Source organism: Perissodus microlepis, chromosome 3 (assembly GCF_051167445.1).
Source record: "Perissodus microlepis isolate ML-2025 ecotype Zambia chromosome 3, ASM5116744v1, whole genome shotgun sequence".
NCBI lineage: Eukaryota > Metazoa > Chordata > Actinopteri > Cichliformes > Cichlidae > Perissodus > Perissodus microlepis.
The window spans coordinates 10,027,121-10,161,726 of record NC_140463.1 but is presented as its reverse complement, the minus strand read 5'-3'; the positions used below and the strand labels follow the sequence as shown (position 1 = coordinate 10,161,726).

Below are 134,606 nucleotides of genomic sequence, written 5' to 3'. Positions count from 1 at the left end.
AACTACAACCATGTTCATTTAGTGGACGTCCCCCTGGGGCAGCATGGTGATGCTGTTGTCTGACTGGAAGAAGGTGCTGGGTTTGAATCCAGCCTCCATCTTTCTGTGTGAGCCAATCACATTCTCTCATAGTTTCTCCTCTCAGCACCTTTGCTGTGAGCCAATCAGTGAAAGGATAGAACTGTGACGCATTTGTGCTAAAAGCAAAGCCGCCATCTTCTTTCAGTGTAGACTGACACACTAACCACAAGCAAGAAAGGCGACATGTTCTCATCAGTGTTGTCAGGCTCATAGCATAACACCTTTACTGATAAAGCACATTAAAATAAACCAGGGTTCACACAGTGCTGTTCATATATAAAAAGCATGAACACAAAATGAAGTCAATCAGGTTCAAAATAGAGAATTAGAAAAAATTACAGTCAACCTCTTAAAAAAAGTGTGAACGTTTTAAACTCAGAAAGAGACGAGGCCTAACATGGAAGGGCAGATCAACACACACACACAAATTGTATCTTGGTAGATTTAAAAAAAAAATGTATTTAATGAGATTTTTCAATGCCTGACTAAAGCTGGCAAGGAAACAAAAAATTGTCTGCAGTTCGTGGACACACGGACACACGCACAGACGGTCTTCATCAGATGAGACCATGGAAAGGCTCATCTGTTACAATGATAATAACAGAAAGCCCACCCACTTCAGACCAACAGGCCTGAAGTGGGTGGGCTCCCTGGGGTGTGCAATTTTTGTCACCGGAACCACACAGGAAGTCTTCCACAGTTCAGGAACCCTCTCCAGGCTCTGGTTGAAGATCTACAGGGCCACCTGACAGAGCTGGTCTGCACAGTCCCTGAGCAGAATCCATCCGGACCCGGATAAATAACATAAACATAAACAGAAAATAAAATCATATAAAATAGGGTCACCCTCTTAAAAGAGTGCCAAGGGCATCAGCACATAAACGTGCTTTAAGAAGCGTTTTAAATTCAGAAAGCAATGAGGCCAACATGGCTAACATGGAAGGGCAGATCATTGCACAACTTTGGAGCAGCTACAGCAAAAACGTGGTCACCTCTAAATTTGTGCTTAGTTTTTGGCACCAGAGGCAGAGTTTCAGGCTGAGAGCAGCCAACAACAGGAAGTTTCTGCTGTGGTTTTACTGAATTCTGTTTGCAGAAATTAAAATAAAAGGTTTTAAAATTGTGTTAAAGAACAGTTTGAGAGGCTGAAAACACTGTTTGGTCTGTTCAGCCTTCCTTATACGACGCATTAACAACAAATTCATCCTTTTAGTTGTGCAACCTTTAAGGCACAAATAAAAGAAAGAGCTGCTCCAGTGTTACAGATCACATGACCATCCTCAGCATGCTTTAATCCAGAAGTGAAGAAGAGCAGCTTTACCTCTTATCTGTGATCGTTTGTTCTTGTCTTTGATGATTTTTCCATAAGTGACGTCTTCAGTTCTCACTGCTGAGTAAACTGCAGCTGGATCAGTGTCTGCACAGTAAAACACACACAGAGGACGTCACTGCAGACAGAACAGCTGATAACAGACATGAAACTGCTGCCACTCACAAATCTTTATATAAAACACTCAGAGTGTTTTCAGTTACTGTTCAGGTTATTTTAACTTCATGTTAAAATAGTTTAACATGAAGTCAAATGTGAGATAAACAGACCTGATAAAGGAGAAACTGAATGGTTAACATTCAGTTCCTCAGAGCAGCTGAATGAAGCTGTGAGGAACTGAATGTTAGTTAATTGCACAGAACATTAAAGAAGTGAGTTATTAAGTATATTTTCATATTTAGTAAATATGATAGCAGTCTTTGATCTGTCAGAGTTTAAAGAAATGCTCTTAATGATAATAACAGATTGCATGTATACAGCGCTTTCTAGGCACCCAAAGCGCTTTACAATTCGTTCACTCTAACATTCACACACTGGTGAAGGCAAGCTACAGTGGTAGTCACAGCTGGGGCAGACTGACAGAAGCGAGGCTGCCATATCGGGCCATCGGCCCCTCTGGCCAACACCAGTAGGGTGCTGCAGCCACTGAAGGAGCTGCTCAGGGATGACAGCTTAGCCACCATTCTCCCTCACTCACCACACTGGAAGTCTACCACCAGCTCCTTGGTTTTATTAGTGTTGATCTGGAGGTAGTTCCGCTGGCACCAGTCCACAAAGTCTCTGTACTCCTTGTCGTCCCCATCAGTGACGAGGCCGACTATTGCAGAGTCATCAGAGAACTTCTGCAGGAAGCACTGGGTGGAGTTGTAGGAGAAGTCTGCAGTGTAGATGGTGAAGAGGAACGGAGCCAGAACCATTCCTTGTGGGGCCCCCGTACTGCAGACAACCCTGTTTGCCATACATCCCTAAGTTCTCATATACTGTGGTCGGTCGGTGAGGTGGTCCAAAATCCATGTAGTGCGTTGATGGTCCACTCCTGCTTGTCCTTCAGGACTGTGGGAAGAATGGTGTTAAAGGCACTGGAGAAATCAAAGAACATGATTCTCACAGTGCTCCCAGCGGTCTCCAGGTGAGAGAGGGAACGATGTAGGAGGTGAATGACGGCATCATCCAGTCCAGTGCCAAGTAAAGCCCTCTTCCTCTGAGCACCAGCTTTTCTATTGGTTCAAACACAGAGGTGGAGGGCTACGTTTTTTCTTTGTGAAAAGACAACTTAAAAAAAAACATTCAAACATGAAGCTTTTATCTAGAAAAGCTAAAAAATGTATCATTGAGTAGTTTTTCAACATAATTTGAGTTTTTGTGGTAAATATTTATATGTACTTATATGCCACAATTTTACTCTCTTAAGTGCTTTCTGTCTAACATTCAAACTGATGGATGCATCAGACAAAAACTTTTGTATGTTGTCCAAGGATATTTGACATGCAGACTGGAGCATCAAGGGATCAGTTCACAAGCTTTATAATTAGTGGATGATCTGCTCTACCTCCTGAGACGAAGCCAATCCAGGAATGCCAACAATTATCCATCTGTTTAATGGAGACATCAATCGCCCCCTTGTGTCAACATCTTGTAGTTTGGTTAATGAATAAATGTATTTCCTCTCACATGGTTTATTTATGGCCACTAGAGGGAGATGTTGGACTTTAAAGACTAACATGGATATAAACAGATCATCAACATTTCTTTAATATTTTGTCAATAATAAAATGACAGTAATGTGATTACAGTAACAGTAATGTGATTACACTCACCAGTGTTAGTAATGAACAAAATCACATTAAAAAAAAAATCACCACCATCTGAACATTTATTTATTCAATGGACTTTATTGTTACCAAACAGAACTGTTCTGGACTCACATGTCCAAGTTAATAGCACCAAATCATAAGTTCATCTACTTCACTGATTCTTTTATGTGCAGCAGGTTTTAAGCATGACAGAGATTCTCTGCTACGAGCAAGTTGTTAAGTCGTACACTAGTCAACACTATATACCACTAAACAAAGCTCCGACTGTGGGTTTTAATGTTATGGACATGTGCATATGTTATTTGGAGAATGTATAAATATTGTTGTACTTGATTCTAATCTGCTGTCAAGTCTCATATACACAAAAATTGCAGTTACTAGAACACAGAACAAACACCAGGTAAAGCTGTTCAATCAATAAAACTAATTTCACCTGAGACAAACTGATGTGATTTACACATCTCTGTTATCAGGCTGTGGGACATAAAGTTTAATGTTTAAAGGGGTCCAGTGTAAAGATCCACAGCTCTAATGTGCAGCCGTCACCTTAGAAATAAACAGCAGCACCGAGAGTGTGCTAAGTGGTTAAAATATTTCTCATCACCATCTGATAACAACTGTTATTGTGTTATTATTCTTTTCCTACAAGTGAGAAACAGCTGTGAAATGCTTAGAAAAAATAAAACAGCAACCAAGAAGCAGCTTCACCTCTGATCACACACACACTCAACTCTACTCACTCACCTGGAGGATCAACAATCAGATAGATGCTGATGTGCTCCCATAAGCGTGTTTCATCCATGAGGACATGACACTCATACGTTCCAGCGTCATTAATCGTCACATCCTTCAGAATCAAAGACACGTCTCCATCCTTCATCTGTCTGTCCTGCAGATCCACCCGGTTCTTAAAAGATGGATGCTGGAGATTTGAGTGAAGGTGACCATCCCAGTACAAAAGCACATAATTTTTTCCCAGGTCAGCTCTGCTCCAACGTACAGTTGTGTTGTTGTTGTTTGGAGCTCGACATGGCAGAGTGACGTTCTGCCCAGACTCAGCTGTGATGTTTTTCTGGTCTGAAAGAAGAAACAACACAGAGCAGAGAGGTTAAAGGTCAAAGTGCAACGTTTCACTTCTACAGCAGCCAATCAGAAAGACACACACAATATTTACTATTAACATTTATAAATGTTAAATTACAAAACTTACTGGACAAAACTATATAAAAGTTTGGGTTTTTTTACTGCTGCTAAGCATCTATTGACCAAAACACTGTCTTTAGAAAACAGAAAACCTGAATCCAGAGAGAAAGATTATTCACAAGTGTGCAACACTCAAGGAAACTGCAAGAAAAGCAAGAGCTATGTCTCAAACACTGAGTCAAATGAACCTATTAAATTGTATAAATGTTTTTTATACAATTTAGATGTCGGACTCGGCTGAAGCCTGTGGCTGTTTTATGAAATGGACATATCCGTCAACAAATCCCATGAAAACTGTGAAGATGAACAAACACTGTAGTTCACAGAGTCTCTGACAGACAGCACAGAGACACACTGACACAGTCTGAACAGGTTTGATGATAATCAGAGAAATTTATCATCTGGATGATCAGATCATCTGTCTGTACCTGAATGTTCACTGACAACACTGAGAGTCTGAACAGCAGCAGGAGAAAAACTCTGAGACATTTCAAACAGCCTGCAATTCAACAGGAGGCTGGAATAAATCCTGATTCTGCTTCTTTTTATGTTTTCTGTAGATCAGAAAAACAACAAAATCAGTAACAAGAAGCACAGCAAAAATTGACAGACCAACAATTAGTACTAGAGATCCATTCTCTGTGTCCTCCGCGGTGAGCCGTGGTGTTTTTTTGATCTAAAAGACAAAACAACACAGAGCAGAGAGGTGTAAAGGTTGGAGACTATAGATGTTCATATGTCTATAGAAGATGGTGAACTACAGAGACCACAGAGCTTTATTTGTAAAACATACTTCCTGAAATTCTTAGGTTTTAATGTCAACATTTTTGACTACTGTAATTCATTATTATCAGGATGTCCTAAAAACCTGCTGAAAAGCCTTCAGTTAATCCAAAATGCTGCAGCAAGAGTCCTGACAGGGACTAGAAAGAGAGAGCATATTTCTCTTGTTTTGGCTTCCCTTCATTGGCTTCCTGTTAAATCCAGAATTGAATTCAAAATCCTGCTCCTCACACACAAGGTCTTAAATAATCAGGCCCCATCTTATCTTAATCAGTGTTGGGTGTAATGCGTTACTAAGTTAACTAAGTTACTGTAATTAAATTACTTTTCCACTGAAAAAGTAGAGTAACTGATTACTGTTCATTTTTAGGTATTTTAATTACAGTTACTTACAATGTACTTGCGTTACATTAATTACAAAATAATTAAACTCGCTGAATATCATTATTTAATTTCAATAATTTATCTTCTAAACGTAGAAGTAAACTCTGCCACTTTAACATCGTTGCAGTGCAGGTGCACGTCATTTCGCGCCAGTTTGCTGCGTAGTCGTATTCTAAAGCGGAAGATGTCGGACTCGGCTGAAGCCTGTGGCTGTTTTTTGAAATGGACATATTCCCGTCTTTTCACTTTTCTGAAACAAGCAGATAAGACTATTACAGTAATATGTAAAAACTATCGGCCGTTGTTAATAGCACGAGTAATCTACTGAAGCACCTGACACGAGAGCATAGACGAACACTTCTGAGTGATTCTTGTTCATCATCCATGGATAACACCGCGGCAACTCCTGCTAAGTAGGCAAAACTTGATTTTACTTCAGCAGCACAGAAAGCGTCTGAAGGTGAGCTTAAACAAATGATTGCAGGCTACATTGTGGAAGAGATGCTACTGCTACGTACTGTAGAGTCTCCGTCTTTTAAAAAAATGTATTTATTATTTAAAGAGTTTAATTTCTATTGTTTGCCCACTCAAGGTTTATAGGGATTTTAAGAAGTATTTAGTTAAACTACTTATTTAGTAATTAAGTTACTTTTCTGACACAGTAATTAGATAAGTATTTTAAATACAATATTGACTAAGTAATTAGTAATTAATTACTTTTTTAAAGTAACTTACCCAACACTGATCTTAATGACCTTGTAGTACCATATCACCCTATTAGAGCACTTCGCTCTCACACTGCAGGCTTACTTGTTGTTCCTAGAGTATTTAAAGTAGAATGGGAGGCAGAGCCTTCAGTTTTCAGGCCCCTCTTCTGTGGAACCAGCTTCCAGTTTGGATTCAGGAGACAGACACTATCTCTACTTTTAAGATTAGGCTTAAAACTTTCCTTTTTGCTAAAGCATATAGTTAGCGCTGGACCAGGTGACCCTGAATCCTCCCTTAGTTGGTGTAGACTGCCATAATGCAATGAGCATTTCTTCTTCAGTCACCTGTTTTCACTAACTATGAGTTTATACACCTCACCTAACAATTACTTATTATTAATCACCCTTCCTCGAGATTTTCCTTCCCACTGTTGCCAAAACGCATAGGGGGTCATATGATTGTTGGGATTTTTGCTGGTATCTTTATATAATTGTAGTCTTTACTCAACACAAAACCTTTTTTAAACGGGTCCTCTGACCCTTTTTCTTCCTTTGTTATGTTATGTTTTCCCGTCAACAACATAGCAAAAAGCATTCACTCATCTTCCATCACACATATTAACCTGAGTGACATACCATACCATTCTTAAATAATATTATTTAATATGATGCCAGCTCCTTAGCAGTAACAGCTTCAACTCATGTGGAATGGCTTTCTACAGATTTAAGAGTGTGTTTATGGGAATTTCTGACCATTCTTTCAAAAGCATTTTTGTGAGGTCAGACAATGATGAGAAGGTCTGGCTTACAAACTACACTTGGAACAATGCATCCATCAGTCATCGTGTGGACATTTTTCTGACACACTTTGAAGCTGATGGACGTTTTGTGTCTGCACTAAGTACGTTTTCACCAAGTATGGCACCGGCAGGATTCACTTTCACAGACTCACAACCAGTGTTGGTCAAGTTACTTGAAAAAAGTAATCGGTAACTAATTACTGATTACTTCCCCCAAAAAGTAATCCTGTTACTTTACTGATAGTTTTAATCTTTTAAAAAAAATTTCAATTATATATAGCATTCTCTGACTGGAAGAAATTTGTTTAACATTTAAACCTATTTTTTGCACATTCCAGCACATAAAATAAAAGAATTTTTTGTGTTTACACTCAGTCTTTCAAGTAGATGCAAGTAAAACACAGCAGAAAATAAATAAAATCAAAGACTAGCGGTCCTGTTGCTCTATTTTCACCTGTATAGCAGGAGTAGGGTAGGCGGAGGTTTGCCCTGGTGCAGGTGTGCCGCACCGGTCAGTTGAAGAATCCGCGAGTTTCTCTGTGAATTTCCCATTACGTGGTAGCACACTTGGTGCTTACTCGGAAGTTAAGGGGTTTTTTTTTTCGCTGTAAAAATACGTTTTCTTCCCACGCAGTGAACAGTGGACTCTAATATTTTTGTCACTTTTTATGGAATCAAACTCAAAATAAGGTCAGTACTTCCACGCTTTAAACGCTGCCCGGTCATACTCTCTCCTGCACTTGATATATTCTCACAAAAAAATCACGGTTTTAGTAACACAGTAAGTGAGTGACGGACAAGGTAAGTGACTCATGTTGTAACTGATGTCAGACGCCAGAGATTTGGGCGGAAAAATTAAAGCGAATGGTAGTTTAGAATTGAACAAATTCCTTTGAGCTTCAGTATTACCAAATACACTTATCAATTGTCTTGTAACTAACAACATTTGTCTAAATCATCTCCAACACCCTGGAGAACAACGGGGAGAGTTTAGAGGCTTTCCAAGACTACATCGATCAGTGCTTCCAGGATCTCGGAATGAAGAAAGCCCAGAGTGCAGCTTCTCCGGCCAAATCTGAGACGCCATCGTTGAAAAGATGTCCCCCGGCAGATTCCCCCGGCACAACATCGCCAGCCGGCAAAGATATTGCCAACATACTGGAGTCAATCGACAAACGATTGTCCAGTTTCGATGCAAGGCTGTCCTTGGTGGAGATTCTTCACCGGGAATTTAAATCCTTGCGAGAATCCCTGGAGTTCAGCCAGCAGCAGGTGGAAACGCTCGCTGCTGAAAATGCCACGCTAAGGGAGTTGGTGAAATGTCTCACAGAAAATGTTACCCAGCAATATAGAGAAAATAAAAAAAATAAAAGAAACAGTTATTGATCTACAAGCTCGTGGCATGCGTGATAATCTTGTATTTTCTGGTATTCCAGAAGACGCTGGAGAAGACACAGAGACCACGTTAAAAAGCTTCATCAAAACCCACCTGAAGCTGCCGGAGGACACGGTGAAGAACATCGCCTTCGATAGGGTACATCGCCTCGGCCCCATGCGGGCTGCGACCGGGAGACCACGTCCTATTGTGGCTAAATTCAGCCACTTCAAACAAAAGGAACAGGTGAAAAGTCGCGGCAGGGAATGAAAAGGAACGGACCTCAGCGTAAACGACCAGTTCCCCAAAGAGATCCTGGAACGATGCAGGGTCCTCTTCCCAATCCGACGCGGTTTCATCCAGAAGGGCTCCCGCGCTGTCATCGCTGTGGACCGGCTGTACGTGGATGGACAGCTTTACCGCGACCCCAACATCACTCCGTGGCTGTATTAACTTCACACCAGATAAGAATCCGCTACACTCTTTCCCCATCCACTCACACTAACTTGTGTTAACATCTGTTTAACTTACCAGTATCAAATTGTAACTTAAGTGTGATATCATGGCAGAATTAACACCGTCACTCTCCGTCAGTGATTTAATTGGAATGTTTCCGGGGGGGTTTTTCTTCTCCAAAAAAAAACTTACGTGGAAAACTTACGTTTGTTCGTACAATGGTCTTTCGTTCTACACGGTGCATTTCAAGGTCCTGTACCCATCCGTCGGTAAACTGTACCTGGGCTTGTTCCAGTGACCTGAAGTTACTAAACTTCATGAGTGTATGCACTCACTCCAAGAACCGTATAATTATAAATATGAGCGTGGTGAAAGTTGGGCAGCACGCTAACGTATTTTGTCCACTCTGTGTGCTCGTAAGGGTCTGACCCTTTCACTCGTTTGATTTTTTCCTGTATCTTTTCTTTGACTTTTCATCAAGTCTGTCTTTGTACGGACCGGCATTGTTCTCCTTCGTTTTGTACATAACTTTTTTGGGGGACAAAGAAAATGCAAGAAGGTATTGGAACCGGAGAATAAACGTTTTGCAGTGCTGCAAATGCAAGCATTTGATGCGGTACTTGGATTGTTTTGCCACAAGTTCCCGGCATGCAATGCGCGAAAGTCACGTGGTCTGTCAATCTCTATTGCCCCTCCCTTCTTTCCCTCCCCGTCTCCAGCTGCCTCCCTCTTCCCGCTCCACCACAATCACCCACACATGCAGGGCCTTGGGGTAAAAGTGTGTCACCAGGGTGTAGGGGAGGCACCCCCCCCCCCTCTGTCCCCTTCTGGCTGCCTGTGCCTCAATTTTATCCCACAACTTAGACATTCACATTACTCACACTCTCATAACAAATACATATAGGATCTTGGGGGTGGGCACGCTACACGGAATCCAAAAGACCATCAGGGTGTACAACCTCACCCCTGGCGTCGATGCCCACCTCTCAATTTTAAATACACGTAGACATTGAGGGCTATCAGGAGGGGCTATGCGCTTACCTGCTGCTCTCTGGCAGGTAGCTCCATGCCCTCCTGGGTTTTAAATGCACCTTAGAACACACATGCATCAACACTACATATGAGCGGGCGGAGGGAGGTTTGGAGTCTTCACACACCCCCGTTCTCTGCGGCCTGTTAGAGCAGGGGGGCCGGGAGGAGGAGTTGGCCGTCCAATTGGGGTCTGGAATGTGGGGCCTTCCTGCTGCTGCCGAGTCGGGGCGGTCTGCTTCTCCCCACCCCAGGGAAAAGGGTAACACTACCTGGGTCTCCAGGGGGAAGGGTACCTAGACCTAGGGCTTAGAGTACGCATGGGGAGTGTGATTGTGTGTACAGTGTCTATTTATGTCTGTCTCCACGTTGGGTGAGTGTTGAGTAATTGCATATGAGAGCATGAGGGTGGGAATGGATGTTTGTATCTGTGTGTGCCTGTTTGTCTGTGTCTATATGTCAGGTTGGGTATCAGACGCCACCTCTCTGGGGACATCTCAGGCCCTCTAAGGTATGGAGGCCTATCTCCCCCCACCACTTCCCCTGCCAGTGGCAGACGCCCTCAGACATCGGTGCGTTGGTGGTTCTTTGTGTCCGGGGATGGGCGCCCAGGTACACACCGGCTCACTCCTGGTGGCTGCTTGTCGAGACCTGGAGCCTGGGCCTCGCTCGGGCCACTTTTGGGGGTGGGGTGCCCTCGGCCTCTCGGCCTGGGACTCGGTCACTCTGGCGCAGCTGGCTGCCGGTGGAGCTCACAGCCACGTCACTGCAACCCCCCCCGGCCTCTGCTCCGCGGATACTGAGTGACCCCTCATCTGGGACTCTCCTCAGCTCTTTCTGGGATAGTGGCGCGGCTGCCCCTCTGTTGGTCTTCCTTGGTCTCTTGTGTTCTGGGGGCCTCTGGATGTCTGGAGTCTTGATCTCCTCCATACCTGCTTCATGCCCTGGAGGACGGGGCTGTGGCTCCCCACACCCTCTAGCAGATCATTACATGAAGGAACCTTTTAATACACTGAGCAGTGCTGATTTTCTAACACTGGAAAATAACTCAAAATGTTAGAAATATTCCAGTGTTAGAAAATCAGCACTGCTCAGTGTTAGCCATTGTTAATCTTCAAAACTGACTAGGTTACTTTTAAACATATAACACTGTCAGAAGTGTTAATTTAACACTCAACAGTGTTGTATTTAACACTCAGAGGAGTGGACCCATATAGACACTCTCTAGTGTTAATTTAACACTGGAGATTTTGCTGTGTAATCAACTGAAAGTCCGTGTTAGATTCTATTCAGTGGAAACATATTCAACTATATTTTATTTGATACAGATTTATTTCTAATGTCTATTTTACAGGAACAAAAAACAGGATAAAAGTTTTAACTTCTATGAGTCTAAGAGAAGAAGACATGTCCTCTGGTCTGAAGTGCTGGAGGGACCAGTTAGAGACCAGCAGCTGGACGTCAGTGGTTGGACTGGTGGACTCCTTCAGTGAAGAGTAGACGATGTCTGGCTCTGGTTTAAAGTCTGAAACAAACACACAGTTCAAACAACGTGTAAGGTTGATTACAAGCTTACACGTGATTGAAGACTTCAATGATCGTGGCGATCGTAGCTCAAGCGTTGGCAGGTCGTCTTGTTGCCAGTTCGAGCCCAACAGTCTCGGTTGTTGTGTCCTTGGGCAAGACACTTCTCTCGTTGCCTGCTGGTGGTGGTCAGAGGGCCCGGTGGCCCCAGTGTCCGGCAGCCTCGCCTCTGCCAGTGTGCCCAGGGCGGCTGTGGCTACAATGTAGCTTGCCATCACCTGTGTGTGAATGTGTGTGTGAATGGGTGGATGACTGAATGTGTAAAGCTCTTCGGGGTCCGTAGGGGCTAAGTAAAGCGCTATACAAATACAGGCCACAGAACTTTAGAGACCGAGTATGTGTGGGCCCACCATAGTGCTTAACTATCCTGTTTCCTTTAAACCTTAGTGAACAACCAGTACTGAACTTTTATCAGTGCTACATATTCATTTGTTACTAACCCAGGTGATTTTACTTATTTTGTTTGTGTTGTTTTTATTTTGTTTTTTTCTGAAAATCGTTAACAAATGTGAAACTGTTGCACTTTAAATCAGCGGTCCCCAAACTTTTTTGCGCCACGGACCGGTTTATGCCCGACAATATTTTCACAGACCGGCCTTTAAGGTGTCGCGGATAAATACAACAAAATAAAACTACTACCGGTACCGAAAAAAAGAAAATGTATTCATAACACACGTGAAAAGACCAAGGAAAACCGAGTAAACGATAAAAACGATAACAAAATGACGCTGAAAATCGATAAAAACTCTGAAAACTATACATTTCACACCTGAGCCTCAACTCTCGCGGACCGGTACCAAACGACTCACGGACCGGTACCGGTCCGAGGCCCGGGGGTTGGGGACCGCTGCTTTTAATGATACATTTGTCTTGTGGTTTATTTACATAACTCATATTTGGGTTACAAGCATCAACAAGGAGATATTGTAAATAAACTTCAATGTAGAGACCCAGGCCCTGCTGACAGGTACATGAGTCAGGTGTTACATGTTATTATTATTTGTAATGTTGTGTCTGTGAAGGTTCTCAGTCATCCAGGTCATCGTAGTCTAAGGAGCTTGGAAAGAAAAGCGTCTGGACTTCTTTAAGTTGCTTGAAGACGTTTCACCTCTCATTCGAGAAGCTTCTTCAGTTCTAAAGGGTCAAATGGTGAAGAGTCCCAGATTTAAACCCAATGGGAGTTACCCCCCAAAGAGGGACAAAGGACCCCCTGATGATCCTCTATCTAATCACATGAGCCGAGGTGTGAAAATGGGTGTGGGTCACAATCAGCCAGGGTTTCGGGTGAGCTCATTGTCGGTGGAGTTCTTGATGTGATGTGGGGTGTTCCCCACGAGAGGTGCTAGGATGGTAGCAAGGTGTTTCAAAATGTTGTAAGTAGCTGAGTTTATGCTACTGACAATGGGTCTGAGTGGGACACCTTCTTTGTGGATCATAGGAAGTTCGTAAATGCAGGGCATGGCATCCCCTGGGTAAAGCTGGTGATATGTGAGGTGATCAATGATTTTGACTAGAAAAGGCTAGAACTAAACTGAGGCTCCACCGCTCGGTTCAGTTTATAAAATCACCAAAATTTTATTTCAGCTTTTCACTCATAAATTCATCAGTAACTCTGTTAAACTTCAGACCTGCAATTGGTCCTCGTGGTGTTTTGAACTTGAATTGGGACTGACTTTTTTTAAAGGTCTAGATAAATTGCTTTTGTTATTTAAAAAACATAACTATGAACAAACTGTGATACCTTAATTTCATAAAACTAGTTGAGATTTCTACATTGTTTATAGTTTGATATTGAATCCTGTTGTACAAACGTGAAACCAGGAAAACATGAGCATACACAATAAGCCATAATCATTAAAAGTAACTGCTGTTTTCAAGTAATCTTATTACATCGTATGTCTATTGCAGGCCTCAGACATCATTAGTTCAAAAAGATGAGAGGAAAAGTCAGAATTAACATCATCATCACCATCCATGGCCACTAGAGGGAGATGTTGGACTTTAAATACTAACATGTATACTGTACAAGCAGATCATAACATACTAAGCACGTGCTGTTCCTAATAAAATGTCTCTTTTAATCTACTACTTTTATTTAAATATATTTTCGGAAGAATTGTGATACAGTCTGTGGAGTCTGTGACTGTGGGGTTCAGTGGACTTCCTGATCGGAATGTAATACTTCTAATATAAAGTGAAGCAGAGTACAGTGATGATATTTAACAATCACAGTCAAGAGTTAAAACTACTTTCTTCTTGCAGTCTGTGCTCTGCTGATTAACATGACACCAGCAAAGTTAATGTTAACTCAATATTCCACCTTAAAGGTTGCTCGTTTCAGTGTCACAGTTCAGTCATTTTGAATCTAAAGTTAACAAGTAAAGTTCAGAGGATGGGATGCTTGTCTTTAATTTTATTTCACTTTATTTTTATTTCCTTTTTTATGAAGCAGCTAAAAAGGTCCAAGGATATGTAAAGTAACACTGATGATGCAGATAAAGACACAGTTGTGTCATTACACAGTGAAGCATATAACTCAAAACTTCCTCTATGGATTTCAAATGAAAAGCTTTCCCATGACTAGATAGCCTTTGCTTCTTAACAGGGATTTTATTGTGAAATATTTTTAATATATGCATTTCATGAGGTCAGTCTCTAATAATGTGAGGTTGTGTCTCATCCTGAGGAGACTGTGAGCACTTTGCTGAATTTAACTGACTATTGTCTATAAACACAGACAGATGTTTATATCTATACAGAGTTTTCATTGGACCATCCCATCAACAGACCAAACCAATTAAACAGTTTTGCCCTTCTCTAAGCATTAATATTTAAATTAGTTTAATCTGAATCAGTTTAATTAATGGAGAACCAAATCACAACAACAGTCACCATGAGGCACTTTATAAGGTAAAGACTCTACAAAGAAAATACAAAGATGAAGAAATAATGAGGACACCTATTTGTACTCGTGCATTTTATATTAAATTTGCAGATAGACTAAGGCAATTTTTAAAATTAATTTAGGTAAACATTTAATTGAAAATGTAAACATTAATTTCATGAGTTACGCGATTATAATACATCAGATTTTACCGTGTTTTAATGCTGATGGACAATGCTGGGCATCCTCTGCACACGGTCGTAAACAATCAGAGGAGTCTATTCAGCGACAGGTTGCTTCTCCCAAAGTCAAGAACCAACAGACTTATAAACTCCTTTGTCCCACACGCCATCAAACTCTTTAACTCCTCACTAGAGGAGAGAGGGAGGGGAAACAGGGGGACAAAGGAGGTCAGGAACAACTGAGCCGTAGTGCTTTTTTCACTGTGCAATATTTGGCATATTTTTTCTTATATTCCACTGTGCAATAATCACAGTGCAATATACTGACTCAGATGTGCAATCCACTGGTATTCCTATTTATCCATATTATATATTCTGTATTTATATATGTGTATATGTGTATCTATGGTATATTTATGCTTATATCCTTACTCTCATTCCCCTTTATTGTATCTTTAACATGCAACTTCTGTTGGTGCTGTGCTACCGGAAACTGAATTTCCTGGAGGAACCCACCCAAGGGATTAATAAAGTTTCAACTAATCTAATCTAATCTAAGATGTGATATTGATGAGCCCGTTAACTTACACAGCTTTCATTCCAGGCTTCAAACAGGTTAAACTTTATTGATATAGCAGCTCTTCTTCTCCCATCTTACTGGCATAAACATTTAAAGCACTCGCAGCTGATCTGTCTACAGCAGGGGTTTTACTTTCAGTCTTCATTGCGTGTTTAACCTCTTCATATTTTTCTGACATTGTAATTTTATCTTCCTTTGTAACATATGTAACATATGCCGCTCTGCTGTCTGTACACTGATCCATGGCTGTGGTTGGTCAAATGTTGCCTTCACCAGGGAAAATCCAGGATTAATTTAGCTAATCAGGTTCGTGTGATTGTTTTTCTCCTGACTGATGATGTTAGTGTGAATCCAGATAACAGAAAGATCCTGTGGATATGCTGAACTCTCCTCACAGTTCAGAGCCCTACAGAGACAGAAAAACGCTACATTAAACCTCCCCATGTGGGTTTAGGACCAACAGTGAAACATGACAGACTGCTGTGGTTGACCTCTGACCTCTAACTGATCCTGTTTGATCTGTGAAAGGATGAGCTCAGATGAAATCAGGTGTGTGAGGCAGAGAAATAAGAACAAGGACTTAGGCTACGGCCACACTAATGCATTTTTGTTTGAAAACACACCGTTTTCTCTCTGTTTTGGCTCTCGAAAACGCATACATTTGAAAACAGTGCTTTCACATCGCAGTGTGCACAGCTAAAATGGAGAGTTTTTGAAAACAATGACACATTTTAGTCATGTGATGCAGTCAAGTGACCTATTAAACTTAGATAGCAGAGGGCATCATACAGCAGTTGTTTTGTTTGCTCTCAATTTTGACAGCCCTATCAGTTTGTGCATGCTTCAGATAGCTTTTCTTCAAATTCTCTAATTCTCACTCGCTTTTGCCACTTTGTACTTTTGTGTTACTCGCAGCAACAACTCCATCTCATTGTTAGTCCATTTAAAAAACTCGGTGCTTTTCCTCAACATTTTCCCGCAACGTTTCAAAGCCGAGGCAGCTGAGGCAGGCCTTGCATTTCACACTTGTGCTCAATGTGGATGCACAACTCTGTTAAAATGAATGAAAACAATGGTGGGGACGCCGAGCATTTTCAGACGAAAACGCTGTTTTCAGATCTCTCCGGGCTAGTGTGGACGTAGCCTTAGTTTAGGTGTGGTTTCTATTAAGGAAGGGTCTTAAGTAAGCATGTAAATTGTGACTATTTTTTAACATTTGACACATTTATAATTCTGTGTATTGCTTTTGTCCTTCAGCTCCGGAACTGTTCATTGTTTTGGGATGTTTATCTTCCTGACCGGGTTGGAAGGATGGACACATTTTATTGCTCTGAGTCATTTTGTAGGCCACACTTAAGTTATAGTATGTTAATTCCCAGATTGAATAGAATTCTTTATAATTTTGTCACAGATCGTAAAACAACCTGTAGCTGTGATCCATGCAGAGAAGGGGCGAGGACCATGGTTGGTTGGTTCAAGGATCTGCTTCCTTTGGTCGGCTGTCAGTCTGAGAACTGCCTTGTTTTAAACGTAGGTCAGGTTTTATAGAGGTCCGACTGTCTGACTTATCTGAACATGTAGAGAGCGTCGCTGCAGCTTCCTGTTTGGCCCCTGATGAAAACACCAGAACAAACATGCTTATCACAGGAAAAAAATTCTGTATGAGAGCTTTTCCTCTTTGATAACGTTTTTGTGAGAGCTGGACCGGAGGGGTTTGAGGTTTACAATCAAGAATCAAAAGTATGTTAATTGAAATAAAAGGAGAATAGTCTGTTAACTCCCAGTGCTCATCAATGGGACCAATGACAGGAAGGTAAAAAGATAAGATTACAGCCAAACAAGTGCTTGATGATAGTTTGGAAAACTTATGAATAATGTGAGTCCTGAGCCACTCCTCGTGTCTTTATATTTTGTGGAAAATGAGAAATAAAAGCAGTGACGGAAACGTGTCCAAACATTAATGAAAATACAGCATAAAAGGCAAAACCAGAGTCAGGTTAAGAGTCCATATTTGGTGTGCCCACCTTTGTTCTACAGCACAACCTGAACTCTCTTAATCAGATCTCTTGTAAAAAAGTCGTCTTTAGGAATAGTTCTCCAGGTGTTTTGAGTGCTTTTTGCTTTTTGTTCTGTTCTCTGTGAAGATGATCCCACACTGCTTCAATAAAGCTGAGGTCCGGGTTCCGGGGAGGCCAGTCCATGACCGATAGTGTCCAGGTATTTTATTGCATTGTTAGTGTGTTTAGGTTCATTGTCATGCTGAAAAATAAAGCTGTTTCTTTGCAGAAGGTATTACATGGTGGCTCAAACAACGACCGTATGTTTATTCATTTATAATTCTATCAATTTTAACACGACCTCCAACCCCTCTGGCTAAAATGCAACCATGCAAACCATGACGGAGCCTCTACCATGTTTTACTTGTGTAGTTTGGCATGCCTCAGCCTTTTCCTTGACAACTTCTTGGCAGACATTTTTCTACTGAGACCATTTCTGATGAGGCTTCAGTATACAGTCAGGTCCTGTGTCAGCTGTTTGCTGGATTTTTGCCTACTTCCTTATAACATGACTTTCAGACACTCCTCAGCACTGGTTCATTGCTTGTGTTCGGAGCTGTTTTTATGCTTTAATGATTCATGGGACTGGGTTCTAGGATTTAAGGACTGGACAGGAAATGAAACAGAAAGCAGCCAATGTAAAAACAAATAAATAAAACAAAACAAATAACACTATTGCTCAGAATAAAGGCAAGAAAGCTTTCAAAGAGATTTCAGGCTTTGCTGAAGAATAAAATACTGACATTGTAGCTAGTTATAACTGTACAAACTCTCATTTTGCCTTACAAGCTGTATTCCCATATGTTTCAATGAATCAATGCACCTTTTTTCCATTTTCCTAATGAAATATAAAAACATGAGGGGAGGTTTGAGACTTTGGGGCATCTCTGTAATTACACAGAATGTTCTCCGGTCCATTTTCTTTTTCTCACTTCCTTTTCCATTCTTTATTAAGCCCTCATCCCAACTTTTGTTTTAGATGTGTGGCTGCCATCAAACTTAAAATTAAGTAATACATTTCCTAAAATGATACCGTTTTCAGTTTGTACATTTGATATTGTCAAGTCCGGCTGTGTGGCAGGATCCAGTAGCAGGACAAAAAGCTAAACTAAGTGCGGCAGCAAGAAGTCAGGCAAGGGGGGAAAAGCCTGAGTGAACGACACAACAAGGAATTGAGGGAAACTGAGGACATAAATACACACAGGCTCTGGAGAGGATGGCCAACAAGTGGGACTCATTACAGAGTAAAGTGACACAGGAAGCAAAACTGAAGATGATGCTGGATGAGAGACTATCAAAATGAAACAGGAATTAACAAACACAGAGACCAGGACTAAGACATGTGAACTTGACCCTGGGGCTAAGGATAGACAGACAGAAGACAAGTGGGATGACATATGGGACAAGAAGGGAGAAAACACAGGGAATACAAACATAAACCTAAACTGAGACAGGACAGGAAATGCAGAAAGACACTAACATTATGAGGAACCAAAGGACTAGAGGCAAAGATAAACTCAGAAAAAAATATTATACTTTATACTAAATAATATAAACTGAACATAAATCATCACTTTAATCCAGAAAAAGTCAAAACAAAAATCTAATTACTGGGTCAGAGGACCATGACAACAATGTTTTTATATGTTTTTATTTATATGTTATTCAGCATGCCAACTAGTTATTCTTCATAACTACTTCCCTGAATCGGCAGTGGGTAATTTATGCACCTGCAGCTTTCCTCGCATGTGGTAGTCATTTCTCACGGTCAAGAAGAAGAGAGAGAGCCCACGGCCCTCATAGGAGTTGTCTTTGAAAAACATCACTACTGTTAGTCAAACACATTTATAATTTTGCTGCTTAGCAAATTAGTTGGACTCAAAATACAGAAGAAAGAGGAAGAGACATTATTACAATCAAAGGGATGTTTAATTTTGTAAAGTGTAACTCATGAAATACAGAAAATTCTGTATTTTTTTTAACCAAATGAGAAGAAATATTTTTTTCTACCAATTTAAATATATTTGGTATTCATTCAGGTGTTGGGGTTTTTTTTTCGGGAGAAATATCACACTGTGGATGTGGAGGTGAGGATGACTGAGTTGTGTGACGTTTTTCTCTAAGATGCCTTCAGTTACAGGTAATTTTCAGAGTGGATTTCTGGTTAATCCTTCACTCGGTCATGTAAACAGTTTGGTGCTTTCCCCTAACTAAAATGCATTTCCACTTTTAGAATTGGATTTCAGTTTAAAACTGGTATGCGGATCCACACAGGTGGGGAGCTGTAAAGAGGAAGCAGCTTTAAATGTAAGTGAGTCTATATTTGTCTGCAGATTCGTAAGAAGTCATAAAAATAAGAGGACCCATTGACTGTGTGTTGGCTCTCTGCCCAGACTGTAAATGCGTGTGTGTGTGTGTGTGTGTGTGTGTGTGTGTGTGTGTGTGTGTACACGCCTACTTCCAACTAAAACCGCACGACACACCCACAAACTCAGTGACTTGGAGAGCAGTACAGTGCAGCTGTGAACACACACTACAGGACAGACGGGTAAACGGATGAGCCTGTGACGAGATGAGCGGTGAGTGAAAATGTTCAGTTAATTAATGGAGAAAATAAAAAGCTGGAAGCAGCGAAGGGTTAAAAAAAGCTCTTTACCTAACAGGCTCAGATTGTGCTTTCCTTCACAGCCTTACATGGACTGCAGTAGCGTTAGAAACTGACAGCTCTGTGTTCTGTTTACTGACACATCAGCTGCTGTCTTTGAACTTCTGCCTTTAATTTTAACTGGATCAGGTGGAAACCTGTGTCATCTCTGTGTCTTAAGTTTGTACTTTATGTTTTTAAGACATTAAAGAAATGACAGAAAAATGTAAACTGGAGCTCAAAGATGTAAAAAAAATAAGAAGAAGAAGAAGAAGGAAAATAACTGTGAAAAAAGCTTTTCTATAAGAAGAAACCTTTGAAATGTAGTAAGTCTCTGTGATTTGAAAACCTCCTTTCTCCTTGTCATTACGGTTAAACAGAGCTTAAGCTTTTGAACAATGAGTGATGCTGAAGTTGGTGAACCTGATCTGAAATCCTCAGGTGCAGCTATGTGAAACTTGATGCGACAGAGAATAAACGGGAAATAAAGCAACATCAAACATAGAGTGTTTCCAGATGGGCTCTTTCATAACATTGAAAAAGTGGCATCCTGGATCCATTAGAGGGGCCGTAAAGGTGGGCAAGGTTTAAAAAAAACATTTTATAGTCTAAAAAAATAACTCAGCGCCTACAGACAGAATGATGTAAATGATAACAAAGCAAACAGAAGAGCCAAAGGACTTCAGGAAGATGCTAAATAACCTGAAGGAGACACAAAACGACCACATGAAATACTACAACGAGGTTTTATGTGACTGCAAACTCAAAGTGACGACAGTGAGAAAAACAACAGGTTGAAAGCAGCCAGGAGACAATAAAATCATAACATGGCGGGATCACAGAGCCCTGTTTTTAATCACAAATCACTGCTTTTTTACTATTAAATAAGGTTTGCTAAAAAGGGTAAAAAATACACTATAAAAATAAGACACAATAAAACATGTTTGCCTAAAAATGTCTTCATTATTAAACAGGTTGTAATGAAAATATTTACTCCACTGCTCTCCAACCTGGTTGTGAAAACAAGTCTGGGTGTATGGGAACCTGTGGGTGCGGTCGAATATTCAGTCTTGCTTGGGAAGTTTCCCAGCTAAGACAAGTGGCCTGTTATTAGTTGCGTGGCAGCCATAATGAGACCTGTTTGAATTGTCCCAATACCACAGAAAGGTGCTTCAGTGCTTATGTCGTCCTTCAGCAGAGGAAACACTGCTTCATACTTTTTGACGGAACAGGAGGCAACTGCATCCTATGATTCATAGCTGTGCACCATTTTTTAAATGATTGTGTGTATATTAATAATAAGTTTTGTGCTGTAACCTGTAGATCAGTTTAGAATTTTTGACGACACCTGAAAATCATACTGCATGAAGAAGATCTTATATAAGCTCACTAAATTATTACGACTTTAATAAAATGGGGGAAAAAAGAATTAAAATTGATTCATGTTTACTTCAGGTAAGCTGGCATAAGTGATGGATGGTGAGAATTTTTCATCAGCCATAAAAACCTCAAACAAAGAGCAACAAAAAATCAATTATTTAAAGGTTATTTGTTTCTTTGTTTCTAAAACTCCAGCCTTTATAATGAACTGATCTTTTTCACTGGTTTTACTCATTTATATAACCCAATTAAAACAGCTGGGGTGAAGTATGATGAACATTTTGTACTCCATGTGGAAGAGAGCTGGAGATTAATAATAAGTAATAATTAAATGTAGAGAGGTATGAATACACAGTGAGTGAAAAAGAAACACTGACTGTATCATACCAAGTCCCACAGTGTGAGAGCGAAGTGCTCTAATAGGGTGATATGGTACTACAAGGTCATTAAGAGAAGATGGGGCCTGATTATTATTTAAGACCTTGTATGTGAGGAGCAGGATTTTGAATTCAATTCTGGATTTAACAGGAAGCCAATGAAGGGAAGCCAAAACAGGAGAAATATGCTCTCTCTTTCTAGTCCCTATCAGTACTCTTACTGCAGCATTTTGGATTAACTGAAGGCTTTCAGGGAGTTTTTAGGACATCCTGATAATAATGAATTGCAAGTAATAAATGCATGAACTAGTTTTTAGCGTCAATCTGAGATATTCACAAAAAGTTGAGTCAGTGGTGCTAGTGTCATTATATATAAATTATATAAAAATATACTGTTCAGCTGAGACTGGAGAAATAACTTGGATGAGTGGCAAAGCATTTCTCCCACTGAAAAACCTACATCCAGATGAACAAAATCTCTTTACCTATATGATTGAGCATGCATCAAGGCATCTGAGACAGGATGTTTCTAATTTTAGAGACACAAGAAAGCAGTCATCCATATCTGTTTAAAACCAGTTAAGCCTCAAATGGCTTGCTGAGCTTCCTGCTTGAAAATGACATGCACAAAATGAATAGAGTATTTCTCTGCAATAACAAACTCTGTGTAAACAGTCTTGGCATAAAAATGAAGCTAACGCTTGTGAAATTTCATCAGAATTGTAAATATTAAGATGAGATGAAAGTTTACTTTGTTACTGAACACAAAAATAGTAAGTAGATTTTTTCTTCGGCTAAACTTTTTTTTTTTTTTTAGCATATAATATTACATTATTGGTACATGCTTTAGTTCACATTTTAATCCAAGAATTCAATAATCAACATAGGAACATAATCTGTGCAAAGATTTATGCTAGCAGAAAGTTAGCGGCCATCCAGGTCTTTATGTCTTTAAGACATTCCTGCAGTTTAACTAATTGGTGTGTGTTATCTGGTTTCATGGACAGATAGAGCTGAGTGTCATCTGCATAGCAGTGAAAATGTATGCTATGTCTTCTAATGATGCTGCCTAGGGGAAGCATGTATAGTGTAAACAGAATTGGTCCTAGCACTGAACCCTGTGGAACTCCATAATTAACCTCAGTGTGTGAAGAGGACTCTCCATTTACATGCACAAATTGGAGTCTATTAGATAGATATGATACAAACCACTGCAGCACAGTACCTGTAATACCTACAGCATGTTCTAATCGCTCTAATAGGATATTATGGTCAACAGTATCGAACGCTGCACTGAGGTCTAGCAGGACAAGCACAGAGATGAGTCCACTGTCAGAGGCCATAAGAAGATCATTTGTAACCTTCACTAAAGCTGTTTCTGTGCTGTGTTGAGCTCTGAAACCTGACTGAAACTCTTCAAATAAGCCGTTCCTCTGCAGATGATCAGTTAGCTGTTTGACAACTACTCTTATCTTTCTCGGATAGTTTGATCATAGTGTGGCTTATTGTGTATATTTGGTGCATGTGCTGCTATGTCATAATGACCAGAGAGATCTCTATCATACACAGAAGGAGCTACGCCTTTAGCCCTAGTGTTTCCTCAGTTGAGATTATTGTCAGATACAGAATGACCACACAACAAAATCATTTGAGGGAGCAACTGCAGAGCTTTACAAGTAACACAGATGATTTTACTGTTGTTGTTTTTTTGTTGTTGTTGTTGTTTTTTGTTTTTTAGCAAAGTGCAAATAAAAGCAACTGTGGGACCTTCTATCTGTAGCCAGTCACTGTGGGCCAAATGCAGTAAACTGTTTTCCAAAGAGTCAAAGTTCGCAGCAGCCAGGCCGAGCGGTGCTCCAGTATTTGTATTCAGTGGATTAAATATATATGGGGAGATCAAAAGTAAACAATGTTCAGAGTTGATGCTGAGAAGAGAAGAGTCAGAGGACAAACTGTTTCATTGTTTAGGTGCTAAATGATGCTGAAGTAATGAAAACTAAACTGTATGTAAATTATAGATATTTCACAGACACAGAGAACAGAGTGAGTGGGAAACACCAACGCTTACTTTAGTGGAGGGTTTTTTATTCAAACCAATGCTATGTGCATGCTTTGGAAAGGATTGCTGGCTTTTAACCTTTATTATAAATGTGTCAATTTATATTTAATGGTATTTTGCAAAGCTCATATAAAAGCTACGTACTTGTCTTTTGATGAAAGGTCATAAGTACGTTAGCTGCCAGCTCTGTTAGCATGTTCACTTAGAATGTTACACCCATAAGGTCTGCAGATAATATGGATGTGAGGTTGAAATTTTAATGATAAATTCCATCTAAATACAACAGGCGAGTGAATGCTTCTCTGTTGACTTTCATTGAAGTTATAAAATAAGATCAGAGCTTTTAAATCTACAACCTTTTTGCCTGAGGTCTCTACATTGGCCTTAATTTCTTCTCATTCATTCTCGCATTCAACATCAAAACACTTGATTGGAAATATTAATCTTTTTAAAGACTTTCTATTGACTCTCATCCATTTTCAGCCCCAAAACACAAAACCACTCATTTTTATTCAACATAACCTCTTAGCACCAAAATTATCAATGAAATCTCTATTTGTATGAGATCTCTGCATGAGTTTTAAGGTATAACATCTGAAGCTTTCTGAAACTATGTGTGTTTAGCATGTGGCTAAAGGGAAACTGTTGGGTTTCAGTTTTATTTGAGATGAATAAAATCTTTAGTTTTTTACTGATAGAATAATTACTTAGAAAGCTGTAGACATATCAGTATAAAAGAATTTGTGGGGGCAGCTGGAGACACGATAACTGGCGCCTGATAACAGTCATGGCCACCTCTTAGCTCAGTACCTGCAAAACAAGCAGCTTGTCCCCTCCAGTTTTAACTGATTAGATAGATGCACATTCTCTACCTGCTACTTTCATTTTTAAAAAGGCATAACTCAAACTGTTGTTGTTCATCTTTTTATATATATTGTCAAAGCTGCTGGCTTTTACTCTAAAAGCATACTAAAGTTCACCAAGACACAGGTCTGTCTTAGCCAAGTATGTTAGCCTGCAACATTCTTCTTTTCCATTGGTATTTTCTTGAATGTAGTCACTGATCGTTAAAGTGCTGCTTGTTTCTGTTTTTGTGGACACACCTTAAAAGGCTAGTGTAAATGCAGTGCAAAATGCAAAGGTTATATTGCAGTAGGGAAATGCTCTGGGAAACCTTCATCTTTTTTACTTTTCATGAGAGAGGTTTTATTATAAACTCCAGAACATGTTTCAGCTCTATAAGGCTACAAAGTCACACATTCACCCCATTATAAACAGATCTCTGCCAAACTTTGAGTTAAATTTAAAAGGATGAAATATAATCGTTTATGCCGCCTCCTCACAAACAGTGGATTTCATAAGCTATTTAAGTCCATCATTATCATTTTGCATTCAACAATTTACATTTCATGAGATAAGCATCCAGCTGGACAGCCTGAATTCAAATATAGAGTGCAGGAACAAACAGCGCTTTTCTCACCTGCTGGACCTATTAATAAAAGCAGCTTTATTTAAAACAGGCTGGCTGTTTTGGTTTTGTATACCTTATATAGATGCACAAGAGTGAACAGTTTCCTTTGCCTTTTTTGTTTAGGCTCATTCAGACATCTCAGCTCTTATCACAAAATTATCTTCAGTTGATTGGCATCAGCAGTCTGACCCAAACTTCATCCATGTGCTTTAGCCTTGAGATAACAGCTGCACGAGGAGGAAATAAAGCAGTATTTTCCTTTTAGCTGAATTTTAATAGAAGCAAACATTAGACTAAAAAGTCCCTCTTCTGTGACCTGAAACTTAAAGGTGAAAGAAATGCATAATGTCCCCATCACCAAAGTGTTCCTAACTCCAGCATGGACAGTATTTTACTAATTGTTTCTATTAACCAAAGCTTTTGCTCTGAGGGCTGCTGACTAAAAGCGAACCAAATATTGTTTTTGTTCATTTAGAGAGCCACTAAATATTTATCCTGCATAAAAGGAGACTGTACATAAGCCACCTGCTTCTGAATTTTTGGAGTCTCATTATTAGCATTTTGCGACAACAATATTAGTGTTGTGAAGCTGGATTTGAACCTATTTCGATAAGATATTACATACCAGCTAAAACAAACTAGCTTAGTTAGCTAAAAATGGGTATTCCAGTATTTAGCCACATCCTGTCCATTACCATCAAACTTGACAACAATACTAATTTAAATAGCGTTTCCAAAGAAAAAAGAACCACTTTATTCAGTTCTACAATCTTTTAAAGACACTTAACTGGGCCTCAGTCATGCTGAGCTTTGCCCTGTTATTTGAATACACTAATGGTATGTATAACACTTCTGATTCATTTTGTATTAAATGGTGCGTTAAAAATTTAATTCTATTGAGATTACAGATGATTGTAATCAAAAGTGTTCATAACATTCACATTTCTGACACAAAAAAATCATCTTCTACTAAAAATATTTGTGTTTCACCAGCACGACTGATGAGCATGACTGTTGCCACGAACAACAACACTACAAAGTCCCACTTGGAATGTTTCCACAAAGATGATGCCTTCAAGTACAGCGCGTACAGATACACGTATCTGCTCGTGTTCCCTGTGGCGTTTATCTGCAACATCGGGGCGCTGGCGGTGTTCTTCAGGCAGAGCAGCCGCAGGTCAGGACATGCAAACACAGAAACATGTACCTCTTTTTTCTTGGTTCTATGCATTGACTTATATTCAATTTACTTTATTCATATATGTTTTATTGTATTTCATATACACATATATATATATATATAACATAATTGTTACTATGCAAACCCACAAAGACACATCAAGTTTCTCCTGTTCTCATTGTTTACCATTACAATAAGCAATTAGCGAACAAAAAGCATGTCTCTATCTCCTGAGCCCTCTGAGATTACTGTAATTTGTTCTCATTATATAAAACTACTATGAACATCCCTGTGGTGAGGTGTGCGCACACCCAAATACAAATCCCAGAGGCCAACTTAAACATAAAAAAATCCATTTACTGAGGTGTTACAGGCCATCTGGAAGGCAGTAAATAATCATACATCTAGGGGGAGCTCATACTAGGGAGGGCAACAAGTATGCAAAAAAAATAGATGCAAATTGAGGCTCTAATAGACACACAAGTTAAACAGGGAAAGAACGGCTAGGTGGGGAGGTGGATAGGACCATCGTCTCACAGCAGAAGACCAGGATTTGAATCTAGTGTGGGGCCTTTCTGGCATGTTTTCTATCTGGTTATGTTCCCCAGTCCAATTGCATGCATGGGGTTAGTTTAACTGGTTATTGTAAACTGGCTATGGATGTGAATGGCTGTCTGTCTCGGTGTCTTAGCTCTGCAGTAGACTGACAACCAGTCCAGGCTTTAACAGGTCTGGTGCACTATGACAGCTGGGATAGGCTCCAGCCCAACCACAACCCTTAGTCTGACAAGTGGAAGAAAATGGATGAATGAGTAATCAGGAACAGTGAAAATACCAAGTTGACAGTTGAAACTAAGACATTAACAAAAGAAGTAAAAGTAATAAGCCCCAAAAGACAAATACCTCTAAGATAATAAACAAAAAAAATCAACATAAAGAGGATCATTACAAAGATGAAGACATCCAATGAGATCCAAGAAAACATTAAGGAGGTTAGACTAACTGGTAGTCTCAACACTAAAGAAAACCACACTGTTGCAGAACCAGTTCTTGCTAGAAAAGTAGCAATGACTAATAGTCTGGACCGTAAACAGAAAATGGAAATGATAAGTGCAACCATAATACGTTTACTATAATTACAGAATTCGAAGAAACGTTAAATATAAACTTAGAAGTTCCCACAGAAAACTCAAAATAGCCCCACAGATCCCCACAGGCTGCGACACTATGACTTACAGCCATCGTCAGAGCGTTGTGTCAAAGGGGGTAAACAAGAATCAAAGGGTCTTCTCCACTGACATCCATCCAACTCCAGTCTTCATATTCAAAACACACAAACATGTGTCTGTAACTGAGATCTAAGCATCAGCTGTAATCCGCTGTTTATCATTAAAAGAAGTAAATATTTCTGTTATCTGCACTTTTGCTCTGAGTTCAACTTTTTTTTCCACCCAGCAACAACAGAAAACTCAAGCATGTTTATATTTGAGGACTTCAGTGACTTTCATCAACTGCTAAAATGTTAAAACATGAGAATTTTACTGTTTAGTATTAAAATATTTTGTATTTATTCAGAGCAGAGTAGAGGTCTGATACTGGCATTGGGAGACGGTTGCAGTTCCAGCCAATCCCAGAGGAGCACGTTGGTGTCGTACAGTGAACCATTGTCTAAAAACCCCAAGAATGTGAACCAGAAAGACGTCTTTTTTTATCTAATGATTTATTTCAGGAGCATGAAGTTCTTTTTCCTCGATGTTGGCGGAGGACTTTCTGTTTACTCCTGCTGCTGTTTAACTGATGGGCTTTCATTTTTTTATGGATGTGGAAGAATGTCGTTGAACTTTCACGGCTTGATGGTATGCGGGTGGTTCTTTGTCTCGTACTGCTCAGCAGTGCGTTGAAGAAAAACACGTTTTTTGTCGACAGGTTTATTCCTTTTTCACAGTACTGAAATATTTCACACAGCAACTTTTGCTTTTAAAACAAAGATACACCAGTAATAAAGTAACCTTAAACCTGTAGTTCCTGTTTCATTACATCAGAATTCCAAGTGCAGAAAACAAACTGGTGGCTTTAATAACAACGTCATACTGGAACTGGCATTTTTCCATTATTTTATGGGCAAACGTGATGAGTTTGTTTTTCTAGGTCGCATCAGGTTTACTGTAAGGTAACCAACCTGCTGCTCTTCTTCTAACAACTCACTGCATGTGCTCCTTCTTGTTTTTCACATCCCTCAATTTCTCATGCAGATCCTCTCTCGACAAAGGGTCCAAGCAAGACAGATATTTACATATTGTCATATTATATTGTTACAGCCCTGCTCACAAGCTGCAGCAAGTAAAGAGACCTTCTTTATTTGAAAATAATTAAGCATTTAGATTTAAAACAAAAAAGCAGATGGCAGAGAGCAAGAACTGTTGCCTTCATCCACACTTGATATATTATGTAGACAGTTAACAATTAAACCCAGGCAACACCCGGAGAAACTTGCACTGCCACTGCATGACCAACTTCTAAAGCAGAGCTGTGCATGCTAGTGTAACAGAGAAACACCAATAAGTTCCTATAAATACTTCATCATAAAATAAAATAATGAATGAAATGAACAAACGAAGCCCATATGTTGCAACGCTGCAATACTTCATCGGTAACATCATGTTGGACCTTGATAGACTTTTATTGAATCCTTGTGTGGTGTTCAGGTCTGTTTGACCTGTTTTCATAGTTTATCAAAAGAAAAGTATCCAATTATTTATTATTTGAAACTCTGATTTCTTTCTTTTGAATTATTTCTTACATAAATAACACATTCATGTTATACATTAGGTGTTTGGGTCTTTGTGTATATGTGTGCTGTGTCTTTCTACTCCAGCCTTTCCTACACAAAGTTGCAGTACTGTAACATTTCCTTGCATTACATTTATTGCTCCTACATCCATACATATTTCTTCTGGTACACAACAGACAAGAATTCCCTGCGTGGTTGTGCAGGGGTGTAAATTACCAGCAAAATAGCATAGCATGTTTAACCATCTGGGAATTTACCCAGATGTATTTATTTATTTATTTATTTATACAGAGATCTTGACACACACACACACACACACACACACACCCGCCCAATTTTCAGCACAAAGTTACGCCGGTGTAGTTGTGTGTAGCTCAAGATGGTGTAAAGATTCCCCGCTCAGAGCACCTCTGTGCTTTGAGACAAGAGGGAAGATGATGAAGAGCTTCAGAGCATGAGACCTTCTGACTTCACCAGAAAAGATCTGTATCTCTAAAAAATTAAAGAGTTATTAATATCTAACAGTCTGTGATTGGGCTTCCCTGACACGTGTCAGCGTGCATGCTGTACTGAAGGCCGACCTCATACGACTGCGTGAAATGTCTGTTTACTTTTTGTTCATTTCGTGCTCGTGGGGTTAATTTGCTTATCAAATTGCATACAAATTAGGGGCAATATTATGGCTACCAGCTTGTTTATGCACCATGCAAACTTGATCTCATGATAAGATCCAAACTTGGGATAACCGTCACGCTCTGTAATTATGTGCAGGTGCGTTCACAATAAGAGTTTTATGTAGTTAACAGTGACCTCCATGCAGCCTTGCTGTGCCTGTAACTGACACCTGACATATGTGAGTGATGAAGCCTGCCCACATGAAGGCTCAGATCTCACTAACAAGGTCATTATGCAATGTGTGAAACTTGCAAAGTCACAATAAACACAAAGATATCAGTAAAATACATTGCTGTGTCTGCTGATCAGCCTGGAGTCTCAGTGGATTATGTTTGTGAGCAATGCTGTGATCTGTAATGAGTAGGGAACAGGTGGGGGAGAGCCTGGAGAGGTGGAGGCATGCTTCAGAGAGAAAATGACTGAAGGTCAGACAGAATACATGTGAGTGAATGAGACAGGTGGAAATGTGAAGATGCAAGGAGTATAGATACCAAATCAACCAAAGCAGCAGCAAGAGTTCGAGAAGAGAGTGCGGTCAGGGTGGAGGGGGTGGAGATGAGTGTCAGGGGTGACATGTGACAGAAGGACAGCAGCAAGAGTGAAAGGGAAGGTTTATGAGATGGTAATGACCTACTGTCAGGGTTGGTTTGGAGACAGTGGCACTGACAGAAAGAAAGGAGGTAGCAAAGCGGAAGATGTTCAGATCTTCATTGGAAGAGAGCAGGATGGACAAGTTAGAAATAATGCATCAGACGAACAGCTGATTTACTCATTTCCCCTTAGAGAGCCCCTCTCCTGTTCTCTGTTAATCTACTGGCCTATAAAGCTGTGAGGTAACACAAGCCTAGTTGCCTAAAACTGAACCTCTTATTAAAATCCACATTCGGTTGCTCTTCAGCTGTAAGTGCTTCAATAATTAAGTGAAAATGTCAAAAAACAAAACAAAAAATGACTTTTTTTTTGTCCCTTTAAGAAACTTTAAATCATCCATTTTTTTCCTTGTCCCCTCAGGAGGTCGGCCTCCTGTGTGATCATGATGAACCTCGCCATATCAGACGGCAGCTTCTCCCTGACCCTCCCGCTGCGATTGGCTTATTACTTTAATGAAGGGAAGTGGTTCTTCCCAGACTGGATGTGCCGACTGTGCGTCTTTGGCTTCTACGTCAACCTGTACACCAGGTAATTCACATTCACTGATCATCACATCCCTTTAGGGAGCATAATCAAAATATGCGTGAAATCATTATGTTCAGAATATGAGTATATATAAAAGTAATAAAGTATAATAAAAGTAAAAAACAATCATTTAGTGACGTCAAACAAACAAACAAAAGCAAGTATTGGAATTAAGCATTTGCATTATGGGGACGTTACGTCCTCAAACATAGGATGAGTCCATGCGTAAGACCTCACATCACCAGCTATACCAGTAGACAAACACACATACATTACACACACACATACAAACGACAGACATTTACTAAAATAACCCTCTTCCGTCCTTCAGCATCCTCTTCCTCACTCTGCTGAGCGTGCTGCGCTGGTTGGCTGTTGCTCAGCCGCTCCGTCACCGCTCTTTAGCTACGCCTGCTCGAACCTTATGGATCTGCCTGGGAGTCTGGGTGTTTGTGGGCGGATCCTCTGTGCCCTTCCTGTCCAATGGGGTTGTACATAGGTGAGACATCCTGCAACATGTTTTTGTTTTCTTCTTTGTTTGTTTTCTTTTTTACGAGACAGAATTTAATAGTTTAACAAATACTTTATTTCATGATAATATCTATTAATTGTTTTTTTCATTTTTTTTTTAATTGGATTTTTAAAAAAATGTTTAGTGAAGGTTCATTTCAAATGTTTGGATTTGATATTATGACTTTTTTTTTTTTAATTTTACATATGTAGATCCTTACAGCTGAAATGGTTTGATTTTCAGGTTTTAAATTAAGGGCTCAGGGCTGAAAAATGTTTATTGTGATAAAGCCAGTTGAAGGTGTTTTCCCTTTTTTGCATGCCGTTGTTCATTGGATTCACTGGACGTTTTAGAGAGATATAAAAAGTTGCGTCCATGTGGTTTTATCCTTGATTTGGCTTTAATGCTTTCGCACAAACTCAGGAGGAACCTTGTTGGAGTGTAATCAGATTAGCTGCTGACTGATCCCGTACTTCCTGCTTTGTCTCATTTTTTTCAATGACAAAATTAACTCACTCTTGAACAAGTTGTACAAGGTCTGAAAAACTTTCCCTGACAAATGACCCCCCCCCCCCCCCTCCCCCAGGTGTTTTCATTTGTTACAGTTCTCTCTCACATGTGAAATGAATAAGAGAGCAGATTTAAGCACATCCCAAGGCCTTAAAACCATTAAACTGGTTTCCGTGTGGTTTATTAGTAGGCATTGTGTCTTGTGTTTGGATTTCCAGTTAAATTAACAGTGATTTCACGCCTGTGATCAGTTTGTGTATACTTATCATGATAAATTTTGCTTGATATTGTCACGGTTACTGGAAGAACTTAAACAAACAAGGAGGCAATGTTTAGCATTAACAACAGTACAACAAACCTTCCTCACATATTTTCCAACTGAAAAAAACAACATTGTCATTAGTTACTATCTCTCCTCTGCACAGCCTTTTCATAGACTCTATGGAAAAGACAGACTAAGCTTTCCTATCTGACAAGGGCTGAAAATACAGAAGTGTCTTAAAATGCCTGCATTGTGCTGTCTGATAGCATCAGAGACTCAGAGCAAAAGAGCCTCACTCCATCTTCTTTTTATAATATGAATATAAATAAATACAGATTCTTTTTGGATCATTAATCACATAAAACTGCTTTAGTAGAGTCCTAAAATATAAGTCTATAACTGGAAATGAACTAATTCGGCCCACTTTCCCTGACAGTGGTCTTTGTAAAATTGGTCTGAGGAGCAGGAAATGTATGTCTTCCTGTCCTGATGTTGAGGGGAGATGATAAAAGCATCAGGGAAATGTCTCCTCTGGGAGGTGATGATAGAACCGAGTCTTGCATGTTTTGGCCTACTGAGCAGTATTAAAGTTGTTTTTTGGCTCCATTTGTTATGGAGTCTTGTCCACCTGAAGATGCAAGATTCCCAAATAAAACAATCGTCTCTTTAGACAAATGTCCCCCTGATCAAAAACTGACTGAAGATCTTTTTTATCTTTACAGTATTGTAGTATGTCATAAGTTTCTAATCTGTAAAGTAAATTTGCCTTTGAAAAATAACTGAAAAAAAGTATGAAGAAAAATTATTTAATTAGCATATTTACCAACTGTTGGTTCTCATCACTTGTCAGCCAGTCAGGCCATTTCCCCAATATTGGAAACCTTAAGTCTTAGCACTATTTAAACGAGTGAAAATGTAAAAAAAAAAAAAAACACTTTTTTTTTTACCATCAGTGACGGCTGATGGTAAAAATTCTTTCTGGGGTGGGGGCACCATTGGGTCTGTCAACTTTTCATTCTTTTCTTTGACTGAGTGCCTTAAAAATGTTGCAGTAAATAAACAATCAAATTTTACTTTACGTTTTAGCGCTTGAAGTTGCCATCCTCAGTCAAAAACTAGCTAATGAGTTAGTTCTTGTTCTTCTCCAGGACAAGAGTTCCTGTGCTGTGGCGATGTGTGAATGTGTGAATGATGCTAAATTGTCCAATCAAATTTTTAAACAAGGCAGATTTTTAAGGCAAGTGGTCAAGGACACATAAACCAACTCCAGACTTCCATTTTGCGGCTTCCATGGAAGGAAGTCGATATATATGAACTTAATGCATAATCTAATGAAGTTTGACCACTACACACACTACGCAACTACAGGTGTTATTTAAGCAAACTGTACTTATTTATAATGTCGTAAGTTTGGAATGAATAGATTGTGTGTGACGAATGTTACGCCCCCTAAATATTTTTATGGGTTAGTGCCCTAGCATATTCTATTGACAAGCTTCCTTTGCTCTACACATAGTTTCTACCACTGAGACCGAAACACTTTTTTAATATGAGACTGTAAACATGTTTATTTCTGCTGTAAAGTTGCCATTTTAACAGGTGAGTCTATGGAGCCCCCCTACTTTTAGAGTCAGCCTCAAATAGACACCTGAGCTATGGCTTTTTTTTTTTTCAGCCACTGCACACATGGTGTCACAGCTCTAAAAAGCTAGCTTAAGTGTCTAAGCAGTTTAACATTAAACAGCATCACAACACCAATATGCTTATTATTTTTAATGAGCAGAGTTGTAATACTTTATTTATTCAGTGTTAAGCTTCCCTGCAGGACTCTTAACTTTACAGTTGAATGTTTCTAGTTCAATGGATGGTGGCTTATGTTGGAAATATTTGTGCCAGTTTATAATTTTCTAACCATTTGTGAGGTGGTGCAGTTTGATTTCAACACATTAGCTTTATCTGGTAATTCTGAAATATATAAAAAATATTGATATGCACTAACGCCTATAACACTGCACTGCCGTAGAGTGATTGAATAAATAAAGTTCAAAAAGGTGGCGGCTGGGCTGTGGGGTTTTTATTCATGCCTTTCCTCCTGTCCCCTTGATTGTATTTGGAAGCAGTCTGACATGCTGCAACATGCTCAAAGAAAACATGTTCAATACTCATGCCAATGTTAAAACAACAAAAATAAGTATAGGTTATGGTGCTTCTAAAAGGTGCTTCCTTAAACCATAACATATGTCAAGTTAATCCAAATTTAATAATCTAAAAATTTAATAAAATGTCACAGAAACACAGCTGAATCTATTTAATTCATTTAATCAAACAGTTATGTAGGTATGATGGATAAAACGTCATTTCTTTGCTTGTCTCGCTCTCTCTCAGGAACAATGCAACTCGCTGCTTTGAGCCAGAAACCCCAAAGTCCTGGTCGATTATCCTGGTGTTAAACTACGTGGCGGTGACTTTTGGTTTCCTCATACCTTTCCTCACCATCATCATCTGCTACAGCAAAATCATTCGACAGCTAACGGCCGACTCGAGCCCCAGCGGCACCAACCTGGCCAGCAAGAATCGCACTCGCAACCGGAGGCGCTCGGTGCATTTGGTCAGCATGGTGACAGCGACCTTCCTGCTCTGCTTTCTGCCCTATCACCTGGTCCGCTCGCTGCACCTGCACGCTGTGTGCAACCGCTGGAACTGCAACATCTTGCTGGCCCTGCAGCGAGGGGTGGTGGTGACCCTGTGTCTGGCAGCGTCGAACAGCATGGTCAACCCGCTGTTGTATTACTACTCTACAAGGACGTTCAGGGAAAACTTGAGGGAAGCCCACTCCTCACTGCGGTCCAGCAGAGGAGGGTCCATCAAATCGGCGAGCATGAAACGGAGAAACACCAGCTGAGGAGGCTGTCAAAGTGAGGCTGCTAACAATGTTCCTCATAAAAGCTTTGAGTTAGACTTTGTTTTATCTACTCCAGTGGAAATATAGATGACATTCCACTAAAGCTCTGAATCTTCTTTCCTAATATGGAGAGAAAAGCGGGTGGAACTACATGACTGAACTTTTCACTAGGACTAAGAATCCCTAAACGGACAAACGGACCAAAAAGCTATCAGGAAGGACCTGAAGGACTGTGAGGAGTTGAGAATGGTTCATGAGTTTTAATGGACTCCCATACCCTTCTCAAAGGACTTTAATGGGTGTTTCTGAAGAGTTCTGGGGTCTTTGAGTTCAAGGGTTACCCAAGAGTCTGAGAGGTTGTGAAGTTTCAAGAGTTGTTGAGAAATTCATATCAGATTGATAAGAATAATTCTGTTCAAATGTTGCTTTTGCCAAACTGTAAAGTACTTCTAGAAGCAAATCTTGCCATTCTTCACATTCCTCTGAGCACTTATTTCACCAGTTATTTTGAAGCAAATTCCGTTTTAATTTTAGTAAACGTGGGTCCATAAAAACTGCATGTAAAAAATCACCTGTCAGATCAGGTAAAATTCAGCTTCTTTCTTTTGATTTTCCTGTCGTGTGTTTGGTATAAAAACCAGAACATGGAAAAGTTGCAGAGTAAAAGCAGCCCCATTTCTTGCAGAGTAACAGCGCCCTCTTCAGGCTTTAGTGAAGTGTTTGGAGAAGTTACTGAGTCCTTTTCTTAATTATATGCAGCAGGAGACTGCAGACCATAAGAAGCAACTCTGAGCAATTTTGACTTAGGGAGAGGCAATTAATTAGATTTTGATTTAAATTACGAGTTTGGGTTCATTGATCATTTTCATTGGAACATTATTAGAACAAGATAACTGGCATGAATGCATTTATTTTTTCTTTGCGATATAAATCAAGTGGACCATTTTGCTTTCCAGTGGTGTATTTTTGTTCCTTGCTAAGCTCAACCTCAGTCGCTTTTTAGTTCAGCTCTACAAATATCTCGTCTAGGGGTCTTGAACCCACAACTATTTTGGCAACGAGTAAACTCGATCAATTACAAAATTATCTTATACATTTTTCATGGAGAAAAATAGATACGTTTATGAAGTCCATCACAGGCAACCAAAAGTTTGAAAATCTTTTTAATTACAGCAGCAGGTGAAATATCAAGTTAAACACCACAAATGTAGCTTAACAACAGGATATTATCATAGCAAGACTTGTTTGTGGCTATTTCGTGGGATTCCTTGGGTCTAGAATTGCTTAAAATATATTTTTTTGATAATGAAGGTTGCTCAGGTGAACCAGTGGAAAGATATATATATAGAGAGAGGGTTAAAAATGCACTTTTTATAAGTTTAATGAAAATCTATGGAAGGTTTCAAACTGTGAAACAGCTTATACTGAAACACTGTTGTTGATTACTTCTTCCACCTCTGACTTCATCTTTTTGAGGACTTTGGATGACATGATATGTACTAACACTGCGCTTTGTTCCCGAGTGTGAGATATTTGTGTCCGTGTGTCATTATTGTTGAAACATATGATGCTGTTTCCAGTGAAGAGTTGTTGTTTACATGTTTATTTATTTGCAAATAAAAACTTCAGGGACATTTCACATGAAATGGAAACATCTCCGTTCCCTCCTTTCCCCCAAATTCATCTTCCTGTTTATTTTCCACAGAACAGAATTTTTTTTCTTTGGATTTACTACATTATATATTTATTTATTATTGAAGGTCAAATATGATTGTCTCATCCCTGTAAGGGTCGCAGTGGGACCCTGTGTGCACTGAGCAGCAGTGAATGATGATGTGTTTATTTGATGAAAATACACTGGCCCTGAAGTTAAACAATAACGATAACGCACAATAAAATGTGTGCTCGCTTTCAGTTTTAAGGTTTTAGATATCAGAACATAATGCAAAGTCTGTTCATCACCTCAGATTAACAAAAACATCCATATTCCCCCATGTCCTTGTTTATTTAACATGAATTAAGCCAAAGCAATGAAAACCTAAGCTTATATAGGAATTGAGAAAAAAAAGCTGCTAATGAAATGCAGTTGATTAACTGATGATCAGTAAGATGATGATCAGATAACCACTTGCATACAACCAGAGTCACAATATTTATTGTCATTGTACAAAAGCTAAAACCGAATTGTATCAAGTCCCACTGAGTGCAAAGAGAGCTGGGTGGGATGTGTCCTTTGGGAGACTGTGGGCTTTACTGTGGCAACTGTGATGATCCTCTGTGCATTCAAAAGAGCATTTGTAGAAGAACAAGCAGCTCCTCAGCTAGGGTGATGTTTTACCTTCTTGACTAGTGATGTGATTTTAGTTTTCCAGAATAGATCATCATCCAGGTGCAGGCCCAGAAATCTGAAGTCAGAGACCCGCTCCACAAAACTGCTATTCATGTATATAGGCTGAGGGTCACATCTGTTTCTCCTGAAGTATTTCCGTAGTTTTTTGTGGCATTGAGGACCAGCTTGGTATTACTAAAGAGTGTACAGTAAGGATTCAGGATCTGTGGGGAGCCAATGTGTAAGCTGAGTGTTGGGATGAAGTAGGGCCCTACTCTGACACTCTGGGTGGTCGCTGAGGACCTCATTAATTCAGAAGCAGATGTGTAGCCAAGGTTGATCATTTTTGTAGGCAGTTTGTTATGGCTGCGTTAAACATCTGGCTAGAGTCAGTGTAAAGAAACTGAATATAACTGTATTCCAGATGGGTAAAAGCAGTTTTGGGTTGATGAACCTTTCAGTGTGTTAACACAACGCCAAAAGGAAAGATATAATCTCAAGAGAAGCAGCTATTGTTGCCCGTCAGTCTCAGAATAGTTATAAGGCCATTTCTAAATAATCTACGGTCCATCATCTTGCAGTGAGATAGATTATTCTCAAGTGGAAAACATCCAGAAAAGTTATCAGTACTCCCAGGAGAGGACATTCCAGGATTTAATCCCATGGTCATAGCGTGCAATGCTCAGAGAACATGCAAAAGCCCAAGAGCTACAACTCAGACTCTGCAGACCTCGATTAGCATGATAGAGGTTAAAGTTCATGACAACACAATTAGAACAACGCTGAATACGTTTGGGTTGTTTGGAAGGGTTGTGTTACGGATTCAAATATCGGGGATGGATACAAGAGGAAAAACCACAATAACAACACTGGTCCGGCCGGGTTGAGTCAAACGATGATTTTTAATGATCACACGCGTGGGAGATGGACACCGTACGCAGACAGCATCAGATCTCAAAATGGTGGAGCATTGATCAAACTCTTATAGCCTCTAGTGGCCCCCACCTAATCATAAAAGCCTAAACATTCACATTCTTTCTCTCACACAGCGCCTAAGCTACGACCTTGGCTCCCTGTTTATCTGCTCCCGCTGAGATGGGGCAGAAAACTCCAGTATGTTCTGTTCTCGTCTAATCAGACAAATAAGGCGATGACTTTCTGCAAACAGTATTTCTCATAACTCAGCAGTATAATGCATCATAAAACAATATCATTCATTCACAATAAACCAGCAGTCTAATGTAATGCAACTCAGCTTAACAAATGCAATAGTTATCACCTTCTTCTAATTCAGGAGAATAATGCAAACTAAAACTACATAATAATTCACAATCTTTAATTAAGGGTCTAACATGGCATAAAATAATATTATAATCTGACAGTTGCTAGGAGATTGGCTCTCCAAAAATTGTTTCTGTTTATCTGGACATAGCGTTTCGTGGGAGAAACTTTTCGTCACTCATCCAAGTGACTTCTTCAGTCTCAGCTGACTGCAGGTTTCCCCAATCTTATAAACAGTAATGTACATGGCTGTGCCGTGGTGGCAGTTTGATGATTTATGTAGTGGAGATATCAAAGATAGGCACGGCTGTGGCACTGATTCAGTCTTTGAGCACTACAGTCACCCCGGTGTGTCGGCCAGAACACCACTTAAGGCCAAATTGTCCCAGAGTATGAAAGAAGGAGGGAGCTTGAGGTTCCGTTTGAGGCACTTTATTGTCACCACTCAATTTCTGGGGCTGTAAACACAGCGGATGTACATCGGTGTGTGTCTGTGTGTGTGTTTGGTTTCCTACAAAGGAAATAAACAAGGGAAATAACGATAAATAAAGAGAATAGACAAGTCAAATACTCAAATATAAACATAATACAACATAGTTAACATAATCACATATAAAGATCAGAAAAATATAATACTTTTCAAACTGCTCACACTATGCAACTAAATAGCATTAGTGCGAGGTTAAGCAACCGTCAGTACACAGGAACTACTTCCGGTAGTTGTACAAAATAAAAGCGTCCCCCATTATAATCCGCTATAATGCTCTTATTGTGAAGGGCAAGCGGGACGCCATACTTCCGGTCAAACTACGTTCGCTATTTTACTAATCCACGTACCTAATTGTTCGCTACAAACTCCGCTACTTCAAAGTAAACAATCACAAGCATCACATACAACATACAGAGAAGGTCTGATAACACAGGAATGACATTATGGACATATGAGCGACCGTACATGCGTCAACAAAGCTAAACCGGGGTAAGCTAACAACATAAATTAGCATATGAAATGAGAGTGAACTCACGCGTTGCATGCGTGGCCTACCGCTCCAACTACGGACTACATTAGCTCCTAAATTGTAACATACTACAGTACTGACACAAACAAAGGCAAAATACAACACAGGTCACTACTTACTTGTCATTTACGCACACCTAACATTCCCCAGGAATCAGTGCATCCCCTCCGGACCAACACTGCTCATCCGACATTAAACTGCCCACCTTACTAACCGGATGATGTCACTAGAAGGTGGGCTGGCCCAAACTGACAGAAGACTGAATATTACATGAACTTATATAAACTTATAAACACCAGTAAAACTATTCTATGAACTTTGGGGCCTTTTATACAATTTAGCTTGTTCAGCAGTCACAAGACCTGGACACCTTCAAGCCATTCAGTGGACCATGAACTCCTCTGTATACAAAGGTATTCTAGAGTCAAACATGAGGCCATTTGTACAACACCTATTGGCTCATGCTACGGGACAATGATCCCAAATGCAGCAGCAAATCTACAATTTGATGGCAGAAAAAGAAAAGGATCAAGGTGCTGCCACGAGCCAAATTCCAGACCTCAGTCTCATTGAAGTCCTGTGCCAGGACCTTCAGAGAGCTGTGCATAAACAGATGACTGCAAACTGCAATAAACTGAAGCAAAGTTGTAAAAGTGAGAGGGCAAAGATTCCTGCATCATGATGTAGTGACTGCTAAATTTATCCTGAACAAACTTTAAGTTGCTGCTGCTAAAGGTGGTTCTACAAGCTAATGAATCATGAGCTATTCTCAGATTTTCCACACACACTTCTTCATTTTGTCTTTGTTTATTTTTATTAATTTTTTAAATAATTTTAGAACCTTTTAAAGAGCAGAATGTTTTTCTAATATGTCCTAAAACACCGAAATCTTTTCCACTGCTGTATTGTTGACTGGATGATTGAAACAGCTCAGTTAGTTTGAAGCATTACTTCAATTAATATTACTTTCAGAGATCATAGGGAAATGAAAACTGTTTGTAAACAATCAGCTGTCAAGGCTGGTGAAGTTCAGTGCTTACTGCCGTGTGGCTACGACATGGAGCAGATGAGACGCTGCAGAGTGAAAGCTGCTCTTTTTCCTGCAGAGTAAGAGCGCCCTCTTCAGCCACTACACTAAAAAACAAACAGCCTGATTTCCTTTGCTGCCTGTTAATCTGGTTTTATTTGAGGCTTTTAGCTGTATGAAAAAATGTCAGCATCAAGAAAATATTAAAAACACCTCTGTCAGTACTTTGATATTATTATGAATATTATCATTGTTGTTGTTGCTTTTGAACTGTTTGATCCTATACTTGTATGGATATGTTGTGTCTTAAAAGCAGAACCAGGGGCAAGACCTACAAATTAGCTTTGGCTAGAAATCCTGTATGCACTGCATCAGCTGTATACGTGTTTAAATGCTGCAATGTTAATATGTGCCATCAAATAAACACAAATACAAAGCTATATGAGTCTCTGTGGTGGCTCTGAGGTTGGAAAACAGCAACAAAAATGAGGGGGAAAAAACAGTAAAACCTTTTAAAATATAGTTTAAAGTTCGTGTAATGATAATAATGATAATATTTCATTTTGTGAAAATGTTAGGGGCCAGGTTTTGTTTTTGTTTTGTTTTTTTCACATAAAGAATAGTTGAAGCAGGACTCTAAGGAGCAATTCTGAAATACCTGTACTGAGGAAGTGGCCATGAAATGGATTTTGATTTAAGCCATTTGAGTCTTCCTGTGATCATTAAAACAAGATAATTAGGATTTTTAATAAAAGTGTTTTTGCTGTGGTTCCTTTTGTCTTGTGTTAAATGAAGAGCACTTATTTACTTTCCAGAGATGCATTTTCGCGCCATTCTAAAAATTCACTCACTGTTTAGTTCAGCTGCAGCCACAAACATCTAGAACATCTCAAACCTCCAGGTCTATGTGCTTTTTTATATCAATAAGAACAAAATTTAATATGTCATATCTGAGGCCATTTTTAAATAATGTAATTATATAATGTAATTATATAATTTAACGAATAATTTAATTTAATTTAAATAATTTTAACCCCTCATTATAAAACATGAAATCCAGAGAGTAGGAGTTCTATAAAGTTTCATGTTTTGATTTTGACTGCCTATCAGTAGTGATGCAGACACTGTGCTGTAATGTTCAGTGGTGTCCAGCAGAGGGCGCAGCAGCTGTGGGGATTTTCCCTTTAACTCGGCAAAGTGTTGACCTTTGACCTCTGAGCTCCACCTCAAATTTATGACATCACAGGACAATCCCAGGCCTTCCTGAAGGAGGCAAAATGTGGACCAATCCACTTTCAACTATGCTATGAGTCACAAGGAGGTCAAAGGTCAGGCACAATCAGCAGCATGTTGACAGAAACTCTGTAATGTATGTGTGTGTGTGTGTGTGTGTGTGTGTGTGTGTGTGTGTGTGTGTGTGTGTGTGTCTGTTTCCTGACTTCCAGGTGTTTCCTGACTCCACCTTCTCTTGTTTTATAGACACACACACACACTCAAGCTCGAACTGCTATCTTTGTGAGGACCCTCCCTGAGATAATAGAGTCACATGTCCTTGAAAACCAGAACTGACCCCTCCAGCAGTCCTTTAAAGGTCCCAAAGGAGGACTGCCCACAGTCCTCACAAAGACAGAGAAACAATAGACACACAAAGTAGTTGTTTTGTTTTTTTTTCACTTCAGAGGACATCACACAACTTCCAACCTTTCCCGGGACTCCCACCCTAAAGTCCTCACCCAGAAACGGAATAACCTGTCTTATGGGGATGTGCTTTTTGTCCGTTAAAGGAAGTCAAGTCGCCACAGCATGACTGTGTAAACAGCATAAAACACACACAGGCACACTTGTGATGTTTTACCTTAAACACGCATACAGAAAGACACAAGATAAGAACGTGTTTACTCATCAAACAGAGAAGTTAATTTACTTTAATCACACTGTGGTGCTGTTCAGTTTTAAGCATTACACAGAGATGTATTTCTTATATTTTGCTCTGCCCATTAACACAAATACAGTCCTGTATTTTTCAGATTTTTCCAGTTGTTAAGGATAGCTAAATTAACTATCAGTAGCTCCTGTGTGCAGTAAACCCATGAATGTGCACACAGCTCCCACTACTATACTCTGAACCTGAAAACTGACAGATTCTTAATGAAGTTCTGCAACATCTGCTGAATCTAATGTAATTTATGAATTTTTATTCTAGTGGACATCAAAAGCGATGGTTTCTGTAAAAAATGAAGATCATATCGATCTTATCTTTGCTGGAAGCATGATGCTGCACGTTCCCCAAAATTTGACATGACTCTGTTCAAGTGTGGCTGGAATTTACTATCTTGATTAAAATGATAAGAGAGCAGTTTTCCTACAGTCTCTGAAGCGCTGCTCATAAGTCCCTCTTAGATTGAATCACTCAGTTTGGATTGCATCAGTTATAACAGCTGATCAACCCTCAGGGTGACTGTGGTCTGGGAAACAGACGGACTGCTCCTTTAACTCCTCCACCATCAGGGGACGACATGGCGCCAGAGATCGTCTCGAAGTAAGATGATTCACTCCACCAGTCCTTCAGTTAGCGACCCTGTAGACTCAGAGTTCATTACCGGCTCATGCCTTTACGTTCCCCACTGATCCCAGAGCAAGTCACCACTGTCACGGCAGCACTGGACGATTTTCAGCTTTTAATTAAATTATGTATGTATTCTGAATTATGTGCGTTATTTATTAAACATAAAGGTTTTTAGTTGAACACAAAGAGAAGCAGGTTTAAAATGTAATGCACTTATTTATAGAGACGCTCAGATCAGCTTCATTTCAACATGGAAACACTGGCATGACGTGTTCAACCATAATGTAGCTCCTTGTTCCGGTTGTCATGTTGCTTATGAGCATCTTTAATGATGAACGCTTTTACTAGTTTTTTCATCACTGGTGGTAAAAGTAACACTTTGTTACATTTTTGTTACAAAGTCCCGCGCGGTCAACTACAATGTACCTAAAAGTATCATAAGTCACGTGTGCGAGCAGAGTGAGACCTCTGTCCGTCTGTCTGTCTGTGAGCGTCCCAGCTCCGTCACGGGGACGCGCCCGCACACACACGCACTCACCCGCCGCGCGGCCAGGCCACCGGCCAGCCTCTCCGCCTCTCTCCCCTTCTCTTCTCTCTCCTTTTCCTCCATTTTTCCGTTCAAACTCTCCGCTCACTCCCGGCTCGCCGCTCGAGGCCCGCTCCACGCGGACAGGAGCGCGAGGAGGCGGACTGACCACCGGATTAGCAACTTTTTCCAGCGACGGGCTGTCCCGGAGCTGCCGTGATTCACCGCCCCAGCAGCCAGCGGTGGGCCTCAACTTTCCCCAGCCTGGGCTCACCGGACGGTGACGTCAGCCCGGAGAAAAGTTGAGCTCGAGGCGCCGGTGCTGCCGTTATTCCCGGGAGCAGCTCCGGTTAGTGTACGCTGGAACTTTTCTGTGAGGCAGCAGCGCCCCCACCCAAATCCCTCCACCCCCACCCTCTCTGCCCGGCTGTCCCGGTACCGACAGGCCCGCACCGGGACCGGAACCAAGAGAGGCTGCTGCCCCGCGTGCCTTTGTTTGTTTATTTGTTTGATTTTACTGAAGGTGGACATGGAGAGAGAGTGAGCGGGGCATCGTGTGGCTTCCACGAGACTCACGGTTTCCTCCGGTCCTGTACAGGTGAGTCATCTCCGGTAACGGGATCCAATCAGAGCGGAGCACGCGCACACATAGTTATTAATGCTGTTATTATGACTGAGGTACTTTTACTGCACTTTTCCACCTTTATGTGTTATTAATTCATTTAAGCGTTAATTCTTCTTTTCGTGTATTCATATTTTCATTCATTTGTCGTTTTTATTCATTTGGAAAACAGATTCGGTTAGTTTAGAAGTTCAACTTTACAGTAAATAAAAGTTTAGAAACTTAAGAACAGTAAATACAAATAAACAACCTGTGGATTTAGTTCATTTCAACTCATTTTTATTCATAATTTAAAGTGTGAGGGGTTTCTTGCCCCGCATGTTAAATATCTTAGTTGTTCTAAATGTATTTTTCATTATTTTGAGCACAAATGTCTCCATTTGTTTCAAGCACAATCCTGTAAAGAATGCAAATCTCTGCGGATTTATGCATCTGAAAAGGAAGACCTGCTGATTTATTTCCTCTTGTTTTATTATAAAGTGAATAATGGGGCTGGAGCTAAGACTAAATGAGATGCATCACCTTGAAAGCGGCACCATGTCTCAGAGTTAAAGCTGCCCGCTGATAATGAAAATGATAATAGTTTGCAGCAGTGCTCTGTGAAGGTCAGGCTTTGATAATCAGTGTCATGTTTTTTGGTATTCTTGGTATTCTCAGGTAATCTGCAGTTGTATTGCTAAATGTTAGTTGGAGCTCAATCTGTGCTAAAGAACATTTTCATTATTGATTAATCTGCAGATTATTTTCTCGGTTAGCCGTCTTGTCTGAATCAGATAAAGATTATCAGAAGACACAAAGTCTGTGATGTCAGCAGGGATTAATACAAAATATTAAACATTACATCATCAAATTATAACGAAAACTAAACTAAATCTACTTTAAACACATTTTCATTCATCAGAACCAAAGCCTGCATATAAAAGATGGACACAGCTACTGCGACATCGCCCACTGGTTTCTGGATCCAGAAGTGATGTCTGTCACTAGAACATATGCACCAACTTTTTCTAAACATTGGCAAAGCGGGTTTCTTCCTGTTCCTGCATTTCACAATAAAAGCTCAGATGCATTCCAGCACATTTACACTCACCTAATTGGTCGCTTTGTGCACAGTGATGTAACAACAGCTTTATACCAGTTACATAAGTGCTGAATAATCTGTGACTCTTGGGGTTTGTATTTGTGTTAGAACTAGGGCTGTGCGATATGACCAAAATCTCATATCCCGATATAAGAATTCTATCGTCCGATAACGATATAAAATCACAAAAATGTAACATTTTCTGTAAATTCTGTGAATCTCGGGCAGCTCGACTTGCGTGAAGTGTTTCCAGCTGGGCGTCGTGTACCTGGAGTCGAGTGTTTTAACAGATGCATGAAACTATACATTTTTAGACATAAGTTGTAACGGCCGCCGTTTTCTTTGTGAGTATTTATTACACGGCGTGCTGCGGGGAAAAGCCTGTTCTAACGTTTGAGTCTAAAGTTTATTTTTTAGCACCTGGCGGCTCTTTTTTGCTTCTCATCCGTAAACACTCTGCATCTTTCACGTGATTCAGTTTATTTTGAAAAGTCTCAACAGGATCTTGAGCTTTATTGTGAAAGGTTTATGTTGAAAATAAACAAGCGGACACGCGGTGGTTTTACCGTCGTTGTTGCTAACGTACAACGCATAAAAACAAGCGCTTGTCTGTCTGTAGTGTGGTTATATTAAATGTAAGAGAAAGAGAGAACTTTAAGAAATTAACCCTTTAAGACCTACCATAGAACCAAGTCCGCCAGAGCTTATATTATATTTTTACATGTTGTGGAGCCATTTTTGGGAGCATTTCAAGTTGATATACATCAATACAACCATTCTAGCCCAAATTTTAATAATATGTCTGCATTAAGTGCATAGTAATTACATAAATTGCAAAAAAGTGCAATAAACTACAAAAAAATGTAAAATCGTTTTTGCTTTTTTAACATATATTTCTATTTAGAGAAATTTAAGAGGCTTATCCCTCAAAACTGTAAATACAAAAAAGTTGCACAAAATAGTTTCCCACCACAGGAAATTTATTTTGAGTGTCTTCATAGTTTTATTTTTGAAATAAAATGCAGGAAAAACGAAAAAAAAATATTATAATGCAAATTTGCAAAAAAGCAGCATATGCATCAAAATAAACTATTTCCAGCAGTGCAATATGAGTCCTAAGCATCCCAGAAATGACAGAGAAAGTCATAAAGTCAAACAATACTTTTAAAAACACCAGTATAGGCTCATAAGGCCCTGATGGTAAAAAAAACTACATTTCTGCAAAATGACGTCACTTCTGGTTTCGGGCAGGTCATGGCGGACATGCGATAGTTTGCGCTGATGGACGTAGAAAGTGTTACAAACAGCTGATCGGATCGGCAAAGCGTGTTTCTGGAATATTATGTTTTTGTTGCTGCAAGTGCTTTTTATGCAGTTTTTGCAAAGCTATATGTGGAAGGAAACTGTGACCTAGGACAAGCTGATGGCATAAGATGTAAGTACAACTCCTCCGGTTTCATATGCAAAAAAAATTATTGCGCTAGCTTACGTGGTCGCAGTGCTACCGGGATTTAAAAATAGTTATGCAAAACGGAGCGTGCCCGCTCCGACCGGCTTTAAAGGGTTAATATAGCCACTACAGTGACCATCAAAATAATGAAAAAATATTGCCGTAAACAGTAGGGCTGCACGATTAATCGTTAGAAAATCGCGATCTCAATTCATGTGCGATCTTATTTCCAAATGACAACGATTTAAAAAAAAAAAAAAAAAGACGACGACGATTGTACCGCATTTTGATCCGGGACGTAATCTGCATGAAAACAAGCGCTCACTCTTCCTGCTCAACAAATGACAAGGGCGGAGCCTTATACCACGTGATACAGAAGCTGTGCTGTGTGATGCTAAAATTAGCAGGGAAAAAACAACGGAGAACACGTCAGGGATGACGAGAAAGTAACTGGAGAAAATCCGTCCCGGTCAACCACCCAAACATCAATAACGGGAACCTTATACAGCGCTTCCCTATACCCGTCGAACTCCCGCAGGCACAAAGAAATTACGGAGGCTATCACTTATCACCTGACCAAAGATATGGCTCCCATCAACACTGTGCAAAACGAGGGATTTAGGAAAATGATCAAAACCCTAGACAAACGCTACACAGTGCCGTCCCGCAACTATTTTTCTATTGTTGCACTACCTGCTCTATACACGCAGTGTCGAGCAACGGTGGAGACGGAATTTCAAGCAGTACAACAACAAAACGTGAGACATTTGTTGTTTTTATGTTTATTTATTGTTTTTATGTTCAGTCTCAACTGTTACGAAGTTGATGTGCAGTTAATAAGTGCAATAAATATTTATATTGGAAAAGAAAATCGTGAGAGAATCGTGATCTCAATTCTAAGCCAAAAAATCGTGATTCTCATTTTATGCAAAATCGTGCAGCCCTAGTAAACAGTTTATTTTGCGACACCACGAAACAAACGATAGCGTAAAATGAAACGATAGACGTTTTTATATCGTCATCCGATATATATCGTTATATCGAACAGCCCTAGTTAGAACATATTAAAATAATAATAATTTACACATTTAGACCAAGCTGAATAAAAAACAGATCTTTACACTGGTCATTGTGCATTATGTGAGTTTACATTAAGGTAATTTACATTAGCACAATGCTTCTGTGCATGCATGTGCATCGACACAAACATACAGATGATAGCTTATTTCATCCGTTCGCTTCTCAGAAACAACAGAAACAAGGAAAGCTTGATAATTCTGAACTGAGATCCTGAACTGGTCGTTTGCTACAAATCACTAAAGATACAGCTCATGTGACTCACTCTGTTCAGGTATTTACTTTGTATACACGGATTAAAATGGTCTAATGTTCATCATACAGTGTAAAGCAGTTTCTCTGGGAATACATCTTTGTTTTAACGTGTTTTATTAACACAAAATAACAATGTTAACATTCGTCAGGCCTTTGTTTACTGTATCTACATCAGCCTGAGGGAGAAAAACGTTGCCCTCATCTGCTTTTGTCAGTCCTTCATTTTCATTTGTGATTAGTCAGTTACTGAGTCAGTTTCCAAACAGCCGCTAATATTATGTTTCTGCATTGAGAAATCACAGCTGAGGCTCGTGTTTCCAGTTTCTCCGTGCCGCTCAGTCCTGCGCCGAGATGATCGAGGTGATCAGACGGGGCTGTCGGCGTGCTTTCAAGTGCATTTCTTAGCTTTTATTTTGAAACTTGTGTTTACTAAACTGCCAACAAATCGGCTCTTTCAAAGAACTGCCTTTTATCTCATCCTCAGGTTGTTTACTCACCGTTACATCAATGTCATAGCTGTTCATGTGACCATAAGTATGTGGACGAATGGACTTACTTCATCCCAGAAGCAGGAGCATTAATCTGCTCATTGTTTACAGATGTAGTCGGCTTAAATCCTGCTATTACCTGCTGAACTTTGCCCTCAGCATGAGCACAGGTGTGTCCACATACTTCTGGCCCCGCAGAGTTCAGCATATTGAGACTCTCCTCTGCCGCTGCTCATGTCGGCCTCGCTAAAGTTAGCCCAGGACGCTAAAGCATTTCTCAGCTGGCATCTGAGTTATCTGTGTGTGTGTGTGTGTGTGTGTGTGTGTGTGTGTGTGTGTGTGTGTATTTTTAGCTGCATGCTGTTTGAATTCTGCTCTGACGTTATTGGGTAACGCCACAAAACCTTAAACAAACCGTCTCCTCGTCATGTCAGAGTGTGGATATCTATCTTTGTTTGTGGTTTAGATGAGGGAAATAAGGACTATTTCGCTGGTCCTCACTGTCTGAGAGAGGAAGTATACACATGTCAGAGGCTGGGTGGTGCTTCTCAACCATAGACTGTAGATAAAAGATGGATGTAGTTGTATGTATTCAACCTAATAGGTCAAATGTCGTTTTTTGAGGACTTCATCTGAGCTTTTTATCCTTTGCTGTCTTGGTGTTTGATGACTGAGGGGAGGACCTGATGGAGAAACTGGTGACTTGTCAGATCCCCCACCCTAAATCTTCACTCCTTTCCTTCACACCTCTGTCATCCTGTTTGGCTCAAACCAACGACTAAGACCATAAACTCATCAGAAATGTTCATGGAGCTCAGAGTTCCCTCACTTTATATATTTAAAGGTAATTTAATTAAAAATAATCTGTCTTTCAAAAAAAAAAAAAGTTTTTCCAAAGTCTGTGGGTAGTTGTGTAAAATAATTGTGACCGAAGATGTTTATTATGATTTTGGCCTCCACGGACTGTATATAAAAGATGGATGCATTGTTTTGATCAGAAGACTATTTTCAAAATAAATAGGTTATTTTCAAACTAAAAGCTCCTACTACTGGGATGCTATAATGCTGTGAAATTTCAAAATAAAAGCCCTCTGGTAGTTTAACGAGTTAATGGGTATGTTTTAAGAGACAAATTTTAAAAACTCAAAAGCATGTTGTTTAGGTCTTTTCATCATTTCATGTTTTTTGATTAACTTCTCAACCACCGTCTCCATTCAGGTTTTGTAACCAAACTATTCACCTCCAGCTTTTCAGCTGAAAGCTGCAGACCGAGTCTGCCATAACAACAGTCTCACTGCAATTTCTCCACAAATTATAAAGTAAAGTTTGTTTTTTTTCCCCCAGACCAAGAACAGCACATTTCAGTGTTTCCTAACAAAGAAAGAAGAAAGCAAAATTAAACTAGCTTTTGAAAAAAGTTTTTGTGACCCCAAGCGTTCCCTCGCTGAGTTGTCTTACTGTTAACCGTTCCCTGAAAACAGCAGGACGCTTTCAGGGAACATTTGATAATTCTTCTTTGTGGGTTTGCGGTCAGAAAGTTGAAATGATTCCTGAAAGCTTCAGATCACAGTCAGAGTCAAGTTCATTAGTCACCACATATACGATACACATAGAAACTGGGAGGAGTGACTGGGAAACTGGAGACTGCAGGTGGATGCTGGGGCGGAGGAGGGGTTAAAAAAAGCAGTAGGATCTGCCTAACCTGCAGATCCTGCAGGTTACACCAACACTGGGAGGGTGTTTGGTGGAGAGGCAGGAGCTGTCTGTGCAAACAGCTGTTTGTAATGTGGATGGTGAAAGAAATGAGCTGCAGCACTGACGATGAGCAAATGCAGAGCTTATTTTCATAATGCAGTCTTCTAGGAAACGTGCTGGATTGCCAAATAGTCGTTCCATGCATGTATGAGTGTTGTGTTGCAAGAGTTGAAACATCACTGGTGTTTTCAGAACTCTGGTCCTCAATATGAGGCCTGCAGACCAGTGGTGGCCCCGCCAAACATCCACACTATGTAAAGCAGCACAACATGAGACTGAAGGAGAGTCTCTCTTCAGGTAAAATTCTTCTGTTTGAGCCGTCACCAGTCTAAACCTTCCTAACATAAACAAATTCATGTGGCGTTAAGAAATACCACCTCACTCATGGTGACACCATCAATCAGTACGAAGCTGACAGCCACCAGCCTGAGCCAGCATTATTGTCTGAGCAGACATTAATCATACGCACATGGCATCCTAAAACTGGCACTCATTCAACATTTTTGCAGCAGAGCATCACTGCTGCTGGTTTCTGATGGAAACAAATACGGCTGCAGCGGATTGTGGAGGTGATTGGAGATCAAGCATGAGCCTGACTGCAAAGTGGTAAAGTTCAGCCTCCTCCTGCCCACCTGTGTTTACAGGTTTCCTGCTTCTTCTCTTAAATCTCTAAACTTGTTAACCAGCAGCTGTTCCCAGGCAATCCGATTACTGATAAGGACCACATAGAAGAGAAAAGCTCTTTTATGAAGACTGAACACTGAAACATCATTTAGATGTTTCCTTATTCATATGGAGAAGAGAAAGTTTGAGGAAAAGAAAGAAAACTAATGATTGCCGAAGCTTAATTTGCGTTGATGACTTTTAGTCTGACCGGATAGAAAAAAATGATGCTTCAGTTATGATGTTTGGACTTGTTTTTCCTCTGAACAGACATCAAACTGCAACCTGACAAACAGGACAGGATGTTTGCTGCAATTAGTTAATGACTTTATTTGGTTTGTCCCATTTCCTGTTTTGTCTTCTTCTGTCTGAGGCTGTTGAAAGCTGGAGTCTTAAACTACAAATGTTGTTGTGTACATATCAGGCTGGGCTGCTCCGCTGCTCCATTTTAAACTTAAAGTGAAACTTATGTTGCTCTGTGGAAGAAACTTTGAAACCAAACTGTTCCCAGATGGCTGAACTGGTTTCAGCTTCATCTTTCTGTCAATCCGGCTCAAACTGACCTGCCACAACCTGTTGGGGAGTGAGTCTGGGGCTTTTAGAGAGAGGGCTGGTTTTATAACATCAGACCAAAGGAGAAAAGTTTGCAAAAAAGGAATGCAAGCATTAAAAGCTTTCTTTGGATTGTCTTGTTTTTATAGTCATTAGAAGCCAGTGGTTCTATATTTAGAGTTGTTGCACAGCTGTAATGTCAGAGTAAAAGGACCTGTTGTTTTGATTCAACTCCTCAAACATCAGGACTCAGTGCTGTTCTCTCTCATCTGCAGGATTTATGCCTATGTTGGACCAACAAATAAAGCCATGTAAATAGAAGCCCTTTAGCTTAGTGTAGCTTTTTGAAAGTGTTTGAGGCCTGATGGAAGAGGGAAGTCATTGACTAGTCCTGACTGTAAACTGATGTATTCATGACCAACTAAAATCATAGACAGTTATAAAAGATGCCAAAGCTACCATGTTGGTTTGTTGGAGTCGGAGCTGATCGTATTTGGTTGAGAAGGTGGTCATCAGCCATCTTTGTTATCAGTCAGGATCACAGCTGCTACTTAGTGTTAACTAGCATCCATCCATGCATCCATCCATCCATCCATCCATCCATCCATCCTACCAGTTCAGGGGTCAGGGGAGCACTGTAGCCTCTCCCAGCAGTCATAAGGGAGAGGCAGGCTGTGTTGAGGCAATTTCACCTAACAATACCGGAGCTCAGAGTCTTGGACAGCTTGTGCAAAGATCATTGTTTATTCTGTAAAGTTGGAAATCGCAACATGGAAGTCTATGGGGACTGAGTCACTTTTTGGAGACTGCCTCAAGTGGCCACTAAAGAAACTGCAACTTTGTTTTCCTGCTTTTGGGGGGTTTGATGAGTCTGACTGTGTGAAAGTGTGAGGCTTTCATTATCCACGCTGAGTCTGCACTGTTAATATCTCCCACTGCACTGAAAGCAGCACGGGGTTCCAGGTCATGTGACCAGGATGCAAAGCCAGCTCTGATCAAACAGTGTAAAAAATGTTGTGCAAACTGGGCGTCGAGTGCAGCCGATGGCTATCTTTAGCTTTCTGTGTGTATATGTTACCATAGGACGTGTGTGTGTGCGGTATGAAGACCATTCATTATCACATTCCTCCACAGAGGCCGGCACATGGGAGCGGAGCTGTGGGAGTTTGAACACATGACTGTCAGATGGTGATGATGTCTTTACAGCAGATCAATAATCAACCCGTGAGATGTTTTTCTCTGCGGGATGATCCCACAGAAAACTGAACAGTGTCCTTTAATCTGTGAAGTTTTTTATGGAAACAGTGTTTATGAATAAACTTCAGTAGAGTGAAGAAATCCACACGTTTCCAATTTACTCAGGGTTTAATGTCTGAAGTTAATCGAGCATATATGTGCTTTAAAGCCACAGAAAACAGCCACTCGTTGCATGTGCAGAAGTCACCTGAGAATCTGTCAGTTTTTAAGTTTTCTTCAGTATCACATTAATAAAGTGAACTGTGTCCTTACATTTATGACTTCACTGCATAGAGGTGCTGTTCAGGCCTCATTCGGCTTTGTTTAAAGTGGTTTTTTGGATCATTTCTGTAGTGCTTTACATGAACACGTGTTTAGTTACTGGCTAAAGTTTGCATTTGTCCTTCACTCAGTGATCTGAGGAGACTGCACGGTGGAAGGAGTTTGTTTCCTGTATGCTGAGCTGTCGTGTTGTTGTCTCAGGGTGTCACAGCGATATTGCAGCTGTGACAAACACAGAGATGCGTTTGTGCAGGTCCTCATTTAAAGGACTACAAAGTCTGAATCAGGATGTTGGAGGGGTCAAAGTGTATTGACAGCAAGGTTTACCTGTGATGTGACGTCGGGGGAGAGCTGGCCTCCTGCTGCTGTTACCACTGTGACTCCCAGCATCCATCACTCCTGGTTGGCCTGAGCTCCACTCCTGCGAGTCCATACCTATCAAGTTTTTGATAAATGTTTAAGAGAACACCTACTGTCATCCTTTAGATGTTTTTTGAGGGAACTGATGACAGCAGGGACCTGAAATTTTGTATGTTTCCCACTAAAAAGTGAATTTTTCTTCTGGAAGATTTTCTTGAACCCCTGTGAAGGTTATGTTGGAGGCTTCTGATCCAAATATTATTCTGGAGTTCTACTTGAGATCAGATTGGACTTTTTAAACTAAAAAGTTGTATGTCTTGAACTTGTTCACCAAAGGCTCACTTTTACTCACCTTTAAGTCCCACTCACACTGACCTCATAGTAACCACCTGTTGCTAGGGGAAAATGTGCATGCGCCAGCTGTGTGTGTGTTGCTGACGAGTCTCCAGGCTTGTGTGACTTTGGCCTTACTCGACCTACAGCACACAGCGAGTTTACTGACTGTGTTTACTGACTGTGTTTACAGACGACTGCTCCTTTTATTGATTTCTCTTGCTGACCGTCCTTTCCCTTACGTTCTTGCTGTTGTTCAGAAAGCCGAGTCTCTCTAAGGTTACCTGGGAGCGCGCAGGTAGCGTGAGCAGGTAAACACGAGCGAGCGCGGGACTTTTCCAGTTTCCCTTCAGTCGCTTGAACTCTTGTTATTGGTGAAGTTTCCCAGGTCGTGTTTATATCTGCAGATGCAGTTTCGTGTTTCAGGCTGAGATGGTTGTCGTCACATGACGCCATCAGAGAGGCATCTGATCGCCTCACGTGCGTCCTCCTTTCTTTACCACCTTTGTGTGAAAACTTGTCTTTGAGTCTGAGCTGCTGCTTCAGTGCAGAGAGAGACAGATGTTGAGCCTGAGACGGATTCTCTGCAAGACTGCGGCTGCCTCTGTTTCCAGACTCCTGCTCATGTGGTGTGACTCTGTGTGTGTGTGTTGTGTAATTTCTGTCTGAGTGCGCTCTGTCTCTGTCTGAGAGGTAGCTGATTGGCTGGCAGACGATCCAGCTGGCTTAGCTGTGAGATTAAAGGCGAGAGCCGCAACAACGAGCACGGCTGGATGTTTTTTCCCGTGAAGCTGGAAACCCCTTTGTTTCCCTGCATGTTTAAACAGCTGGTTAGTCTGTCCAACAGCAGCTCGACCAACCGGGCCTGTTCCACCGCAACACTCTGAATCACTCCCTCTGTGTGTGTGTGTGTGTGTGTGTGTGTGTGTGTGTGTGTGTGTGTGTGTGTGTGTGTGTGTGCTGGGATGCCTGTGGCGTGAAGTCAGCGTTTCTGCCGGGCTCTATGGTATGAAGGCTGCTTGCTCACCTAGACACACACACACACACACACACACACACACACACACACACACACAATCCAGTATCTGTGTCCACCATCTTGTCTGTTAGCAGAGTAAACACACACACACACTGCAGTTGCTGGTCTGTGTGCATGCTGCATTCACTGTCCCCTTACAGCAAAGGACATTAGAATCATTAGGAGTTCAGTTTGAGTCATTAAAGATTAAAATAACTCACATCTGTTCACATCTGTCTGTGATCAGCTGTTGGTAGAGGAGAAACCACGAGAGATCAACAATAATCTTTAAAATAATTAATTATTAATTGTGTTGATAGGCACGAAATATGTACATTAAAAATGTCAAACAAATATTATCGCTGGAAATTTTAAATAATGAAGAATGAAATAAAGTATTAGGAAAGTAATACCAGATATTACTGTTTAAAGATTGTAATTGAAACTGGAACTCGTTTATTTAAAAGGGCAAAAAAACGTATGGGAAAAACCAAAAATTATTACAAATATTGAAAAATATCTTGAAAATTAATAATTTAATGTCACAATGTCTATGAAATGTTAAGAAAATGTAAATAACCTGGATGTTTTAACAAGGTAATTATGGAAATTTCCTATAAATAAAAGATAATGTAAAAAATTTAGTTTGTTAAATTGTGAAAATTGGAAATCCCTTAGAATTTCTTATATTATTTTTTTAAATTAAAATGAAAATTTTTAGTGTAATATTGATTTACAATTTCAATACATTTAAAAATAGAAAATAAAAAAAAGCTTTATATAAAAGGTCATAAAACTTTAAAAATGTTTGCAAAAACAGAAAAATCGTAAAGTATAACATAAAATCATTTAAATGTAGGGTTGCATGTAGGGTGTAGGGTTAAAAAGCATTTAAAGGTTTAATACAAAGTCAGAAGCAGAGGTGCTGAGATGCTGCAGATGTTGATGTAGCTGTGTGGAAATGTGCAGCGAGACTGACGGTGCTGATCAGAGCGATGATGTCACAGTGTGTGTGAAGAGCTGTCACCACGATTTGAGGACCACTGCCTGCGTTTGTAAATGGCGTCTGGATTTGTGATGCTTGAGGAAACTCGTGATGTTTCATATTAATAATAATAATAATAATAATAATGATCACATTACTCAAACATAAAAACCTGTAAAATCTGATCACAGAGTTAAATAAAACTGGCTTCAGACTGAGCCTGAATAAAAACAGTCCAGCCTGAAAGGAGCTTGTTTGAGGTTTATTAGTCGTTTTCCTGCCGCGTGTGTTCAAATAAATGACACAACTGTAGCTTTCATAATGTTGAGCTGCTCTGTGTTTAGTGTTAAACACAAAACCTACGTGTTTGCAGGTTCCACCATTTGAAATAACAGTTTCATAAATATGTTTTTAGATATTTTTTTTTATCATTTTCATCGCTTCATATTTCCTCTCTTATTCAGGACTGATTACATCATTTCTGAGCATTTAACCAGTGCAGGCAGCAGATAAATATCAGCCACAGACGTCAGTGGATGTTATCGCTGGCATTTCTAATAACTGATGAGCATTAAAGTTTGTGAAATATGAAAGGGGGACAAATGTGTGGGGGTTTCCATGGTTTAAAATTCGTGACAGCAGAAAGAATAACACACGCGGTCGTAGTGACGACTGATTTGTTGTTTGCTATATTTCACACAAGGAGAGAGAAGAAAAAGTGAAACGATGTGCTGTTTTTGTTGCTCTTTAATGCCGTCCTGTTGTCCCTGTGAAGAACTTGCTGCCAGCTTTGCTTTCAGTATCTCCGGGTTTGATCTGAGAAGCGTCACCTCTGTGCTATGAGATTAAAGGCTGAGATGGAAATGAAATCAAAATCGCAGCAGATCAAATTTACAGCAGGAATGTCAAACAAACTTGAAGTAAAACCGTCCGTTGGTCCTCGGAGTCGTGCTCTGGTTTCATCAGTCTCACGTCACTGAGGCGACACACAAAGATGATTCGCTGCTGCTTTGGTTTAAACATGTGTGATGCTTCAGTGCAGTCAGCAAAGGCAAAAGTCATGTGACTTTGTTGGGCGCCGCTTCATTTGTTTCTCTTTGCATGAGCATCCCCATACTGACGTCTCACTCAACCACAGAGGAAACAAACCAACCTGATCTGAGACAGGACGTCACAAAGACCCAACAATCGATCCCCCGATTCCTGCGCTACACACTCACACTCCAACAAAGTCTTATCGTCATTAATGTCGCTCTTATAGTTTTTTATTTAATGTTGAGGAGTTTACGTGTAAGCAGGGGGAAAGGTGTGTATATCAGGGACTAGTTTTAGTGGCGGATTAATCCGTGTTTGTTTCTAAACCTGCAAACGAAGCTGTAGTGTTGTTTCACTATTTTCCTGAATCAAAAAGGGAACAAGATACAGACAGAGTTAGTTTTACTCATTAGTAAGGCCAGGATTGTACTCAGTTAAATGTACTTCTGAGGGTGGTTTAGTTTTTTTATTTGAATAAATTGTTCAGTAAAATCAGGAATTCGTTCACACACAAGAGTCTCCAAAGATGGAATAAATGCACTGATGTTTATATAGAGTGCGTTTCAACTTCATTTAAGCACTCGAGGCTCGTACTTACTACAAGAGTCATTCACTTATTCATACAGACATACAAACATTTTTCTGTTTTATTCTAACATTCACACACTCACACTCGGGTGGATGACTCTGAGACAGCTCTGGGTTCAGAAAATTGACCGTGGATGGTTTGACATGTAGGTTGGAGGAGCTGCTCCACCACCTGAGCCACACCTGTTTGGCTGATGTCCATTGATGTTCACTAGTTCAGTTATTTGCTATTGTGAACGGTGCTGTTGGAGCTACCACACAGTTAGCCCTTTTATATTTTGTAGGTGGGTGGTGATGGGGCCTAAAATGCTCTGGTTGAAGCTGGAATCTGATTGGAGGACAGGGTGGAGGTAGAGCAGATCGTCCACTAGTTGAAAGGTTGGCGGTTCAATCCCTGGCTACTCCAGCGTGTGTGCCAAAGTGTCCTTGGGCAAAATACCGAAGCATTAGTTGCTCAGTGTGTTTATCGAAGTGTTAATGTGAGGTTAAAAGTGCTTAGAGAAAAGCACCTGTGTGAAAGAGACTGGTACTCAGGGCACTGGATTAGAAAGCACTGTGAAACACATACTCAGAGAAACTGAACATTTTTCGGCTGACACTCTTCTTAAGCCTCAGAACGAACTAAAATGTGCTTGCTGTGGATTCATGTGAACTCTGAGCTGAACCAAAGGTTGTTTTTTCAGAGGAGATGTCCACGCTGTAGCGTCACGGTGCAGTCGTGTCGCGTTTCCGTGGTTAATCAGTGAGACGACTCCTCTACCAGAGGATCACACACTTTTCATCCACGTCAGATAATTTTATCTATAAAACAGTGAAGCGATGGAAACATCAAGTGCTCAGGACTTCCCCGAGTCGCCGCTCAGTGAGCTTATGTTGGAATGTCAGTCATGTGATTATTACAGACCGCCAAGGATGAAATTATAGAGCAGCCGCACACACTTGCTAACACATCAACACCAGCAGATCTGACCAATCGCAAACAGGCTGATGATCATCCCACTCTGATAGATGATTGACTGTCAGATCAATAACCTGCTCACTGTTTAACAGATCTCACGCACACACACACACACACACACACTGACTGTAACAGTATCTGATGAGGTTCCTTCCCACGAGAACCCGACTGGAGTGTAAAAATGCCCGAGGCGAGGGAGATCAGCATACACTGGCACACAAAGAGACATAAAGGTTTGGGAAAAAGAGGAACAATAAAAAGGAAAAAAGTAGGAAAACGGGTGAAAAAGAGCCTTGTGGAGACGAGGAAGAACAGGAATGTCAAGAGAGGGGAAAGAATGAAGGGAGGAGCTCAGGAGACGCTAATGAAAGGGGGAGAGAGGAGGAAACATTGTTTGAATGCTTCGGATGAGTTAGAGGTAAGAAAGACAAATAAAAGCACGAGAGAAGCTGGGAAACAAAAGCATAACGAGAAAGGGAAGAGGAGAAAAGCAGAAAGATGAATAGAGGAAGTAAGAAAGTGCATTAACAAGAAAAGGAGGAAGAAAAGGAGAGATGATGGAGAGGATAAGAAAGGCAGAAACCGTAAGACAGAAAAGAGAAGAAAGAAAAGAAAAGGCAGTTTAGAGAGTCGAGGAAAACTTAAGGACGAGGGGAAAAATAAGCGGTGAGGACTATATGAAAACTGTATGGAAGAGGACAGAGAAGAGAAGAAGAGGAAAGGAAAATGTGTGAAGGAAAAAAGGATGACGGGGGAATGGAAAACTGAGGACTGGAAAAAGAAGAGGAGGGAAAGAAAAGAGCGGGAATGAGGAAAAACCCGGCTCGTAAAATGAAGGGAGGAGTGCTGGGAAAGAGGAGGAAAAGTGGTCTGAGCAGCCTGGAGGTCCATGGAAGAAATAGATATTAAAACCACAATAAAAACAGTAGAAACACGACTAAAGGATCAGCAGAAAGACACTAAAATTGACAAAAGTAGTGAATAAACCCTCTGTGCTGTGTGATTTGGATTTTGTTCTGTATGTTTATGACGATTTTTTAAACCGTGCTTTCTCATTGGCTGTCCTCAGGTGGTGGGCGGAGCTGAAAAATGGCGGGTGCATCAGTGAAGGTGGCGGTGCGAGTCCGCCCGTTCAACTCCAGAGAGATAGGACGCAACGCAAAGTGTGTGATCCAGATGCAGGGAAACACCACCTGTAAGAATGACACACACACACACACACACGTTCTGTCCTTTAGGATTTATGGGGCCCCTCGCTGAGACACTAACCTGAAGACGTCCTCACAGGATCTGAAACATACAGACGTCCTCAAAAAGATAAAGAAAGAAGAACAAATAAATTAGAAACCATAGAAATATATTACAAAGGTTTTTAGATAACGAGAGGCCTGTCACTGTCCTCATAATAAGACACAGCATAATGAGAACACACCACTGGCTAAGAGAACAGAGTTTTTATGATCACCATCTCATTATGATGTAATGAGGATTTTTATTGTGACCTTGAATCATAAACTGTGTATAACATGGATATAGCCTCTACACATATTAAAGCCTCAGGTGTAGCATTGTGGCAGCGCCCATGTTGGTGTTTTGGAGGTTAATCTTCTGTCACGAGCGTTAATGAAGTTAAAACTGACCTTCAATTTAAATGCTGTGAACCTGCTCGTCGCAGAATTAGCCATGAAAGTAGCTATGACATCACTTTAATGTGACTAAAGAATAAAAAAGTCCCTGAACTGGAATAGAAATAGCAGCATTTAGCTTGAAGCTAACAGTCACTATTGATTTTAATAAATAATGCTGATGCTCTCCTTACCTAACCTTTCTGTGGGTTAGGGGCTTTTATGGCCTCAACGTTCCCATGGGAACGTCATGTGACGTCTGATCCTATTGCTGCATAAACTGACAGACACACACAGGCTGTTTATTAATAGACTTTGCTGCAGCAGGGCTGTTATTAGCAGCTGTGTGTCCATCTGACAAATACTTATATGCAGAGCCCGTCATATATTCTGTGAATGCTGGGAGTGGTCACATGCATCCCACTTCAGTAGTGACACTTTGTTGCCTCCACATTTGAAAGTGAGGAGAAAAGAAATAAAACTGGAGTGTGTCCACAGACTTCTCGTCATGCAGTGATGATTGTTTCTTTTATGATTCTTTCCAGGCATCTCCAATCCCAAACAGCCCAAAGATGGAGCCAAGAACTTCACCTTTGACTACTCTTACTGGTCACACACAACGGTGATAACACACTCTCTCTCTCACACACACACACACACACACACACACACACACACACACACACACACACAGAAAACATCAATATTATAACCCAAAATCAGTGATAACAGTGCCATGTGTTTGTGTGCCTGCAGCCCGATGACCCCGGCTTCACCTCTCAGACACAGGTGTATAAGGACATCGGAGAGGAGATGCTGCTGCACGCCTTCGAAGGTAAGTCTGAACGCCCTCTCAGATGTCAAAGAAGAGCCCGACCTCTATCTGCTAAAATGGAATTTTTTTTTTATTAAATTCTAAATTATTTTGGCGGTTTCGGTCCTCCATAGTCCAGCTCCAACTATGTAGCTAATGAGACTAATGGTGACCAGTAACAATGCTGATACTTGTTACTCTACTGATACTGATGTGTAAAATGATACTGTTGTTGCTGATGATGATGCTGATCATGACAGCACGATTATATTCTACATAGGCTGGCTGATGATCTTAATGTCTAATACAGGAATGAGTTAAAGAGGACTTTATTTATAATTTTACAATAACTTGTAATGTTGTGGTTGTTGTTTTCCAGGATACAATGTGTGTATATTTGCTTATGGACAGACGGGTGCAGGGAAGAGCTACACTATGATGGGCAAACAGGAGCCTGGTCAGGAAGGGATCATACCACAGGTAAATACAGTCATATCACATCATTACTGCATTAAAATGCTGCTGTTGCTTTAATGTTTGCTGATTCAAAGGGATAACTGATGAAGAATTATATTAACGTGTGTCTGTCTGTGTGTTCAGCTGTGTGAGGACTTGTTTCAGAGAACAGGAGAAAACACAGATCCTGACCTGACCTACTCCGTCGAGGTAAGCCCTCATCTAACCTAGATCAGTTTTAGTTAAATCGATTTCCCTGATTAAACATCATCTTCTCCATCACAGGTGTCCTACATGGAGATCTACTGTGAGCGGGTTCGGGACCTGTTGAACCCAAAGTCCCAGGGCACCCTTCGGGTCCGGGAGCATCCCATCCTGGGGCCCTACGTGGAGGATCTGTCCAAACTGGCTGTGACTGGATTCACGGACATCCGGGACCTGATGGACGCCGGCAACAAAGCTCGGTCAGTTTTCTTCCAGATAATTTCAGGGGTCGAAGTTTTAAAGAAAGTGCAAAAGGCTGCAGATGTCTGAGGAAGTTTGAAAAACATAAACGGTTTCCTACTGGTAACCAATCCACCACATAATGCAGCAGCTCTGTAGACTTGTTGTCTATCTTTTGAGCCAAGATCAGATTGATACCCAATCAGTCCATCACTGGCGATATGTTATTTGCCCATTAGCCGATGTTTCTTATTCTAGTTAGGCCTGGTTAAAACATGCAGATTTGTTATAAATATAATTTTTTATTATTGTTGTAAAGAATGAATTGCAGTAACATCAAAATAATCAAGTTCATTTCTGATTGCAGGACGGTCGCAGCTACAAACATGAATGAGACGTCATCCAGGTCCCACGCCGTCTTCACCATCGTCTTCACCCAAAAACGACGAGATCAGATGACCAGCCTGGACACTGAGAAAGTGTGTCTGCTTCTCTATTTTGTCCCTGCAGGGCATTTTCTTCCAAATTTCAGGTTTTTATTTTGATTCTTGGAACTTTTCTCTTCAGGTCAGTAAGATCAGTCTGGTCGACCTGGCTGGAAGTGAACGAGCAGACTCCTCTGGGGCAAAGGGCACGCGGCTCAAGGTTGGAGATAATGTGGAGCAATCACATTATGTATCTATTCATGTGCTGCTCATTTTCATGCATCCACTGCCAGATTCATCATGTATTCACTGTATGTTTGCATGCAGGAAGGAGCAAACATCAACAAATCTCTGACCACATTAGGAAAAGTGATTTCAGCTTTGGCTGAAATGGTAATTCAACACTGTCCATATTTACAAGTCAAATAATATCAGATGTGTGCAATGTGGGAGATGATTGCTGACTGCTTCTTGTCTCTGATCTGCAGCAGAGCAGTAAAAAGAGGAAAAGTGATTTTATTCCCTACAGAGACTCTGTTCTCACCTGGCTACTGAAGGAAAACCTGGGTAAGTAGAGCATTGGTAGGTCCAGTGTTAAAGGAGTATTCACAATGTCAGATTGAGCACAAAGAACAGTAGTAAGAGTCATTTAAGGCTAACAGCCATTAGTAATATTGTCAATACTAGGACCAACGGCATGTTTCTTTGACCAAACTATTAATAAGACTTGTTGTATCAGGACTTATAGTACATCTTAACCTATCCAAACTAATAGTACACCTTAACCTGTCAGGGCTAATAGTACACTTAACCACACAGACATGTATAGAGTTGCAGAGTTAATATCAGACTTAGTTTAAGTACTTTAAAGGTTTGATGTGTGCTTCTTTCAGGAGGAAACTCTCGCACAGCAATGATTGCTGCGCTAAGTCCTGCTGACATCAACTACGAAGAAACACTGAGCACTCTGAGGTCAGTTACTGGGTGTAATCTGTCTATGAGGCTTTTTATGGATCAGTTAATGTGTTTTTAGGCAGCAGGTGTGTTGCAAAGATGATTTAGTCAGATTAATATAATCTTAATTCTCTCCGGTTCGGTTCCAGGTATGCTGACCGTGCCAAACAGATTCGCTGTAACGCTGTGATCAATGAAGATCCAAACGCCAAACTGATCCGAGAGCTGAAGGCTGAAGTGGAGCGACTGAGAAATCTGCTGTTTTCTCAGGGCCTGCAGGAGCTGCTGGACAATGCTGGTATGCACACATTTTATACAGAATAATGAACCTTATCTGCTGTTCAGTCTGACGCCCGGGTCCAAATCCTACTTCTTCCAGGTCTTACAGTAAAAGTTTAACATCAAAGTAAGCATGAGAAAAAGAATGAATGAGGTGATGTTCTGACTGAAATATTCATAAAAATGAATCTTTTCAGCTCTGCTATTACTTTGGATGTAAAGAAACATTTAGTTTAGTGAAGTTGGGCTAGTTGGCTAATGATGGTGGGAAGCTACACAGCTATGGTGATTCTAACACTTCATTCACACAGGCCTAAAAACCTGTGAAAACCTGAAAAATGTCACAAAGAAGGTGCTGACACCCAAACTTTCCTTGCGATTGCTTTGGGTGCTGACAGGTTACCTTTGTCACCAATAGCTTTTATGGAAGATGCAGATTGGTCAGCATTTATTCACAGTTTACTCTCTCTGCTGTTGTGGAACTTGAACTACAATATAACAGCCTCACTACTGAAACCAGTACATTTCAAAAGATGCCGATTTTTCAAGGCAAACGATCTCTGGTCGTGATTTGTGCCACACATTTCACAGCTTCACTGCATCTTCCAAACAAACTGCTGGAGACCAAGGCAATCTCTTAAAGAGCAAAGCAGTTGCAGGGCTTTGGTGCAGCACTGTAAATTTCTCTGTAACAAGTTTTTGTGCCAACAGCAATCATTTGGGGAATACGAGTTTTTCAGTTGCAACAGGTGGTTGTCAACAGGTCTCCAGCCCTGTGTGACTAGAGCCTAATATAAATGCATGAGCAGAGGGAAGGAGCAGGGCTATAGCTCATAATCTTTAACTTCAACCAAGAGAAAATGTGATGTTATCTATCCACAACATGAGGTTAATCATTATCTTGCTGCTGCATGATTTTGATCTCTCCATGTCAAAAAGTGCATGTGCTTTTCTATTGTGAACACTATGCATTGCTAAACACAGAAATGCTGTGCATGTGATACTCAGACTGTACTTCATATAAACATGGAATGCAGTCTGTTTACGGCCTAATAAACTGTACACATCACATGCTGTTGTTCTTTCATTTGGACCTGGTATGAACGGCATGTCTATGTGCAGCATGCTGTAGAGACGGTTATTTACAGACAACAGCAACTGTGTGTCTGTGTGTGTGTGTGTGTGTGTGTGTGTGTGTGTGTGTGAGTGAGGATATTTACAAGCTGTCGTTACATAAGCAGGATTGCTGAGATGCCAGCATGTTAGAAATTAAACCTCCTCCTTTTCACTTTTTTCTTCCCTGCTCTCTTTCTGCATTTCAGTCAACAACAACAACAACATCAACAACGGCCCCGGTGGTGTCGCAGGTGCGTCCCCCTCCCCTCTTCAGCTGGCTCTCACATCCAATGGGATCACGCCTGAGAATGGCCCCGCCCCTCCAGGTCACCCTATGTGTTTATGTGGATTATTGGGAATCTAATAAGACCGTGCATTTGTGTTTAATCGCTTAAATTAAAAAAATACAAAAGTGGTTCATTATGTTTTTATAATAAATGTTTTATTTCCTGTGCAGGCGCTGAGCCGGTATCTGAAGGGGACACACCCGCTGACCCTGATCAGCTGATCGAGGATGGAGAGGAAAGGGAGGAGGGAGAGTCCACAGAGAACATCAGCAAAGAGGAAGCAGCTGAGAGACTGATGGTAGGGCGAGACGTTTTATCAGCTCGCACTTTTCCGGGTCATAATTCCATCATATCTAAATTTGTGAAACATGTGGCTTCCACTGTCAGAAAGATATATTATTTTTTGTATAGTTTTCTGGAAATCCAATGAAAAAACTGACTTAAAACTTCAGAACGTGTCTGGGAAGCCTCAAATTATTAGATTTTCTCCGTTTAAAAGAAATCCACCAACAGTTTTCTGTACATCTATGATTAAACTGCAAACAGGAGCTGCTGAGCACTATTTCACCTTTTTTGAATGAGAATGAAGAAGTTTTATAGTCATGCGTTTATAGTACAATACGTTTGTGTGTTTTTGCTTTAAGGAAACAGAGAAAATCATCGCTGAGCTGAACGAGACATGGGAGGAGAAACTGAGAAAAACAGAATCTATTCGTCTGGAGAGGTTCGTTTTATTTGACTCTGAGCTTTTTACATGTCTTCAGTTAATTTAGTCAATGTGTTTTGTTGTCACTTGTAAAAGTGCCAACGCTACCATGAGCATCAGCATTCATACCGGTGCTGTGGGCTGCTCTTTTTCTCCTGAGCTTATCAGATAAAACCTCAGGGCAGGTGTAGGAGTAGAAAAAGTCTCATCTCAGCTGCTGCATCTTCGTCTGTATTAGCAGGAAGTCTTGGAGCGTCTGCACTGACATGGAGTCAAAAACTCTTGTCTGTAACCCGACAACAGCAACCACGCAAGGTTTAAAACTCTAGAAACCCACCAAAGCGTGGTTTATGTCAGTCGAGTGATGCGACTTTTGGTATTTCACACTTTTCATAAAGACAACAACAGGCTTAACGACCCTTTATTCACCATGGCACACGAGGCTCATGGGAACTGTAGTGTTTAGAGCACAGGTGGAAAAGCTGAGTGTGTTTGTTCAGTAACTCACAGGTGAAAACATTTGGAAACATGAACAAAGAGAAGAAACATGGATGATGATTGATGTCTCTGTTTCTCATTCACTCCCTCAGAGAGTCCCTGCTGGTGGAGATGGGCGTGTCCATAAAGGAAGATGGAGGAACGCTGGGCGTCTTCTCTCCTAAAGGAGTGAGTGTATATTTAACCTTTCTCTCTGGTTTAGTAATACTTTAAGTTTAGGATTGTGTGATCACCTGCTGACACACAATAATGCAGGTGTTTGTTTGCAGCTGTAGTTCCTGCTGGTACTTTAAACTGTGTATTTATTGTTTGGATTCACCTTTATGTCAGGTTAAATCTACCCTTTGAGTTAGTTGGAGATTTGTTTTGTTAGAACAGCCGATAAATGGGTTTTACTTCATGCCTGGGAGTGTTCGTCAAAGTCAGAGCCGAGTGTCTGCTGCTCATAAGCACCTGTGTCGAGTCACACTCAGCTTTAGAAGTGATGATGTCACTGTTTGCTTTTAAGTCTCTCTGGTCTTTGAGGTAAAATCGGTCTGCTGAGCAGATGTTTGAAATCCAGATTAAAACTCAGAGATGATCAATCATGCAGCAGCTTTTCTTTCCGTACCACAACCTCACCAACACTTTTAAATCTTTGCCTCATAAAGACGACATCTGACAGCCTCCGCTCTGCCCTTAATGACCAGTTTTGACAGCTCAGCTCAGTAAAAACAACCTCGACTCAATGTCAGCATTCACTTTAATTGTGTTGTCTTCATTCATGCTGTGTTTTTCACTTTGGTAAATTATGCTGTTTATAAAAGTGCTTATAAAAGGATCTGACTGAACACAGTCGTGGCTCCAGTCCTGTGTTCAGTGCTAGTTAAAAGTTAACAGCATCTAATCGTGTTTAGTGTTTTCACTCTTTCACTTTCACTGTGGGGATCTGCCCCACTTTTAAAGGGCAAAACAAGATGTCCCCATCAAGTAAAACTAAATTTTGTGTGTATGTGTTACAGACGCCTCACCTGGTCAACCTGAATGAAGACCCTCTGATGTCTGAGTGCCTCCTCTATTACATCAAGGAGGGAGTGACCAGGTCAGCTGTGATTTCATCATTATTCAGTTCATCAGTTAATCGATCGCTTTGCTGGTCTTTGCTCAGAAAATCTGATAAATTGAGTCTAAAGTTAGAAATAGTTTTAGTCGTCCTGTGAAGAGACCAGAGGTCAGAGATGCCTCAGCTCACCTCCGTGTGAAAGCAACAAATTACACACAGACACAAGTCTATCACTAGTTTAGCTGCTTTACTTCAGTAGTAGTAGAAGTAACGACACTGTTTACATGTAGTGCATGCAGAAATCTGCTCGTGCAGAGGTTACCACATCAATAATGATCCACAGAGTCCTTGTCGAGAACAATGACAATGAGTCTCGTTACATATCATCTTATCAGACACGAGACTCGCTGTTATCTAACAACAACACGCAACAGCTTTATGATCTTGGACATCAGAAGCTCCTCCGTTAGTTTTATTGCAGGAGAAGTTGCACCTTCATCTTTATTCCTGGTGGAGTTGTATAACTAACTTGGCAGGTGTTTACATTAAAGTTTTTTCTTCTGTGTGTGTGTGTGTGTGTGTGTGTGTGTGCCAGGGTCGGGCAGCAGGACGTGGACATTAAACTGTCGGGTCAGTTCATAAAGGAGATTCACTGCGTTTTTGTCAGTGAGACCAACGAGCAGGGAGAAGGTGAGATTTTTACTCCTTGTATAAACCTGGTCACATGTCTGACACTCTGATCCCTGATTGGCTGACTCTGCTCTGCTGCACTGGTGTTCTGTGATCACACAGCTTCATTGTGCAGAGTTTAAGTAGCCTCGGTCCTGTGCTTTGAGCGCCCTCTGCTGGTATAAACTGATCAGCTCCTGAAGTTCACTGCGTGATAACCTGGCCTGAACCACAAGCCGTTCAGTACTTTACAGACACCAGAGAAACATATTCTATACTTTACCTGGAACTGTTTAGCATCTGAAGTTATAAAAGAATAAAAGTGCAAACTACAGTTGTAATTGTTATTTATTAAAATCCGCTTCATTATTACCACCTGTTGCGTCATAGTTGGCCTATTCTACAGTCTGCTGTCGTAGATTTCCTGTACAGTGCTGGAAGTTTTTCTTATTATCAAACGTGGTGTGAGGTTGTAATAATGATGTAGTGAACATAGCTGTCAGCAGCCTGCCCTACTCACTGTGCACAGTTTTTGTTTCTATTATAGGATCTGTATGATGTCATAAAGAGGTCATATCACTAATATAGCCAGCTGTGAGCACACCTGCAGTCTGTTTGGTGGAATCTGCCTTCAAAGAAAGGAGCTCCAGCAGCTTGTTTCAGACAGAGGGACTGCTCCCAGGGTGACATAGATAAAGATGATTTTGAACGGTTAGTCATGCCGTGCTGCTGTGGCAGTGTGAGGATAACAGAAATAAAAACATGGATTTGAAAATGCATTTTTAATCAGGTTTGGTTTCCATCACTCCTCAAAATAAGCTCTCTGACATGTTTCAGCAGCAGCTGGGTTTAAAGTCAGACCTGCAGACAGCTGAGTTGATCATTAACATGACTAATGACTCGACTAAGTCACCATGGCAGACAAATGTGCTCTTGAATTCTGTCACATTACACCTCCTGATTTCACTGGCTTATGTTCATCTTCAAGGACTGAGAGCACACTGAAACCTGTCTGTGAAAGTTTCTTCACAGTTTAAGACAAGAAGGAATAAAAAGGTCCTGCAGTACTTTTCCTTAACACATGATGGCGCCACATGTGTGACGTGTATGATGTGTGAATTTAGAAACCTTGCAGCCAGGACATGTTGATTAGAAAAGTTTGAGTGTGTGTTTCTATATATATCTAGCTTCAATTGCGTACTGACACTAAAATATATTATACAAATGTGGTATTACATAGGGCTAATTTGCATAAATGTACAGTAGATTATGAGGGGGAAGGTTCCTGTTTTTTTCCAGTGGTGTCTCACCTTAGAAGTCTGGTCTGTGTGTCGGCATTAGATCTTTGTTCTAGGAGCGTGTGTGGAGTCTGAAGCTGTGAAACCTGCAGCTCTGTTTCTGTTTTCATTGAAAGCTTGAAAAACAGCCGTGTGCGTGTGTGTGCTTAGTGAGTGACTCTCTTTCTTCTTCTCTTTCTGTGAAAGCTGCCAGGAAATCTGTCAGGTATTAGTCACTGTTACTTGTTGTCATGGTGACATCATCCTCATGTTCACGCCCATGTTTCCTGTGCCCCCCCAACCTCCCCCCAACCCCAACCTCCCTACACCTGCCCTGCTCACCCTCTGTGTGTGTGTGTCTGCTGCTGTTACCCTGAGCGCTGTAACACAATCCCTGGTTTCGGTGCATGTCTCTATGTGAGACCTTGAGGCCTCTGCAGTTGTGGCCACACCACTTTCAGATCCAGGTCTCTGTCTCTGGATTGTGGATCAACCTTTCTGCTAATGTTACAGGAGGAAGCCCAGATATTAAAGTCTTTGATAAAGCCTCCATAAAACATCCATCACCGCTGCTGATTCCTGCCTTCAGACTGTTTCATGCTCATGAGTCATATCCTCGTGTTTCACAGTGCTGTCTTTCAGTTCTCCTGATGAGTTTTTCTTCCTTTGCTTGGACTCTCTGTGTCTCCCTCTGCAGTGGTGGTCACTCTGGAGCCGTTAGTCGGAGCAGAGACCTACGTTAATGGGAAGCAGATCACAGACGCCGTCATATTAAAACAAGGTACAGAAACACACCCGGCAGCTTTAAACAAACAGGAAGCACCTGCCATTACACGGCTGCTGCAGCTGTTACATCAGGTTTCACTTTAGTTTACAGCTTATTATGCATCACATGAAAAACAAAGAAGGTTTGATTGATGGAGTAAATACACCACCAAAACTGCAGCCGGCCTCAGACTCCGCTTCCTGTCTGTTTCCGTCTCTAGGTAACCGCATCGTCATGGGGAAGAACCACGTGTTTCGATTCAACCACCCGGAACAGGCGAGGCTGGAGAGGGAGCGCAGCGCCACGATGGAGCAGCAGGAGGAGCCGGAGGACTGGAACTATGCCCAGAAAGAGCTGCTGGAGAAACAAGGCATCGACATCAAGCTGGAGATGGAGAAGAGGTAGACGTACCTTTACTACACCCTGAAGTTTGGGTTTCAGATAGCATCTGTAGACACACTGTAAACCACGTCAGATATCAGAGCTGTTGCCTGATTATTGATCATCTCATTGGTTGTTTGGTGTGTGTGTGTGTGTGTGTGTGCTGCAGACTGCAGGACGTGGAGACTCAGTACCGTAAAGAGAAGGAGGAGGCTGACTTGCTGCTGGAGCAACACAGACTGGTGAGTTTCTCCTCCACGTGAGCTCGTGTGGTGACCGCTTCTGGTGTTTAACCTTCTCTGTGTGTGCAGTACGCAGACAGCGACAGCGGGGACGACTCGGACAAACGATCCTGTGAGGAAAGCTGGAGGCTCATCTCCTCCCTGAGAGAGAAGCTGCCGGCCAATAAGGTACCAGCTCCTCGAGCTGCTCCTTCATAGCTCCTCATGTAGCTGTGACTTCACATAAAGACCTTAGTGGCTGTTCCCCGACTCACCTGTGTGTCTGTGTCCAGGTGCAGTCCATAGTAAAGCGCTGCGGTCTGCCCAGCAGCGGTAAGAGGAGGGAGCCTCTGCGAGTCTATCAGATCCCTCAGAGGAGGAGGATCAGCAAAGACCCCAAACGGGTGACCATGGAGGACCTCCGCATGCAGGCCGTCAAAGAGATCTGCTACGAGGTCTCACAAACACACACACGTGATATCAGTGTTTTCTGGCTGGTTTCAGAGGGACAGATAAACATTGTTGAACGTTTTCTAATAGATGCTCCCATATCTGTGCATTCAGGGGCAAAGAATTAAACCTTTACCTTGAAAAATACACTGGACATGTCCTTTAAACCATTAAACCCTCCTGGAGACGGCTCCAGGTGGGCACTTTAGACTGCTCTGTAGTGTTGGACCGTTTTGGTTTAATCCAAGATGCAGTTTACCAAAGATTAAGGACTTACTTAGACAGACTCCTAATTAGTTAGACTCCATTGCTCCAGTCAAACACAACATATGAGTGGTAAATCATGAGAATCATATATGATGCATTTCCCATTAAAGCCAGCATAAGTAGATTGTTACAGACTTTGCTGCGTTACCATAAACTCTGTATAACAGATAGTCGTAGCTAATGCCACATTACCTTTTCCTTTCCACATTTTGAAGCCTCGGCTGTAGCATTTTGGCTGCCACTGTGTTGAGTTGTCAATCCATAGACTGTACGGAGCGTCACACTGACACTGGTATCAGCTAATTAGTGTAAAAAATAAGTCCACTAGAGCCCAGAGTTCTTGGATGGTCTGTAGTACAACTAGTACATACCCATGATACAGTGTGGATTGGTCTGTTCAGCCTGTGTGTGATAAATTATGTGACTGTCTGAAGATATCAAACCAAAACATAGAGAGGCAAATTACAAACCTAAGTGGGTCCAGATTTGCCCATTTTTGTGGGTTCTGTGCAACGCTCAGGCCCTGCTTTACTGTGTAAATACCATTGAAGTCCATTGCTAGGTGGCTGTCAGGCAACCTGACACGTCATAATATATTGTGCACTGTACATTTTATGAGGTGTTTCCGGAGCCTTGATACTAAAAAAGGGTTATTGTAGCCCATTGATATGTGGTTCCAAGGCCATGTGATGATGTCATTGTATCTGATGTAGATAAGAAACTGCAGGAACAAGAATCTGTGGACAAATTTGGTGGATTAACAATAAATCCAGCAAATCCAGGGGCAGGGATTGCTCAGTAGGTCAAGTGGTGGCCCCATGATCGGAAGGTCGGGGGTTTGAATCCACTAAACGGCTACTCTTAGGTATCCCTGAGCAAGGTACCGTCCCTGTACACTGCTCCCTGGGCACCCAGTGGCTGTCCACTGCTTCACTGAATGAATGGGTTAAATGCAGAGAGGAATTTCCCTATAGAGATCAATAAACTATATATTATTATTACTATTAAATTAACCAGCACAAACAGTCCAGAGGACATTAGAGGAGGAGCATTTTGATGTTTTCTTTTTTTTTTTCTTCTTTAAACTGTTCCTCTGTGTGTGGCGCCCCCTCAGGTGGCTCTGGGAGACTTCCGTCACTCCCGTCAGGAGATCGAGGCGCTCTCCATCGTCAAAATGAAGGAGCTGTGCCGCATGTACGCCAAGAAGGACACCAACGAGAGGGAGAGCTGGAGGGCCGTGGCCCAGGACGTCTGCGACACTGTGGGCATCGGAGAGGAGAGGAGCCCTGCCGCTGAAGAGGGAGGAGGAGGAGGAGGTGGTGGTGGAGGAGGAGGAAGTGGTGGTAGTGGAGGAGGGGAGACAGTGGAAGGTGGAGAGAAGAGAGGCGTGTACGATTTGAAGGCTCACATCGATAAGCTGACAGATATTTTGGAGGTGAGTTATGCTAAGCTTGTTTTGTTCACAACCTGAGGATGGTGCTAGTGGAGCAGAGCTAAACGTGTGCGACTTCTGCAGGAGGTGAAGCTGCAGAACAACATGAAGGACGAGGAGATCAAATCTCTGAGAGATAGAATGATCAAGATGGAGAGCATCATACCTGTTCAGGTAAGTTCGCACCTCCCGTCAAACCATTGTTGCCTCCTCCAGTGTTAATTTTTGTTTGACTTGTTTCCAGGACGATGACATGAATGGTGAGGGAGGAGAATCCCCTCAGAGAGAGAGAGACGGGGACGTGGACGAAGACGACGACTGCCCCAACCACCCAGAGGTCAGAGTTCAGCGGCTGATGGATGAGGACCCGGCATTCAGGAGAGGACGGCTCCGCTGGATGAAAAAGGAGCAGCAGCGGCTCCTGAACCTGCAGCAGCAGAACATCACCAAGAAGCTGCGAGGACAGAACCAAAGCCAAGGTGAGCACGGGGGTGTGGCTGTACTGTTATGGCGAAAGTTCCATTAGAAGTCCCCACTATTGATCGTCCTCGATAAACCTATCAAATGATCTGGAATTAGTTGAGTCGGTTGCTTGCACTGTGTCCATCTTTTATTTACAGTCTGTGCCCTGACCCCAACCCTTGCTCCTCCAACTCTTCCAGGTCAGAACACCCCCACTGTCCCGATCCACCTCCCGGGAACCGGTCGCTTCATCCCTCCCCAGGAGTGCAAGCTCAAGTTCCCCTTTAAGAGTAACCCTGCCCACCGGCTGTCCTGGGGACCCGCTAGCGCTGCCCTGCAAGCTCTGGGTCTGGGCGAGGGAGGAGGAGGAGGAACTGATGCTGGTGAGCAGAAGGAGAACAGGGGAGGAGAAGCTACAGGTTCTCCCTCACCTCCGCCTCCCCCACAAGGTCAACTCCCTGGTCTCTTGCCCCTCCCCTTCCCAGCTCAGCCTCCTCGCATGCGCACCCCCAGCCCTCATCGTGCCTGGCAGCAGCGTAACCAGGGCAACCAGGGTAGCTACCACTACAACAACCAGGGCAACAACCAAAACCAGCAACGTCGTTACCGCCGAAACTCCCTGGACAGCTCGCCACAGGGCAACGGGAGCTACGACAATGACCAGCACTTCAGCGGCGGTGGCAACGGTGGTCACCAGGGGCGACCAAGACAGAGGAGGGGGTTTTCCCCTGGGCCAGGGGGGGAGAGAGGAGGAGGAGGCAGAGGAGGAAGCAGAGACGGGGACAGAGACAGAGACAGAGACGGAGGCTTCCCTTATAATCAACGCCAGCACCATCAGTACCACCACCACCATCCCTACTACAACCCCCACAATGCACCATTCCAGCCTGGACCTCACCCTCACCCCCATTACCACAGCCTGCCGCGGTCAGGGGCCCCGGCCCTTCCTGCTGACATGCTACTGGGCATTGTGCCGCCGCCAGGGGTGTGGGCTTTCAACACTCCGCCCAGGATGAGGCGGCAGTTCAGTGCACCGGACCTCAAAAACAACAACAACAATAACAACAAGGAGACACCGATCTGACCTCTGACCTCCTGAACACGGAGGCTCCTGATTGACTGCGGGACATGGGGTGATCCTGATGCTGTAGAGAATCGGCTGAGAGTGTGGTTGTGTGTGCATGTGTGTGCATTTGAGCACTTTTACACACCCTGTATCCTCTGTCCTGCTGTGCGTGTGTTTGTGCGTGTGTTTGTGAAGCTTTTAGCTTAGCACAGGTGAGCTGTTAGCGATGCTGACGTGCAAAAATTGAATTTCAATTTGTTTTATTCTATTTTATGGAGTTTGTCGTTCTGTCAGACTTTGATCACGTAATGATTTAGCTTTTTTTTTCTTTTTTAAATTTCACCGATGGCTGATGTTCGGGCATTGATCACTGTGTTAACGAGGTGCCTTAAAGCCGACATGTCTGCTGGTGAAGCTAATTTTGTTTTTAAAGATAAAGGACGTCAGTTAGCAGGGTGGTGTTTCTGTGTTTGATGAGGGGTTTTTTTTAGCTTTTAGTGCTAGCAGGTGAAGAATAGGTGAAATTGTGAGCTTCGCCTAGCCTACGCTGCATTCAAGTTCCATGGGAATTACAGATTGTACAGCTTGTTAAACTCACTTCAACCCTCAAACTGATAATTAGGAATTTAATCAGAAACAGTAAACTTGTATTTACATCTTCTCCCATGTGATTTGAATGCAGCATCGCTGAGTGCTACAAACCAAAGAAAGCGGCTGTGCGGCACTTGCTAGTCAGGGTAAAAGCGTCAGTGCAGGAATAATAAGTGCCAATGGGGCATTTGCAAAAACAGCAAAACAAAAATGGAGAAGTTGAGGGTGAGAACGGCGAGTGTAAATGGGCCCCTGAGGAAGAAGAGGTGCAGAGAGGAAGTGTAGTAGGTGCTGCGCTTGTCTTACCTGTCAGATGTTTGTTTTTAAGAGCTGTGTGTGTATATTTGAAGTGTTAAATCTGATTTTTAAACACGTGAAATGTCCTGACGGTAGGTTCACCGTCTCTGGCAATCGTGGGAAATGCAAGTGATGCGTAACACATGATGATGTCCCAAGGTGGGAGTTGATGTTGGAGCTCAGAGACATAATCATGAAGGGATGGATTTGTTTATGTAGGGCTAGATAAGCAAGGAATTCTGGGAGATGTATTGAGAAGGAGAAGGTTTTGAGGGAGAGAAGAAGCTGATATACAGTAAGCGTTTTGTTTTTGAAGAAGTAACAGACACTACAGCATGTCAGGTGTGATACAAGATTCCTGCTGTAAGGATGTGACACTTTTTACATTATATCCAATTCAAAAAGGATGGGAAAATTCACTGCTGCCTTCCTGGCACGTAGGGATCCTGGAAATTGTGGCCTCCACCTGTTTCAGGTTGCTTTTAATTTCTTCTCTTTTTAAACATGACATTTACACACACATATTTTTGCTGGTGTTGTGTTAACTTCACATCTTTAAGATAGGAAACAAATTTCCAGCTTCTTGCGTCACAGCGAACGCAGCGTTTTATGTGCGTTTTATTCGCACTGAATTAATGAAGACAAGTTTACTGCCAAGAGGGCTGGGAGAGTTGGCGATACTGCGCACACTCCACCCACTCAAAGCAGAGGATTCTGGGAGTTAACAAGTGGAGCAACTATGAGCTCTGTGGCTTTTAAGGCTTTTTTCATAAAAAGGTTAGAACCAACAAATGGCAGCGCTCCTTCCTGCTGCAAGAGGGAGTCAGTGCCATGACGATGACGATAATTATGATGAAAATGAAAGAAGTGATTGCAGTTGGCCTGAGAAGCATGATGTCAGCAGAATCTCTGGAATTGACCAATCACAGGACAATCTCTAAACCTGCTTCCACTGCTGGGCCTGATGGGAAAATTAGTTTTTTGTTTTTTAATTATTATTATTATTTTTATTATTTTTTTTTAGATTTTTTTCCAGCTTGGGCCTCCGATTGGCTGTTTGTTTTTCATTTGTGTATCACATCATGTACTGCGTATTTTAACCAACCTCCATGTTTGACCTTTGGTTTATGATGTCATCAGTCATCATCACTTATTAATATAATTATCCTAAAGTTATACGTGTCATTAATATTTGGTTATTGTGGATGCTGCTAAAGGGAGTTTCTTTGCCCTCACGCAAACCGTTGAGTTAGTGTATGTGTTTGTGTATGTTGAGTGTGTGTGTGTGTGTGTTGGGCGTCTGTTTGTGTGTTTGTGGGTTAACTTAGAATCAAACAGTAAAGTTTGTTTTACTTCATAAAGCTGATTTTAGTCATTATTCTTTTTCTTTGGTTAGTTTTGTTGTTTTTTGAGGTGGAATGGGGGAGGGACTTGGAGGGGGTGGGGTGTTGCCATAGCAGCCATGACTCGGCAGAATTCCAGAACATTCTAGAACTCCCCTCACTGATAGGCTGTGCCCATTCCCTGCACCTCTGCTCTAATCATGACCTCAGAACTCGAAACACGGATATGGATATGATGACATCATGGTGTAGCCCTCTTCCTGTTGGCCCAGACCCCCTCAGTTGCTTTTTTGTTATTGTTGTTGTTTTCTCTCTGTATGTGTTGGGTTGTCTTTTGTTGTTGTTTTGGTTGTATCAGGAACCAATCTCAGGCTCTACCTGCAGACAACATGATGGCAATAAACTGTCTCCAAGATTCAAAATAAGACTCACTTCTTGTGTTTTTATTGGGTCTTCATCCATGAAGGATGGCTATGGAAGCTGAGATGTGCCAGTGCACTCAACCACCCCCCTGCCGAAAACAAAACAAAACATTAATGTGGGTGTAGTTTCCAGGTCTGAGGGGAATGCTCAAGTGTCTTAAAACTGCATAATTTCTAGTGGCCTGCAGGGGGCATCTCCTGGTTGTTAAATGATTTCCATGACAAAAATGAGCCTGCTGTTTACTGGTCCAGATCCACTGCCTGTTTGAGAAAATAACTTTTCCTATTAGTTTGTGGTAGTAAGTGAAAATTGTTAAGTAATAACCCAGAAGTTTAATTTATGGATGGCAACAATGTGTTTTTCCAGGGTGCAAACAAGTTTTCCCATTTAAGAGTTGCTTTAAATGAGTCCTAGAATAGAAATGATAACTCAGATAGAATAGAAACGACAAAGCAGAAAGTATTTTTCGTTGCAAAGATCACAAGCAAAAAGAGCTGTACATTTATGCATTTTTTGTGTGCGTAATGTGACGTAGAATTCATCCGTATGTTAATTATTTTCCCTTTAAGGCAATGTCACAGTGGCAGTGGACTAAGCACAGTCGCTCTTAGGGGATTCCCAAGAGGGGTTTCAGACCAGATGGCATATAGAAATTTTCCACTGAATTCTGGATTTACATCAGGGTCTCTTCCCAGGTAGCACTTAATGCATTTATATGAATTTAAAAAAATGCAAGCTAATATAAAAACAGGATAACGGAACAGCACCTGCCAGTCAGAAGCAGGAACCTTTACCTGGAAACAAAACACTAGTTTAGATCAATGCATCTTTGTATTCTCTTGTAAAACAAGCTTTTTCAGGTGTATCTTCCAATCTGCAGTAGTGTTTATCATGTTGGCTGATGGCTGCTTTGTTAGAAGTCAAATCCATGTGCTTTAAATTTGAGTCCCAAACTCACAAATTCTATTTTTTTTTTTTCAGTGTAACACTGTTTTTCATTTTAACTAAATTGAAGTCAATTCTATCAACCAACCACTCCAGCTTTTCTTGTAGCTCCAGAAACTACCTGAGAATCTCTGTTCTCTGTTGTGAAACCAAAGGTTCCTCGGTTTACCCTGGGGTCTCTTCCTTTCCTGTCTGGAAAATCACCAATTGGAGGTGCCCAGGAGGCAACCAAACCACTTGGCCAAATCACCTCAACCTCACCTGCACCTCCGTGCAGTATCCTGGCTGTTTTCTTTCAATGGACCAGGGAGGTGGACCCCATCCAGAAACGTTGGCGTTATGGATGCAGATCCAGCTTAGAAAGTTACAGGGTCAAGCTTGATGAAGAGGCCAGGTGAACAATGTTCATGTTCTTTAGCTCCCTGCAAAAATATGTTACATTTGGGCCTGATACAGCTACTGAAGTGAGTGTATGAATGTGTTTGTGAATGGGTGAATAAGGCCTGTATTAGTCAATTTACCTTTTAGTAGACACAGGCCTCATAGCCATAAATGCTGACAGCATTTTTACCTATTTAATACTGCAGAATGGCCACTTCAGTTTTCTACAGCTTCAACTATTCATAGATTCACATAAATGAAGCGTAGTGTTATGAATACTGGTAAGGTTGGGTTGCCTCTATTTTAAAAACTCAATTTTCTTTGTTGCCAGGTTGACATGTCTTTGTTAAAGTATGTTAACAGCGGTCACAAAGTATCCTTCTATCCATTGAGCCATCATCTTTTCCTTGTCCAGTGTTGGGTATTCACAATGTCCTGACAACCTCAAATGGCACAATTTGACACTCAGGAGGAGCAGCTCTACTCTGAGGCTACATCAGTACTGCCTTTGGGATAGATGTGAAGAAGACTTTCTCCTTTGCTTACATGGAGGAGATGTTGTTCATTGCAGCCATACACTGTGTTTATTCACTTTAGCAGATCCAACTTTATTTCAGCGAAGTTTCAAATGTAACACACCTTATTTTTTCACCCCGCATCAGTTGGATTTAACTGAAACAGAGACCGCTTGACTCAGCAGATTTCCTGCAGTAACCCACACATCAGTGCTGGCAGCTCTGCTGTTAGAATGCTTCAGAACATCCTTATCGACTCTGGTTCACAACAGCAGGAAGTTTGAACATGCAAGTAAACATTATGTGAAACACTCAAAGAGGAAGCTGTCGAGAAGACATGAAAAAATCGAAACACACATGCCGTGAGGCTGGAGAGTCAAACATACACAATCTGTCAACTGAACAGTTATCACACTTCCTGCTTCAGCAGCTGTCAGTCAAAACACACACACACGTACACAGGAAGTGCACACTTCCTGTTCTACCAGGCATCTCCTCCTTCACTTTCTCCATCTCTTCTCTAAGACTGAGACATACCGACAGTCTCTGAGAGTCTCAGTGAAGATGCGGCACCTCCTCCTCCTTCTCATCCTCCTGTCCTGTGTTTCCATGGGAGTAGCAGTGGCCGGTTGCCGCAGTGACCGGGACAAGGACCACCGGCCCAGGGAGAACTGCACAGCAGCCGGCTTCAGCGACATCCCAGTGGGGCTTGAACCCACGACAATGGTAATGCCACAAACCACAGGAAGTCAAGTGTGAAGGAAATAACTCCGTTTAATTAAAAAAAAAAAACTGTGAGTGTGAAATTATATTTATAGTTTCATTCTGTAATTAGATTAAACCATTTTAAGACATCAAATTTAATTTAAACAAATTAGAATGATGATGAATGAGTTAAAAACATGTGACTAATAAACAAACATGTTTATTATGACAAACATAAATCCTTCGAGGAGCTTTTTTATTTTTATTATTATTTTTTATTGTAATTGGCTTGAAGTTTATCTTTAAAACAGAAATTTCAGAATGAGCTGAGTTTAATTAATTTCTGCAGAGAAATGTCTTTCTTACAACTGCTTAAACTAGTAATATACTAATGATGACGAATTAACATTTAGTGTATAGAAAAGATACACCTGTAAATATTAATAATAATTTGATAAAGTAGAAAAACTGACAAAGGACATGAATGAAAATTTAGGAAGTTGAACAGACTTTAAAAACCAGCAGCATTCTGAGAATTTACAGTAATAAGCAGCACAGTAAGCAACCACCTTATACCACATTTTAGGTTCCGTTATCCATATCCATGAACCATTTTTTGTAATTTGTTACACCAGTACATTATAAGTAGGTATTTTATTTGGTGAGCATATTTTACTTTCCCAATAAATACACAGGATTTACTAAAATGTAAAACCCAAATATTGAAGGCCTGCTTAATGTGACTTAGTTTCTCGTAATTACAATATTTATGAAGAAATTCTTGTCTTGCTCTTTACTTTTTAATATCTTTGTTTTGACAAACTGACCATTTTGGATCTTTGTCAAGAACTAAATGATTATCTGGGATTTGCAGACTTTCCGCTGTGACAACTGCAGCTAAGACTGACAGCCAATATCAAAAACGTTTAGCTAATCTCTCCATGCAGCTAGACAATTACCATACACTTACACAGCTAAACACTCTTTATTTTAACACATGCAGTGAGGAAAATGAGAAAATTTTGTTTAAAGTGTTGAAAAAAAAGTTTAAATCCCATAATGGATCAAGTGTTTGACTGACAGGAGGAGACCAAAGCAGAGACACAAATTTCCTGTTTAAGAGATGACACTTTACAGGAAACCACCACAGCTCTAAAGGCTTCCACATTTTCTGTCTATCTTTAGGTCCTGTTGTTTCCCAGTAACCTGTTCTCCAGTCTGTCCTGGTCCTCCTTCCAGGTCTTCCCAGAGATCTATGAGATCGACCTCACAGGAAACAAGGTTTCTGTCTGCCTGTACAGTGGCCACAAAGTCAACAGTGGTTGTAAATGAATCTTAAAAAACATGAAGTTAGTCAGCTTCTAATACAAAGGGATGTTTTGTTGTCCAGGTTCCAGAGGTAACCCCGACTGCTAGTCCCATTCTCCCCACACTTAGTGTCCTCAGGCTGGGGTCAAACCGTCTGACCTCCCTCCCTGACGGCTCCTTCTCTGCCTGCCCAGGTCTGACTGAACTCTACCTGGAAAACAACGCTATCAACTCTCTGAGTGATCACACCTTTTCTGGACTCACTAAGCTGGAGGTCAGTATGTGCAAAATCATAAAGGAGGTTTAGAAAATACAGACAGTCAGTGTCATGTCATCAACACTTGAGAATTGAAGGTAGTGAGAAACATAACTGATAAGATTCAAGAAGTAAGAGTGTAGCAAAGTGGTCCTTGGCTCCCTTTCATTATGGCCAAAACTTGATTGGACTTGAAGTCATTCATTTCCACTCACCAGCTAATGTGTTAAATACACACATTCAACTGCTTGTTAATACAATTATAGAATCAGCCAATCACATGGCAAAAACTTGATCCATTTAGATCTGTATGGTCAGAATCGGCAAAATCAGCAGGATAACATGCCATGTCTCAAGTCTCAGATCATCTCAAGCTGGTTCCTTGAACATGTGAATGAGTTCACTCTACTCATATGGTCCCCACTGTCATCATATGTAATGCCAGTAGAGACTCTTTGGGATGTATTGGAACTGGAGAGTCACCTCATGGATAAACAGCTGAGAAATCTGCAGCAACTGTGTGATGCTCTCTTTTTAATTGGACCAAAATCTCTGAGGAATGTTTCCAGAACCTTGTTGAATCCATGCCATGAAGAATTAAAGCAACTCTGAAGGCAAAACGTGATATAAGAGGTGTACAAAGTACAAAATTGATCTCTGGTGTGAGTGTCCACGTGTGGATTATTTTCTTTTAAATAAACTTTTTGTGTATTTAGACTCAAACCAGTAGAAAGTGCATTCATGTAAATTAATAAACAGAAGAAAATTGAGCAAGTTGATTTTTTTGTGGTTCAGGTGCATCAATCAGCTGATTTTTATTTATTTTTTTTGTATTTCAGTAGCTTCAATGTCACATTTTTTTTCTTTATTTCCCTCTAGATCCTGGACCTGTCATCTAATCACATCAAGGTGCTTCCTCAAAGTATGCTTCACCCCCTCCCAGCCATAGAAACTCTCTACCTGGAGAAAAACAAGGTGGGAAATACACACCAAGGAGTATGTGAATACAAGTTTAAGCCTTCTCTCAGCTGCAGCCACTCATGGCACAGCAGTTATTTGTTTCTAAAATTGTTAAAGTTTCTGTTCCATTACAGATCAGCATGATGCCCGATGAATGGTTCAGCCAAAAGGAGGAGGTACCTTATCTCTACCTCTCAGCCAATCCCTGGTCATGCACCTGCTCCCTTGGTTATTTGCGCAGGTACCTTGATGACTATGAACTCAACGTCTATGTGCGGGATGGTCCCGATATCAAGATTGATGTAGAAAGCGTGGTATGTACTACAAACAGAAAAATTAAACAAATACAGACACATCTAAAAGAACACAAAGACTGTGGGCATTTTTGGTTCTGCACAGTTGCTATTAACTTTTTAACATCCAACAAGTCACTGGTAAACCACTTAGGGTTTAGGTTATAGAGGCTACTAAACATAGTTTCTGAAACTTACCTTTCAAATCAAGCTGCTCACATTTTGGCCTTACAGTTTTTTCTGTTTGGACATTTCTATATAAAGATGTGTTTCAGTGTGGTGGGGTCATCGGTAATGGTGGAGATTATATATATTAAAACTATACCTGAAGTATTTTTAAATGGTCGCTGTCTTTTTAGGTGTGTGACTTTCCCCAGCAGCACAAAGGTACACCTGTAACAAGTCTGGAAGAATCCGATCTGTGTTCAGCATCTGGTCCACGAGGAGATTTCTACCAGCCAACTACTCAGTACTCTTTTTATCCATCAACTTCTCCTCCAGACACAGCTCCTTCTACTTCTTCTCCTCTCGATTCCACAACATTTGTAGATTTATACACAATGCACACAACAATCACAAGGTCCTGGTATGAAGTTATCACCAGCCTTATTGAATGGTCAGAGTATTCACACAAAGAGATAACAACAGTTGGGTTTCATGACTTGACCACTCATTCTACTACTTCTACTGCCAGACATTTGATTAAAACTCAAACAACACCTGTTGAAACAACCACAACTATTGCTGTAACTACAACACTGCCAACAACAACAATGAACATAGTCACAACCACCACCATTGAGGCTACCACAGCTTCTGAGGCACTCACCACCACTAAATCCAGCCCCGATGAAAAACAGGAACGTGAAAAACCTATTTCTTCCAGGCCTGCAGGGGTGTTCTGCATTTGGCTGTTTGCGGGCTGCCTGCTGCTCTGTGTGGCATCAGCTGCATGTATATTGGCAACTTTAGCTAGTATGGTCATCTGGTACAGGAGAGTGTATAAGCCTCTATGTTTGCGGTTAGCGAGGAGAAGAGGAGGAAGTGAAGGACTGATGCTGTTAACATACAACAGGGTGGAAGGGAAGGGAGTGGGAGGCGAAGGAGTAATGGCGCTTTATCGCTCTGTTCTTTTGGTCCACAGAGAGGCAGGAGAAGGTATGCAAAGCGAAGATGTAGGTGAAGGAGGGGAAGGAGACAGGAAACAAGGACAGCTTGTCATTCTAAAACCCGCAGGTGGAGGAGTAACAAGGGAGGAAGAAGGAGAAAGAAATGGGAAGGAGGAGCGAGCAGTATATAAGAAGACTTTGTACCGTCTGTTAAGCAAAGAGGAGGAGATAGAGGGATGGAGGGATGTGGTGGAGGAGTGCAGAGTGTCTGAAGAAGATGGAGGTCAAAAAGGATATCGGGGGATAGAAAGAGAGAGGAGCAGAGGTGGAGAAGGAGTGTCCAAAAAGCGCTACAGTGTGATTCTGAGGGAGGAGAGACAGGATGTGGGGGGCGGTAAAGAAGAGCTGGACTGGGTGGTGGGAGGGTGGGAAGTGAAACGAGGAGGGGCGGAGACAGAAGAAGAGCCAAGGAGCAGCTGGGGGGAGTGGCTGGCACACTATTTACCCAGCATGCCGTGGGGAGTTACCACACCTCCTGAGGCCGAGGCAGCCCTCTGATGTCATCAGTGGAAAAGAACCTCTAGTGCTTTGAAAAACCTGTATGCTAAATCAACTGATACTTGAAATATTCAAGTTTTTATTCACTTTCAGTCCCCTTCTGCACTCCTGTAGCTCAGTCCAATTCTTACGTTCATTTTTCAGGTCTTCAGTGTGCATTTTTATGCTGATGACACCATCTTTTTTTGCCATCTGACTAAAAATACTCAAAGAAGGCTTCACTAAAGAGGACATGTTTGGATTACCTGCAGACCCTGCTGTTAATTAAAACCACCAACAAATAGCACTGAGTTTCCTAATCCAGTCAAACTTAATAAATACTTCTTATTTGACTAGCAAGCAAAAAGACCTACAGATCTCATGCTAAACATTAACCTCACCTTGCTTAAAAAGAACAGCTTGATTCATCTTTAAATCATTATTATACAATTCACTGTACTGTTGCCAAAATGAGAAATTAATTAGAGGTGTCAAAGATACAAAGAAAAGGGTCAAATGAGGTTCAAAAGTGAAAGCTCAGTAGATGAAAAGCACTTTGACGTTATTTGAATGTCATTTTAATGAATATGTATTTGTACAACTGCAACTTGAGCCATAACATACATACAGTACAGTAATATACTGTTGAACAAATCACCATACCATTTATCTTCGTGGTAAAATTGTTAGACACTATAACCTCCAGGCCAATAAAGATAAGCTCACCATGTGCCACAAGATGGAATAAAAGTCCTTTAACGTGTGAACATTGCATCGCCGTCTGACCACAGGAACTATCAAATATTGATGTAATCTACTGAAAAGAATGAAAATAATTCATAAATAAAAATACATAAAAATGTTTATTAATGTTATGCAATTATTATGTATACACGACTTCAGAATTGTTTATTTGTCTTAAAATTATGTAATAAAGACATCATGTTGTGGTTTAAAAGTGACCTTTATTTAGTCTGAGATCTTATGGCTGTATGAGAGCTACAGCAAACGTAGCTTTGAAACTGGGTCAACTACTCAGCGGTATCGGTGATTTCCAGTTTGTTGTTGCTGCTGTTTAAAAGCATTACAAAATGTAATTGCACAAGACCACCAGATTCAGCCCTATAATTTTTGTAAAGGGATAATATTGTCATTAATGTCATCCAGAATGTATCAGCAGTCCTGTTTGGTCTTTTATGAAGCCTTATTTTTTTAGGTTATCAAGATCTTTATCATCTTTAGTGAAGTCAGAGCTGAAACATATGAAATCAGACATTAGAGTGGAGAATATATATAAAGTGCCTTGAGGCGACTGCTGTTGTGCTGTTGGCGCTATATAAATAAAATTGAAAAAACAAAAAGAAAAAAGAAAGAAGAATAGTTTCTCTCCACAGTGAACATTCAGAGTATGTTGGATGTGTGGAAAGCTTCCTCACATTGGTCTCAGCTGTAGGGTTTGAACACATAGTTTATTAGTTCTCTTTGCATTCAGAACATTTGATCACACTGCTGGTGTTTCTGGGGTTTCTCTGCAGTGTAATGTTTTCAGTAGCTGCCTGTGACTTTTTCATGGTGCAGATGTAAGTAAAGCAGTACCGTTTTTGAGCAACTTTTTATAGTTTGTCTGCTACCTAATGCACAGTTACCATCCCAGAGAGAGACAGAGAGGAAAAACTCATCAATGTGGGAGATCTAGAAAGATGTAAGAAGGACAGGACAAGAGTGGAAGACGAGAGTTTATTTTTAAAATGAACTACTCAGTGACATCTGATGAAGTGGATTCTTTTTTTTAGTTTTTGTGCAGTATCTTGTAAAATAAATTCTTCCAAGTTTTGGCGATCATGGAACAAAGTAAAATAAGAAACTAGTCGGATTTCTTCACTTGCAGAAAAGATCTGCAAGTAAAGAAAAGATTGTTGTTTCTGGTTCCAGTTTCAAGTGAGGATGCCTGAGCTTTGACAAAATAGCAATATCTGATACCTCGATTTATAAAGATATATTTTACATTTGTATCTTTCTTTTTTTTTTAAAGTTTAATCTTATAAATTAATGACTTAAATAATATAAAAATATGAGATTAATAATGAACAGATAGCAGTTATGTTTTGTAACAGTAAATTAATATTTACTAAAATCTAAGTCAGAGTCAGTTTTTTAGCATTGGTTATGGCCAGGAGGAGTGAAGGCGGCTTATTGATGGGGCCGCCCAAACTTTAGGATTACCCCTGGTGACAGATTGCCCACAGAGGGGGTGAGAGAGTGGGGGAAAGAGCAAACGAAAGCCTAATCTGTTCCACCAACTCATGTCTAACGCAAAGATCTCGACACTAAAGTGTGGGTGAGTAAGAGCAGACGACAGGAAAGACTCTACAGCCACATCTTTAAGCTCACACTCTCACTGAGAGAAACTTTGTTTTTGATATTTGCCTTTTACCTGATGATCAGTCAGACACGTTAGAGTCGATCTTTCCGTCTCTGTTTGAGTGTGCAGCAATGGAGGAAGTCCGGAGAAAATTTTTTTTTTTTTTCAACGGCTGATTTTAAGAAGAAAAAGCCTGAATTATCTCAGTAAAACCCGTGTCCGGTAATATGTAATAAACATGCAATCACACAATGTTTTTATCTCATTTTCTTCACATTAGCATGTACCCATGTGCCAACTACTTTAAGGCTAACGAGAGATGAGGTCACGTGACTGGATTTTGATAATAAGATTAGAACAGAGTATTTTATTTAAACAATGTGTTATCAGGATCATAGTATCACACCAGAAAACACCATAAAAGAAAACAAACATGATTTATGCTTGGCGTAAGTTACTGACCTCTACACTGCTTTATTTGGATTTTTATTTGAAAATCTGCAAAATAAGAAGTACGAAAAGCTTTAAAATTAATGTTTTGGAGTACAGATGGGGACGAAATTCCCACCCAATGTTTAGAAAGCAGCAGAACATAGAAGTACTTTGATCAAAGTACAAGTACATTAAAGGTGTACTTTAGTAGTAGAGTAAATAAGCTACGTTCTACCTCTAACAGTCAGCAAACCTACCTTTGCTGACTTTTTTCATACATACTCAGGGTGATCTGTGAGGAAGTCAGATGGTGTTCAGTTCATGAAAATAAGTCAGGAAGTCAGAGGCCCCGATTATGAAGCCTGATAATGGGTTTAATATTTACTGCCCAGAGAATCCCTACAAACTTCAACAAGACTTCAGAACTAGATATTTCAAGGATCTTTAAAATCTGATCTGGTAGTTTTCATTTTTGTTAGCTTTCATGTGTAAACAGGCTGTTTCAAAATTTCAGCAAAACTAAAAATGGCAGCAAAAATGATAAAAACCTTCACAGTTAGCATCCTGATCCACGGGCAGCTTTTTAAGAAGCCGCCGAAGACCAGCAGACTGCATCAGCATTGAAACTCAGGGAGCCAAATAAGAGAGAGCAGCAGATCCTCTGCTTTTACACGAGCCCCAAAGTCCCAGAAATGTCACTGCTCGCTGTCACACGCATTCCTGACTGTCTGCAAAGCTTCTTATTTCAGCTTGTCGAATGGGCTGAAACTGCTGTGACAAAAATAAGGAGCAGCCAAAAGATCAGCCGACCCCCCTTCTCTGAATGAATCAGAGGTTTGAGCATGTTACACAGGCAGTGAGTCATTTTCTCATATTCACTGAGTCTCAGAGCCTCCTGTTGATCAGCTTTGGCTGCAGAGATGAAGCTTAAAGAGAAGTGATGTGCTGCAAACAGGAAACTGAACAGGAAATGGAAAAAAAAACTCAGATGGTTTCCTGAGTCTGACATTTATAAAGATGCTATGTTGTACTGCTGCACTTTGAGACGATTTCTTATTAAATAACAAGAAGAAATCGAGAAAATTGTTGTGTGAGAGCAACAAAAGGTGAAAATCAAATCTCAGAAAGGTAAGAAATTACACTAAAAAGGAGCTCAGTTAAAGGGAAAATAGAGAAATATGAAAATGAAGAAAAAACCAAAGATTGTGTGGTTTCGGTCCATAAGAGGAGAACACGAGACTGAGAATAGCACACAAATAATTCATTTGTTTTGCTTCTAAATAAAGAGATTTAAAGGTAAATGTGGTGGTGATATCTTTAATTTCTCATTTTTTTGTAGTCAAAGTTCACACTTATTCTCAGCAGTGATATTAAATACACTATAGGCCCAGTTTGGTTCCAACCCCCCATAATTTTTTTCTTAAATCGCCCGTTTTCGATTGCAGAAGGATTTCTACAAGTTTGCCTGTTACAGACTTTTCATTCTTACCAAACGAGGAACGAAGACTCATGAATCGAGATCCGGTCGACTGAATCCCTCGTCTGAAAACTGGCTCACTTCTTCCTAAAGGTGGAACAGAAACAGCCTCAAACTCTGAGATGGCTTTTTCCTCGTCTCTCAGCAGCCTCAGAGACTCCAGGCGAGCATCTGAGTCGATCTTCGTGGTACTGAAAACTCAAACACCTCGCTGTTTGAGGTTTGGTTCAGGTCGCTGCAACTTCCTGTTGTCAGACTCGGTCTTAACGTACAGGAAGCCGAATGAGAAAAAAACACGTGAACAGCAGGCTCAGCTTGTCGTTCTCAGCGGGCTGTTCATCGGAAAGGAATGAGCACAGTGTTCACACACTGGTGGGTGTTTCTTCAAAGTCTTCAGACGTGGAGGTTTTCACAGCTTCTTTTGAGTTTCCCACGAATGCTTCGACCAGAGCTTTAGGACGTACAAATATGCATCACCATCACACCACAAACCTTAATTTCTGTTATTTCTTAGTTTAAAGATGAGCAGGAAGGAAAAGCCGCAGGTTGATCTCCCTCACTTTGTCTCTCAGAGCCACAAATACCTCCTTCCTTCTTTCTCTTTTTCTGTCTCATAAAGAAAGTGGATTTTTCATCAGTTTCATGCAGCAGATTTCCGGTCGCATCACCCCACAAACCCACTGGCACTCTCTCAGTTTCACCCAGACAGTCACACAGACACACTTTATTCACATGCTCTAATTTAGCTGTAAATACACGTCTCACACATGGTTCATGCTTCATCAGCCAGACATTAAAGTGAAAACCAGGCTGGTTTAAAACTTGAGGCTGCGCGTTTTACACGTGGACCACTCACATCTCCTTTTTTTTATCATCGCTGTCTTGCGTTCATGCATGTAGATACCAATAAAGTTGTAAAACGTATTCTCAGAATCCAGCCCACAAAGTTCCGTATTTAACTTCTGATTATGATGTTGAACCTGATGTATTTCTGATGTTTTTTCATGTCAGTGCCAGAACCAGACAGTTTAACCCAGTGCACACTAATCTGTCAGTTTGTATGTGGTGAAGTTGGAGATAATAATGAAGTGAAGGACTCGAAGGAGCTCGGTGCTTGGAGAATCAGCCTGCTTTCACACTCCTCTGGTTCATTATGTGATGGTGGATGTTGGTGATTTGGGTCTGTGACAAGAAAAGCTTAGATACTTCACAGGAGAACCATGAAAAACACTGTTTCAGTTCAGAGGCTGTGATTTTAAAGGAAGGAGTAAGAAGAAAGATGTTTGTCACATCAGGTGCTCATTTGTCCTCCTGCTGCAGAGATGATCCAGTGTAACTCTGGACACAGCGTGACTTCTTCTGTCTTACAGAAGTAAAACTCCAAAATAAAACAGGAAACATACCAAAGACAAATTTTTACAACAAAAATAATCAATTCAAAATACCATGTCAGGGCTTACCAGAGCACCTATGATGCACGATGTAGAGGTGTAGCATTTGTGACATCTGTCTGTGTTGTGAATTTAATTCAAAGTGTCCCTAAATATAAAACGTGCCATGAGCACTTTTACATCTGAAAACTTGAAATAAAGCTCTAGTTGTGTTTTAACACAACTAATTATGATGAAGCTGTGTCAAAAGTCATATTTAATTGATATCAAAACATTATCAGTAATCTGGCAATCCAGTCATGGGCAGGAGGATGGAGGAGACGAGGAGGCTTAAAACATGAGAAGAGCTCAGTAGGGAAATCAATGATATGCACAACAGGAAATAAGAAAGGGGGAAAGAAGAAACAAGCAGAGAGGGAGGAGTCATCACACTGAGGAAGCATCACTGATGATCTGCTTGTATCCATGTTAGTGTTTAAAGTCCAACATCTCCCTCTAGTGGTCATATATAAACCATGTGTGAGGATGGTGTTAATGTAAAATGTGAATCATAGTGTTCCAGTCAGTCATCAGCAGAGATGGGCAGTAATGCGTTATAAGTAATGTGTAACTGTAATCAGATTACTTTTTTTCAAGTAACGAGTTAAGTAAGGGATTAGTATTGCAAAAAAGTAATTAGATTACTGTTACTTTCCCATAAGCATGCTGCCTTACTGTGTTACTAAACCGTGATTTTGTTTGTGAGAGTGTCTCGTGACAATAACGTATGAGCATGCGACGTTCGTGGCAGCAGCAGACGTGTGCAGATCAACAATGGATAATATGGAGTGCAGGAGAAAGTACGACCTTGCAGCGTTTAAAGCGTGGAAGTACTTACAGTAAAAAGTGAGAAAAACATTAGTGTCCACTGCACTATGTGTGGGAAGAAAACTCTTTTCTATAGTAAAAAATTAAACTTCAAATCTGAGCAAGCACCTAGCACGCTGCCATGAACGTGAAATTCACAGAGAAACCCCTGGATTACTCCCCCCCTGCTGATATGACCACTGTAGCACTGGGTAAACCTCCACCGGCCCATCATTTTATTTATTATTTGAATCAACTCCATGAGAATTTCAGATTTCACACAGGTGGTTGGTTGTTGGGCTCTGGAAATGGAATGAAGGTGAGTGTTATTAACTCTCTGGAGTCCACAGACGCACTGCACCTCCAAATCACATGACCGATTTAAGCTGACATAGCAACAAGCTGCAGTCACGCTGAGTCTCTATTTCAGTTGTTGAAGGTTCGGACTTTAAAGTATACACCGGTTTTTACATTTTAATGACAAGCTACTAAATCCAGAGTTATGATTAAAAAATAGATCTAAGCCATGCTTTCTTCTAAATACTATCGTCACGGTAAAAAAAAGAAAAGAAAAGAAAAAAAAGTGTTTTCTAAGAACAGCACGAAAACAGTAAAATAGGAAAAAATATCCACCTCTTTTCTATTGGTGGAAAATGTACCATGTTGTCGACCCATTTAAAAAAACATAAAACGGCAACACTTGGGATTTGGTTGTTTAGGAAGAGTGGAAAGTTTTGAGAGTGATGGCAGTGAGACAGAGCGAGCGAGTGTGAGAGAGAAAGAGAGTTTTGAGATTTGTGACCTTTAGTGTGGAGTGTGTAGTTAGTGTGTTGTGTTGTCTTGTGTAGTTAGTGTGTTGTGTAGTTGTTTTGTTTTGTGTAGCAGTAGATTGTAATGTAAACACTGTCTCCAGGTGGAAAACCAGAGGAGTGACAGACCTCCTGCAGGGTTTATCCCTGTGTTGTTCTCCTCTGTCTTGTCATAATTATTTGTGTGAGGTCTTCTCCTCTGCAGACATTTTTTTTCTTTTTTTACTGGCACCAATAATTTGTGAGACATCTTATTGTGACACCTGATTGTTCTCTCTTTTTAGTTGTAGTATGTTTAAATTTAAAAAAAAAAAAAACACCAGATGCATTAGCTGCATTTTAGATATATATTGGTGAAGATAAAATTGTAGGTGAATTGTAAGACTGTAATTGTAAGACTGAATTGTAGGTGGCAGTTCAGCCATTTGATTCATTTTACAGCAGCGCATGAGTGAATGAACATGGTGCAATAAAAGTACTTTTAGAAGTACATTTTTCCAAACACTTACATTGACTTAAATTTACTTGAGTTGGGTTAGTGGTTGCCACTTCAGCATGCAGTCAAGTTCAATAGAGTCTTGCTAATCACCTACTAATTTTATTCAGGTGTGTTGCAACAGAGACACATGGAAAAGTTTCAGGACACCATCCCTCGAGGACCGGAGTTCAAGACCCCTGCCATAAAGTGAACCCCCTGCCATTGCGTTATAAGTTTATCAGGGGAACTCTGCTTTAGTTGAAGTACACTGGATTATAGATAATCAATTTCCTGCTCCTGAAGGTCATTTTGGTTTTGTTGTGTTATGCATATTTTGAATTTACTTTTGCAAAAAGTAACACAAACAGTTAATTTGACTGGGAGCAATGCAAGTCTATTCTTTTTTCTAATCTTTACAATAAGGTAATATCAATAAAGATTCTGGCTGTGTAGTAGGCAGGCAGGACCTAACTGAAAGACCTAGACACAAAATGGTAAACTAAAAGAGGCAGCTTTAGTGCTGTAACAGAAACTCAGACAAGGAGAAAACTGGGAACTAGAGAACTGCAAAACTTGGAAGCTATGAAACTATGAGGAGGTCTTGGAAAAAGACAGAACTCATGAGAAAGGAAGAAGCATAATGCTTGAGTGAAATGAAACAACAGAGAACAAAAAAAAAAGGAAAATAAAGAGAAAGCCAAAAAAGCGTCCTGAAATTGGTATGTTTACCTCAGTTGTAAACTTCACACAAAGATTGTGTTGCCAAATTTAAACTGATGCAGATCTACTTAGAAAAATGCACACTCACAACACAAAGTAAAAACAGAACCCTTACTGCCACCCTGTGTGCTCATTTAACAGCTGGTAGTGCAAAACACAGTGACAACATGTGTATTATGTGTGTAACAATAATAACAACAACAACAACAACAACAATAATAATAATAATAATTATTATTATTATAATTATTATTATAATAATAATAATTATTATTATTATTATTATATATATATAATAATTATTATATATATATATATATAAAAAAAACACCCAGCATGCCCCTGCGGGCGGTTTATCCTTCAAGCTCGGGTCCTCTACCAGAGGCCTGGGAGCTTGAGGGTCCTGCGCAGTATCTTAGCTGTTCCCAGGACTGCGCTCTTCTGGACAGAGATCTCCGATGTTGTTCCCGGGATCTGCTGGAGCCACTCGCCTAGCTTGGGAGTCACTGCACCTAGTGCTCCGATTACCACGGGGACCACCGTTACCTTCACCCTCCACATCCTCTCGAGCTCTTCTCTGAGCCCTTGGTATTTCTCCAGCTTCTCGTGTTCGGTGGTTCGGTCAGTTTTATTTTTATTGTTTGGAGAGAGATAAAACTAACAGCTTTATAATCAGCGCAAAAAGGGCGTGAACACAAAGCGCGGACCCAGCGGAATCAGCGAGCTGTCGACTTTCAGCCCCGACCATGTCCGTGCCGTCGGGTGAGAAAGGCGACATCTCACTGATTCTGATCCGTCGGCGGGTCCGCGCTTTGTGTTTACGTCTTTGTGCAGAATCCGTGTACCTGCTCTCATTTACTGTTTTAGCTGTTTGGTGGTTGTTGAAATTTTGTGAGGTTTCACCTGAGATTCTGGCATTTCGGGAAAAATAAATTTATGTTAAAAAATCAATTCAGGATTTTAATGAATCGATTTCACGTTATCCAAGCCAGAATCGATTTTAATCGATTATAAAAACCCACCCCTAGTAATCATCCACATCCAATAAAGGATTCAGAAAGTTTTTTAATGCAGGCCCATATGACAGAGAATGTGAATCTTCTTTTGTGTTTTCATATTTTAATTTATATTTTATTGTGTTGTGGTTTGCAGTGTTTTGTGTTGTTTCACTTTAAATTTGTTTAAAAGGGAAAAGCTGAAAATTTAAATAGTTAAAAGTTGAACTGTGACTAGTTGGTTTTTGTATTATATGATTTATTTATTACATTTTGTGTGGAGTGAATAAATAAAAGTATATTTACAGTGGCCCCTAGAGACAAAGCACGTATAAACTTCAAAACACGTACGAACTCCAAAACACATGAAAACTCCAAAACAGGTACAAAACATAACAGAAGTGCTCCAGGATGCTAGGGGCAGTGTTGAGCTTTTGTTAACTAGTGGCATCACAAGCCAGCAAGTACCAACGACCGGATTTGGTGTGTGGTAGTAACATTTAAATGAACTTCTTTTTTTTTTTAATTATTTGAATATATATGAGTGCTTTGTGTATAAATATACAAACAATACACATATGCTTTCATGCTTTCAATTGTGTAATTTAAGTGATCTAGGTAGCTCTGGTTTGGAAGTTCAGTTCATGCTAGAAATGTGTTTTGGAGTTTGTATGTGTTTTGTCTCTAGGGGCCACCACATATATTTATATATAAACATATATAAATAAAACCACTTTTTTTTACATTAGCAATTCCTTTTGTGCATAATTTTATATTATTGTTAATAATAAATTAATAAAAGCAACAAAACAACCTGAAGAGCCGGTTCGGAGCCGAAAGAGTCGGCTCCTTTTAGTGAGTCGAGCTGAAAAAGCCGGCTTTCTAAAAAGAGCTGGAAATCCCATCACTACTCAGCACCGCTCCTCTCTTTTCTTGATATCTCAGCAGTTGTCCTCCCCACGATGACGTTTTCATCGAGGCCAAGGAAAACAGTTTAGGAAAAGGACGTTTGAAATAACACTCTACGGGGTTACGTTGTGCAGCTGAGTCACGTGACCGCACAGCAACAAATCACAGCGGAGCCGGGTAAAGGGGGAGGAGCAAAGTGTGTGTGCAGGAGAGGAGAGGAGTCGAGCAGAGAGAGCTGCTTTTTCATGAAACGGGAGTAAAGTAGTGAACTTACAGGAACCACGTGGGTCTCTGCTCCCTTATGTGTTTCCTATGTTTGGAAAAACTTCCAGCTTCATCACGGAGTTTCTCTCGGTTTGTGGGCTCATCTAAAGGTAAGCATCGAGCTAACTTTAATGCAGGTTCAGTTTATGTTGAGTTTAGCTCTGGTGAGAATAATAGATTGCTTGGTATACACTGGAGTTAGACAGACTGTAGAGTTTGTGATTGCTTACAACATCATAATATGGCGGTTGATAGGGGAAAGAATACATAAAGAAAAATAGTCTTGGAATATGAACAAAAGGATGGGGTGCAGGGCAGGAGAACAACCAACCCCCACCCCCAGGACACGAAGCCTCAGGTACAAGCCTGGGGGAGGGTGTTCCAGATCTACTGGCGTTTAGATCAACTGGCGTTGGTCGAACAGATGTGTGGCAGACTTGCGTTTCAGGAGCTGCTACCGACAAACCAGCAAAAAAAACCGCCAAATGTGTCATCTGTGACACTTGTGAGGTTATCTCAAACACACTCCGTCAGTCTTGATGCTGTTGAACAACAAAATGTTTAAAAATGTGGCGAGTTTACCTGGTCATATCCTCATGCGCGACGCGATCGCGAAAACAGCAAACAATTAACACCACGCCGATGTTGTTCACAGGACAGCAAGAGTAAACGATCGGGAGACTCTTGTCGTCGTTATCGTTCCCCTCGCACGGTTTATTTCTCCGGTTTCAGCGTTTTTGCTTCACAACTAAAGCGAGCAGTTTACTTTGTGCACTAACATGGACTCGAGTCAACCAGCGCCACCTCTGGCCAAGTGCCACAGCCTACAGCCAGATCAACTTGTGACACACATCTGCAGCACGTTTGAATTCGTGTCATGCACAACACATTTGTACCTTTCAATCGTGTCTGTTTGTGCGTCATGCAAATAAACCTTTGAGAAGAATGAAATGACACTAATATTTCACTAGTGTTGTAACATCACATGTCGTTAGCGTAGTCTGCTGTGTCTTTTCTCTGCGAACAAACATTTTAGAGTTGGTTGTTATATACAGTCTGTATAAGTATGGTTAATCTAATAAACATTTGTAAGGAGATGGCAGTTACTGTGAATGTACAGCAGGTGATTAGTAATAAACAGTCAGACAATGACCCTGACAATCTCATTCAATCTTGCAGATTGCACCTTCTGCGGAAAGTGGTACCACACAGTGTGTGTGGACTTCCCCTGTGCAGAAGGTGACTACAAATGTTGTGCATGCTAAATAAACATAAAGAATTGATCCCTGTTGTCTTTGCTTACTGATTGTTTTTAGTGTTGACAATCCACATTGCTGGGATTGCATCTTTCAACATGTTGGTGGGTAGATCTGGATGTACCAGGGGTTAGTGCAGCCACTCAGCCTCTACTCAATGTGATCATAGCAGCAGGTGCAGATGTGTCACAAGTTAATCTAGTAGTAGGCTATGGTATTTGGCCACAGGTGGCAGCAGTGGACTGACCTCCATTGGAGACTGTTCCAGCTGCTGTGTGATAGTGGATCTGCTACAAATTGAAGATCATATGCAAGTGTTGGACATTAACCCTTGTATTATGTTGTAGAACAAACAATTGATATTGATTTTGTTGCGGGTCATTTAGATCCGTACTGTGTAAATCCACTCAGGATTATCAAAAAACTGCAATAAAACAATAGCAACTTTATTTTCCATGAGATAAACATGTAGAACACAGGCATACAACAGTTAGACTTTCCATAACTATTTGAGGAACAATTTGGTTTTTCGTTCTTACAAACACATTTCTTTTGAACTTGCCCAACGTTCTCAGTTTTTCAATGCTCAACATTTTCAATTTTGTCCACATGATGGACAGAATGTAACTGTGTGCTTTCTGCAGATGTACTTCTTGCATTTCTCACAAAAAGTGCTTCTTTTCAAACAGGAACCTTCCTAACTAAGATTTAAAACAAAGGATTTCTACGTCTCCTCCAGTCTCACAAACAGATGACAAACCAAGCGACACACCTGAGTCACTGACTTTCTTAAATCCACTCACCCTCACTGGCTCTGTTTATTACTAATCACTGTGTAACTGCTGTGAATTCACAGTAACTGCCATCTCCTTACAAATGTTCATTAGATTAACCACACTTATACAGACTGTATATAACTACCAACTCCCCAGCCATGTTGAAGGATTGCCTATATTGGCTGGAAATATTCATTTCCAGGGAAAAGACACAGGCAGACGATGCTTACAGGATGTGATGTGACAACTCTAATGAAATACTGATGTGTCATATTTGTCCAAGGTGTATTTCATTGTTATGGAAAAAGAGAATATCAAAATCATGATGACCAATTGGAGTGGTGATTTCTATGACTTTGTGTATATAATTTGGAATTTTGTACAAATGTAGGCCAATAACGAATATATGATATCATTTCATTCTTTTCAAAGGTTTATTTGCATGACGCACAAACAGACACAATTGAAAGGTACAAATGTGTTGTGCATGACACGAATTCAAACGTGCTGCAGATGTGTGTCACAAGTTGATCTGGCTGTAGGCTGTGGCACTTGGCCAGAGGTGGCGCTGGTTGGTTAGTGCACAAAGTAAACTGCTCGCTTTAGTTGTGAATCAAAAACGCTGAAACCGGAGAAATAAACCGTGCGAGGGGAACGATAACGACGACAAGAGTCTCCCGATCGTTTACTCTTGCTGTCCTGTGAACAACATCGGCGTGGTGTTAATTGTTTGCTGTTTTCGCGATCGCGTCGCGCATGAGGATATGACCAGGTAAACTCGCCACATTTTTAAACATTTTGTTGTTCAACAGCATCAAGACTGACGGAGTGTGTTTGAGATAACCTCACAAGTGTCACAGATGACACATTTGGCGGGTTTTTTTGCTGGTTTGTCAGTAGCAGCTCCTGAAACGCAAGTCTGCCACACATCTGTTCGACCAACGCCAGTTGATCTAAACGCCAGTAGATCTGGAACAAGGGCAACCCCAGGGTGAGAATAGTGGAAGCTTGCTGAGAAGGAGGCAAAAGGCTTTGGAGCGTGATGTCACGGGGTGGGTGTGGAAAGGATTTTGGCCTGACGCGCCATTTTCCGGGGCAAAGCTCAAGTATAGGCTCAAAATGTGATCATAAATATTTTGTACTTGTAAATCAGTTTTGTACTTGTAAATCAGGATTTGTATGTGTAAAAAGAATTTGTGTGTGGACCAGTGGCGGACCGTGGGGGGGTGGCTCACTGAGTCCGGGTTGTTTTTTCAGAACAGAAGCCCGGGGTCTTTCTGAGTGTATTTTTTTCATAGTTAGATGCCTGGCTTACAACTGTATAAAACAAAAAACTGCACACAATATTCGAAGGACATAGTGCACACTGTGGGAATTTACGACTGTGCGTAAATCCCCCCTAATATTGGTATGATCTGAGCTCAGGCACTAAGCAGGACGGGGCAGCTACTGCCTGCGAGTTAGTGATGGGATTTCCGGCTCTTTTTAGAGAGCCGGCTCTTTCAGCTCGGCTCACTAAAAAGAGCCGGCTCTTTCGGCTCCGAACCGGCTCTTCAGGTTGTTTTGTTGCTTTAATTAATTTATTATTAACAATAATATAAAATTATGCACAAAAGGAATTACTAATGTAAAAAAAGAAGTGGTTTTATTTATATATGTTTATATATAAATATATGCGGTGGCCCTTAGAGACAAAACACATACAAACTCCAAAACACATTTCTAGCGTTAACTGAACTTTCAAAACAGCTACCTAGATCACTTAAATTACACAATTGAAAGCATGTGTGTATTGTTTGTGTATTTATACACAAGCACTCATATATATTCAAATAATTTAAAAAAAAAGTTCATTTACCTGTTACTACCACACACCAAATCCCGTCGTTGGTACTTGCTGGCTTGTGTAGCCACTAGGTAACAAAAGCTCAACACTGCGCCCGAGCATCCTGGAGCACTTCTGTTGTATTTTGTACGTGTTTTGGAGTTTGTACGTGCTTTGTCTCTAGGGGCCACTGTAAATATACTTTTATTTATTCACTCCACATAAAATGTAATAAATAAATAATATAATACAAAAACCAACTATTTACATTTCAACTTTTAACTATTTAAATTTTCAGCTTTTTTCCTTTTAAACAAATGTAAAGTGAAACAACACAAAACACTGCAAACCACAACACAATTAAATATTAAACTGTTCACTTGACCCATATTACGTTACTCGCTCTTCAAGTGAATCAACAAATGGCGAAATGAAAAGCTGAACAACAACCATGCTGTTTCTTTAGAGAGTCTTAGCTTACATGTGTGTTTATTTCATATTTTCAGTTGTTACCCTCCACGGCTAAATAAATCGGTTTCAGTAATGTACTGATATACAAGAATGGACATAAGGGGCTTCTTTCAAAGAAAAAACTCTGGTAGTATTTTATATATTATGCTTTGTATGTTGTTCAGTATATCTATGCAAAACAAGAGGACTTTCAATACACAGCAGTATATTCACAGTTGAAACCAGATATTTACATACACTTTGTGGAAAACACAAGAACATTTTTTTACTGTACAACATCAATTTAGAGTAAACTTGTTTTGTTTTAGATAAATAAATATTGAAATATCTTTTGAATTAGTTAAATGTCAGAATAAAGAGACAGAGCTGTCTATTTTTTATCACTTTCATCAAATTTAGGAGTACATATACACTAAGTTTATTGTTAATTAATAAGAAAACTCCAGACGATTCTATTCTGAGCTGAAGAAGCTTCTGATAGGTTAGTAGAGTCCATGTGAGTAAATTGGTGGCACAGCTGTGGATGCATATAAGGCAAAACACAGTCTGTTTCTTTGAAATGGGAAAATCAAGAGACGTCAACCAAAACACCAGGAAAAGGATTGTGGAGCTCCATAAGTGTGGCTCAATTTTGAATACAATTTGGTGCCATTTACAATTAAGAAATACAGATAGTTTCTCTCTTTACTCTTAAAGTTAACAAATATGTTTTTTATATTTATCAATCTAAAAAAATAAACATTTAGTCTGATTTGATGTTACAATTAAAAAAGTGTTTGTGTTTTGATCTGAAGAGTTTGTAAATATCTGGTTTCAACTGTGGATTTGATGATTGTCAGCACAGAGAGGGAGAGAGAGGAACAGAGAGGGAGAGAGAGAGAGAGGAACAGAGAGAGAGCGAGAGGAGCAGAGAGAGAGAGAGAGGAGAATGAGGACAGAACAGAGATGAACAAGAGCAGGTGAGACACACATGTTAGTCAAATGGTTGTTTACCAAAATCCGTATCATAGGTACTTGTGTATCTCGTACCTAGTGTTTCTTTTCAGGTTTGTTATTTTTCAAGTTATATATTTATTAAGTTATGCAGGCTTATGAAGGCTAAATAATTATATAAACTTTTCTGAATCTAAATAGTGTACTTTTGGTAGAATTAAAAAAATAAGTGTAGTGCGGGTCTATGATGATTTTTAGTGCTACTATCATCTAGTTCTGATTCTGGTTCTGTCTTGGTTAAGTCCTAAGTGGTCCTGATTTTGAACTGTTGTAGTCCTGTTTTAATTCCGGATCAGTTCTGGGTCTGGTTGAATTGGGGTTTAGTCCTCGTGTCTTGATGCAGCCCCAACTTTGTTCTGCCTTGCTGCTTAATTAAAAAACTAGTTTAAGGTGTCCTGCATATGTGATATATATTTTTTTCCTATATGAAGTCATTCTTTTTTGAACAAAATTCATAATAAAGCCTATTAATCTTTCAGTCATTTCTACCCTCACTTAATTTCCTTTTGCTGCTCAGCTCTCACACAGTGGCTCCGTTATGCTCCAATTAATCTTTCAGTAATTTCTACCCCCCCCCCCAAAAAAAACAAAACAAAAAAAAAGAAAAAAGAATCCCACATCCATACTACCCTTTAGGGCTAAGCCCCGGGTGTTTCAAATGTCTGCTTCCGCCTCTGGTGTGGACTATGAAATACGGCAGTGGAGTAAAGACCCAGAGTACTTACCGCCACTGTCCTACCCCGATATCTTCACGTATCTTGTTAACCCTGACCCTAACCCTCACGTTCGGATTTCGGAGGGCCCTATGTGTAACATTGGTAACCAGTCTGGATTTGTTTGATTCATTTCATAGGCAGGCTTCCCTACAGTTGTGTGAAAGAGTTAGCAAATCGTTACATAGCACGTATGTCTCCACAGTCACTCAATTCTGTGTTTGTTTGCAATTTCTATAACCTCCAAGAACCCCAACGATAATATTATTAAGCTATAAAGAGTGATATGAACATACAGAACTTGCCGGAGTAAAAATGTCTGGAGCACACCAACAGATATCTGGAGATGGAAGCGAACTGGATATCAAGCCGTCTCATGGCTGCTATCCAGGCTAGACGCCTTCGTTTTGTAAGGTCCGCCATATAAGCTCCCTCATGATGCTTCCAGGTTAGGAAAGAATAAAAAGACAAACCCTTTGTAAGCTTATTCCACAGCCGGCAACACAGCAAGTACGAACCATGGCTGTTGTGTGTGCCTTCGCTCCTTTTTCACTTGCGCTTTGTTTGGACCCGGAAAATGGTGCATCAGGCCAAAATCCTTTCCACGCCCATCCCCGTGACATCACGCTCCAAAGCCCTATGGCGGTGACAACTCCTCCACAGTAGCAGGTAGGATTTTTCTTTTTTGAGGACGGCTAGTTTTACCTTTCCATACGGATGGTCTGTTTATGTTTTGATCAAGAGCCTTTTTTGGGCAGCTGAAGAGGAGAAGTCTATCTTATGGCCAACCTCTGACTGTATCTTGGTCATATTACCCAGCAAAACCCAGTATCCAATTCATCTGTAACAGTCCTTGTGCCACAGATCCGCACTGTTGCTTCTACATTAAACAGAAGAGCAGTGACATGGCTGCAGGTCTCCACGACTCCGGCCTTACAAGTGCAGTGGGCGGCTTCAATCTTCCCTGTGATGCTCACAATGACCCATGGTCACAGGTCATTAATCAATGTATAAAACTAAAATAAAATGTATTTTTAGTGACACAGGATACAAACATGCAAGCAAGATGTATAATTAGAATTATTTATAATAAATATGAATAAATTATTGCAATTTCTTTAACTGTAGTAGTGCCATTTGTGGGAGCATTTCAAGTTTCCATATATTAATACAACTGTTATAGCCCAAATTTTAATAATATGTATGCATATGTATCCATTAGGTCCATAGTAACTACATAAATTGGAAAACTTGTAGTGCAATAAACTACAAAAAAATTGAAAATCTTTTTGTTTTGTTTTTTTACATATATTTTTAGTTAAAAAAAATTAAGAGGTGTATCTCTCAAAACTGTAAATAGAAAAGTTTCCAACCACGAGAAATTTATTTTGAGTGTATTCATAATTTTATTTTTGAGATACACTAATTTTTATATACTACAGGAAAAATGAAAATAAATAGTTTATTTTGATGCATTATAATATTTCCAACAGTGTAATTTCAGTTCTAAGCATCCCAGAAACAATACAGAAAAGCATAAAGTCAAACATGACTTTTATAAACATCAACATAGGCTTATAAGGCCCACAAAAATGACGTCACTTCCGGTTTCGGGCAGGTAATGGCGGACATGCAATAATTTGCACTGTTGTATATGCCAACGTAAGAAGTATTATGAACATCGGCAAAGCGTGTTTCTGGAATATTATCTTTTTGTTGCTGCAAGTTTGGAATATTATGTTTTTGTTGCTGCAAGTGCTTCTTATGCAAATTTTTCCAAAGCTATATGTGGAAGGAAACCGTGACCTAGGACAAGCTAATGGCATAAGATGTAAGTACAACTCCTCCGGTTTCACATGCAAAAAAAATAATTTTTGGTTCCAGTTCTACAGGGATTTAAAAATAGTTAGGTAAAACGGAGTGCCTTCTCCGACCGGTTGTAAAGGGTTAATTATATATTTTATGTAATAATTTATGAGATGATGAGAGATGAGATAGCCTTTATTTGTCAGTTGCAGGTCTTTTGCCCACAACCGAGATGACAGACCTTGCCGACCGTACATACAATACACAAACATCACATTGGAGAGACAGGTCAGGCTAGGTAGCGAGGAAAAAAAACATCGAAATGTGTAACACAAAAGGATAATACAGGAATGCACAGATATCAACACACCATAGCACAATAAACACAGACAAGCAACATGGGAAAGAGTTCCAGTGTGTACATCTGATCTGGGACCGCTACAATCTTTGGACTGCGCCTCCAACTGACCTGATGTCCACATCAGAGGGGAGGTAAGCGTTGGAGGTGGCGTTGGATCCGGGGTAGGGAGGGTGATGCGTCGGTGAGTGCTTATCAGTATCAGTATATGTATGTGTGTGCGTGTCCATAGTTCAGCTGAGACAGTGTCCTTCGCCCTGCCAGGCTAAGTAAACAGTCTTCCAGCCAACCCAGGTGGCCTTGTAGGGAATGGGAAGGAACAGACTCAACACAGTCGTTATCAGGGTGTTGTTGTTCAGCTCCGGCCTTGTAGCTGGCGCCGAAGGGGTATCCGCATAAGTGATGTTATTTTTTACTTTAGTGCAAACAGCTTATGAATTTCAAAGCAGTTCTACAGTCCAACACTGGTCTCTCCTCCCGTTGGAGAGCCGCGAGCTTCGCCATACTTGCATTCTGTGATGTTGTCATTTCTTGCGCTCAAGGAGCCAATTTCTGAGAACTCACGGCAGTGTGCCTCCCCGAGATGTCATCCAATTTTGCGCCCAGAGATGTTATTCCGGGCTAGCCCTTCCGAGATGTATCCAGTCTGCAGTCAGAGATCTTATTCTGAGTATTCACAGCAGCCGTAGCCTCTCCAAGATCTTATCCGTGCTGACTCAGTGGGCCCATTTTGAGAAACTCACGCCTCTCCCATTGTTCCAATCCCAGCGGGCAGCCTTGTGGGGGTTTGAACAGCCAGTTCCACTTCTTAATTCTTCGATAAGTCAGGGCCAAGCCAGCTCCGATCAGCCAGAACCCTGTTACCATGGTTCCGAATAGGTAGATATCTTCAGCACTCAGGCTCACCCAAGCCCAAACTTCTCGTTGAGAAAGGGGTGTCAATTGCATTTAGGGACCAGTTGATCCAATCCATAATTCCTCTTTTAGGTTTTAGAGAACAGACTGTGAGAGAATGTTCCAGGGAAAAATACAAAAAAAACACGAGACTAGACAAGGACATAAGCAGGGAAGATAAGGGAGAGGAGAGAAAGTGCGTCCGCCTCCTCCGAGAGCTAAAGTAGAATAAAGTATTATAAAATTTGGGTTAGAAACGATAGAAGACAAATGGCACGATAGACACTTTTCTATCATCCACACGATAGATATCGTCATATCGCCCAGCACTAACGACTTGTACGCGCTGACTCCACTGACAAGGTACGAAAAAATGTCACGCTAAGTCAATAGCGGTAGGTCTTCAGGGATTCTACGTCACGGCTGTATTTCATGCGGGTCCACATTTCCAATGCACGCTATTTTCTGCAAGTGCTGCTGCTTCGCCTCTCAACGCAATCAGTCTCTATACAGTCTATTCTATTTTGAGCTACTTTTAAGCATCTTTCTTGTAGTCGTTGTTACAACACAGTGTGTTTGTTTTGATTCATTTCCCCAGAAGATGGCGCAGCGTTCCCAGCGTTCCGTGATGTCAACTCCAAAGCCCTATAGAGAGAGTAGTGGAAGCCTACTGCGAAGGGTGCCAAAGGGCTACTTTTGCTTGCTTGTTCAATTATTTCCATCATGCTTTGACTGCGGCTGTAACCAGACCTATTCCAGCAGGATTTGTAAAAAGCGTTTTGCCAGACACACAAAGCTGGACAACTTTTGTTCTGAGTCTAAGAAGCTTAGAGAGAAAGTGATCGGACTTCTCGTGTGGCTAGGTGCTGTTGAGGTTCACTTTCTCTTGACTTCACCGATTCTTTTGATATCCCAGCTGGAGAAGAAGGGTCAGATGAGGCTGAAGTATTTTTCTTCAAAGCTTTATTACCACTGATCCCACTACATGCAGTCACAACAAACACCAAGTGGTTCTGAGAAGTACTTCTCATACACACACCTTTATAGGCTGTATTCCAATTCAGGGTCTGCAGCCTTGGAGGATGCGGGCCACGCGGGAATCGTCCTCGAAGACCGAAAGTGAGATGCTTGTGTAATGGGACGGTCTGGCCTCCATGGCGCTGCTCAGGTTGCCTAGCAACCATGATACTAACCGCTGGAAACGTTTCATACAGCATTGTTTGAAATGAAAGAGAAAATGTTTTTGTTCATCTGTTTATTTTTTTTATGAGCTTTGTTTGATTTGTTGAGTATCTGAGGCTGAGACCGCCGGACTGTAAAAACATGATTGTTGGGCTTCATTTCTGTACTGAACAGTCATTTTAAGATTAGCTAGTAAATAACAATTAGCTAATGTTGTTCATGAGACTAAAGTCATCTCATGTTGGTAATGTAAATATTATACTGCCAATATTACAGTTATTATTATATTAATCATTATTAGTTATTACAGCATTGAACTTGAACTCTGTGTCAAATACTGAGCTTCAGTAAAGATTCAAGTTGCATTTATTTATGTCCTATCACCTTAAAAGACAAGTATCTTTGACAGTGTATATATAGATGTATCATATATAAGATACAAATATTGTTATTTCATTTTGTTGGCATTACTAAATTTGGCTCAGTTCTTACATATATTTGTAACAATATATGTAGCTTAATGTTGTTCGTGTGTAATTTACGTTGAGTAGGCTAACCACGTTATTACATTAATGCATGTAAGGTAAACTAGCAAACACCGTCATAGTTACATGGCTTTCTTCTTGTCTGATGGCAGATACTCCCTTCACCCCGGCCAAAAAGGCTAAAATGACCAAAGAAAAAATGGAAAACGGCTAAACATGAGAGGTTTTTGGACAAAGTTTGTGTTTTTTCCATTCTTTAAGCACTGCTTCCAGCCAAGAGTGATACCATATATACCCTATGGCTGCAGAAAAGGCTAACATTGTTATCTTTTTACAAAAAAAACAGCTGAACATGAGAGGTTTTTGGACCAATTTTGTGTTCTCCATTCTTTAAGCACCAGTTTGAGTACCGTTTAAGCACTGGCACCGTTTCAAAAGTACCAGTTTGGTACTGGTATCGGATAGGGCTGCACGATTTTGCATAAAATGAGAATCACGATTTTTTTGGCTTAGAATTGAGATCACGATTCTCTCACGATTTTCTTTTCCAGTATAAATATTTATTGCACTTATTAACTGCACATCAACTTCGTAACAGTTGAAACTGAGCATAAAAACAATAAATAAACATAAAAACAACAAATGTCTCACGTTTTGTGGTTGCCGCAAAATGTTGTACTGCTTGAAATTCCGTCTCCACCGTTGCTCGACACTGCGTGTATAGAGCAGGTAGTGCAACAATAGAAAAATAGTTGCGGGACGGCACTGTGTAGCGTTTGTCTAGGGTGTTGATCATTTTCCTAAATCCCTCGTTTTGCACAGTGTTGATGGGAGCCATATCTTTGGTCAGGTGATAAGTGATAGCCTCTGTAATTTCTTTGTGCCTGCGGGAGTTCGACGGGTATAGGGAAGCGCTGCATAAGGTTCCCGTTATTGATGTTTGGGTGGTTGACCGGGACGGATTTTCTCCTTTCACTTTCTCGTCATCCCTGACGTGCTCTCCGTTGTTTTTTCCCTGCTAATTTTAGCATCACACGGCACAGCTTCTGTATCACGTGGTATAAGGCTCCGCCCTTGTCATTTCTTGAGCAGGAAGAGTGAGCGCTTGTTTTCATGCAGATTACGTCCCGGATCAAAATGCGGTACAGTCGTCGTCGTCGCCTTTTTTTTTTTTTTTTTTAAATCGTCATTTGGAAATGAGATCGCACAAAAGTATGAATCGAGATCGCGATATTCTAACGATTAATCGTGCAGCCCGGATAAAACCTAAACGATACCCATCCCTACATACAACCACCCTTTCCCTTCCCATATGGAAAAGAAATAGTAAACAATTATATGATTTACTCATGAAAGTGGCCACTTTCTCATTACTTTCATATATTGTTTTAGTAAGTATCCAAAACATAGAAGTTTCATTATATAATTTTCAAGGGATCTTATATCTGTTTTCACTCTTGTATGCTTTTCATACAAGTTTCACACAAGACAGATACAAACTTTATAAGATTTATATATATCCTTTCCATATGGGTTGTCTGGGTGGAGTAGGTGGAATCTAATGAGGTGCTTCAGGTGTTACTGCTACCATTGAGTGTGAGCCGGACTTGTGGATCTATAGAAGTCCATATATACAGGGTGTAGCATCCACTGGGTAAAGGCAGTGATATGCAGGGGGGGTCAGTGGCTTTTTCCCTTTCAGGTTCTTGTGGCAACTGATGACTTTCTTGTTGTAGCTGCTTCTTGGTTTCCACATTGAAGTTTCATAGGTATTGTTGTCACTGAGGAGTTTAGTCATGTTTATTTGCTCTGCTTTTTTTTTTTTATCAGGGATAAAATACATATACTTTTTGTGTCCCAGCTGAGTAACAGGAGAAGAGTCTGGTGGAGCAACAGAGGAACAATTTCAGCCATTTGGACTCAGCTCAGCCACTATAGAGGAAAAAATGACTTCAACACAAAAGGTGAGAAAAATATCACAGTTACACTGTTATTGAAACTGTGTGCACAGCTTGTTGGTTTTTAAAAACATGTTAACAGCAGCTTTATCTTTTCCATCCCGGGCTCCTCCATATATACACAGAATCTACATTCACAAACAAAAAACTCAGATGTTACAAGAAGATACAAACATAATTTTTTATCGGCACACATTGAAACAACAATATCAAAAATTGAACTCACAATTTTTTATGAGTAAAATATTTTCTCCACTTATCAATATTTCTTCAATATGTATTTTTCATTACGACTGTCATTGTAGCACATCATTGAAATGTGATACTATGACCAGAAGGTGGTGGTAACACACCTACAATGTGTTTGTTGACATGTTTGATTCCACTAATAGAGGGAGTTACAGTTTGTTCCGCGACTGCATTTCACTCACTGCCTCTGTTTGTATCTCTGTCACTGCAGGACCAACATGGAGCAAGAAGTCAGCGCTCTCAGGAGGCCGACAAACCTCACAGAAGAAAGGGAGAGAAAACCTACAGCTGTGATGAGTGTGGGAAGGATTTTACCCGGGGTGGAGATTTAAAAAGACACCAACTCATCCACAGTGGAGTTAAAGCATACAGCTGTGACTTGTGTGGAAAGTCTTTTACCCAGGCTGGAAACTTAAAAAAACACCAACTCATCCACAGTGGAGTTAAACCTTACAGCTGTGACTTGTGTGGAAAGTCTTTTACAGAGTCTGGACACTTAAAAAAACACCAACTCATCCACAGTGGATTTAAACCTTACAGCTGTGACTTGTGTGGAAAGTCTTTTACCCAGGCTGGAAACTTAAAAAAACACCAGCTCGTCCACAGTGGAGTTATACCTTACAGCTGTGACTTGTGTGGAAAGTCTTTTACCAAGGCTGGACACTTAAAAAAACAACAACTTATCCAAAGTGGATTTAAACCGTACATCTTTGACTTGTGTGGAAAGTCTTTTACCGAGGCTGGAGGCTTAAAAAAACACCAAATCGTCCACAGTGGAGTTAAAGCGTACAGCTGTGACTTGTGTGGAAAGTCTTTTACGTATCGTGAGGGCTTAAAAAAACACCAACTCATCCACAGTGTAGTTAAAGCACACTACTGTGACTTGTGTGGTAAAGCTTTTGCTCAAAGTCGAAACTTACAGAAGCATCTAGTTACCCACTCTGGAATTAAGGCGTACAGCTGCAACTTTTGTGGAAAAAGTTTCAGTGAAAAACATTGCCGAAATAGTCACCTACGGATTCACACTGGAAATGGTGTTTACTGCTGTGATCAGTGTGGGAAACTGTTTGCAACAGATGCACAGTTACAACAACACATGTTTAGCCACACTGAGGAGAGACCTTATAAATGTGACCTGTGTGAGAAGACTTTTAAAGCTCCGCATCAGCTGAATAAACACCAACAGATCCACACCAGAAAGTAACTCTACAAGTGCAGTTACTGTGAGGATGTATTTACCTTTTTATCCTGTATTTTTAAACTGATTGTTTGGAACAAGTCTGATCAGTAAACTTATGGAGTTATACTGAATGAACTGTTTGGGAAAATGAAGAGTCATTTTCGCCCAGTAAGCTGAGTGTTGTAATGTAAACAGTAAAATGTAATTGGACGTTGGCAGAGATGCTCTTTATTTCAGGCGACATTCAGGATAAAAATAAATAAAGCAGAGCAACACAGATGGATCCAGTTCTCAACCCTGTCGTCACGGTGGTGGTGGGAAAGAGTTTCTTTGTAACCTTTGAGGAAAAACTTCCAATCATCAACGGGACCTAAAACCACATCAACGTAGCCACACTGGAGACAAAATGAACTACTGCAAAGAATGTGGGAGATGCTTCCACACACCAAGTACATTAAAAATACATGAACTCTTCCACAGTGGGGTGAAAAAGCACATCTGTGACTAGTGTGGGTCATCCTTCACCACTGCACATGAGTTTAAAGAAAAAGCATAAGCGAATCCACACAGAAGAGACACCATACAAGTGCAGACACTGTGACAAAAGCTTCTCACAATCAGGTCATCGTAACAAACATGAACGTACTCACATGGAAGTGAACTTCAGCTGTGACCAGTGTGACAAGAGCTTCAGGAATCTCAGTTCATACTCCGAACACAAACGATCCCACACTGTAAATAAACTGTTTCACTGTTACCAATGTGCAAAAGCCTTCACTTCATTATCTGCTCTGTGCAAACATCAGCCTGATCATGCAGGACTGAAATCACTGGATCACAATGAATCTGAAGAGAGAGAAAGATCCTCTTCTGGTTTCAGGGTCAGACTTAAAAACCTTGAGATCAGGCTCCACAGAGTTCAGATGGAATCTCCTGTAAAGAGTGTCAGCTGATGTCACACTAGGATCTGAGGTAGCTCTGATTTCTGGACCTGCAGCGAATAATCCTGAATGTTACATTTAGGAAGCTGCATGTATAGATATGCATATCAAGTTTGTTTTTTCCTTTGAGGGATTTTAATTCTCTAAAATGTTATCCCTGTTACATTTTAATCTTTGTTCCCTTAGGACACAGTAGTGTTTAGTAGTTGTACTATTAAAGTTATAGGAATGTCTTTTCTTTCTTTTTTTTAACCAAACTGGTATTCTATCAAAAATCAAATATGGATATGTAAATCATTTCTTTTATTTGAACTTTTTTAGCTTTTCCAAAATTAACTTATTTTTTATGTATTCATTGCATGTTTCACCTCAGTTAAATTTCAATCCTTCATTCATATTTAATCTTTTGCTGTGGTAAAATCTTCTCTCAAATCCTTTTCTCCCAAAACAGCAAATAATTACACAGCAGTTGCTCTTAAAACTTCCAAAATGAACTAAATCTGTCCACCAGCTTTGAAACAACACCTGCTGTGACTTTATGTCCAGAAAAAAGAAACTCAAGCTGAACTGGTTTTGGGCTGTACTTCCATGTAATACCTTTTTTGTTTACCAGAAGATGGAGCAGTGTGGCTGTGTAACCTTTATTTAATTAGGGAAAGAACACAATATTCACAGTGGCAGCAAAGAACTGTTAAAAGTTAAAAACAGCAGCACACATCAGAACCATTTTAAAGATTACAGGTGACTAATTTTAGTTAATTCAAATCCTATTAAACATCTATTTTTGGCTCCTCCTTTCACTTCAGTGTATTTACTGTATCCTTGAAGTCCACGTTGTTTTTTTTAATGAATTCATTTTGATCCACATGTTCTGCAGCTGTTTTCCTTTTGATTTGAAGTTTGTATTATGAAATCTTGATAATGTTAAAGCGTCAGTTATATTTGATTAACTCTGTGTAAAGTTTGTCTTATTAAACAGTTTGGTGTGAAAAATAAAGAAATGGTCTCACAGCAAGTAGTTTGAGCCATGATTTCCGATTCAAACTAATTTAAATGTTTTTAGTGGTACATGTGGAGGTTTATCAGAGGAGGAGACTTGGCTGCTCTCGGCACAGTTCCTGCAGCTCATTAAAAACTCTGAAATGATCTTAAGGAAAAGATGATTGATTTTTCTTAAAAACAAGATGTGGGCATGAAGTTTTAACATGAGTGTGTTTAAGATGCATTGTGATTAGCATCTCACACGTTCCAATAAAGCAGATGTTCCTGCATTGCAACAGTAGTTTGCAGATGTGTTCATTCCCCGACCATCTGCAAGACTCTCATGCAGCACCAATTTGAAACGCAGCCTGGAAAGTGCGTTCATGGCCCTACAGGTTGCCTAAGCACAAGAGACAAATTGTGCAAAAGGAATTGGCTGAAATGGTGAAAATGCTGTTACCTCAGGATTAAATGAGGATTTGTTCCTCAGTGTTTGGTCTCCTATGCTTACCTTTTCTCCAGATGATTTGTCGCAGTTGAGAGGGGCCGGTTGTCTTTAAGGTGCTTCCAGGTAATTAAGAAGTGAGTGCAGGGTTTTATACGGTTCTGTGATGATTGTCACAAAGTGAAGGTCTCATGGTTTGATGCTTATCCCATGCCCCGGGTTGATCTGACTGTATAAGCACTGCTTGTTTTTATGATGCTGGATTTAACTAACGCCTACTGGCAGATTCCCTTGTCTGCAGAGGCCAAAGACAAAACCAGCCTTCTGTATTCGGTATGGTTCGTACCATTCATCACACTTCTGTTAGGCTTGTTTGAAGCCCCGGGCATTTTTCAGCACCTCCTGTAGCGATGGCTGCGTCCTCACACTGCATATGCTGTTTGCTACCTGGATGATGTTGTCATTCATAGTGATACCTCGGTTGAGCATGTGCAGTGGGTGGTCACAGTCCCTAAAGTGTGTGGTTGGATGGAGGGACGTACAGTATTTGGGTACAATTTGGGAGCTGGGTATGTGCATCCACACATGGATAAAACAGCAGCCATCGCATCCTGCCTTTGTCCCAACGCAAAAAAGAACATCCTAAAAATAATAAATTACAATATTCCCGACTAGAAGTAATAAATGCATGAACGAGTTTTTCAGCATCACTCTGGGACAGGATATTTCTGATTTTCAAGATATTGCAGCAATGGAAGAAAGCAGTCATAAGTATTTGCTTAATATTTCCATTAAAGGAGAAATCCTGGTCAAAATGACTCTAAGATTCCATATAGTGTTACTGGAGGCCAAGGTATTGCATCCAGAAAAGGATAAAATCCGTAGCTGTTGATAAAAGTGGCACAGAGCTTCCCCCATGCATTACCAAAGATTCACATCAAACTCATTCTTGATTGCTTTAATGAACATTTTTTTATTGTCACAGTTTGATACTGATGATTTCTTGGGAACACTCCTTTAGTTTAAACCCAGTGACAGTATGAAGTTATTATGTTTGTTTTCATGTAAGTATCTACACTTATACGATCTATCTATACTTCGTCTGCATCCTTCGAGGCCCCATTTGAAGGCTGATTATGTCACAACATAGGCCAGAATTCATAGTGCAGTGGTGGCTGTGGCTATTTTTTTCAAAAAAGAAAAAACCCCAGCAGATGGCTGAAGCGTGGTGGCCAAAGAATAAACTTTTAAAAGCAAGTATTAAATTTTAGATCACTTATATATCTGCAAAGAACGTTATAACATTACTGTTGGCTACATGTCCACAAAGTTATGTATAGGGGTGGATTTTTAATTATCGATTTATCGATTAAAATCGATTCTAACTTGGATAATGTGATATCGATTCATTAAAATCCTGAATTGATTTTTTAATATAAATTTATTTTTCCCAAAATGCCAGAATTTCAGGTTAAACCTCACAAAATTTCAACAAATAACAACAACCAAACAGCTGAAATAGTAAATGAGAGCAGGAACACGATTCTGCACAAAGACGTAAACACAAAGCGTGGATCCACCGACGGATCAGAATCAGCGAGATGTCGCCTTTCTCTCCTGACAGCACGGACAGGGTCGGGGCTGAAAGCCGACAGCTCGCTGATGTTTCGGTGGGTCCGTGCTTTGTGTTCACGCCCTTTTCCCACTAGATTCTGAAGCTGCAAGTTTTAATCCTCTCCAAACAATATTGACTAAACCAGCAGCAAAAGAAGATCCAACCCTTCACATAAACATCGTGATGAATTTCCTCTGACTCTTGCTGTTTTACTTCCACAACAATAAAATCACACTTCATGCACAGCTCTCTCTCTCTCTCTGTCTTTCTGTCTATGTGTACTTCAAGAACAGTTTCCCGTCAAAAAAATCTGTTTTCTGCATTATTCGCTTGTTTATTACGCACAAGTCTACCGTTGTTTACAGCGCTGTCGGCCGCTGTTTTTTCCCTTTTACCTAATTCTGAAAAGAAAGTCTCATTTTTGCTGTTCAATAGGCTACTGAACAAATTCAAACTTTTGAAAATTATGCGAAATTTCAAAACGCTTAGCTGTGTCTCTAATAAAACCTCTGTAACTTTGCTCTGCTTCACTTCAGCAGCATCAGCTAATGTTCATATGTTGATTAATGGTTTTCTTTCGTTTTTGATGTACTGCAGAATATTTTTATAAAATCCCAGGCCAGGAAAATCAACTTCATGTTTTTCTGTGTTTTATCCTCAGCTACTTTGACACAAAGGCATCTGCTGTGATGCTCACACCTTTGATAGATTCTCGCAAGTGTCAGCTTTTTTTTTATAGATATAAAAATATGGAAATGTATTGATGCAGGACCTGAATGATGATATATGGAATGTGGAATATCTGTCCATGCAGACAATATTGATTTGTAATTTAAAATTTGTTATTTTAACTAATAATCTTGTCAGCATAAAGTTCTTTATTTGGAGCACAGATCTACAAGAAAGATAAGTTACTGAAACGTGCTTGTGCTTAAATTCCTTATCACTCTTTGGCAATATTGTGAGTAATGTTAAACTTAAAGATCATCTCTGCCTCCTGATCTGTTTCCTGCTGCCTGCCACTGAAGGCAGTGGGGAGAGGTAACAATTAGGCAGTGCATTTACCGTGGCATATAATGTCATTTTTTCTCATTACCCACAGCAGTATCCACTCCTGCCGGGCTTAGGCTACTCACTAGGGCTGAGCAAAAGCACGATCTCCTCTAAGTTTATGCTCAGTCCTAGGTACATTCAGGAAAAGCTGATCAGCTGACTTAAGAGAGCAGGTGGGTGTATACGGCAGTAGCAGCTCAGAGAGATAAGATTGGACTAGGCCATGGAGGGCTTTAAACGCAAATAAAAGAATTTTAAAAGGAATCCTAAAAGAACTGTGCAGCAGGTGAAGTGAAACTAAAATAGGGGAAATGTGCTCAAACTTTGGAGGTGGAGGATTTTGAATCCTCTGTAGATGTATGAAGCACTGACCCATATATAAAGTGCATTACAGTAATCCAATCGAGTGCTAGATAACTGTCTCAAAGTGCCTCTGTGAAAGAACTGGCTTTATTTTAGCCAGCTGCCTCAGCTGAAAGATGCTTGATTTTACCACTGGCTTAATCTAACTGTCAAGCTTCAGATCACAGTCCACTTTGACCAGCAGGTTTGTGACAGTTGGCTTAACATACCGAGCAAAGGAATCTAAATATACATTTGGCGTCTCAGTGGGGCTACCAAAAATCATCACCTCAGTCTTTTTATCATTGAATTTTAAAAAGTTAAGAGACATCCAAGCCTTAATGTCATCAAGACACTGAAGTAATGGTTATATGGAATATGTGCCTTTTTTCTGTAGAGGGACATAGATCTGACAGTCATCAGCATAGAAGTGAAATGCAATGCTGTGTTTTCTCAGTATAGATCCAAGAGAGAGCAGATACAAAGAAAAGAGAAGGGGGCCTAGAACTGAGCTCTGTGGGACACCACACAAGAGAGGAGCGGAGGACGACACATGGTCACAGAGACTGACACAAAATGTTTGCCCCGCCAAGTAGGACCTGAACCACTCAAGTGCCCACCCAGTGCTCCAAATGACAGAGTAAAATGCATGATCCACAGTATCAAATGCAACTGTCAAATCTAAAAGTACAAGAACAACACAGTCCCCAGCATCAGTAGCTAAAAATATGTCATTAAAAACTTGTAAAATGGCTGATTCAGTGCTATGAAAGGGTTTAAAACCAGATTGGAAAATGTGTAAAACATTTTGCTTTTTCAGGAAGGTCATTCATTGACTGTCAACTCTCTTTTCAAGAATTTTGGAAAGAAAAGGTAGTTAGAAGAAAGGTCTGTAATTTGCAAGAATCGTAGGATCAAGAACAGGTTTTTTTTAAACAGGTGTTTGACTACAGTATGTAAAAAATTTTGGGTACTACATCTGACAATGTGCTCAGCTCGACGGCACTCGTGTCTGACAGCTCGGGTCGTGTCATTCAGCCAGGGCTCAGATTTAGTTTTAGAATGCCTGGATTTTAATTAAGCCATGGCCAAAGCAGTCCAAAGCAGTCTGGCAGGTGGAATAAAATCATGAGCTCAGTTCTGGCTGCATTAAAAATCTGGGATTTTGCAGTTCTGGTTAAAACTGTTGAAAACTGCTCAGCAAGGGAGGAGTTAAAAACTCGACAGCGCCGAGCAGCAGCGTGAGGTTTAACTGAGGTACAGGCAAGAGGAACTTCAAACATCACAGGACTGTGGTCAGAAAACACAGCATCACAAATCTCTACATTTAAAAACAAAACAAAAACCCCCAAAACAAAACATGAGATAAAACAAGATCAAGTGTGTGTCCACATTCATGTGTGGGACAGTTCACACATTGCACCACATTAAAAGAATCAATAAGGCCTTAAAAGCCCTTTGCAATGGGCATATCAGGACAACACACATGAATATCAAAACCCCCAACAATAGGAACACAATCATATTTTGGCATGTATTCAGCCAAGATGTCAGCAAAGTCCTTCACAAAGTACTTATTGTATTATATATTTAATTTGATATGTTATAGAAGTGACAGATTTGTAAAGTGAGGCAAATTATTGTGATGTCACAATTGCAGGATGATCTACTAACAGTGTGTTTTAATCTCTCTATGAAGAAGCCACTCCAGTTCAGTAAAAATCAGCTGGAGAGCAGCTGTGAACAGCTGACTCTTCGATGTGCTAAAGAACAGAAAACATTATTTCCCATCAGACCATGAGCAACAGTCAGGCATCTAACACAGTAACACTTTTATTTTTTACATATTCAGCAGAGAGAGTTAGCTGTGTGCACTATTAAAAAATAAGAAGCGTAATTCATTTCAGCTTCACATAAACTGTATTATGGAGGAAAAATAAGTGGGGCTCACCTCAAAACACAGCTTGAGGACTGACTAGAGAGTTTTAGGACAGTCTCTTCAGTAAATCTAGCAGCTCTTTAACATCAAAAGACGTGTTTGAGCTGCTGCAGATGTTAGTAAATCTGACCCTAACTGTTCGTTCTTCTTTAAAATTCAAACTTAATAATGAAGCAATATTTTTAACAGGCTGTTCCTGTTCATGTAACCTCCATAAAACAACAGGGTTAGAACACATTGTGACGAAGTAAGATGTTTGTTTTGTAGTCCATCTTCAGCAGAATGTAGTTTCAACAGGCGGACATCCGGTGTCACGTTGTTACAGAGAGACGAGTGTAAGGCTGTTCCAATCAGCACCGCTCCTCTCTTTTTTCCTGACTTCTCAGCAGTTGTCCTCCCCACGATGACGTTTTCATCGAGGCCAAGGAAAAGAGTTTAGCAAAAGGAGATTGGCGCTACTTTTGAAATAACACTCCACGGGGTTGCATTGTGCAGGTGAGTCACGTGACCGCACAGCAACAAATCACAGCGGAGCCAGATAAAGGGGGCGGAGCAAAGTGTGTGTGCAGGAGAGGAGTCGAGCAGAGAGAGCTGCTTTTTCATGAAACGGGAGTAAAGTAGTGAACTTACAGGAACATATACCACTACCAACGTTTGGATCGATGTCTGCATCGATCTGCACACCCTTGTCTCCTGGATCCTAGCTGAGATCAGCGTGAACCACGTGGGTCTCTGCTCCCTGATCTGTTTCCTGTGTTTGGAAAGAGTTCCAGCTTCATCACGGAGTTTCTCTCGGTTTGTGGGCTCATCTAAAGGTAAGCGCCGAGCTAACTTTAATGTGGGTTCAGTTTATGTTGAGTTTAGCTCTGTTGAGAATAATAGATTTCTTGGTATACACTGGAGTTAGACAGACTGTAGAGTTTGTGATTGCTTGCAACATCATAATATGGCGGTTGCTAGGGGAAAGAATACATAAAGAAAAATAGTCTTGGAATATGAACAAAAGGATGGGGTGCAGGGCAGGAGAACAACCAACCCCCACCCCCAGGACATGAAGCCACAGGTACAAGCCTGGGGGAGGGCATCCCCAGGGTGAGAGTAGTGGAAGCTTGCTGAGAAGGGGGCCAAAAGGCTTTCGATGCGCTCTGAGATCATAGCAAATTAGAACAAACATCCTACTGAGGGATTTTGCAGAACTACCTTCTATTTATAGAGTTGCTAATTATTTGGCATTATTGCAGCAAACCAGCCTATGAAATGGATGAAACACATTGTGACTGGGTTCCAGCGCTACACAAGGGACCTGCTTCAAACATACCACCATGCCAATCAGATTACTTCTTCCATGTCAGGGTGAAGAGGTGACCCTTCTGCATTTTGGTGAACAGTGTGGTAGTAAAACCAGCGAAAAATGAAACTTGCTCCTGTTAAATATTCTAAATTCTTTGCTGTATAAATAGCGGTAATTTTTCAAGAGATACAGTAAATTAAGTAAGTAAGTAAGTTTATTTATTAAGCGCTTTTCATAGACAGGTAGTCACAAAGCGCTGCACACAGAGATTAAAAAGTAGTGTTAGTAGTGGGTGATATCATGTAAACGCTGTCATGATTTTGTGTAAACATTTTGCCATTTGTGAACTATAAATGTCATGGATTCTACGTTGTAACTGATGTGATGTTCTACAACGTGGATTTAAATTATTTTTTTTTTAAAAAGAGGCAAAAATTAGTTTGTTTCTTTATTCAACTTTTGAACAGTGGTACTCAGTCAGTACATAGTCATTAAATGCAAATTATTTACATGGCAGTGCACCTAGATAAAACATTATGGGTCATTCCCACAACTCACAGCTTTACTGTGTTCCAGCAAAGTATCCAATAGGGTTTTGGAGTTGACGTCATGCTGCAATGTATTGTGGGAGCGCCGTGCCATTTTCCGGGTCCACAAATCAAAACAAACACACTGTGTTAGAACGACAACGACAAGAAACATGCTTAAAAGCAGCTCAAAAGAAAACGGATGGTATATAGACCGATTGCGTCCAGACACATCGCAAATGTGGACCCATATGAAATACGGCAGTGGAGTAAAGACCCAGACGACATGCCGCTACTGTCCTACCCTGATATCTTCATGTATCTTGTTAACCCTAACCCTCATGTTCGAATTTCGGAGTGCCCTATGTGTAACGTTTGTAACCAGTCTGGATTTGTTTGATTCATTTCATAGGCAGGCTTCCTTACAGTTGTGCGGAAGAGTTAGCAAATCGTTACATAGCACGTATGTCTGCACAGTCACTCAATTCTATGTTTGTTTGTTTGTTTTTTGTTTTTTTTTATCAAGGTCTTTTTATTGAACAAAGAATTGCTTCCAACAACAATTATGGCAATATTAACAAACAGTCGTGTTAGCTTAGACAATAAAGGAAGATAATTAGTTTTATACAAGTTTCTATGGTTCTGCGTAATCCAAATGCCCAAGTATTTGAACTTGTTATAGCTGAGCTTGAAAGGTGCTAAAATAGACGAAAGTTCCCCGGTTATTGTACCTAAAGGCATTGCCTCGCTTTTCCCGAAATTCACCTTGTATCCGGAAATTGTCCCGAATTCCTTAAGTACATCTAAAAGTTTAGGGAGGCTATTTGAAGGGTTGGAAATAAACAAGAGCATGTCATCGGCATAAAGAGAGACTTTATGCTCGATATCCCCACGACGTATTCCCTCAACCTCAACACAGTGTCTCAGAGCAATAGCTAGCGGTTCAATTGCGATGGCAAAAAGGCGAGGTGACAAAGGGCACCCCTGTCGTGTGCCACGCTGAAGCTGAAAAAAGGGGGACAGACTATTGTTGGTCCGAATGGCCGCTACAGGGTCACAGTACAATACTTTTATCCAGGATACAAAATTACTCCCGAGGCCAAATTTTTCAAGCGTATGGAAAAGAAAGTCGCATCTCACCCGATCAAACGCTTTCTCAGCATCAAGCGAAATAACAGTTTCCAATACATTACCTTTGACATGGCTATAGATTATATTTAATAAACGTCTAATATTAAAAAAAGAGTACCTGTTTTTGATAAAGCCTGTCTGATCAGGTGAGATAATGGAGGGCAGATGTTTCTCTAAACGGCGGGCCAACACTTTAGCAAGGATTTTGGTGTCCGTGTTCAGCAAAGATATTGGACGGTATGAGCCACAATCTAAATGATCCTTATCCTTTTTTAGAATTAGGGAGATCACTGCTTGACGCATTGTTGGAGGCAAGGATTGTGAGAGGAAAGATTCTTCAAAAGTCGATTTTAACAATGGATTCAATTGGTTAGAAAACTTCTTAAAAAAATCGGAAGGATACCCGTCAGGGCCAGGTGATTTTCCAGACTGCATACTCCGTATGGCCATTTCAATTTCAGCATCAGAAATGGGCTCCTCCAAACTGGTGGCCGCATCGTCTCCTAAGGAAGGGATATCAAGTTTCTCAAAGAAATTTTCTAGAGCCAGGTCATCCTTAGCTGGGGGGGAGCTGTATAAAGTCTGATAGTATTTAAAAAAACTATTATTTATACCTTGGTTATCCGTGCACCTTATTCCCTGGTCATTCCGGATCTCAGGGATAGCTTGATTAGCTGTTCTTTGTCGTAGCTGATGAGCTAGCAGCATGCCTGTTTTTTCTCCATGTTCATACGAGTAGCTACGCAACTTCGAAATTAGATACTCAGCCTGTTTTGTAGATATAAGATTATATTCAGTTTGTAATTTCAGCCTACGTTTATATAATACCGGATCAGGGGAATGGCTATATACAGCGTCTAGTTTAGTAATTTCGTCAGCTAATTGAGAGAGTTGCTCAGTATCCCTCTTCTTTTTGTTCGCACAAAATGAGATTATCTGGCCTCTCAGATATGCTTTTAGGGATTCCCAAACAGTTGATGGTGACATCTCTGGAGTTTGATTAATAGCAAGAAAGAAATCTATTTGAGACCTAATATAATTAACAAACTCTTCGTCTGCTAACAATACTGGGTTGAACCTCCATGGCTGATAATTAGAGTAGGCATTGGGAATACGCATTGAAAGAACAACAGGTGAATGATCTGAAATCACCATGGCCTTGTAATCACAGTCTGTTACTAAAGGGAGAAGTTTTTTGTCCAGAAAGAAATAATCTATACGAGTATATGTTTTATGGACATTAGAAAAAAAAGAATATTGACTTGAATTTGGGTTACGAAATCTCCATACATCAGCTAACCCGTAGTTATGAAGAAAACGCTGTATAACACGTGCTGATTGTGAAACAGGCGTGCTTTTGTGCGAGCTGCGGTCCATAGCAGATAATGAGCAATTTAGGTCCCCACCAAGAATAATATTATGTGTTGCCATGTTGGGAAGCCGTGCAAAGACGTTAGCGAAAAAACTATGATCGTCCCAGTTAGGGGCATAGACATTCGCTAAAATCAAGGGGAAACCATATAAATGTCCTACAACTACAACAAAACGGCCTGCAGGGTCTTCATCTACAGTTGTGGCTATAAATGGTAAAGTTTTGCTTATCAATATTGCTGTCCCCCGAGCTTTAGAATTAAATTTAGAGTGATATATCTGGCCTACCCATCCAGACTTGATTCGAAGATGATCAGAGGTACGCAGATGCGTTTCCTGGAGAAATGCTATATCCGTTCTAAGTCGTTGTAAATGAGTAATAACCTTTTTCCGCTTGACCGGATGGTTGAGTGATTTTACATTCCAGTTTACAAAATTTACCACCCGATCACTAAATGATCGCGCTGTACTCATCCCTGCTCAAATAGTAAAATATGAAAGCTCCAGGTGCACGGCACGCATAGGAGAAGAGGAAAGAGAGGGGAAGAAGAAAAAAAAAAAAAGGGAAAAAAACCCCCAACAACAACAAAAACAAACAAAAAACACAGTGATAAGTAAAATAAACATATCTGGCTGAAGCCCAAACCAAGAACACAATGAGCAATTACACCAGATCGAACATGGTGACTGCCAAACCCCCTGCAAACAGATCCACACATATAGCCTAGTGCTTGTTTGGGTTACTATAAGCCAGACCCTTAGGCTCCCGCTGGCCGCTTGACATAACATATCCTACAATAAAAAAAAAAAATAAAAAAAAAATACATACATACATACATACATGCACACATATATACATATACACATACATACATATACATATCGACATCCAAACAAAGTATAGAACTTTTCTAAACCCAATGGTATTGTCATGAAATAAAATGAACCAAAATGTGTTTATGAAATAAGTTTAAATGTCTGAACAAGAAGTGTCTCTTTAAACTTTTCATCACAGTGCGAACGCTACAATAAACAGAGTCATGTACACTCAGCCATAACTGAGACAACCAACCGTAGCACTGGCGCTCCCACATAGAGCATCAGGCGCAGCCTCCTCAAACGTTGATAATATGTTCTTTAACATATTCCATTGCCTTCGCCACATCCAGAAATTCTTTCTCCTCCCCGTTGTGTGTGATACAAAGTCGCGCTGGGAACCTGATCCCAAAACGGATACCTTCCTGCTCACGGAGAAGTTTCCGGACTTCTGTAAAAGCAGCCCGAGCTCGGGCCACCGAGGTCGTAAAATCCGGGAATATTGCAATTGGTTGTCCATTGAACCTCAGCGGAGCTTGGGTTCTGGCACAGCGTAGAATTTCCACACAATCCTGGTAGTAATGAAGCTTGGCTATGATGGCCCGCGGGTTACCACCCGGCCATCTCGGGGCCAGACTCCTGTGTGAGCGGTTGACAATAACATCTTTATCCATACCCAGCGCTTCACGTAGTAGCGCGGATACGGCCGTGGTGGAGCTCGAATCCGGGCCCTCCGGGACCCCTATGATACGGATATTAGATCTCCGCATCCTGCCTTCCATGTCATCACATTTATCTTTCAGGTCAGATAGCTCCTTCCTCAAAGTCTTCATTGTAGATTGCAAGGTGACCACCTCATCGCTCCACATTGACAGCCCGTCCTCTACTTCTTTCACCGTGGCCTTAACTCCATCCATTTCAGCGCGCGCTGCCGCCGTATTGTTAGCAATCTCATTTCTCACTTCTTGCACGTCAGCCCTAATGTTATCAAAATCTTCTTTCAGTGCATTCCTGAGTTCTTCTTTTAACACCACGCTGATATCGTCTTTGATGGATTGAAGAAGCTCCAATTTCAGGGCATCAGTGTCCACAAAGCGCCCATCGCTCTGCTGAGCCCGTTCCTCAGTGGTCGCTGAGCCGGGCGCCGCCCTTGGGCCACCATTGGTATTCTCGCCCGAGGATGCGCTGGGCCTAGCCGCTGTTCCTCCGGTGTGCTTGTATTTCCTTAGGTTAGATGCCATTTTGTCTCGAATGAAGCTTTAATATAGTATATAAAACTGTTAGCTTCCCCTGTGACATAAAATGAGATGTTGTAGGTTGAAAAAAAAAAACTATTTCTGAAACTCGGTTAGCGGGAGCCTTCAGAAACACGTCCTACTCCATTGCTGGCTCGCTAGCGCCCCACTCAATTCTATGTTTGTTCGCATATTTCTATTTCTATTTGTTCGTTATTTCTATAACCTCCAAGAGCCCCAACGATAATATTATTAAGCTATAAAGAGTGATATGAACATACAGAACTTGCCGGAGTAAAAATGTCTGGAGCACACCAACAGATATCTGGAGATGGAAGCGAACTGGATATCAAGCCGTCTCATGGCTGCTATCCAGGCTAGACGCCTTCATTTTGTAAGGTCCGCCATATAAGCTCCCTCATGATGCTTCCAGGTTAGGAAAGAATAAAAAGACAAACCCTTTGTAAGCTTATTCCAGTGCCGGTCGTGCGATCGAACATTGCAGCCGACAACACAGCAAGTACGAACCATGGCTGTTGTGTGTGCCTTCGCTCCTTTTTCGCTTGCGCTTTGTTTGGACCCGGAAAATGGCGCATCAGGCCAAAATCCTTTCCACGCCCACCCCCGTGACAGCACGCTCCAATGCCCTATAGCGGTGACAACTCCTCCACAGTAGCAGGTAGGATTTTTCTTTTTTGAGGACGGCTACTTTTACCTTTAAATACGGATGGTCTTTTTATGTTTTGATCAAGAGCCTTTTTTGGGCAGCTGAAGAGGAGAAGTCCATCTTATGGCCAACCTCTGGCTGTATCTTGGTCATATTACCCAGCAAAACCCAGTATGCAGGTTCATCTGTAACAGTCCTTGTGCCACGGATCCGTACTGTTGCTTCTACATTAAACAGAAGAGCAGCGACATGGCTGCAGGTCTCCGCAACTCCGGTCATATAGGTGCAGTGGGCGGCTTCAATCTTCCCTGTGATGCTCACCATGACCTATGGCTGCAATGCTGGTTCATTCAGTCTTTGAGAGTGCAGTACCTGAAACGCACACAGACAAAGTTAATTTAAAGACAAAAACTAATGAGCCAAGGCTGACACAAATATGTTTTATCTACTTTATCATAAATGTAAGTGTTTAGAAAGCACATACGTGTAATTTTTCATTTTTTTTTATGCACCCATCTATAGTTTTTAGTTTATTTAGTTTATTTATTTATGTAGCACATTTAATTACAACAGGAGCGTTGACCAAAGTGCTGTACAAAAATACAACATACCTAATAAATAACTTGGAGCATTGAGATAGCAAACCACCAAATATGAATTAACAAATAATTCTCATAATGTATTAAAAGCCAGTAAATAAAAATGTGTTTTAAGATAAGATTTAAAAAGATTGACAGTAGGAGCCTGTCTGATGTGTAGGGGTAAATTATTCAACAGCTTAGGCGCTACGACTGCAAATGCTCGATCGCCCCTATGAACCAGCCTTGACCTTGGTACGGCTAAAAGCAAAAGATCACTTGATCTAAGAGATCTAAGGGGGGTATAAGTCTGCAAGAGTTCAGACAAGTACCCGGGAGCCTGTCCATTCAGTGCTTTGTAAGTCAACAATAAAATTTTACAATTAACTCTGAAGTGGACAGGGAGTCAATGAAGAGAGGCAAGCACCGGGGAAATGTGTTCACATCTTTTAGTACGTGTCAGAAGACGAGCTGCAGCATTCTGGACTAACTGCAGCCTTGCCAGGCAGGTCTGGCTAACTCCAGCATATAGGGAGTTACAATAGTCCAGCTGGGATATAATAAAAGCATGAATCGCCCGTTCAAAGTTTTTAAAAGATAAAAATGATCTCACCTTAGATAGAAGCCTCAGTTTGAAGAAAGACCGCTGTACGACTGAGCTAATCTGTTTTTCAAAGGTGAAATTGCTGTCAAATATAACCCCTAAATTTTTGGCATGCGATTTGACAAAAGGCTCAAGACTGTGCAGGTTAAAATTAGAGGTGCTGGGATTGCCACTTGGTCCAAAAATTATCACTTCAGTTTTGTTCTCATTAAAGTTAAGGAGGTTAGAGGCCATCCAAGATTTAACTTCACCGAGACACTGGGATCTAGTGAGGCAGAACTATTTCCCTTTAGTTGAAGATAAATCTGAGTATCATCGGCATATGAATGAAAACAAATGTTATATTTTCTAAAAATTAGACCTAGGGGCAGCATATAAATGGAGAATAAAATTGGCCCCAGTATAGAACCCTGGGGAACACCACAAGTAAGGGGTGCTGAGGAAGAGATAAAATCTCCAAAGCTCACAGAGAAAGTCCTGTCAGACAGGTATGACCTGAACCACTCTAATGGGGTGCCCTTAATGCCATAATGCTCCAACCGTGAGATTAAGATGCTGTGGTCAACAGTATCAAAGGCAGCGGTCAGATCCAGAAGCAGAAGCACAGCTGAGTCACCTGAGTCAGTGGCTAATAAAAGATCATTAAGAACTCTTCATAGCACAGAAACTGCACTTTTAAGAGTTTTAAAACCAGACTGAAACCTCTCAAGAACATTTTGTTCATTTACAAAAGATTGCAGCTGAACAAACACAATCTTTTCCAAAATTTTCGACAGGAAGGGGAGCTTAGTGAGGACAGAGGAGTCGAGATTGGGTTTTTTAAGTACAGGCTGTACAACAGCATGTTTAAAACAGGCTGGCACAACACCTGAACTAAGGCTGCTATTAAAATAGCTAAGATGTCAGAGCTGACAACCTTAAAAATCTTTTTTAAAAGATGTGTTGGAATAATGTCATTTGGACACGATGTCTTTGTGCCATTACATACTTCCTCCACCTGATCAAGACACACAGGTTCAAACGGATCAAAAACAGCAGAGCAGGTGAATATTTTAGAAAGGACTTGTGAAGGCAGGGCAATCATAGATCGAAGCTGTTTTATCTCATTGATAAAAAACTGCAGGAACCTTTCACAAGTGTCTGAGGAACTATTAATACAAGAAGCTGGGGAAATATTCAGGGCAGAGTCAATAATTGAAAAAAGAACCCAAGAATTATTGGAGCTATTCTCAATAATATTAGAAAGAAACCTTGACTTTTCTGCTTTTACAATGTCCTGATACTTGTACAGGCTGTCTCTCAACATGAGAAAGGACACCTGGAGCCCATCTTTTTTCCACTTACGTTCAGCCTTCCTGCACTCTGGTCTGGCTGATTGAGTGGCCTTATTTATCCATGGGTCTGGTTGTGGTTTTGAGCTTATAGTTTTAAAAGGAGCGACCTCATCAAGGACAGATTTGCATTTATCATAAAAATTAACTGTCATTTCCTCGGTACCAAAGCCAAGGGGAGATCTTAAAACTTTTTTAAAAGCAATAGAAAATTGTCTGTTGCAGATGGGTGAAAAACACGACAACGACGTGTTGAAATAAGAGGTGTAAAATGGCGGGGAGATGAAAGTATATCAAACACAACAGGACAGTGATCAGAAAAGACAGCATCACATATTTTCATGTTTAGGACAGGTAACCCTAGAGACAGCACAAGATCCAATGTATGACTCTGTTTCTGGGTTGGCCCCGACACAAGTTGAGCAAGACTAAAGGAGTCTATCAACCTTAAAAAGTCTCTGGCCAGTAGGGCTGCACGATTTTGCATAAAATGAGAATCACGATTTTTTTTGCTTAGAATTGAGATCACGATTCTGTCACGATTTTCTTTTCCAGTATAAATATTTATTGCACTTATTAACTGTACATCAACTTTGTAACAGTTAAGACTGAACATAAAAACAATAAATAAACATAAAAACAACAAATGTCTCACATTTTGTCGTTGCCGCAAAATGTTGTACTGCTTGAAATTCCGTCTCCACCGTTGCTCGACACTGCGTGTATAGAGCAGGTAGTGCAACAATAGAAAAATAGTTGCGGGACGGCACTGTGTAGCGTTTGTCTAGGGTGTTGATCATTTTCCTAAATCCCTCGTTTTGCACAGTGTTGATGGGAGCCATATCTTTGGTCAGGTGATAAGTGATAGCCTCTGTAATTTCTTTGTGCCTGCGGGAGTTCGACGGGTATAGGGAAGCGCTGTATAAGGTTCCCGTTATTGATGTTTGGGTGGTTGACCATGACGTATTTTCTCCTTTCACTTTCTCGTCATCCCTGACGTGCTCTCCGTTGTTTTTTCCCTGCCAATTTTAGCAGCCAGCTTCTGTATCACGTGGTATAAGGCTCCACCCTTGTCATTTGTTGAGCAGGAAGAGTGAGTGCTTGTTTTCATGCAGATTACGTCCCGGATCAAAATGCGGTACAATCGTCGTCGTCTTTTTATATATTTTTTTAAAATCGTTGTCATTTGGAAATAAGATCGCACATAAGTATGAATTGAGATCGCGATATTCTAACGATTAATTGTGCAGCCCTACTGGCCAGCGAATTGGAGGGACAACACAGATGAATATTAAAATCTCCAACGATTAAGATTCGATCGTAGCTTGGCACAGTTCGAGCTAAAAAGTTTGAGAAGTCTTGAATAAAATCCTTGTGATATTTTGGAGGTCTGTATACAGCTGCAACGAGTGTCGGGCGGGGATGCTCCAATTCAAACATCAGAAGTTAAAAACTAGAATACGAGTCAGTTAAGAGTTGTTTGCAAGAGAGCTTCTTCCTGAAAACAGCCGCCACTCCACCACGCCCAGTTACCATATACAGGGTGTAGCATCCACTGGGTAAAGGCAGTGATATGCAGGGGGGTCAGTGGCTTTTTCCCTTTCAGGTTCTTGTATGCAACTGATGACTTTCTTGTTGTAGCTGCTTCTCAGTTTCCACATTGAAGTTTCATAGGTATTGTTGTCACTGAGGATTTTAGTCATGTTTATTTGCTCTGCATTTTTTAAATCAGGGATAAAACGCATATACTTTTTGTGTCCCAGCTGAGTAACAGGAGAAGAGTCTGGTGGAGCAACAGAGGAACAATTTCAGCCATTTAGACTCAGCTCACATCACTATAGAGGAAAAAATGACTTCAACACAAAAGGTGAGAAAAATATCACAGTTACACTGTTATTGAAACTGTGTGCACAGCTTGTTGGTTTTTAAAAACATGTTAACAGCAGCTTTATCTTTTCCATCCCGGGCTCCTCCATATATACACAGAATCTACATTCACAAACAAAAAACTCAGATGTTACAAGAAGATACAAACATAATTTTTTATCGGCACACATTGAAACAACAATATCAAAAATTGAACTCACAATTTTTTATGAGTAAAATATTTTCTCCACTTATCAATATTTCTTCAATATGTATTTTTCATTACGACTGTCATTGTAGCACATCATTGAAATGTGATACTATGACCAGAAGGTGGTGGTAACACACCTACAATGTGTTTGTTGACATGTTTGATTCCACCAATGGAGGGAGTTACAGTTTGTTCCACGACTGCATTTCACTCAATGCCTCTGGTTGTATCTCTGTCACTGCAGGACCAACATGGAGCAAGAAGTCAGCGCTCTCAGGAGGCCAACAAACGTCACAGAAGAAAGGGAGAGAAAACCTACAGCTGTGATGAGTGTGGGAAGGATTTTACCCGGGGTGGAGACTTGAAAAGACACCAACTCATCCACAGTGGAGTTAAAGCATACAGCTGTGATGAGTGCGGGAAGGATTTTACCCGGGGTGAAAACTTAAAAAGACACCAACTCATCCACAGTGGATTTAAACCTTACAGCTGTGACTTGTGTGGAAAGTCTTTTACCCTGGCTGGACACTTAAAAAAACACCAACTCATCCACAGTGGATTTAAACCTTACAGCTGTGACTTGTGTGGAAAGTCTTTTACCGAGGCTGGACACTTAAAAAAACACCAGCTCATCCACAGTGGATTTAAACCTTACAGCTGTGACTTGTGTGGAAAGTCTTTTGCGTATCGTGAGGGCTTAAAAAGACACCAACTCATCCACAGTGGATTTAAACCTTACAGCTGTGACTTGTGTGGAAAGTCTTTTACTCGGTCTGGGGGTTTAAAAAAACACCAACTCATCCACAGTGGATTTAAACCTTACAGCTGTGACTTGTGTGGAAAGTCTTTTACCGAGTCTGGACACTTAAAAAGACATCAACTCATCCACAGTGGATTTAAACCTTACAGCTGTGACTTGTGTGGAAAGTCTTTTACTCGGGCTGGAGGCTTAAACGCACATCGACTCATCCACAGTGGATTTAAACCTTACAGTTGTGACTTGTGTGGAAAGTCTTTTACCGAGTCTGGGGGTTTAAGAAAACACCAACTCATCCACAGTGGATTTAAACCTTACACCTGTGACATGTGTGGAAAGTCTTTTACCAAGTCTGGACACTTAAAAAAACACCAACTCGTCCACAGTGGAGTTAAACCTTACAGCTGTGACTTGTGTGGAAAGTTTTTTACCCAGGCTGGAGGCTTAAACACACACCAACTAATCCACTGTGGAGTTAAAGCGTGCAGCTCTGAATCTGTGGAAAGTCTTTTACCCAGGCTCAAACCTTAAAAAAAACACCAACTCATCCACAGTGTAGTTAAAGCACACTACTGTGACTTGTGTGGTAAAGCTTTTGCTCAAAGTCAAAACTTACAGAAGCATCTAGTTACCCACTCTGGAATCAAGGCGTACAGCTGCAACTTCTGTGGAAAAGGTTTCAGTGAAAAACACTACCGAAATATACACCTACGGATTCACACTGGAAATGGTGTTTACTGCTGTGATCAGTGTGGGAAACTGTTTGCAACAGATGCACAGTTACAACAACACATGTTTAGCCACACTGAGGAGAGACCTTACAAAAGTGACTTGTGTGAGAAGACTTTTAAAGCTCCGCATCAGCTGAATAAACACCAACAGATCCACACCAGAAAGTAACTCTACAACTGCAGCTACTGTGAGGATGTATTTATCTTTTTATCCTGTATTTTTAACCTGATTGTTTGGAACAAGTCTCATCAGTAAACTTATGGAGTTATACTGAATGAACTGTTGAATGTGGGAGAGGCTTCCACACACCAAGTACATTAAAAATACATGAACTCTTCCACAGTGGGGTGGAAAAGAACATCTGTGACCAGTGTGGGTCATCCTTCACCACTGCACGTGAGCTTAAAGAAAAAGCATAAGCAAATCCACACAGGAGAGACACCATACAAGTGTAGACACTGTGACAAAAGCTTCTCACAATCAGGTCATCGTAACAAACATGAACGTACTCACATGGAAGTGAACTTCAGCTGTGACCAGTGTGACAAGAGCTTCAGGAATCTCAGTTCATACTCCGAACACAAACGATCCCACACTGTAACTAAACTGTTTCGCTTTTACCAATGTGCAAAAGCCTTCACTTCATTATCTGCTCTGTGCAAACATCAGCCTGATCATGCAGGACTGAAATCACTGGATCACAATGAATCTGAAGAGAGAGAAAGATCCTCTTCTGGTTTCAGGGTCAGACTTGAAAACCTTGAGATCAGGCTCCACAGAGTTCAGATGGAATCTCCTGTAAAGAGTGTCAGCTGATGTCACACTTGGATCTGAGGTAGCTCTGATTTCTGGACCTGCAGCGAATAATCCTGAATGTTACATTTAGGAAGCTGCATGTATAGATATGTATATCAAGTTTATATTTTTTCCTTTGAGGGATTTTAATTCTCTAAAATGTTATCTCTGTTACATTTTAATCTTTGTTCCCTTAGGACACATTAGTGTTTAGTAGTTGTACTATTAAAGTTATAGGAATGTCTTTTCTTTCTTTTTTTAACCAAACTGGTATTCTATCAAAAATCAAATATGGATATGTAAATCATTTCTTTTATTTGAACTTTTTTAGCTTTTCCAAAATTAACTTATTTTTTATGTATTCATTGCATGTTTCACCTCAGTTAAATTTCAATCCTTCATTCATATTTAAACTTTTGGTGTGGTAAAATCTTCTCTCAAATCCTTTCTCCCAAAACAGCAAATAATTACACAGCAGTTGCTCTTAAAACTTCCAAAATGAACTAAATCTGTCCACCAGCTTTGAAACAACACCTGCTGTGACTTTATGTCCAGAAAAAAGAAACTCAAGCTGAACTGGTTTTGGGCTGTACTTCCATGTAATACCTTTTTTTTTTTTTTTTTTACCAGAAGATGGAGCAGTGTGGCTGTGTAACCTTTATTTAATTAGGGAAAGAACACAATATTCACAGTGGCAGCAAAGAACTGTTAAAAGTTAAAAACAGCAGCACGCATCAGAACCATTTTAAAGATTACAGGTGACTAATTTTAGTTAATTCAAATCCTATTAAACATCTATTTTTGGCTCCTCCTTTCACTTCAGTGTATTTACTGTATCCTTGAAGTCCACGTTGTTTTTTTAATGAATTCATTTTGATCCACATGTTCTGCAGCTGTTTTCCTTTTGATTGAAGTTTGTATTATGAAATCCTGATAATGTTAAAGCGTCAGTTATATTTGATGAACTCTGTGTAAAGTTTGTCTTATTAAACAGATTGGTGTGAAAAATAAAGAAATGGTCTCACAGCAAGTAGTTTGAGCCATGATTTCTGATTCAAACTAATTTAAATGTTTTTAGTGGTACATGTGGAGGTTTATCAGAGGAGGAGACTTGGCTGCTCTCGGCACGGTTCCTGCAGCTCATTAAAAACTCTGAAATGATCTTAAGGAAAAGATGATTGATTTTTCTTAAAAACAAGATGTGGGCATGAAGTTTTAACATGAGTGTGTTTAAGATGCATTGTGATTAGCATCTCACACGTTCCAATAAAGCAGATGTTCCTGTATTGCAACAATAGTTTGCAGATGTGTTCATTCCCCGACCATCTGCAAGACTCTTATGCAGCACCAATTTGAAACGCAGCCTGGAAAGTGCGTTCATGGCCCTACAGGTTGCCTAAGCACAAGAGACAAATTGTGCAAAAGGAATTGGCTGAAATGGTGAAAATGCTGTTACCTCAGGATTAAATGAGGATTTGTTCCTCAGTGTTTGGTCTCCTATGCTTATCTGTTTGCCAGATGATTTGTCCCAGCTGTTGAGAGGGGCCGGTTGTCTTTAAGGTACTTCCAGGTAATTAAGAAGTGAGTGCAGGGTTTTATACGGTTCTGTGATGATTGTCACAAAGTGAAGGTCTCATGGTTTGATGCTTATCCCATGCCCCGGGTTGACCTGACTGTATAAGCACTGCTTGTTTTTATGATGCTGGATTTAACTAACGCCTACTGGCAGATTCCCTTGTCTGCAGAGGCCAAAGACAAAACCAGCCTTCTCTACTCTGTATGGTTCGTACCATTCATCACACTTCTGTTAGGCTTGTTTGTAGCCTCGGGCATTTTTCAGCACCTCCTGTAGCGATAGCTGCGTCCTCACACTGCATATGCTGTTTGCTACCTGGATGATGTTGTCATTCATAGTGATACCACGGTGGAGCATGTGCAGTGGGTGGTCACAGTCCCGAAAGTGTGTGGTTGGATGGAGGGACGTACAGTATTTGGGTACAATTTGGGAGCTGGGTATGTGCATCCACACATAGATAAAACAGCAGCCATCGTATCCTGCCTTTGTCCCAACGCAAAAAAGAACATCCTGATAATAAAGAATTACAATATTCCCGACTAGAAGTAATAAATGCATGAACGAGTTTTTCAGCATCACTCTGGGACAGGATATTTCTGATTTTCAAGATATTGCAGCAATGGAAGAAAGCAGTCATAAATATTTGCTTAATATTTCCATTAAAGGAGAAATCCTGGTCAAAATGACTCTAAGATTCCATATAGTGTTACTGGAGGCCAAGGTATTGCATCCAGAAAAGGAGCCGTAGCTGTTGATAAAATTGGCACAGAGCTTCCCCCATGCATTACCAAAGATTCACATCAAACTCATCCCATTCTTGATTGCTTTAATGAACATTTTTTTTTATTGTCACAGTTTGATACTGATGATTTCTTGTGAACACTCCTTTAGTTTAAACCCAGTGACAGTATGAAGTTATTATGTTTGTTTTCATGTAAGTATCTACACTTATATTATCTATCTATACTTCGTCTGCATCCTTCGAGGCCCCATTTGAAGGCTGATTATGTCACAACATAGGCCAGAATTCATAGTGCAGAATTCATTTCAAAAAAAGAAAAAACCCCAGCAGATGGCTGAAGCGTAGTGGCCAAAGAATAAACTTTTAAAAGCAAGTATTAAATTTTATATCACTTATATATCTGCAAAGAACGTTATAACATTACTGTTGGCTACATGTCCACAAAGTTATGTATAGGGGTGGATTTTTAATTATCGATTTATCGATTAAAATCGATTCTAACTTGGATAATGTGATATCGATTCATTAAAATCCTGAATTGATTTTTTAATATAAATTTATTTTTCCCAAAATGTCAGAATTTCAGGTTAAACCTCACAAAATTTCAACAAATAACAACAACCAAACAGCTGAAATAGTAAATGAGAGCAGGAACACGATTCTGCACAAAGACGTAAACACAAAGCGTGGATCCACCGACGGATCAGAATCAGCGAGATGTCGACTTTCTCTCCTGACAGCACGGACACGGTCGGGGCTGAAAGCCGACAGCTCGCTGATGTTTCGGTGGGTCCGTGCTTTGTGTTCACGCCCTTTGTCCACTAGATTCTGAAGCTGCAAGCTTTAATCCTCTCCAAACAATACTGACTAAACCAGCAGCAAAAGAAGATCCAACCCTTCACATAAACATCGTGATGAATTTCCTCTGACTTTTGCTGTTTTACTTCCACAACAATAAAATCACACTTCATGCACAGCTCTCTCTCTCTCTCTGTCTTTCTGTCTATGTGTACTTCAAGAACAGTTTCCCGTCAAAAAAATCAGTTTTCTGCATTATTTGCTTGTTTATGACGCACAAGTCTACCGTTGTTTACAGCGCTGTTGGCCGCTGTTTTTTCCCTTTTACCTAATTCTGAAAAGAAAGCCTAATTTTTGCTGTTCAATAGGCTACTGAACAAATTCAAACTTTTTAAAATTGTGCGAAATTTCAAAACACTTAGCTGTGTCTCTAAAAAAACCTCTGTAACTTTGCTCTGCTTCACTTCAGCAGCATCAGCTAATGTTCATATGTTGATTAATGGTTTTCTTTCGTTTTTGATGTACTGCAGAATATTTTTATAAAATCCCAGGCCAGGAAAATCACCTTCATGTTTTTCTGTGTTTTATCCTCAGCTACTTTGACACAAAGGCATCTGCTGTGATGCTCACACCTTTGATAGAGTCTCGCAAGTGTCAGCTTTTTTTTATAGATACAAAAATATGGAAATGTATTGATGCAGGACCTGAATGATGATATATGGAATGTGGAATATCTGTCCATGCAGACAATATTGATTTGTAACTTAAAATTTGTTATTTTAACTAATAATATTGTCAGAACAAAGTTCTTTATTTGAAGCACAGATCTACAAGAAAGATAAGTTACTGAAACGTGCTTGTGCTTAAATTCCTTATCACTCTTTGGCAATATTGTGAGTAATGTTAAACTTAAAGATCATCTCTGCCTCCTGATCTGTTTCCTGCTGGCTGCTACTGAAGGCAGTGGGGAGAGGTAACAATTAGGCAGTGCATTTACCGCGTCATATAATGTCATCTTTTCTCATTACTCACAGCAATATCCACTCCTGCTGGGCTTAGGCTACTCACTAGGGCTGAGCAAAAGCACGATCTCCTCTAAGTTTATGCTCAGTCCTAGGTACATTCAGGAAAAGCTGATCAGCTGACTTAAGAGAGCAGGTGGTTGTATGCGGCAGTAGCAGCTCAGAGAGATAAGATTGGACTAGGCCATGGAGGGCTTTAAACGCAAATAAAATAATTTTAAAAGGAATCCTAAAAGAAATGTGCAGCAGGTGAAGTGAAACTAAAATAGGGGAAATGTGCTCAAACTTTGGAGGTGGAGGATTTTGAATCCTCTGTAGATGTATGAAGCACTGACCCATATATAAAGTGCATTACTGTAATCCAATCGAGTGCTATATAACTCTCAAAGTGCCTCTGTGAAAGAATTGGCTTTATTTTAGCCAGCTGCCTCAGCTGAA

At 40.6% G+C, this 134,606-nt stretch overlaps 5 protein-coding genes, 1 long non-coding RNA gene and 1 pseudogene across 7 annotated transcripts; 6 read left to right on the top strand and 1 right to left on the bottom strand.

Moving 5' to 3' along the window:
• Positions 1–19,749: 19,749 nt before the first annotated feature.
• Positions 19,750–38,331, top strand: LOC146389822 (cysteinyl leukotriene receptor 1-like). Of its 2 annotated transcripts, XM_084913111.1 has the most exons (5): positions 19,750–19,828; positions 26,174–26,357; positions 30,838–31,005; positions 31,334–31,501; positions 34,671–38,331. In XM_084913111.1, the coding sequence occupies exons 1-5, from the start codon at positions 19,822–19,824 to the stop codon at positions 35,185–35,187; spliced, it is 1,044 nt and encodes a 347-aa protein (XP_084769237.1). In that variant the 5' UTR covers positions 19,750–19,821; the 3' UTR covers positions 35,188–38,331. The 2 variants fall into 2 exon arrangements, with proteins under 2 accessions (XP_084769237.1, XP_084769229.1); XM_084913103.1 differs by having other exon boundaries at positions 19,765–26,357.
• Positions 38,332–38,399: 68 nt separating this feature from the next.
• On the bottom strand, positions 38,400–40,070 carry LOC146389821 (uncharacterized). The gene is made up of 2 exons (XR_014798543.1): positions 39,936–40,070; positions 38,400–39,308 (listed from the first exon to the last, which is right to left on the bottom strand). It is a non-coding gene; the product is annotated as an uncharacterized LOC146389821 (long non-coding RNA).
• A 3,864-nt stretch (positions 40,071–43,934) lies between these two features.
• Positions 43,935–76,966, top strand: LOC146389820 (kinesin-like protein KIF1C). The gene is made up of 28 exons (XM_084912497.1): positions 43,935–44,533; positions 59,743–59,868; positions 60,844–60,920; positions 61,055–61,133; positions 61,492–61,592; positions 61,713–61,778; positions 61,854–62,032; positions 62,380–62,491; positions 62,580–62,657; positions 62,765–62,830; positions 62,926–63,004; positions 63,331–63,409; positions 63,541–63,689; positions 64,993–65,112; positions 65,244–65,371; positions 65,718–65,797; positions 66,370–66,445; positions 67,279–67,358; positions 67,915–68,009; positions 69,963–70,046; positions 70,252–70,432; positions 70,582–70,654; positions 70,724–70,822; positions 70,927–71,088; positions 72,465–72,785; positions 72,867–72,956; positions 73,027–73,261; positions 73,445–76,966. Exons 2-28 carry the CDS (start codon positions 59,763–59,765, stop codon positions 74,326–74,328), a joined length of 3,879 nt encoding a protein of 1,292 aa, XP_084768623.1. The 5' UTR covers positions 43,935–44,533; positions 59,743–59,762; the 3' UTR covers positions 74,329–76,966.
• A 1,450-nt stretch (positions 76,967–78,416) lies between these two features.
• Positions 78,417–84,982, top strand: gp1ba (glycoprotein Ib platelet subunit alpha). Its single transcript, XM_084912636.1, has 6 exons — positions 78,417–79,531; positions 80,696–80,791; positions 80,901–81,092; positions 81,954–82,049; positions 82,169–82,348; positions 82,687–84,982. The coding sequence occupies exons 1-6, from the start codon at positions 79,370–79,372 to the stop codon at positions 83,992–83,994; spliced, it is 2,034 nt and encodes a 677-aa protein (XP_084768762.1). The 5' UTR covers positions 78,417–79,369; the 3' UTR covers positions 83,995–84,982.
• A 9,600-nt stretch (positions 84,983–94,582) lies between these two features.
• Positions 94,583–109,153, top strand: LOC146389818 (uncharacterized). Its single transcript, XM_084913278.1, has 3 exons — positions 94,583–94,766; positions 107,277–107,379; positions 107,834–109,153. Exons 2-3 carry the CDS (start codon positions 107,362–107,364, stop codon positions 108,824–108,826), a joined length of 1,011 nt encoding a protein of 336 aa, XP_084769404.1. The 5' UTR covers positions 94,583–94,766; positions 107,277–107,361; the 3' UTR covers positions 108,827–109,153.
• Positions 108,950–109,755, top strand: LOC146389817 (uncharacterized; annotated as a pseudogene).
• Positions 109,756–116,583: 6,828 nt separating this feature from the next.
• Positions 116,584–131,056, top strand: LOC146389816 (uncharacterized). Its single transcript, XM_084913974.1, has 4 exons — positions 116,584–116,933; positions 127,433–127,536; positions 127,991–128,972; positions 129,063–131,056. Exons 2-4 carry the CDS (start codon positions 127,519–127,521, stop codon positions 129,401–129,403), a joined length of 1,341 nt encoding a protein of 446 aa, XP_084770100.1. The 5' UTR covers positions 116,584–116,933; positions 127,433–127,518; the 3' UTR covers positions 129,404–131,056.
• The last annotated feature ends 3,550 nt before the right edge of the window (positions 131,057–134,606 follow it).

Bases quoted from the DNA above. Each gene is read 5' to 3' on its own strand.
- LOC146389822 (XM_084913103.1), top strand. From the start codon at position 25,981: ATGCTGAGCTTTGCCCTGTTATTTGAATACACTAATGGTATGTATAAC. The intron at 26,358-30,837 runs GTCAGGACATGC...TTGTCCCCTCAG, and splicing joins TTCAGGCAGAGCAGCCGCAG to GAGGTCGGCCTCCTGTGTGA. The intron at 31,006-31,333 runs GTAATTCACATT...TCCGTCCTTCAG, and splicing joins TACGTCAACCTGTACACCAG to CATCCTCTTCCTCACTCTGC.
- LOC146389820 (XM_084912497.1), top strand. From the start codon at position 59,763: ATGGCGGGTGCATCAGTGAAGGTGGCGGTGCGAGTCCGCCCGTTCAAC. The intron at 61,779-61,853 runs GTAAGCCCTCAT...TCTCCATCACAG, and splicing joins ACCTGACCTACTCCGTCGAG to GTGTCCTACATGGAGATCTA. The intron at 68,010-69,962 runs GTGAGATTTTTA...CTCCCTCTGCAG, and splicing joins GACCAACGAGCAGGGAGAAG to TGGTGGTCACTCTGGAGCCG.
- gp1ba (XM_084912636.1), top strand. From the start codon at position 79,370: ATGCGGCACCTCCTCCTCCTTCTCATCCTCCTGTCCTGTGTTTCCATG. The intron at 81,093-81,953 runs GTCAGTATGTGC...ATTTCCCTCTAG, and splicing joins CTGGACTCACTAAGCTGGAG to ATCCTGGACCTGTCATCTAA. The intron at 82,050-82,168 runs GTGGGAAATACA...GTTCCATTACAG, and splicing joins TCTACCTGGAGAAAAACAAG to ATCAGCATGATGCCCGATGA.
- LOC146389816 (XM_084913974.1), top strand. The intron at 128,973-129,062 runs GTGGAGTTAAAG...TCCACAGTGTAG, and splicing joins CACACACCAACTAATCCACT to TTAAAGCACACTACTGTGAC.